At 37.0% G+C, this 137,232-nt stretch overlaps 3 protein-coding genes and 1 long non-coding RNA gene across 4 annotated transcripts; 1 reads left to right on the top strand and 3 right to left on the bottom strand.

Annotated features, from left to right (window-relative positions):
- Positions 1–1,409: 1,409 nt before the first annotated feature.
- On the bottom strand, positions 1,410–3,224 carry LOC136763100 (protein Wnt-8a-like). Its single transcript, XM_066716829.1, has 5 exons — positions 3,195–3,224; positions 2,813–2,951; positions 2,598–2,723; positions 2,250–2,392; positions 1,410–1,973 (listed from the first exon to the last, which is right to left on the bottom strand). Exons 1-5 carry the CDS (start codon positions 3,207–3,209, stop codon positions 1,410–1,412), a joined length of 987 nt encoding a protein of 328 aa, XP_066572926.1. The 5' UTR covers positions 3,210–3,224.
- Positions 3,225–4,276: 1,052 nt separating this feature from the next.
- On the bottom strand, positions 4,277–9,936 carry LOC136763099 (protein Wnt-8a). The gene is made up of 7 exons (XM_066716828.1): positions 9,323–9,936; positions 6,878–7,003; positions 6,751–6,784; positions 6,442–6,580; positions 5,921–6,046; positions 5,651–5,793; positions 4,277–5,408 (listed from the first exon to the last, which is right to left on the bottom strand). The coding sequence occupies exons 1-7, from the start codon at positions 9,481–9,483 to the stop codon at positions 4,842–4,844; spliced, it is 1,296 nt and encodes a 431-aa protein (XP_066572925.1). The 5' UTR covers positions 9,484–9,936; the 3' UTR covers positions 4,277–4,841.
- A 6,576-nt stretch (positions 9,937–16,512) lies between these two features.
- Positions 16,513–113,957, bottom strand: LOC136763098 (uncharacterized). The gene is made up of 3 exons (XR_010820957.1): positions 113,722–113,957; positions 102,721–102,818; positions 16,513–16,599 (listed from the first exon to the last, which is right to left on the bottom strand). It is a non-coding gene; the product is annotated as an uncharacterized LOC136763098 (long non-coding RNA).
- A 6,933-nt stretch (positions 113,958–120,890) lies between these two features.
- On the top strand, positions 120,891–122,030 carry LOC136762732 (variable charge X-linked protein 1-like). Its single transcript, XM_066716292.1, has 3 exons — positions 120,891–121,024; positions 121,394–121,798; positions 121,829–122,030. Exons 1-3 carry the CDS (start codon positions 120,891–120,893, stop codon positions 122,028–122,030), a joined length of 741 nt encoding a protein of 246 aa, XP_066572389.1.
- Positions 122,031–137,232: the final 15,202 nt, after the last annotated feature.

Below are 137,232 nucleotides of genomic sequence, written 5' to 3'. Positions count from 1 at the left end.
GGGTGTACCAGGGTCCCACTGTTTTCTACCAATTCGGAGCTGATGGCACTGCTGGACATCTTCCAATTGTGAAGGGAAGTAAGTATGATGAAGTATGCAGTCTTGCCATGGTGTAGGACTTTTGACAGTAAACTGTCTTCAGCAGCCTCACCTTGTTAGCTGAGTTTGTCTGTTCCTCACCCAGTTTTATTCCTCCTGCACAGCTGTTTCTGTTTCAGTTAATGATTGTGTTTCAACCTACATATTGAATTGATGATCATTATCACCAGTCTGGTATAATTGTTTAATCATACACCTGACTATATGCCTACAAAATCCCTGACTTTGTGCAAGTGTACCTAGAAGAACTGATGCTGTTTTGAAGGCAAAGGGTGGTCACACCAAATATGGATCTGATTTAGATGTTTCTTCTGTTCACTCACTTTGCATTTAGTTAATTGATAAATATAATCTATTAACATGACTATTTTTGAAAGCATTCTTACTTTACAGCATTTTTTCACACCTATCTAAAACTTTTGAACAGTACTGTATTGATAAGAATAAGGATTTTATATACATTTAGTTATCATGCAATAGCCTTAAGATGAATTTAATGTCATTGAGTCTATGAGATTATGACACTTTAAAGAAGAATAGATTTGAATATTAATGAGCTGGTTTCACCTGTCTCTTACTTTTGAAGGGTTGTAGGACAAAAGAGTTGACCAGAATAAACATGACACCAGGAACAGATTAGGATTGAGGTATCAAAATATGTTATACTGCTCAAGTTGTATGATTGACTATATGTGTCGCTACACATCTGCAGCAGATAGTTAACAAACCATCTCATCTGCTCACACAGCCTGCAGAATTGTCTAAATATGTGTACATCTATTATCTGTCTCTGTTGATCTCTTTATCCCCACCACCATAACACACATGCATAGAAAACAGTGAGTTTGCAGGTAATTAGTTTGTCTGTGTATTATTTGTAAACTATTTAGTAAGACAATTAAAATAACAGCAATAAAAACAGATTTCATTTAAATGCATTGATTTATTTTATTTATTAAATATAAAAATCCCACAAAGGAACATTCTGCTGTGTGGTTAACATTGGATGAAATACAAATATAATTATTTACAGGACATAAGATTAAAGTGCACAGAAAATGATCTAGGCCAACAGACTAATCATTTATTACAAGTAAACCTTTACAACACGTTCTTGATGCTGGCACTGATATTGCACTTTTTCAGCTTGGCAAACAAATAAGCAAAATACATCGCACAATCTTAATTATTGACAACACCACACATAAAATATCATACAGAACAGATACATCACTTCACAGAAATGTAAAACAACACTTGAATGCATATACAATGCAAAGTCTTAGAATGTGTTTGAATGTGTGAACGGTTTATCGTTTATGCCCACGGGGTTTTCGTCTGTTGTTAAAATGCCCAAGTACTCCATCTCTCTTGGCACAAATGTGTTTGGTGACAACCTGTGTGCACTGCTCGCATTCCACGGTGCAACACCAGTGGAATTTGCAGTTGCAGCTGCTGACGATTTCACTCCTCCTCTCTTCCACTTTCAGGCCGCACTCATGGCAGAGCCTCCTGCAGCTGCGCTTCTCCCACTGGGAGAGGTTCTTGCCACTTTGCAGACACTCCCTGGCCTCCGTGCCGTGCAGCCCCATGCTGGCGTTCTTGGCGCAGTAATCCGGGGACTCTTCCAGGTAGATGAGCTCTGTCCGGGCGATGGTGCTGAAAGCCTCCGCGATGGCCCCTCGGTTGTCGGCGCTGTTGCCGGCTCGCATCCTCCTCTTGTCCATCTCCAGTTTCTGGGCTTGGTCGTGCTTCACTTTCAGGTAGTTCCCGATGTCTCTGAACTCGGACAGCTGGAGCCAGCAGGTTTGGACGCTGCAGCTCTCGGACATGCCGTGACATCTACAGATGCGTTTCATCGTCGCCTTGACGGCCTGTGAGAAACACGGCGTTGGTTATTACTGGACGATTCAAGTGAATTTCACTCTTGCCATTACAAGCATAGCTGATTTTGGTATAGCCCCAAAAAAATTAAAAAAAATAATAATATATATATTCGTTTTTATTATAATTATTGATCATTATGATGATGATGGTTATTGTCTGTTATTATTATTATGACCATCGTTATTGTCATCGTTATTATGATGATGATTAACAGAGTTTGAATCACTCATGCTGTGTGACAAAGTCTGAGGCTGGGCTCTCACCAGTCTGCCAGCCTCGTTATTGTGCAGGTTCACAGCGGCCCTCGAGTCCTGCCCGGTCTCCAGCGCATCCACGTACTGCTTTGAAACTCGCTCCCCAAAATCCACGTTGTCGCTGCATCCTCCCCACATCCACGACCTGCCCCCTGCACACACAGTACAGAATACACAACAGCATTTAAAAGAGAAGAAAAAAGAAATGCATATAGGCCTGCACACAGACAGAATGGAAAAACGCACCAGAGCACACATGCCAAACGAACGTAGTCATTGTAAGTGGAACATGAAGAATAAATAGCCTCATGTGCGACATAGTTTTGCTTAATCTGGGTTCAGTTCACCTCCACTTACCAAGTTTCCCATTCCTGGAATCGTCACATCCACAATTATCCAAATCGCCCATACTGCAGTTTTTGGTAAGAGTGTACATCACACCAGCTGAGCTAATCGCATGTACAAAAGAGGTTTCTCTGGTAGCTGAAATGAAAAAGGAAGATAATATAGATGCCATACAAAAGTATAATACAACGACAACTACTACTAATAATAATAATAACGAAACCTACCGCTTCTCAGTCCGTTGTGGGTGGACAGCTGCAAGGCGCTCTCCGGGCAGTTCCACCGGTCCCACGCAAACTGGTGCTTGCACTCCTCTATGCCGCTCTGAGCCCCCACTTGCACACTGCTGGCGTAGGTGAGGTAGGCCTGTGAAAAAAAAAAAAACATACATAAAGCAAATTAAATTTGTATCATGATGAAGCTACAAATGATAGTTTATACATTTTATATTGATTGGGTAGATTTTAAAGATCTTATTTACTTCATAAAAAAGAAAAGCACAATCAAATGCATATAGCTGTTTAGTTAACGTGCAATATGAATCCAATATAGTAGTAGAAGATGCAATAATAATAATAATAATAATAATAATAATAATAAATACATTACCTTAGGTCCAGTCATAAGAAAGTTGTTCACAGACCTAAATAGGAAAACACGTGTTATTTTTGAAATACATATACTACATTAAATATAGATTGTTAGTGTTATAATTCATAACAATGTAAAAAAAAAAATCAAGAATGGATCACCTACCACGCTCTCGCGAACAAGAGATTGTAGGACATCCAGAGGGCAGCGGAACTGATGAGTCTATAGGGACGCATTGCAGCCAATCTCAGTGCTGGGTGCTATATGGCGCTATTGTGTGAAGGGAAATGAGAGGAACTCAAATCTTTCTCTTAAATTTAAATGATGCATTTATTAAGCCAGGGACAACTTTATCTTTTGTCCTGGGTCAGCCAATAAGATCATTGGGTGAAGGGCGGTGAGCAAAGACAAGGATCCGCCTAAAACGCACTTCAAGGTGCCGCCCTTAACTGTGCGTTTTACCCACAACAATTGACACATTAATAACAATGAAGTTTAATTACATTAAATCCGATTGCCTTGTTTTACAAGGGGTCAGGGGTCAGATACTGATATAACTTACAGTAGGTAATTTGTGTTGGTTTTATGGAAAAAATAAACTCCATAAAATTTAGACTATTTAATCTTGATTCAGGGACATTTCTCCACTGTCTACCACGCAGCATTGAAGACAATTATTAAGCTTTTGAACCCACGTTTGTGGGAAGAAATACACATTTAAAGTATTACAGAAATACAGAAAAAAACTCTTCTGTAGTCCAGAGTAGTAGTTTTGTGTTTATTACCAGGTATTTCTGTATTCCTAAGTCCAATTTGTTCTAATACAATTAATGTTTTTCTAGTCCACTTTTATATTACACGTCTTTAACCAAGCAGTGTTTGAAAATGTGTTTATATATATATATATATATATATATATATATATATATATATATATGCATACATTCACATGTTCGTTCGTTCTTGCAAATCTGACCTTACTTGAAAGTTTCCGATTCAAAATGTAGAAGTAACTGGGAATTTAGATCATGGGAAGTGTTACAGGACACTGGTCCCCAACGTGACCGACCCGAGAATCAATATTACGCACAGAAAACAGAAATACTTAAAATATTTAATATGAAATTCACACTACAAAAAATATCATATAGCAAGAGCAAAATGTTACGTTGAACAACAAAGGTTTAAAATAAATCCATCACTTTACGGAATCACATTGCTATTGAAAATACACTAAAACAATTGGGTAAGCCACCTGGAAATAAGCGACAGCGTACCCCCAACCGTGCCATACCTCCTAAACGACCTCTACAGTGGGAATACATGGTGAACATGCAAACAATGTGTGCTTTGGCAAGTAGAAAAAAAAAACACAATTATTATAATAATAGAGGTGTGATGTATCATATTACTGTCACAAAAGTGCGTACGAATAAGTAGGATTTCTGAATAATAAACAACTATCAACAGTGTATAAATCCAGATTTATATAATGTTATACCCTCTTTCACAGAAAAAAGGCAAAATCTCCCCTTGAAAGTGTGAAAACCCTTCGACACTCGTTAAGTCGGCATATAGAAACACTGTCGCTATATCCCAGTATAAATAACATATTAAAAGTATTAAATAAAGTACATATATTTTAAAAGGCTATGGGGTACATGTTCAGCTTTCATGTCCACGATTTCGGCGTCTGGTGCTGTTATAAGGCCTGCGGTTTCTCTCTCTTTTTGTACAGAAGTGTTTGGTGACAACCTGTGTGCACTGCTCGCATTTCACGGTGCAACACCAGTGGAATTTGCAGTTGCAGCTGCTGACGATTTCACTCCTCCTCTCTTCCACTTTCAGGCCGCACTCATGGCAGAGCCTCCTGCAGCTGCGCTTCTCCCACTGGGAGAGGTTCTTGCCACTTTGCAGACACTCCCTGGCCTCCGTGCCGTGCAGCCCCATGCTGGCGTTCTTGGCGCAGTAATCCGGGGACTCTTCCAGGTAGATGAGCTCTGTCCGGGCGATGGTGCTGAAAGCCTCCGCGATGGCCCCTCGGTTGTCGGCGCTGTTGCCGGCTCGCATCCTCCTCTTGTCCATCTCCAGTTTCTGGGCTTGGTCGTGCTTCACTTTCAGGTAGTTCCCGATGTCTCTGAACTCGGACAGCTGGAGCCAGCAGGTTTGGACGCTGCAGCTCCCAGACACCCCGTGGCACTTGCAGGATCTTTTCATAGTTGCCCTAATAGCCTACAAGGAAGAGTTATACACATTATTTTTAGAATGTTCACGAGTTTATTTTTAATATCATCGGAGTCATTCAAAAAAAGAAAAGCTTTCATCAAATCATGCATTCTTTATTTTATCTATATATAAAGGGTTTAGTGTAACTCATCTGGTTGAACTATCTTCCAAATATTCCTCCCTGCGTGCTTCTGTTTGTTGATCATAGATACCAATAGTTTTAAGAAATCAATGACTACTGCTCTCACCAGTCTGCCGGCCTCGTTGTTGTGCAGGTTCACTGCAGCTCTGGAGTCGTGTCCCGTTTCCAGAGCGTCCACGAACTGCTTTGCAATCCTCTCTCCAAAGTCCACATTATCGCTGCAGCCTCCCCACACCCAACCTCTCCCACCTGTAAAGTCAACTTACATCAGCGATGTACAGTTTAAATATCAGCTCATATTGTTGACATGATGCCCTTTCAGAATATCAATGTAACATTAGATATGTATATATTTTACATTTCATGTGTCACTCACCGATCTGACCCACTCTTGAATCGTCACATCCACAGTTGTCAAAGTCACCCATGCTACAGTTTTTAGTCAGGGTGTACATCACTCCAGCGGAGCTGATTGCATGGACAAAAGATGTTTCTCTGGTAGCTGGAATGCAAAACGAGATAATGAACTATTCATGTGCACAAATAGTATTTAATAAAAGCACTCTGCTAGGCATATACAATTAATGACATCACCATGAGTTCTCCGTTATTTGACTAGTGTTAGGGAGGTTGTTATGAACATGCATCCTGTTATTTTTTTGTATATATATATATATATATATATATATATATATATATATATATATATGTCACTACTACTTTTATTTTGTTATTGTAGTTTCTGGTACAAATATAGAGCATATAAATGTCAATCAGATTAAAAAAACGAAACGACCACTCCAGAGACAAGTGCATTTATTTTATTTCTAACGGTGTATATTATTAAACATTATTTTACAACAGATAAGACAGATTTGTCCTTGACATATAACCTACCGCTTCTCAGTCCGTTGTGGGTGGACAGCTGCAAGGCGCTCTCCGGGCAGTTCCACCGGTCCCACGCAAACTGGTGCTTGCACTCCTCTACGCCGCGCTGAGCCCCCGCCTGCACACTGCTGGTGTAGGTGAGGTAGGCCTGCACATGGGGGATAAAACACCACCATTAACCACTTTATCACGGGGTTGAATGTTAAGCTATTCCACCGTATAGAGATATACAAGAAACCTGGAAAAGCAATTCGGTTAACTGCATGTAAAGCTCGACTGTACACTAAAGCCATAGGAGGATCAATAGATTAAAGTTACCTTTGAGCCCGTCATCAGGAAGTTGTTGACAGACCTAAAAGGTAGACAAACATTGTAAAAATGCAATAATAATAATAATAATAATAATAATAATAATAATAATAATAATAAATGAAAAATGCCCTACCATGCTGCAGCTAAAAACACCTGGCAGTGCAGAGAGAGGACAACTGTAGTGAAGAACTGGTAGGGAACCATGATAGCAAACTGCCACCTTAAACCCTTGACCTCTGGATAGTCCGGTAGGAAGATGCTGAGAAAGACAAGACACAGAGGCAGTGAGGGCGGCTTCTCGCATATTTATAAGGGGGTCTCGTCTAAGGGACGGAAAAGTTTTCATTTTACTGTGAAATGACTACAGGGAGGTCATTGGGCCATTTCTTCTATGATCAAGACTCGGGAAACGCCTAATACCGCACTTCAAAGCCTTGACACCGTTTTTAAATACCCCTATACCCCTCCAACGTTGTAAGGTTTAAAATGTCTTTATTTAAAGATCACATTCTTAAACATATGATGATAATGAGCACCGTCATTATAATAATATTCTTAAAAACAATTCATGACAAAGAAGTCAGTTTAAAATCTTAAAAAGAATTCAGATATTTATGGTACTACATTCTCAGCTGTGCAATAACTATACCTACAGTTAATATAATTTGCCCCATGAATATCCACACTACAGGTACGGTGCTCAGTGACATGCTGCTTTGTGTAGTCGAAAGATCCTTACACAGTGGTGTGTTTATTCTGAAGTGTTGCCTATTCCTTTAATCACCATCTAGTGTGACTTTAAACATATTTACAATGTAAATGAACGTTTGCTGCCTTTGATACTTTCGGTCTTACACAAATAAGAACAATCAGTTGCATATCACACTTACAAAGTAAGTGTATACTTTGTATACTGTGATAGTTTTTACATGTATGTCTTTTCACATAAAACCAATACGCTTGTTTGAGGAACTGTATCATATATGTTAGAAATACATTGTATACAGTTTATCCTAAATAGCTCCTAATATATATATATATATATATATATATATATATATATATATATATATATATATATATATATAATATACACACACATTATATATAAGTTTGTGTTAAGATTCACTTACAAAGTTGGTTGTCCTAGTGCACATTTATTTTATTTCAACAGGACCACCGCGTATGCGAGCACGTCAAGCTTTCTAAACTATTGTAGAAAAACACATTGATCAACATACCAATACAAATCACAGGAAACAGTCCTCATCTAGCAAGTTATTTTGGGACATGTGTGGCCAAAATATCACAGAAATATTATTTCTCTGTTCACGACATTGTGTCGTTTGATAAAATACAAAAAAAGTCATACTTTTACATATAGTAATCTTTAGGGTTCTCCTCGTTCAATAATGAGTTGCTGGTTGGGGAAACGGTTTTGAATCCATAACTTTTAATGAGGGTTTACTGGTCTGCTCAATAATATGCTAACCCCTAACGTAAAACATACTTTAAACATTTAATTACATAATCCACATTCATAAATATACTCTATTCCAACCAATGTGTTAAAATTAATAACCAATTTAAGAGAGTTCATCTTAACATAGGCATTTTATGTGTCATTTAGACAACAATTGTTGTGACTTTTATTTTTTCTCCTTTTGCAAGGGAACCTCTTAAAGCTCTGTAATTTAAGTAAACTGCAGTTTCTTCCAACTATGCCGTTACATAAATCCCGATGGCAATTGATTTGGCCAAGCAAGCTGTGAAAAGCCCTGACAAAGGGTGTCCTCCAGGTGAGGATAATCCCCCTTAATTGGATATCGGCAACATCAAACTTTCACTGAATGAACCCACGGCTCCCCGGCACCTAATTGAGACAAAATCAAAGGCTATTAAGTGTTGATCCACAAGTAAGTAAAGTAAACCGCCTTCAGGGAAACTGGTGGGGCTGCATCCGATTTTTTCCCCTTAATCAATGGCCTAACATTGCTTTATTGGTTAATAATCTGATAAAACAGCACACAAAACCCAACGCCTTGCTAAAAGGCCGTTAACAGTCCAATTCCATGTGTAATTAGCATATTCTTAAAAATTAGAAATGTTTTTAGCATATTATATGGGCCTATATACTCCATGTGCATCCATTATCTGATAACTTTGCAAAATTATATTTGATCATGCAAAACATGTTTTCGACTACACGTTGAAGTACACATAAACCAGCAAACTTTCCAGATTATAACTGGTTTGCAGAAAATGGCTAAAGCGCTTTTCATTATGTACCTAATGCAAATGTTTCTAAGTAATTATATTAGCTTTTATTTTTAGGTTCCTATCCGTGTATCCTTTCACAACAAGTTTAAACACAAATAAATACAAATTCTGTGGAAAACTGAGTAATCTCCATGTGTGGGTCAATTCAATTCATACACCTTACGATGACAGCACCGGGTCACATTTCTCAATGATTCAGACAACAAAACTGATACAAACATTACACATTTCCCGAGTATTATAAAGTTTTCATGGTACAAACATTATAAACGACAATATGGATTTAATAATCGGGTACCTGAGAACAAAGGCGGTCCATTTCGAGGCTCCATTAGGTGCAGAAGTCACGTTTGCCCCCAGGACTTGAGCTGGGATGCCCTGAAGGCTGTCTTGAACATTTTGAATGAGAAAGAGTTGTTGTTTTTTAAGATTATACCTGTCAGTTTTATTAAGCAACATAGTCTAAGTGTTTTCCGATTAATTGTTTATAACCTTGGCGTTTTATTTGAAATACATGTTTGCCATATTCAGTCATAATTCAACTATGCTCATATAAAATAATGCGTGCGTCGAGAATTGTTTCATACATAACAAATGTGATTGTGTTTTAACAAGCAGTCTACACTACTTTCTGTCCGCAAAACGACCACTTTAAACTGTAGTCGGGATCTGGAGACAGATAAGTGAACTAATGAACGCGATAAAGGCAGGGAAATTGACATTAGTGTGTAAAATGCATGCCAGACGTCTGTTTCTGGGTGGCAGGAGTCCTGACGCCAGCTCTCCACGCACATCAGTACAGAGGATGGCCGGGCGCAGAGTTAAAAGACCATTTGTGTTGCGTTTCTCACTCCCCATTAACAAGTGTGAAATAAGAAGAGCACGCAAAATCCTGCTTCCACAATGGAGAAGAAAAAAGAGAGCCAGATCAACGCCGACACATTATTGCCTGAGCCAGCGTCCTTGGATGGCTAAATGTTTGCAGGTGTGGGGTATTAGGGGCTGGTGTGTAAAGGTGCGCTTGTTATGAGCTGCTGGTCTCGCAGGGGTGTTACAAGGCGCAACCTTATTCTATATTTTACTGTAGGCTATGATATGAAACAATGTCACATCCCTACTTTGTACACTTTATTTTCAAGTGGAAAGTCCTCATGACGCACCAGGATTAATGTCACAAATTGGGAAAACTGTCTCACCTTAGTCAACCTGTATTTAAAGTAGAGATGCTTATGTAAATTTGGCAATGTTATAGATTACTAGCTGTATATTTATTAAATTACTTGTGATTAAATACTCTTTAGAATCATATACCGACATTTTGTTCGGATTAATGAGATCTATCTATCTATCTATAAATCATATTAGAGCTGTGCAGTGAAATGTACTTACAAATTATGTATAAGCCTCTTACATAGGTGATTGTAATGGGTAAGTGAGCCTAAATTTAATTTGAAATAATTATATAAAGTCAGTATCCTATTTCATAGTGATATGTTAATTATGTAATTTACCTTTGGATGGGGGTCTCAAAATTAAACTGAAATTAGAATTAGAAATTCGCCCTGGATAAAGGATAAGATTTTTATTCTCCCAAAAAATAAATAATACAATAATTATATAATAATAACAGTTGAATAGGTAAGTGATTTATTTGTTTGTATGCTTAGATTATTGATTATTTTGATATAATCCTGTTGCATATTTTTGAATATGTTTCTGTGACTGTAACACAAGATGATATTAGGAAGGCGAATAAAGTCTTCCCGAACTAGACACGTGATATGAAATCTAACTCCTAAATCCTAAATTAAGGCACATATGTTTGGTTACTGCAGCTGAGCACAGTAGTGTAGAATTAAGATTATTATTTGAACAGCAACTACAGTTGTTTGGATCATATTAATTAAACTGGGGTTTAGAAATTTACATAGAAATCAATTACATGTAAGTAACATTTAGGTAACCCTTAGGTGACACTGTATCAATTTGCCTCTGATTTTGTTAATCTACTCTCAGTTGGTCTCACTTATTTAATACATGACTAAATGGCGTCCTCTAGTGTTCAATACCTCTGTAGCATTCCAGTAGCCTGTAACAGATCAGGATTTGCCGTTGTGGACTCCTGCCATGCAATTACATTTCATACTCAATAGACATTGGATAGAGTTTCCAGGAAAGACCATTTGTAAGGAATCCATTGTCCATTAGCTTAATGGAAACCCACTGACCTTAAAGCCATGGACTAATCGTGTCTGAACTGATAGAAGTATAATTTTATATGTTAAGTGAGATGTACATCCTAGTGCCTGTCTGTTCGTCTGTTGGGTAGGGTGATGTGCTGATGGTGGCTGAGGTGATTTACAGCTACTAGTTCCTCCTGCTGTCACTTTATCAAACAAAACACTACGTGTGTAGATGTCTCATCTGTATTAAAATCATACTAAATACATGACTAAAACAGTGTGTCAAAACACCCGTCACAGCCTAATAACTTTTATTAGAGATAGTGTAATTTCTAGAGGTTAGTTTTTTAGTGCTATAAGATATATAGGACCTATTATGATATTTTGCATTGCTGGCATTCTTTTACATTCATGGTGAAACCCTACAGTGTATATCCATTACCAATGTGCCTGACAATGTACCAAAGCTGGTAGCGGTACATGGAATTTCAAGGAGAAAAGCTGGGAAAACATTTACCTTGATCTCAGTCCTGTTGATCGCCTCTACGATGAATTGCAAAAGCAAATCACAGTGAAGCCTCAGATACCAATTTCTCCCACTGCAGTAGAAAAGGGACTATTGGAGGAATTGTAAATATTGTTCAGAGCATCTACTAAGAAGATTGTGACAATCATGAAGGCCAAGGATGGGCCCACACTCTGTGATGCTCATTTTGAACAGCTGGCTTTTGTTCATCCCGTGTTGTATCAATAGCTGGGTTGAACATACAGTATATAAACTATATAAATAAACACAAAGAGACAGCTGACATGGCTATATTACAAGAACAATAAGCAGGCTCCAAGGTGAATGCTATAGACATTAATCTGAGATTCAGGAATGGTTGATCCTCTAAGAAGTCGATATAACCTACATCTGCTGTGCTGAAACTGAAGAGGCAGCATTCATACAAAGTCATGGATCAAAATACAATCCTTTGGACTATTGAGGAACCATATTTTAAGAGGTATAGAGAGTACATGATTAAATACACGTCAAACATATTTCACTTACTGGGACCGGTTACTGGATATATAGGAGCTATTCCCTGCAGCTAGATAAGTCGAAATCATTTAATTGATCACAAAGCTTCTAAAGCCATTTGCTTTGTATTTCAGCTCTAAACTGAGGCATGCTGGGAGGATGTTACAACAGGTTTTTAATCTCAACGTTTTAAGCCTGTCAGCTGGACAGAGCCACCTATGCAAATATTGTGGATTTATAAATATGGGTCAAAACTTCTGAATCCGGGAGAGGCAGACACAGTTGCTAGAGAAACTACACTTGATGATTTTTACATCCAGTCAGTTGTTCAATACAATCTCAGAGATGTACAGAGATTGTCAAAAGACTACTGCTTTGTTGGGGTCAATCAATCAATTTGCAGAATTTTATTATATAAATTAAACTGCCAAGATCCTCAGTATCTTCCATCTGTATTTTACACTGCTCAGTGATATATAATTTCAATTCCTGGGTGAAGTTTTTATAATACCATTCATAATAACCTACTTGACTTTCCATCTAGGATACTATCAGTATTGTTCCTTGTGAGACAGTTTTTCATTAATATAAATTATGTTTAAGATATAAATGTATCCACTCTCTGGGATAGAGACTCATTTCAGATAAACTGTCTATATTTGAAGCATTTTTGTTTCCTGATTTTGGGCATACATGCAAGTGGAAATGCATTTTAACCAGCTTTTGCTTTTACACCAGAATGCATAAATACAGTTTTACCCGGAACATTCTTTTCTGTGTTTGCCAAATCAGGGAACATAAGCAACTAATTGTCCTTTGTTGTATTAAATTCTGCAGCTGTTCTACTGTGACCACTGTGAAATCAAAAGGCCATCTGTTAGTGGCTATGAAAAAATGACCAACTGTCTTCATTCAGCATGAGCTTATTCATAGCAAAGAGGGTTGTTCTTAACACCACAATGTCTACTTAATTTTTCTGTTGCTCAAGATGGACTGTCCAGCTTTCCAGTGGCAAGAAACAAACCTTACTGAGATTCTTTATAGTTGGGTTAAATTTGCCTGCACCTCACAAGGCATGCTTTCCTGGTGGTAGGGCTGCTCTAATTTTCTATTTCATTTGTTGAGACTTAATTACTTGATGTATGTGCTTCGGTTTGTCTGCTTAGATTCTGAATAATCAAAATAATTAGATATTCCAGCATTAAGTGCCTCCAATACAAATTTGGAAAGCCATGGAGAGAATGAGATAACATAGATATGTCTTATGAGATGGCATGCATCCAAGACAAGCCAGCCATGTTGTTTTGTTCTTTGAGTTGGGTTTCTATGATTGGAGAAGGATGCACATAGCTCAGTTTTACTGAACTAGACACCGAGGCACCCAGACAGCTTTACAGATCACATACCAATGTTCGACCAGCTGACCCTACTCCCACCCAGTCCCAACCCAGTCCCAGCCCAGTAGTGTGTCATCCCACTGGGAACTCCCGACAACATTTGGTTGATGGCACAGCCTGGATATTAAGTGGAAGACTCCAGGGTATGTGAGCTATCTTGCACTGAGTGAAGGTATTAATGGGATGGGCCACTTGGGAGCCCTAGGATTAATAAGTTTCATAGCTAGGCAGCAGCAGTTGATGTAACTGATTATCAAGAACTGACAAAATGTGTGACACAACAGAGACTGACCTACAGGAGGCACTGTGTATACAGAAACATCTACAATCTTTTTCTTTTCCAGTTAGCTTTATTCATAAACAACAAGGAGGAAAAAAACAAGAAGAAAGCATATGTGTACAGCAGGTTAACCAAGTAGAAGAATTTTGATATGTGCCGCGTCTTCCTTTGAAAGTAAAAGTCCCCCTATACGGGAATGTAAAACCAGTGCCATGGCTCATCCCTCCCATCATGCACCTCTTGCTGTTTGCAAGCTTTCTTTGTTAAATGAAAAGGAAACTGGGTAACAGTCAAATCAAAGTGCCATCTTGGAAATATTTCTGTCTTCATGGTTAAGGCGTTGTTTCTCCTTTCCGCTCCTGCTCGATGACTGAAAGAATATAGCAGGAAAAAAAGTCATCAGGAGGTCCTCTTTTGTTGTGAACAGTAGCAAAAAACACAGATCTGAGGAGCCCTTTCAGTCTATTACATCTGCCTGGTTGCTAATAGCTTATTGATCCAAGAACCAAATGAAAGAGGGTTTTATAAGAGCTCCTGTAGATCAATATTAAACCCTTCACATTCAGGAGCTTCCCATCTCAGACCTGCAGCCCAGCAGAACTTTATTTCTGTCCTGGTGTCTATGGTATTAAGTGCAGCTTAACACATTGCTGTAAATTAAAACTAATTAAGATATGTTAATTCATGCCTATAATAAACAGCAGAGTATTTAACTGATGTTTCTTTTCTTGAGGTGAACACCCTGAGACACAGAAAGAGATTTTTATCAATCGGGTTCACTTGTGCCCATGCCAGACCAACGTCCCAAACTCATCCCTAAACTATTGGTGTTGTATCTGATATAAAAATCTGGTGCTGTATTTATAGATCGATTACAGTTTTATTTCACCTCCACGGAATATAATCTGAAAACCAGAGATGCAGGGATAATGGGATATTTGAATACTACAATCGGCCAGTTGGCATAGATCAGTGGTTTGCAACCCTGGGCCCCATGTGATCAGGTTTGTCTTCAGAATGAACTCTTAATTACTTCATTGCAAATGTAATTTAACTATATTGCCAATTTGAACCTTTTTTAATTACCTTCCACTTTTAACAAGTAAAGATTTAACTGAGAAACTGAGAGTTCAGCTGCAAACAAACAGAAGACTTTGAAAATTAGAAAAACAGTATCCATTTTAATCTGTGCAAAGCTACAAAACAATATTTCTATAGAATCACAATAACAAGTGCCTGAAACCCATTTTTACTTGTATACAGCAATTAACTTCATTTAAGTGTCTATGTCCTTCAGGGTTACCAGTATAAACTGCTTTTAAAGCAATCTTACAAAATGAAATAGTTTAATTCCTGGTGGCTTTTGCTTGCTCTTTCTTTCTTTCTGTTACTTACATTTATATTTATTTATTTTAAATCAATCCCAAAATTTGACTTTAAAAGCTATTGCAGGGCACAGATTTCACATTGAAAGAGATTAATGGTACACTGTTGCCACCATGCTGACCAGCTTCTTAATTTTCTGTTGCAAGTTCTCAGAATCAAGTCCACTTACTTTCTTTTGTCGGCAGGGGATTCTTTTCCTTGGTCTCTGTTTTCTTCAGTTTGGTTTTATCGAAGCTGGCAATTTCTTGGAGATCAGGCTTGTCAGACATTTTTGCTTTGAAAAATGAATGAAAAAGGTAGTGCAAACAAGAGAAGACATAGCACAAATAAAAATATTTTAGCTGAGCTACATTTTAATGGAGGAAGGATGGGGAGGGTGGCATCTTTTTTTTGACATACGCACTTCAGAGCAGGGACGAAAGGATTGTTTTCTTCAGGAATCCATTTACAATGCAAATATTCAACTAGGGAAATGGCGGTATAATGGAGGCATGTTGTCTTCAATTCTATAATTGTTAATCAATAACATGATGATTAATAATAATAATTAAGAATAAATAAACCATTTGCTGGTTAAGCGAATATTCAAATAAATTGAGAAAATCCATTACTGATGCAACAATTGATGCAGAATTGACTCTACACACAGAATGAACGCCCAACTCTTTCATTGTCTGTCTCAAATGCAAGTCACAGGAGGCCTACTTTTGTTTTTTAAGTGTTCAGCTCATTCAGTGCAACGCTTTGCTTGCTTTTCACCATCAATTACTTTAATTTCTCTGGGAGGGATATGCCTACACTAATGCAACCCACAGCCTTTGTTCTCCTAAGGCAGCCCCATTCATTTCCCCCTTTAGTCCCATCACCGACATTGCTGTAATCTGGCGCTGAAGCACGCTGCTAAAATAAACTGTTCACTGATGCTTTACCAGACAGACGTTGCCCCTCCCCTCATCTTGTCTAAAATAAAATCAGAACCTGTGAGATCGCATTTTAAAACAATCACTTTTAATGCATCCACAATTTTAACAGTTAAAATGTAAGAGAATGAGGCAAAATCTGATAAAAAAAAGAAACAACCTTTGTCCAACTGCAGCATCATGACTAGGCAACACTACACATAAAATAAGGGAAGACTGCCATATTGAGACAGGAAAATCAAAAGTCAATAGTTTACAGACAGTAGGTTGGAAATCACACATCAGGGAAAAAAATTACCTTTATGTGGATTCTTCCAAGAGCTGCTTTACTGTCTTCCTTTTCCTCTCTCTGTCAGCCTGTGTGCCTTCTGTGCTGCTGCTTCTTCTAGGGCGTGGGTTTAAGAGAGAGTGGGAGTTATCGATTGCACCCTCCTTTTGACTGGTTAATATTCATGGCCCTGAGAGAATAGGAGGGGCTTTTTTTGGAAAGCTGCTGATGCTAGCCTGTGAGTCACTGCATCCTGAATCCTGCATGAATAAATAAATAAATAAATAAATAAAGCTCTTATCCATCCTTCCTGGAAATGGGCAACTGCAGTCATCAGACAGACATAGGCAAGCGCAATAATGTCTAAAGCAGCTGCCTGGAGGAATGCTCTCACCCATCTTAAGGGCTAGTGCCTCATTACTATTTTTAACATGTGAACTGCTTTTAGATGATCTCCAATGATAGAACCACAAATCATATTTTTATAATTGGAGCTTTTGTCAAAAACCTAAACCTTTAATTGAATGATCTTAGTGCCACTAGTTCACATTTGTACTTCCTTTTGCACTATAATTAACAATCAGATGATAAATGTAGTACTAGGAAACTGGTGTTTGTTAAGTTATATATAGTCTGTATTTCTCACAGATAATCAAGACCAACTCAGTCATGTGTGAGCTGCCAAACAGATGTGTCTTCCATCAAAGGTATTTTTACAAGCCACATCAAATAAATATGCATGTTCAAAAGGTGATAAGGATATGAAAAGTATACCCACAATATAGTAAGAATTGCTGTTCTTGACCTTTAGCTGTGTTTAGCTAACTAGCCAAGCAGAAAAAAAAGTCTAAAAGCTGTGGTTGGTCATTACTTTCCATACATATCTAGCTGCATATTTGAATCACATCTGCCAAGTTATTGTCACTAAGATGGTTTTTGTGAAAACATATTCCTTATTCTTTGTCTGTTGAAAGCTTTAATAGAGCAGTGGCATCTGAATAACTTCTAAAAGCTTCTCAGCACGATCTTCTCCCATGAAAGTGTGTCTCTATCAAAATAAATGTGCACTAGATAACAGACAAATAAAAAATGTATTGATTCAAATCACTAGGAAGGCTGCATGCAGTGCAATCCGAAGTGTAGTGGGGTTTAGAGATGTATTTCTGAGTTTTAAGTTTGTTGTGATTCTGTACAAATTTTTGTATGACATTTCAACAACTTTTATTTTCTATAATAATAATATAGAGCCCTAAATACATGAAAAAAAAGTGATTTGAACTTTCAAACACAAAACCTCAGATGATACATCAGTTACAGTTTATAACCCTCCAACCAATATGCATATTGTAAGCACTAATCAGAGATTTCCAATTAAGTAATGACTCACCATGCATGTACCCTCTTATCTATAATGGGAGAACAGATCATGTAAAGTTTGGTGCTCCCTCTCCTGTCCCTTTTAGGTAATACCAGTAAGCAAGCATTCACTCTTTAGTTTAACTATATGTAAAAATAAATAAATAAATAAATAAATATAATTATAGGCGATTCCAATGAACACAATACATTATATATATATATATATATATATATATATATATATATATATATATATATATATATATATATATATATAATATGAGAGAGAGTATACAAACTGTATCAGATAACATAATGATTATGATTGTATTTGTGTTATTTCCATTCAGTAGGCAATACCAGATAACTTTGTGGGTTTGACCTATAGTCCTACACATTATTATAAATCTTTTTTTTTCTCCAGTCTGTGAATTACTTGTTTATCTTTGTTGTCCAATTCAGCAAGAAGCTGTATGAGTTTTGGCGACATCTAGTGAAACTTTTGTGTAGTACTGATAGAAAATATGAACTTATACAATGGCTTCAGTTATACTTACCTCATAAGGAAATAAATAAAGTATTAAAGTGTACAAGAATATCTTAACATTAGCCCTTATAACAAGTCAGGACCCCATCCATAGCCAAGACCAAAAATTGAATCTATTGCCAATCTGACAAGTCTGAGGTCTTCTAGATGAAATGCAAGCCTAGTCAAGTTCACAGAATATGAACATAACTGCCATTAATCAATTTACTTGAATCCTTAATTATACAATCTCATAACTTGAGTCCACCTTAGAATCTAGTCCAGACCTTAAACCTGAACCTTAACTGTCCGAGCTTTTATCTTGTAAAGGCTATTCTATTCAATATAATTTCAAAGCCAAGAATAAATTAGATAAATACATGCAAAAATACAGATTTATTTTTTTATCAACATATGTCCTTCTACTTTAAATTCATCCTGATGATGCATGTTTATGACTATAAATTCAAGGCCGTTTTCTCCCTATTACTTTTACAGATGCCAATATTTTCTTGACTCCTGAATTATGTTTTAACAGATTCAAAATTAGCTTTAGGAAAGTTGATTGCACTTGAAGCTCTGAAATAAGCAAATGAGTGTTAAATGTATTCAGGCTCAGTTGAGCATTACAGAATTAGGATTTCACCACATGGTTATAATATGTGATTGTTTACCGATACCCACCTTCTGAAGTGGATGAGATTAATTTGCATTTTATCTCCATGTTGGATGAATAGCTTTCTTAAATATTTTCACATTTATAAATGATACCTGAAACAACAAATCTGGCAATACAATGAGACAGGATTATGGTGGTACATCTTACAGCACTGTAGAAATGTATGGCCTCCTGACCACTAGGAGGCATGTAAAGAGCAGTCTCCCCAAATTGTTTTGATCTCTGTGGTCCTATGTTTTGTATTTGTTTCAATCTATAGCTTCCCTGTTCCATGTCCTTCCTTCTCCCATAGAGAGAGAGAGAGAGAGAGAGAGAGAGAGAGAGAGAGAGACAGAGGGAGAGGATATATACATAAACTCAGCAAAAAAAGAAACGTCCCTTTTTCAGGACACAGTATTTTAAAGATAATTTTGTAAAAATCCAAATAACTTTACAGATCTTTATTGTAAAGGGTTTAAACAATGTTTTCCATGCTTGTTCAATGAGCCATAAACAATTACTGAACATGCACCTGTGGAATGGTCGTTAAGACACTAACAGCTTACGTAGGCAGGCTGGTAGGTAGGCAATTAAGGTCACAGTTATAAAAATGTAGGACACTAAAGAGACCTTTCTACTGACTCTGAAAAACACCATAAGAAAGATGTCCAGGGTCCCTGCTCATCTGCGTGAACGTGCCTTAGGCATGCTGCAAGGAGGCATGAGGACTGCAGATGTGGCCAGGGCAATAAATTGCAATGTCCTTACTGTGAGACGCCTAAGACAGCACTACAGGGAGACAGGAAGGACAGCTGATCATCCTAGCAGTGGCAGACCACGTGTAACAACACCTGGACAGGATCGGTACATCCGAATATCACACCTGTGGGACAGGTACAGGATGGCAACAACAACTGCCCGAGTTACACCAGGAACGCACAATCCCTCCATCAGTGCTCAGACTGTCCGCAATAGGCTGAGAGAGGCTGGACTGAGGGCTTGTAGGCCTGTTGTAAGGCAGGTCCTTACCAGACATCACCGGCAAAAAGTGCTCTTCACTGACGAGTCGCGGTTTTGTCTCACCAGGGGTGATGGTCGGACTCAGTTAAAACGTCGAAGGAATGAGCATTACACCGAGGCCTGTACACTGGAGCTGGATCGATTTGGAGGTGGAGGGTCCGTCATGGTATGGGGCGGTGTGTCACAGCATCATCGGACTGAGCTTGTTGTCATTGCAGGCAATCTCAATGCTGTGCGTTACAGGGAAGACATCCTCCTCCCTCATGTGGTACCCTTCCTGCAGTGCCACCAGCCATACTGCTCATTCTGTACGTGATTTCCTGCAAGACAGGAATGTCAGTGTTCTGCCATGGCCAGCGATGATCCCGGATCTCAATCCCACTGAACACGTCTGGGACCTATTGGATCAGAGGGTGAGGGCTAGGGCCATTCCCCCCAGAAATGTCCGGGAACTTGCAAGTGCCTTGGTGGAAGAGTGGGGTAACATCTCACAGCAAGAACTGGAGCAGTCCATGAGGAGTAGATGCACTGCAGGACTTAATGCAGCTGGTGGCCACACCAGATACTGACTGTGACTTTTGATTTTGACCCCCCCTTTGTTCAGGGACACATTATTCCATTTCTGTTAGTCACATGTCTGTGAAACTTGTTCAGTTTATGTCTTAGTTGTTGAATCCTTTTATGTTCATACAAATATTTACACTTTAAGTTTGCTGAAAATAAAAGCAGTTGAAAGTGAGAGAACGTTTCTTTTTTTGCTGAGTTTATGTATGCCTCACAGCTATTGGGACCTGGGTCCAGTACCAGTCTTGGGTGTCCACCTGTGTGGAGTTTGTATGTCCTCCCTGTGTCTGCAGGTCCTCCCACATCCCAAACACATGCTGCTTAGGTTATTTGGCTACACTAAATTGCCCTGTATGTGTGTGTGAGCACTAAAGGTTTGAAATAATTCCTAAACAGCTCCTTCTACTGACCCGGCAGCTCCAACACCACCCCGCTGTCCATAGCTGCGGTCCCGAGCTGAGCTCTCAGTGCTGAACACAGCCTGCCCGGGCACGGGACTATACCATATTGTCATATACTACTAAATTGGCTATAGGCTACATACTACAGAGGATAATATGTGCCAAAATTAATAAATACAAAAATAAAGAAAATTGGAAAGAATTAAAGACAAACAGAAATAAATACATAAATAAATACATAAATAAAAAGGAAATACATCTATCATTTATTTATTTATTTATTTATTTATGCATTGCATGTTTTATGTATTTATTTCATTTATTTATTGATTTTATCTTTTATTTCCTTTTTTATTTTGGCACAATCTTTTCATCCAAGACAAGACAATTGCCATGTCGAAGCCGACGATTGGCACATCGAAGCCGATGCCTGCCAAGGTGAACCGGACGACAGCCACAGTGACTTCCAATGCCTTGCTGTCCTGGGGCAGGAGACTTTCGGAAAGGTATATCCCAGTGACCTGAGTTATCGTGGTTATAATGTGGGGAAGCTCCAAAAGATCAGTAATTCAATCAATCATGTGGAGAATAGATATTTGCTCGACACCAGCTTGACACCATGGGGGAGTTTTTAGATGCCCAATTTGTGCATTAGCTCAGAACTGGGTTAAATAAGGGCCCACTGGACAGGAACATACGTTACATTTCCTTATAATATCTTTCCTAAATTAAACTGAAACACTTGAATGCTTGACATTTTCACCTATTAAATTTAAACTCTAAAACCTACCTAGACTTCTGTATAATTCTGTACATAAGAATAAGAATAAGCAGCTCAATGTCACAATATGTTGGCAGAAGGATCCTTTGTAGAAATCTTGGACAGGATCCTGTTTAAGATCCTGTAGGATTCTGTGATAGGATGTTGTACAAGATCCTAAGCAGGATCCTACAGAATCATGTAAAATATTTTGCAGAATCCTAAGTAACATTTTTGTTGTTTATCTGTGCTTAACTGGATTTGTCTGCACCGATAATGTTACCTACTACTTGCTGAACTAAATAGAGCTTCAAAAGTGTGGGTAAGTAAGGCATGACTACCCATGACTGTGCTTGTTGTTGGTCCCACTACAGCAGTGGTCTCAAACTCAATTCCTGGAGGGCCGTGTGTATGCTGGTTTTCATTCCAACAGAGTCCTTAATTACTTAATTTATCCAATTAATTTTTCAATTTGACATATTTAAAACACTGTGAGGTATTTTACAGTCGATGGTCTAAAAGAACATTTGATTCAAGGTACAGTTGCTTATAAAATATTCCAGGGCCTGGATAGGTGTTTAAATGTATCTGGCGAATTAAACAATTAGACCAATTAAGTCATTGAGGACTTGGTTGAAACGAAAACCAGCATACACACGGCCCTCCAGGAATTGAGTTTGAGACCACTGCACTACAGGATAAATCATGTCTGTGAGGATTAATATGGCACATCGTGTTAATCTATACCACTTTCGTTCACCTTCCTCACCAAAAACCTCAAAAGGGTTTTGCCTATATTTAAATACCCGCAGTATCTGGGTTTGACCGTGGCAAACTAAATAAAGTATGCCTAGTTCCTCCATTTTAAAAAGTCGGATCGAATTCTGATTGTGCTCAAAAGCTCAAAAGCAGGATCGGGTTTGAGCTCACATTTGAGCTCAGATTGAGTGCGGATCCGTTCAGTACAACACAATTGAGATCGAGATCAAGATCAAGATCGGAGCCCGGATTCATGATCAGATCGTGTTAGGACAACTGGCCCCTGGGGTACAGAGCAACACTGAGCTCATCAGGAGGATGAAATGGATATCATGACAGGATGAGTCACGAAGTGTAGGAGACTGCAGTCTGATGAACTGACAAATACTGACAAAGACGTGACTCACAGATGTAACCAGAACCAAACACAACCAGGGCCAGGCAAGGAAAAAGTGTACATGCTAGTTGGAACTCTGTCACATCATATAAATTAGCATCGAATCCTTGCACCGCCGATCTACCCTGCTGAGCTTTGCGCAAACCTGGAAGCGACTGACTAGGGGAAAAAGTGTAAATATCTCCCTCTCCTGGGTAAAAAATACATTATTATTCATCAGCACCTTCTGACACTTTTGAGGTTTGAGTTGTGTTGTTTTCAGTTTCTTACATAAATACATAAAAACAGCAGTTTGTACATCTGGTTGCTATATGTATTCATGCTTAATAAACGATAGACCAATGTCGTTTCCAAGTCGCATGTCAGAATCAAGCGGATCATGTCTTGTATGATAGCTGTATATCAGTGAAAGTGGAGACTGAGTTTTTGTTCTGATTTAGGGGGACACAGACACTTGCGTTTACAATGCTGGATACTTTGCATTAAAGGTTTGAAAACTGATCTTCTCCTTGACTTATTTTCCAGAAATTATTATCTATAAACAACATATTTTTGTTTGCATTCAGACTTGTGATTTCTTTGAAAATGTAATTTGCTTAGAAATTTGACTGATATTGTGGGGGGCTCTAGCTGTGTTAAAAACATTATTCAACTTATTACTACTCAGTTGCACTGCAGGTGGCTTTCTTTAGCAAAGTCTCATGGAGAATAATGGCGAAGGAACTATTTTTATTTTGCATGTGGTCTTCAAATAGACAGAAATTAATGTTACACTGGCAGACATTGTTTTAGTGTAATACACTGTGCTGTACAGTGAATTCCAGAAATAGCTACATGTCATGCCTTGGTTGAGAACTGTGAAATGCACAAAACAATACAAAGTTTGTGGTGGGTATTTGAAAAGGACATACTTTATATTTATATCACACAGGAGTGTAATCTCTATGAGTTCAAAATTTTATTACATGTAAGCTGGAAGTGTGAGAAGTTAGAATGACAAAAAGTTAGTAAAACTCTTCACAGTAAATACATCAACTGATTTCTAGCAATAAAACGTATAATTTAAGGACTGGAATTGCCTACCCAAGTCCAATGTATTCAACACTGTGGAGGCAATACCTTGTACTGCAAACATCTTCTGCAGAAGTAAGATGTGGAGTCCCTTGCCCAACGTATTTATTGTATTTTATATTTAGACATTCAGGATGCATAAGTACTGAAATTGTGCGGGGAATAATTGAGGAAGCATCCCCATCAATATTTTGAAATGTTGTCTGTGGCATGTTCATTTTTTCACATTACTGATCTGCAGCCTGTTGGCAGTGTATTTTATAATCTCATTTCAAATTCCAAAAAGCTGACAAGACCGTGCAGGCTTATAAAATATTTAAATAGAGCAGCTGTTTCAAATGACAGCAAGATTAACATATATATCTGGAACGTCTTCATGGATTAGTGAGGTAATATTTAATATTTGATTTATTCAGGTGGTTTAGGAGAGTGCAGTGGTGCTGGAATTAAAATGCAATGTACATTTAAGCCTAAACAACTTATGATCTCTTATTTTACCATTTCTCAAGCAAACAAGATTTGGATGGGATGAATAATCACCTCTGTTTTGAAACTATATGATACATATGATATATAAGGACCTAAAGCTGAGGTTCAAATTCATTTGGAGGATTTAGTTTCCTCTTCTATTCTCTTGAATATGTCTCTATATTAGGATAATCCTCGGAGGTGAGTTTTTCACACTCTTTCTAATTCCACAAGTAGGATACTATTGTTCTCAGTGTACAAAACGTCCCCATTTGATAGCTGGTCCCATTTTTATATTTAAAATATAGCATTATGTCACATATTTCACTAGGGTATCCTCTAAATAAACTAAATCTAAACATATCTGTAGGAGAATATATTAATAAAATGTTCATGTTGTTCAGGTAACTTTAGTGATGTCATCAACAAGTGCCAGATACTGACTTAGGAAGTTATGTATGTGGTTAACAAGGTGGACTGATAAGAGCATGTTTATAGTATTTCAAACCCTTTCACTACCTTAATTTAACAGATAGAAATAAAGAGAAGCTATTTTCATTCAATCAACATGTTTAACAGCTTAAAAAAGTACAATAAATCGGGGGTTGAAGTCAACTTGGGATGTTTTGTATGCTGGGAACTATTGTATCCAACACTTTCAACACTGTCATTTCAATTTAAAACACATCGAACAAGTGGAAATAGAATAAGACAACATTCAACTTTTCCCATTGAAAAGTCTATGTTAATAGCTGAATAGCCCCTCCAGCTTTCATTGTTCAATGTCCATAAAAGCCATTTACTGTCATAAAATTGTTTTATGAATTACTTTAAGACTTTTAGTATGTGTCATGATAATGTAACTGCCAGTTCATGATCTTGGATAATCCCAAGACTCTTAATAACCTCTGCTGTCATTGAAGCTGGTAGCTCTCACACTATTGTGTTCAAACACTGTTGCACACTTTTAATTCAAATTTGGTATTATTTGGTATCTCATGGTTGCTTACATAGGAAACAAGGCTGGGGCATGTCATCTTTGATACCACCTTCCTTTGGGGATTAGGGGTCAGAGCATTGGAAGCATGTGTAACCTTTACTTTAACTCAAGGCTTCTGTTATTAACCTTTCTTTTGAAAATGCAAACAACAATAGCAACAGAGGTCAGGGTGCCAATGAAAAGGTCAAGTCAGAGCCCAACCTTCAATATTGAAGAGATAACTATTATATTAAATGCTTTTGGTGAAGAGCCCATTTTCTGTATATTATTGTGGAACAATTTGGGAGTGGCTTCAGATCAATGGAGAGGATTCTTTAAATGTAGTGAAATAACCTTGTGAAGGAGGTCACAATAAAGCCACATGCCATAGTTATTCCTTTACTGGAATTGTTCAGAATTTGTCTTTGATTAATCAGCATTCAGAAAATAAGTAATGAAAGAAATTAGTTAATGTATGAAAAAGGGATTCTTCACATAATAATGGCTTCAGGATGTATTTACATTTCCATCTTCAAACAAGCAAGATTTTACCAAACACACAGAATAGTAACTGTTGCTGTAAAATGCATCAATGACAGCTTAACAAGATGAGACCAACAAAATAGAAAGAAAGATTATGCTTATTGATATCCAGTCATTCATTATGACTTAGCATAATTTAATATTCATCATTTTGAATTTTGAATTTTATATTTTATAACAATGCTATTTTTTATTTATTTTCACTTTGTTCCTTACACTTTGTCTTGTGTTCGCAGACTGTTAATAACTGACCCAGCAGCGACTATTGGATAAAGGGGCAAAAGCTTAAGTCTTTATGCTCCATTTAATTTTGATGTTGTAAAATTATACATATAATGTATACTGTTAAATAAAAAAAAACATAACTTTATATACCATTTTGTGTATTTATACAGGAAGAAAACATCTTTGTTTGCTGCCACATTTGAGCACTAGGGGGCAATACAAGCTTTTAGTCATATATAACTCAGCAGCAGATCTCCCTTCTTCCAGACTAATCTGGTGATTATAGAGCAATACGTTTTATTTCTGCATTTCAGATATTACACAGAACACTGCTGTATTTGCCAGGTTCTGTGTTTGGCTTTCTTTCCAAAACAAGATTAACACTGATTAATTAGTTAAAGGTAGACAATATCAAACACTGCCCCATATGTACATAACATAAGCGGACTACAACTTTGTTTGGACGTTCTGCATGTTTGTTATACAAAGATTTGGATCTGTTGCATTTGATTTACCCCTTTATTGCTGCATGTCATTCTGAAACACCAGCAATAATGTTGGGTGAATCCTTTTATATTTAGTGTGGCACAACACACAGTATCATACTGGGGCAAGGCCCAGCTATATGGGGATCTTGGAAAAATCAAAGAGAAAATAATGAAAAGAATGAACATATTTATATATATATATATATATATATATATATATATATATATATATATATATATATATATAATGGAGATATCCATTTACTAAGTACAGTTTACTTAGATTTTTATTTTATTATTTTACATCAATCTATACAGCAGATGGAAATATGCTATGATGGAATCGTTTAGAGTGAGACCACTTATAAAATTACGAGGGACATTAAAACTTGGAGAGACAGGGAGATTTATATGACCCTGATTGACTGGGTTTGGAAGCAGTTTAAATTGAAAGGGCTATCAAAAAATACATCCAGTGTTGGCAGTCTTTTAAAATCATCAGAGAATTAGAACAAATCCAGCAAAGGTAAGCCAATTGTAACAACATTATATTTTATGTTTCTCTAAATTGAAACTGACTGGGAAATAAATTATTCATCTTATATTTTATTCCCATCAATTATTCTGCACCTATCTGATTGTTGAATTGACAGAATAACTGGAAAACAATTCAAACAAATTTATAGAAAGCATCAACTAAAAGCTAAACCTTCATTCTAAAAAGTAGCTGTAATTATATATATAAAAACTTCAACAAACAATGTCCTGATGACATAAATACCTGAAGATCTGCAGCTTTGAATTCAAAAACTCTTGATTGCACTGGTTTCAGAATTGGGAGGCATGCGTCCACTATGCCTATGGAGCCAGGCAAACATTACTGGGGAGGACTATTAAACGTTCTCTCAACATTGAGGGAATGTTGCTTGAATGCAAGTAGGAAAACTGATCTTAAAATAAACTTGAATAAGAAAAGTCAGGTTCAACATCTTTGGTAAAACTATAAAAATTGAAGTAAATTAAAAGATTATTAAAGAAGTAAAAAAATATGTCTACCTTGGACAACAAATCAGTGCAGATGGACATATTACGGGAGAAATGAAAAGGAGAGTGAAAATGGGATGGAGTGCATTTGGAAGGAATAGCAAGCTGTTGAAAGAAAATGTACCCATTTGCCTGAATTAAAATAATTGAATCAATGCATACGACTAGTGCCCACTTATGGCTCTGAAACCTGGTCACTAAACAGAAAAATGATACAGAAACTGCAGACAACACCGAGACGTAAGGAAAGATGTATGTTGGAATGAAGAAGAGAATACATAAATGCATCAGAGAACATATACAAGTGTGGGACATCACTGAAAGAGTGAAAATGACAGTGGGCCGGGCACATTGCACAAAGAACAGACCAAGATGGACAAAAGAAGCTCTAGAACTCTCAAGAGAAGAAAAAGACATGCTTTGCTGTCATAACCTGGAAGACAATGAACAACATTGAAACAAGTGGAAACATTTTGGGGAGGCCTTCATCCAGCAGTGGATCAATACAGGCTGCTGCTGTAAAAACACGCAAAAGCAAACAAACATGTTTTCATCAGTATCATTGCAGAATCGTTTTTGTTTTGACTAAATATCCGAAGTGGCTGCTTGCTGCCTAGAAGACAGGTCCCTGGAAGCTTTGTCTGACAATTTTTTTTAATGATCACATGCTTTTCTGTGTAATTAATTTAAAACTATGCCTCCCCAACCCCCCCCTAGGAAAAAAGGAAACAAACAATATATATATATATATATATATATATATATATATATATATATAACAAATAAAAACAACAATTATGCTCCTGCATATTTCAGAGACTGTAGAAACACTTGGGTGCACAAAACTTTTTTCCTCCTTTAAGCTAGGTTCACTTGACATCTTACAGCTGTAACTACTGGTGCATGGAGCAGAGAAGTAGAGTGTTCCTCGCATCAATAAACACCTCACCCTCCGCTCTCTGTGCCTCTCTGGCTGCGTATCTAGTTTAGCACACTGTGTACCCTGTACTAATCGCTTAAAAACATGTTGAGTTTTTGCCTCATTTAATTTAACGGTTTACTCTTAGTGATTAAATCTTTTGCCTTTGTCGAAAGTGGATTGTCACCAAAATCCCCACTCCTGAGAAGAGCACCCAGGAGAGTGATCCACTTGTCTTGGTCTGTGAGACAGCTGCAATTGTTCCTATTTCTGGTGTGTCAAAAATCCATTTTAATTTGAAAGCACAGTGGGCAACTGGAGGGAGTATCAACATATTAGTATTCAGCCATCACCAAGGCCTTCTTATAGGATAAATACAATCTTGCAAAGTTCAAACTGACTGACTCGAAACAAAAGGAAAATATCTAATCAAATACAAATATTGCAAAGTGTATCTTCACATTACAGAATCCACTACAGCAGCGACAACAAAAACATGTCTGCCGTGCATGCAAATGATTTTGATTGTGTGACTTGACATTTGGAGTTGTGTGCATACTGATTTATTTAACTTCAGCAGCAGCTGCAAAAAGTCCCCAAAGAGGGCTGGCAGCTTTGACCAAAAAGTCCATCAAGTCTCGTCTCTGGAGTTTCCACAGGATAGCTTGCTTTGACAGCAGATGACTGAATTTTGGGCTGACAGACATGCTACAGGTGCCCAGATTTGCATGCAGGATGGTTTGCTATGTGACTACATTCAAGCTAAAATCCCAGCCTACCTATATATTTTATTTTGTATATTTATATATTTTTTTAAACATAAAAAACCCAGTATGTCCCAGGAGTTTGTTGCTCACTGTGAATGTATACATTATGGTACAGGACAAAAGATCACAGAGAATTAAATATCATATGATTGTCATCCCAAGATATGCTACTGGCCATATAAACTGCACTTCCCCGGTATTTTTAACAGAAGCTTGGCTGCAGAGAATAAGTTGGATCCAAGGCACATTACATATTTCCTGCGGACCAATTCTACAGAGTTGTCTTGCCATCTCCCAGGGCAACCAGTTTTGCTGGAGAATATAATTGAACAGGCTTTCCCTACTGCAGTGGCATTCCTTCTCATCTTCTACAAAGAGGGCACAGTGCTTTATGCCTTCCTGATATTCTCAGCCTCCACACTAGGGCTGTATTACTAGGTTAACCCTTTATAAATGAGGACTTTAAAAACATGTTATGCTATTTATGTTATATATATATATATATATATATATATATATATATATATATATATATATATATGATAGCATACAATACATTATTCCTTGTTACTGTACTGTATGTACTGTAGGTGCATATTCTCAAATTGAAAACAACAGCTTTCCAGGTCTTTATTTATTATTATTTATAAACATCTTGCCACACTTGAGGACTATGCTCTTTAACTGGAGCATCTCTTTCTCCATTAATTTCTGCAGAATATGCATGTGTGTGTTGTGGCAAAAGCAAATACAAGGAAAACCCTTCATCAATTTCACCAAACCCTTGAGCAGAACAAAGCACACATAAGGATATGACAGCACACGGATCAATGCTTTAAAGGCGGTCAGACTGCGAGGAAGCACGCAATCTTAGTGGAGGAACACAACAATTCAGGAAAGGCCCGTTGGCATGGCAACAGTGTGAAAATGTACATCACAGCAAAAAGAGAGAAGTGTAACAGATCATAAAGCATCTGTCTACAGGACCTGATACGGGAGCGAGGGGGCCATCATTTCAGAGACAGAATCCAAAATATCACCTGAGCAGAGGGTGCCTGACTTTCTGTATTTTTGAATCCCACTAGAGTACAGTGGTGTGATGTGCATTGGAGTCAGTTCTCCTGTGATATTAATGCTGTTTTCTGTGGAAATAAGCTGCTAGTGGGCTGGAATTATGAGGCAGAAATTTCAGCAGTGGTCCTTACTCATATCCATATTCATACATCACAACGCATTAGAACACGTTACTTGTGGCTTATGAGTGATGAACCCTGGAATGCATTTGTGCGAAGAGGAGTGCGGGAGAGATTCATATTGTAATCGAGATGCTGAAACCAACGGCCCATTTCGAAAGCAATAACAATTCTTGCGAAAACCCATTCCTGCTTCCAACTGCTTTGCTGCGGTCGAAGTAAGTGATAAACACAAAAATCAAGGATTAGTGAAAGTTTGGGATTTATAGTTCACAGACAAAATAGACAATCATTTCTTGAATGGGTTTCCCTCCATTTAGCCTCAGGGGTGTCTTTCCAAAGCAATCAGAGGATTACTAGAATTTCATAACTGATGTTGAGATTCTTTGCAGGACATAATGATGTTGATGTAACTAATATGTTTGTTTAGCAAAGGGGAATTCAAGGGGAAAGTATAGAAAACTTAAACTGTCAACCTTGATTATTAAATCCAGCTTATAGTGCAAACCCCCCAAATCTTAAAATATTGTTTGGTTCATGGCCTCATATTCAAATTAGTTTTTTTTATTAGAGTACAGTGCTTTTAGCGTCTTGCCACTCCATGAGCACAATATCTTCAATAAAACCACCACCCCTCTCCCCACACACACACATCTTCACACAAAATAACCATGTTTTCTGTCAGCTTTACACTTTTGTAAGATAACAGTCCAGCTTGCAGCTGGTGTTGGTATATGATAGTTTTCTGTAATTCCCAAAATTTGTGTTTCTTATCTGAGTGAGCTGACAGAAGGTTAACATGAGATGGACTTATGAGTCTCTTGAAGCTGTTTTTTGGAAGTTACTTTACATTGACAGATCTCTACAAATGTCCATTGATTCATTACACTAAAGTAAAAATCAATTTCATTGATAAGATATATCCACCATTACTAGGTAGTAGAGATGGAGTAATTAAATGTAATGAGCTGTATATGCCAACTGAACAAGCTAAGCTAAGTGACTCGTTATGGCCTTTGAACTAAAAGCCTATAAAAGCTATTCCAATCAAAGTATGTGCAGTAGATCAATTTATTCTTCCTTTTCAGAACTAATTTGAACAAAATCATATTTTTATCAAGCTGAAAAGTGTTACTCATATCTTCTAAACATGTTATTTACATATTAGAGTTTGTTTTGTCATTACAATTACAATTAATTTTATGCTATTCTCTATTGCCGAGCCCATGCTAGCCTCGCTTCTCCGAACAAACAAATCACCTGTTTATTATGAGGGGCCGTTCAATTCAAAATTAACAGAAAAAATAAATCATTTACCAAAATGGATATATCATATACCAAGGTGGATATATCATATACCAGAAAAAATAATTAATATACCAGAATGGATATATCATATACCAAAGTGGATATATCATATAGTAGAACAAAAAAAAAATCATATACCTAAGTGGATTTATCATAGAGTAGAAAAATTAAAAATCATATATCAAAATGGATATATCATATACCAAAGTGGATATTTTACATAGCAGGAAAAAAAAATCGTATACCAAAGTGGATATATCATATACCAGAAAAAATATAGCAGAAAAAATACCAATGTGATGCTGTTCAAGTTTATAACAAACGGAGGCAGCATCACTTTGACAGAACATATGGGCTAATAAAGAGAAGTGAACCCAATCTAGACTCATGACGGCTCAGTACTGCCCTTACATACGTGTTTTCATCAAACTGTCAATTAAGTGTCTCCACACCATTTGTGCATATACAGTATGTTAATGTTATTTTTTGTTTTTAATTATATTAACTATATCACCCAGCAGCGGATTTCCCAAAGATGTTTTCACTTGAAACTGCTGGGTGATATAGTTAATATAATGTAGTTAACTGTATACACAGCTGTAGGCTAGATTGAAGTAACTATAGTGGCTATAGCTGTGTAGAGTACATATACATATAGGCAGACTATATAAATATGTACTCACACATTTTGTTGCCTTTTTCTGAATTAATACATTAATTGGAGATGCCAATAATTCAATCATATCCAGCTATGGATGCGGGGCTCCAGTGTGGGATGAATCCTCTGCGCGGCGGGTATGAGCAGCTGGAGCTCAGGGCTGCGGGTCCGATGTGTGGATGTTGTTTCTTATGTCCAGATTGTTTTATTACATTGTTTGAATACATATCCCTGTGTTTAACGGGATCACAGTAGAAGGGACACTGATAATGGCATTAATGACGCTGACACAGCTGCTGTGTACTGAATGGCGTGTCAGTATCAGGGCTCAGGGACTGGCCCTGCTCCACAGAAATGAACACACTGATGCACTCGATTTCCCATCATCCATCTTTAATTCGCTGCGAGTGAGACGTTGAGTCCGCCACCTTGGGTAATAATTACCCTTCTTCTGAAAACAACATGATAAAAGCATAGCTTATTAATTATAAAGTACAGCATACAATAAAACATAGCGAGGAACGTATACACTAGCCTCAGAGTGCACACCTGTAACTTTAATTTAGGCTTCATCGTGATGAATGCCTGCGCAGGAGTGTCCGCATCGATGTGTCCGTCACTCGGCTCTCATGCCTGTGACCTGCGAAGGATCCGCTCTCGTCTCTCACCAGCTGCGCGCACTGCGCATGTCCAACCAGCATCTACACCACGTGACTTTGGTATATATATATATATATATATATATATATATATATATATATATATATATATATATATATATATTTTTTTTTTTTTTCTGCTATATTTTTTCTGGTATATGATATATCCATTTTGGTATATGATTTATTTTTTCTGTTAATTTTGAATTGAACGGCCTCTCATAGTTTATTACTCTTCAATGGAGAAATCTGTCTAGCAGATAACTCCCCCATCCCCCGACCCAGCTCCCCCCTCAAACCACCCTATAAATTCAATAATTTACTTGAATTAGGATTTATTTGCAGGAACCAGTAAACCATTCAAGATACAAAAAGCTAACCAAAGCAAATCAAAAAGTCTGAGTTTTTAAGGAAAGGATGGTGAAGTTTAGCAGTCTTTCACTTAGTACTGCATACCCTCTATACGTCCTTGCTGTGTGGATTTGTTTTTATTAGCACTAAATTTAATGGGCTACTGGCTTGCATATTTAAACAGCACACAGCAAAATCTCTCTCTCCCTTCATAAGAGACATTCTTCATTCAATTTATAGAGGCAAAACTTGCATCAGGTCCAAAGAGTACAGCAGGATCATCGTTCTAAGCTTGTACTAGAGTAGTATAGCTTAAGGATACTAAAATGATTGACAGTTCTGTGCAACCAGTTTCTCTGTGTTCCTTTTTGGCCTTGACAGAAATTCATGAATTCAGTGCTGGAAACATGATTAGAAAAAGTGTGTTTTCCCTTTGTAGAGTGTTATATAAACTTAGAAATGTGTGTGGGGGTGGGTTATGTAAGCGACTTAAAATACCAGTGATAAACTCTCAGCAGAAACAGCTTCCACAGTTCCATCATCTAAAACACTCTTAATATTGTTTTTGTGTGTGCTTATTCTTCATAGGATGATCATGATGCATCCATATTAAAATAAATACATGTTCTTAAGATTCTCCATTGGAGGACATCTGTAATACATCCCCAATAATTCACTCATATTTAAACACATTCTGTAAATATGGGGAAAATGTGTTACTGCAACTGCCCTTTTATGTTTTATGTATGTCTTATGTATGGCTTTTTTTGGAAGACTGCCACGGTGTGCAAATCCAAGGTTGGTTCAGTATTTTGGGATTTATGCACATGTGGGATTATATTTAAAGACATTGCTTTATGACACAGCGATCTGGGATATTTTTATCATTTCATATTGAGAAAAGTACATCAAAATTGTAGTTGAATAATTTAAAAATGCAGAGAACATGGTAAAACACATCATGCACTGTATTGTTTGATTAGAATGGAAGGAATATTTGTTCAAATTAAATACATCTGTTTGAGGGAATTGTGGCTTTCTGAATTAATGTTGCCTTCATTTAATCAAGAGAACAACATATTTGGTGCATAATGCCTTAATTACAGTACATTAAATTGCTATCATGAATAGTCAATTATTGCTACTGTCCTTTAGTTAAAATTGACAGATTTAAAATTACATCTTTTAACCACATTTTACATATTCATGGTTTGAAATTTTCACAAATAACAATCTTAGGCTGATTGTAGATGTTTGTAATGTCCATGTTCATTTAATTTGTGAGGCATTCAAAATGAATTCAGCAGTGAAGTAAAACAGAGCATGCATGCTGACCTGAAGTAATTGTGTAATCAGCTTAGCAAGATTTTCAATTAGTGCAAAGAGAAAGAGAACAAAAACATTGGCATCTTCTTGATAGATTAATATTTTGTTTCCTAAATAGGGAAAAGTTAATGTGTATTGAAAATATAATGAAGGGGTGAATCCAATGAAATCTAATGAAATCTGATATATTACAATGTTGTTTCCATTGCTGACAGACAATTCATATAATTGTCAAAAGAGAACCACTACATTTACAAAAGGTATAACTAGTATCTATAAAGACAGCAACAACAGTATCTAGGCACTAATTAATGAGATTCAGTTTAATAAAAGCCTGTCTTCATCAATCTGAGGAATACGGAAGGTCTCAAAAGTTTTAGACATTAATTATTTTCAGTCTCCTACCAATATGTCTGTGAATGATTAAAGTCACTATAATGTGGAAAACCTAACCCTGTAAAGGTAATTGAAAATCCACAGAAGAACTGAGTCCAATTAGAGTCACATTTAGACATTATAAGTCACATATATTTAACATATATAGGATTACAAATAGGATTCTAATCACAAAATTATGCCATTGAGCCTTTATCTTACGCTGAAAAAATCTCATATTTCACTGCATTAAATCAAAATCCCCAAGGAAGGTGACCTCAGCAACTGTGCCAACTACAGAGGAATCACACTCCTGTCAGTGCCAGGGAAGGTCTTCAACCGAGTCCTCTAAAAGAGAATGAAGGATGCCGTCGATCCACAGCTAAGAAATGAGCAGGCAGGCTTCTGGCAGAACAGATCATGCACGGTCAAGATAGCAACGCTCCGCATCATAGTCGAGCAGTCTGTGGAGTAGAACTCCTCGTTGTAAATCAACTTTGTTGACTATGAGAAGGTGTTCAATAGCGTGGATCAAGAGACCCTCTAGAAGCTCCTTCGGCACTACGACATCCCAGCAAAGGTTGTCAACCTGATCAAGAACTCATACGACGGAGTACACTGGTGGGAACCGGAGTCAGACAAGGATGCTTGTTGTCACCCTTTCTCTTTCTCCTCCATTGGATTATGAAGATATCCACTTACGAGCGCAGGAATGGAATCCAGTGGACGTTGTAGACCCAGCTTGATGACCTGGACAACCTTGCACTCCTTTTGCATAGCAAGCAGCAGATGCAAGAGAAGACCAGCGTAGTGGCAGCCACGTCATCACAGGTTGGCCTCAACATCCACAAGGAAAAGATCAACTCCATCAGCGACAACCCGGTAACACTGAATGGAAGTCCCCTGGAAGAAGTGCAGTCCTTCACCTACCTAGGCAGCATCATCGACCTGCAGGGCTGTACAGACACAGATGTCAAAGCAAGGATTGGCAAAGCAAGAGCAGCCTTCTTACAGCTCAAGAACATATGGAGATCCAGAGAACTGTCTTTGGCAATAAAGATTCGACTGTTCAACTCCAACGTGACATCAGTTCTACTGTATGAAGCTGAAACCTGGAGGACAACCAATACAACCACCAGGAAGGTCCAGACCTTCCTAAACAGCTGCCTCAGAAGGATTCTCCAGATCCGCTGTCGAGACACCATCAACAGCATCAACCTCTGGGAGAGGACCCGTCAACTCAGAGCAGAGGAAGAAACCAGAAGGAGAAGATGGGGCTGGATAGGGCACACACTACGCAACTAGTGTTTTGATGTTACAATATTTATTTTTAATATTTGCCCAGCAATTACATGAACATTTTTATACATTTGGATTCATAAATATTATTTTGTATAATGGTAAGTTAGCCTCGTTAGTCTTTGTTCACGTCTTGCAACTGAACCCTGTTTATTTTATTTTTTTGATAATTGATATCTCCGTTTTGGGTACAGTATCAAATAATACAAACCATACATTTAATTACCATAACACATACACACACACACACACACACACACACACACACATATATATTAAAGTATGAGCGCTCTTTATCATGAATACGAACGTAACACAACAACAATGAATCATGTTAAAATAAATATATTTATAGAAGCAAACAATTTCATCTGATTTCACTCGATGAAAGCGAGCAAATGCACTCAATCGGAGTCCATGAAATCGGATTTCATGGAAATGTCATAGTGTATCGCGGCCTTTAGGGGTTTAAAAGGAAAATCAAATGTGTTGCTTTTCTTAAACTAATAGACCGACTGAAATGTTGATAGTAAGTTATTTGCTGTACTTGACCATAAATAGGAAAATCATTCAGTGGAAAAGTCAGGTCCTCTCTTCAACACAACTACAGCACTACAGAGCGTTCACTCAAACTGAAGACAAGAAACTTACATAAGTTCGAAGTGTGCATGAATTAAGTGAAACCCATGGAGAATTACATACATTCCTGAAAGACTTCTAACAAAGAGGGAAGCAATGAAGTGGATATACTGTAAAGAATCCTGACACACAGATTAATAACATGTGGATGGATGACTTTTCCCTGTATTGCTGACAATAGGAAGCTGTTGTCAATATATATTCTTAGTAACTGTGACAGGCTGAGATCCACACAATGGGACGGCTCCTAGGTATAATTGGAATCTGTCTGCATTGAGTCTAATGGGTTGATCAGTTTGAAATTTGGAAGCATATGGTTCCTGATTGGTTGGCTGCCTCAGAGAAACAAGTGATATACAATAACTTCAAGGGAACAGAGTTGCTGGTTCATTTTTAGACTTGGGAGTGGCTGTTAACTAACTCCATTGGAATCATTAAGTCAGAATTGTGGACAAAAGTGTTCTGATTTCCACAAAATATGAATGATAAATTATATCATATATCATATAAAATAATATTCAAATCACCATATTGTTATTCATTATAATTATGGGAAAACATTATTCACCTATTTGAAAGAAAGGCAAAATTATCTTGTTAGAAATTATATTACAAATTCCATGCCTCAATATATATGTAGATGTACAGTGAGGGAAAAAATTATTTGATCCCCTGCTGATTTTGTACGTTTGCCCACTGACAAAGAAATAATCAGTCTATAATTTTAATGGTAGATGTATTTTAACAGTGAGAGACAGAATAACAACAAAAAAATCCAGAAAAACAAATTTCAAAAAAGTTATAAATTGATTTGCATGTTAATGAGGAAAATAAGTATTTGACCCCTTCGACTTAGTACTTGGTGGCAAAACCCTTGTTGGCAATCGCAGAGGTCAGACGTTTCTTGTAGTTGGCCACCAGGTTTGCACACATCTCAGGAGGGATTTTGTCCCACTCCTCTTTGCAGATCCTCTCCAAGTCATTAAGGCTGACGTTTGGCAACTCGAACCTTCAGCTCCCTCCACAGATTTTCTATGTGATTATGGTCTGGAGACTGGCTAGGCCACTCCAGGACCTTAATGTGCTTCTTCTTGAGCCACTCCTTTGTTGCCTTGGCTGTGTGTTTTGGGTCATTGTCATGCTGGAATACCCATCCATGACCCATTTTCAATGCCCTGGCTGAGGGAAGGAGGTTCTCACCCAAGATTTGATGGTACATGGCCCGGTCCATCGTCCCTTTGATGCGGTGCAGTTGTCCTGTCCCCTTAGCAGAAAAACACCCCCAAAGCATAATGTTTCCACCTCCATGTTTGACGGTGGGGATGGTGTTCTTGGGGTCATTCCTCCTCCTCCAAACACGGCGAGTTGAGTTGATGCCAAAGAGCTCGATTTTGGTCTCATCTGACCACAACACTTTCACCCAGTTCTCCTCTGAATCATTCAGATGTTCATTGGCAAACTTCAGACGGGCCTGTACATGTGCTTTCTTGAGCAGGGGGACCTTGCGGGCGCTGCAGGATTTCAGTCCTTCACGGCATAGTGTGTTACCAATTGTTTTCTTGGTGACTATGGTCCCAGCTGCCTTGAGATCATTAACAAGATCCTCCCGTGTAGTTCTGGGCTGATTCCTCGCCGTTCTCATGATCATTGAAACTCCATGAGGTGAGATCTTGCATGGAGCCCCAGACCGAGGGAGACTGACAGTTATTTCGTGTTTCTTCCCTTTGCGAATAATCGCACCAACTGTTGTCATCTTCTCACCAAGCTGCTTGCCGATGGTCTTGTAGCCCATTCCAGCCTTGTGTAGGTCTACAATCTTGTCCCTGACATCCTTGGACAGCTCTTTGGTCTTGGCCATGGTGGAGAGTTTGGAATCTGATTGATTGATTGCTTCTGTGGACAGGTGTCTTTTATACAGGTAACGAGCTGAGATTAGGAGCACTCTCTTAAAGGGAGTGCTCCTAATCTCAGCTCGTTACCTGTATAAAAGACACCTGGGAGCCAGAAATCTTGCTGATTGATAGGGGATCAAATACTTATTTCCCTCATTAACATGCAAATCAATTTATAACTTTTTTGAAATGCATTTTTCTGGATTTTTTTGTTGTTATTCTGTCTCTCACTGTTAAAATACACATACCATTAAAATTATAGACTGATCATTTCTTTGTCAGTGGGCAAACGTACAAAATCAGCAGGGGATCAAATACTTTTTTCCCTCACTGTACATCAGAGGGTGAAAAGCATAGATAGTTGGTAGTTCACTGCATTTTGATATGTGACTGTCATAATTAACTGATAAACATTCAAAGTAATTATAAAGTGATATTTTCCCTAATGCATTATTTTGTGCAAAGCATTGAAAATGGGGGGGGGGGGGGGGTCTGGATAATATAAAATTAAGTGCTTGGTATATAAAGCAAGTATTAAATTAAAAAACATTTCACAGTGAGGGACGTTTTTGATAAGGATACTTCATTATTTCCAAAGGAGGTGCATGCTTTTGTCCAGGATTGTAAGATATAATAAACAATATTTCAAGAAAAACAGTTGCAATGTATAAAATGTCTGAAGGAAGGATTGAGGAATATTGTTGAGGATAAGATTTTAAATGTCAGTTACAGGTAACAGAGTAAAAAGAAAAAAAAAACGTCAAAAAGTCCATCTGAAGCTGGATTCCACTCAGTAGACGTGAAATAAAACATTAGCAGACAAAGCTTTCTTTTGTTAATCACACTCACAGCAAAAAACACCCTTAATTAATGTATTCGGGTCAGGAGTGTGCTGCTTTTGCTATTAAGCCAAGGAGTCCACTGGGAAACCATAGCGGCCAGGACACATTAGCACCAATTTAAGAAAGTTCACTAGGGAAATGACTTGGTTCACTGTGTAGACTGTGTAGCTGTTGGTGACTCATTTTCGGTAACTGTGTTATGGATTTTAGTCAGGTCCCAGAGGTAAAAAAGAAGAGTAGCAAATCAGACCACTGTATCATTTTGCACCTTTTACTTTTGAACGGCCATTAGACCCAGCCTTCAAGCAATTCATCACACGGATCACCTTAGAACAGTTCTTGCCAGAAACAAAATAATTCTGGTTTACTCAGTATCTCTGATGCTCACAAACATCCGCAGGCATCCAGCTGGCTGAATGGCTGAGTTGAAGGAACTGTTCCTTCTTCCCTCAAGGTCATAATCTTAAGTTATACGTTTTCACAGCTTTACACATCAAAGCGATTACTCTTATTCCTTCTACTGACTGGACTTTAAAAACAACAAATGATAAAGCAGAAGGGACTAAAAAGTAAAAATGTATAGGTAATATAGTTTTGTGGTCTCCCAGATAGTAAACACGGTGATTAAAGTGATAATGTACTACAAGTTTGTTTGTTTACTACCAAAATGCTGGTTTACAATGCAAAAAGTAAAGTTACTGCACAACTGCAGTTTTCTCCACTGGCTACAGCCAGAAGATCTGAAAAAGCAACTGAAATTATTTGTGAATGATTTTGTGCCGATACCAGCTGTTAGAACCAACACACCCAGTAAAGAATATTTGAGTGGAGTTCAAAATAGTTTACAATACAAATATGGTATGTGTGCTTGGTTGAAACTGAGACTTTTGAGATTACTCAATTTAGTTAATATTTTCTGAACTACATCTGTGCTTGTCTCTTAGTCTTTATTGATGGTATTCTGCTATGCATGGATAAAAAGATGTTTGCTTGAGATTAATTCAGTGGTGATCTTTGTCCTAAAGTGGGTCACTATGACACTTATTGTCAGTGCAATGCAATTCTTCCCTGTGCCAATATACTGATGCACCCCCTGCATTCCTACAATAACACTTAATGCATTTATTGTGTGGCTTTGAACTTTTATTAATTGAACTCAAGTATTACTCGTTGTATGCATAAATAAGTACACCTCACATAAGTCACCTTGGATAAAGACGACAACAACAACAACAACAACAACAACAACAACAATAATGCTTCTACTAGTACTACTCAGGGGCATTGCCAGGAATTCAGGGCCCCATGCAAAAAAGTGCTGGCGAAGTGTGGTGCGGGGGGAGGATTGCTGCTGAGGTATGGTCCAAGTTCCAAGTTACAGATCGCGGCATGGATAGGGGGAGGGGCAATCGCGACAAATAGGCACGTCCCTGCTGCATGGGCCCCACCGACAAGACATCCAGGGCCCCCTGAATCGTCTCCACCTTTCACCCCTTTACTACACCGCTGCTACTACTACTACTACTACTACTACTACTACTACTACTACTACTACTACTACTACTACTACTACTACTAATAATAATAATAATATTAATGGTACCATGTTTTAACACAGTTACTCAAGTGTAAATTTTGTATTTGATTTATTGTTTGTAATAAAGGGATAACAGGAGAAGTACTTATTTTCTAAAGTGGAAGCTAATGAAGTTATATCAGTTGAAAATGGAAGGTTATATTTTAAGAATATACTACTTGAGGCTCAGGAGAAAATTGTACCAAAACTCAGCAAATTGAGGACCAAAAACATTGGCCATATCAAGAGAAAGAAAATGTTGTATAGCGCATACAAAAGGGATGGAGATGAAAATAAAATACAAAGAATATGTTGAGCTGCAGAGATCTTGAGAAAGGGATCAGGAAAGCAAAGAGGGAAATAGAAAGAAACATAGCTAAAACTAATGCAAAGAGCTTTTTTCAATATTACAACAGCAAGAGGTCAGTAAAGGAGGAAGTGAAACAGATAAAGGGCAAAAATGGAAGTATCTTGGAAAACGAACAAGATGTGGCAAATGTTCTAAATTAGTATTTCACAGAGGTTTTTACAAAATTAAAAACAGATAACATGCCACAGGTTAACAACCAGTCCAGTCAAATCCTAAGAGAGATCAGGGTAAATGAGGAGGAGGTAATAAAGGGACTAGCAGAATTAAAATCAAACAAATCACCTGGGCCAGATGGTATATTTCCAACAGTACTAAAAGAAATTAGGGAAATTATTTATAGGCCGCTAACTCAAATATTCCAAATGACATTTAGAACAGGGGATGTGCCAACTGACTGAAAGATGGCAAATGTCATACCAATCCACAAGAAAGGGGACAAAACTGAGCCAGGAAATTACAGACCGATCAGTCCCACCTGCATCACCTGTAAAATGTTGGAAAAAATGATTAGAGAGAAAATAGAGGAGCATCTTAATGAAAACCATATTCTTGGAGATAGTCAACATGGGTTTAGATGAGGCAGATCATGTCTTACTAATTTATTTGAGTTTTTTGAACATGCAACTGCAGCTATAGATCACGTGAAAGCATATGATATGATATGATATACTTAGATTTACAAAAAACTTTTGATAAGGTTCCACACCGAAGACTGATCCTCACATTGGAAGCTGTAGGCATTCAGGGTAATGTAAGTAGATGGATTATGAACTGGTTGATGTATAGGAAACAGAGGGTGTCGATTAGAGGAGTTGCTTCTAACGGGAGTGAGGTTGTTAGTGGAGTTCCACAGGGATCAGTACTAGGGCCTTTGCTTTTCTAATCTATATTAATGATCTAGACTCTGGGATAGTTAGCAAACTTGTCAAATTTGCAGATGATACTGAAATAGCTGGCTCAGCAGATATAATCTTGGCAGCACAGGCTATTCAAAGGGACTTAGATAATATTCAGTTGTGGGCCGACACCTGGCAGATGAAATTCAATGTGGACAAGTGCAAGGTAATACATGCAGGTAACAGAAATTCCAGGTCTGAAGGGAATGTCCTACTGAGAGACTGAGGGAACTGAACCTTTTCACCCTGGAACAGAGGAGACTACGTGGGGACTTGATTCAAGTCTTCAAAATCTGGCGCAATCTGGAACAAACTCCCCATCGATGTGGTAGAAGTTGAAAATTTGGGAACATTTAAAGTCAGACTGGATAGGATCCTTGGATCACTCAGTTATTAATGGACACCAAACGAGCATGATGGGTCAAATGGCCTCCTCTCTTTTGTAAACTTTCTTATGTTCTTATGTTCTTATATATTAATGATATAAGTTCTGTCTGTTCATGTCCAATATTCTTGTACGCAGATGATGCTGCATTATTGGTTTCTCATAGAGATCAGAAAACGATTGACCAACCTTTGTGAATGGAACTTTCGTGTATTAGTAAATTGCTGTCAGATAATAAATTGTCCCTTAATTTGGGTAAGACTGAAGTTATTTTATACTGTGAAGTGCAATGGAAGTCTTCAGTGAACTATTTGGGTTGTATATTAGACCAGCATGTCTGGAGACAGTATGGCCCCTGAAGGTGTTAAGCAAAGTTAATCCAAGGAATAAGTTTTTGGCTAGAATTTAAACATTTCTTGATTTTGAATACCATGAGGATATTGGCAACAGCAATAATACAGTGCCATTATAACTATGCCTGTTCCTCTTGGTATAATAGCAAAAGCCTTGCGATACAAATTAAAACATAAAAAAATAAAAAAATTGGTTAGAATCATATTGAAGGTTCATCCCAGGACTCATCATGATAATAACCATTTTTAATCAGTTGAATTGGTTTATGGGTTGAACAAAGGGTCTCCATATTAAATCTCATTATTGTTTCTAGGTCCAGTCTACTTTTTTGAGAATTTTAATTTTATCAGAGATATACATGACCGTAATACAAGGGCTAGGTTGGCTAACCTAACAACCACACGGTTTAAGTATGGTAGGGATACTTTTAAAAACATTGGTGCTGCAGTCTGGAACAGATTACCTAAAGAAATCAAAATGATTTCAACAGAACAAGATTTTAAAAGATGTTTTAAATTTGGCCAAGAGAGCAAGCTTAAGTGAAAAAGGGTTGGGTCGGAAGGTGGTTGATTATGTGTTGCTGTCTTTTTCCTAAATTTGTGGTTTGGAATCCTGTGGGAAAAGGTCAATGTATACATTTGTGTGGGTGATGTTGTTTATGCTGTAGTATACTGTATGGCAGAGGTTCCCAAACTGTGGGGCGCACCCCCCTGGGGGAAACAGCTGAACGGATAAAAAGTCAAGACGAGACACAAGAAATCCCGAGGGCATCTGACAACTGTTGATTGCCGCACTGCTGAAATCACATTGGATAAACTGATACAGTGAGGGAAAAAAGTATTTGATCCCCTGCTGATTTTGTACGTTTGCCCACTGACAAAGAAATTATCAGTCTATAATTGTAATGGTAGGTGTATTTTAACAGTGAGAGACAGAATAACAACAAACAAATCCAGAAAAATGCATTTCAAAAAAGTTATAAATTGATTTGCATGTTAATGAGGGAAATAAGTATTTGACCCCTTCGACTTAGTACTTGGTGGCAAAACCCTTGTTGGCAATCACAGAGGTCAGACGTTTCTTGTAGTTGGCCAACAGGTTTGCAGGAGGGATTTTGTCCCACTCCTCTTTGCAGATCCTCTCCAAGTCATTAAGGTTTCGAGGCTGACGTTTGGCAACTCGAACCTTCAGCTCCCTCCACAGATTTTCTATGGGATTAAGGTCTGGAGACTGGCTAGGCCACTCCAGGACCTTAATGTGCTTCTTCTTGAGCCACTGCTTTGTTGCCTTGGCTGTGTGTTTTGGGTCATTGTCATGCTTGAATACTCATCCACGACCCATTTTCAATGCCCTGGCTGAGGGAAGGAGGTTCTCACCCAAGAGTTGATGGTACATGGCCCCGTCCATCGTCCCTTTAATGCGGTGCAGTTGTCCTGTCCCCTTAGCAGAAAAACACCCCCAAAGCATAATGTTTCTACCTCCATGTTTGACAGTGGGGATGGTGTTCTTGGGGTCATTCCTCCTCCTCCAAACACGGCGAGTTGAGTTGATGCCAAAGAGCTCGATTTTGGTCTTATCTGACCACAACACTTTCACCCAGTTCTCCTCTGAATCATTCAGATGTTGGCAAACTTCAGACGGGCCTGTACATGTGCTTTCTTGAGCAGGGGGACCTTGCGGGCGCTGCAGGATTTCAGTCCTTCACGGCATAGTGTGTTACCAATTGTTTTCTTGGTGACTATGGTCCCAGCTGCCTTTAGATCATTAACAAGATCCTCCCATGTAGTTCTGGGCTGATTCCTCACCGTTCTCATGATCATTGAAACTCCACGAGGTGAGATCTTGCATGGAAACCCAGACCGAGGGAGACTGACAGTTATTTTGTGTTTCTTCCATTTGCGAATAATCGCACCAACGGTTGCCACCTTTTCACCAAGCTGCTTGGCGATGGTCTTGTAGCCCATTCCAGCCTTGTGTAGGTCTACAGTCTTGTCCCTGACATCCTTGGACAGCTCTTTGGTCTTGGCCATGGTGGAGAGTTTGGAATCTGATTGATTGATAGCTTCTGTGGACAGGTGTCTTTTATACAGGTAACGAGCTGAGATTAGGAGCACTCCCTTTAAGAGAGTAACTTTTGCATCGACCTATCTCTGTGAAACGACTTTTTCTATACTTACACACATTAAAAACAAACTGTACTTTCGCGACTCACAAGAGTGGAAATTGGGTCTTGGTTATTGGATTCTTCCATATCCAGTCCTGGCCAATCAGAATAGAGGATTGTCAGGTAGCAGTGTCTGTGAAAGCTGCTAATTGGTAGTTTCAGATCACAATACACAGCAGTTTATATGAGGTGATAATTACGGTAAAATAAATACATAAGAATAACTTGCAGCTACAAAATGTCAAAATGCATGTAGAAAATACATATTTTAATACAGATGATAATAAATACCATTTAATAATTAAATATTTGTATGAATGAATAATAATAAGCAAAATGGCAGCACAGGCATTTGCAGTAATAAATTATCCTATCTAAATTTAAGATAAATCCACATAAATTACAAATAGTTACTGTGATCCCAGCTGGTTCACAAGGAAATTCTTAATATAATACCAAAATAGCAACATACAATGTGTTTATAGTCAAAACAAAATAATCTGTGTTTTCGGTGCCTCTTGAAACCGGTGACTGCATTTCTCATGGATAAAACAATGAAATGCATTAAATCCCCTTTATTATAGCAAGTTGCTTGATCCATGTATCTTCACAGATAGAACAAAATAAACTGTAGTCTTAGCATTTAACGTACTTACAATTGACAAAGAAGATACCAATTTACATTTTCAAGAAAATGCGTTTCACAATATCAGTGATTAGCAGAAAACTGAAACCAACCCTGCATTAAAATGACGGTGAACTTGATACACCTTCTTTGACATTAACACATTATTGATATCTGATTTATGTCGGTTTGTAAAAATGTAAAGGGTATCAAAACGCAGTTTCACTTGTTTAAAAATGCATACACTACTACAAAATTCAGAGTAATATAAACTGATGCAAATCTCAGTCATCCATATTAGAATGTGTACTAAATTTTGTTTCAGTTCTTGAACTTATCTGCTTTTTTGTTTTTAATAAAGGATAAAAAAATATTCCAAAAGTAATCTAAAACTATTCTAATTACATTACTAACTTGTTATGGGTTATGTTACAGATTATTTTCAAAACAAGGTAATCAGTATTCTGTAATGGAATACTTTTTAAAAGTAACCCTCTCAACCCTGATGATGCATGTGATTAGATCATTGCCTTTAAGAGGCGGGACATATGTGACGCGACCAGGGCCGGCCCTGGACGTTCTGCCACCCTAGGCAAAAAAAAAAAAAAGCGCCGCTTCCACCCCACTCCCCCCTCTGGACCTTGACTATACCTTGATCAAGAAATTTGAACCCAAAAAATAATTGACTACCCCTGAGCTACACTATATTCTATTGCTCTCTAGCACCCTGCCTGTAGTGAGGGGTACTACACTGCTCACCAACATCTGTACATGTCTATAGGCTAAAAGCATATTGTAGCTGAAGTGCCTGTATAACAAGGTTAAGCAGGATTGGGCTGAGGTTACACTACTCTTACAGCTGCTAGCCCTATTACAGGGTGCTTCAGGGACTCTAGGAGTCTAAAACACATTAGGAGTATTTCTTGTAGTGTTTTTATTATTTTATATTTCTATCCATTTTACTTCCATTTCCCAATGGTATCCCCCTGAAGTTTAATTAAACAAAGACTGATCTACCTGATCCTCTCTTGCCTACTATCCCAGTGCCAAATAAGGAACCTTATTTGAAGGTGCTGCCTTCAGTGGCGTAGTACGGCTACAAGAAGTAAACCTCTTTAAACCCCACACCTTTGCAATGTTATGTGATGCCTGGCTCTTAACCAGGACATTAGCTGGTACAGTATGGCCAGGGACTCTTTAATCAGGAGCGTTACATCTCAGCGTCATTCATCTTAGCTGGAAACCCTAAGTACATACAAAATTGGCATCCATGGTCCTTGAGGATCAGAAAGGGAAATCACGCTGGGTTGATTTGCCTCATTCTGGCACAAGTACTTGATTAGTGTCTGTATATTCCTGATCTTTATATAGCAGGAGAAGAGCCAATTGCAATTTATTCATGTCCGTCAGGTAGCCTGTATAACCTTCATTGGCAATGTTCGCAGCAGCCAATCTTGACATTTTCCCAGTCGTGTGAACATATCACATCACATCTCAGTACAATTTGTAAAAGGTTTGTAAAGTTTTGCTTTATACCTGGCATTTCTCTGTCTGACTGAAAAAGTTCACATATGAATATTCATTCTATGTGCATAAATTGTGATTGAAAGCTCTGAGCAACATGCCTAATTTTACACTCCATAGTGTTTCCATGAATTGATCATCTTCACTAATCTAAACACAAACAGTTGTGAGAATAGCACTTTATCCACTGACAGCAAAAGTGGATTAAATATGATTGAAGAGCTCTTATGCAATTAGCCCCAGCCAATTATATTGTAGACACACTGATGTAGGACACAATATGAAAAATGTATAAACATATTTATTAATACATAATAGTTAAATTATGTTAAAATTTTCTTGACTGTGCTTTGGTTTGGTCTTGACACATTCTAGTTTCCTTTGACAGTATCTGAAAGGAATCAGTATAAAAGCAAGCAAACAAACAATCAATCAACACATCCTTGTGTATCAGATTGTCATAACTTGTCCAGGGAAAGAAGCTGGTACTTTAGTACTAGAAACAAAGAAAAATGAAACAACAAACAGGCCAAGGAATGCAGTCACAATTATACTCGATTGATTTTAAGGATTGATGACTTGCAAAAATTGCAAAATATTACCTTTTCCCTGTAGAGATAAACACACACACTAGTCTCACTAGATGTGAGTTTGTGAAATAACTAAACATGATATTCCTAATCCTCATTTTATGAACATGAGTGCTAAGACACAAAAGCTTGGAAACCAGGCCCATGCAGTCAAAGAGGAACACTGGGTGACAATCTGATCCTAATTACAAAGCCAACAGGGAAGGCAGTTAATGAGGGAAATCGGTACACATCTCTCTTAGTTTATGCTAATTAGAACACTCTGGGGGGTGAAAGGGTGGCGGCTGTGGTTAATTACTGCCTTGTCGTTGTGATGCATCATCTTCATAAAAGCCAAGAGAAATCTTTGGTATTCTCTAAGACATTAATTTTCCTCTTGGCTTCCATCCGAGTGTGGAGGATTTATGTAATTGGAATAAATTGAGCATTAATAACGTTAGTGGGGTATTATCCAGGAGAAAAAAAACTAAATGTTTTCTGCATATATTTAATTGTGAAATTATATATTTATGCATGTATGTACATATATGTATAAGAAAGAGGGAGGGCAATTTTCAAGTCTTGTTTGGAGTCTTAACAAGTTGTGGTGGAAGATGTTTAATAAGTTTAAGTTGTTGAGAAGCATAAGTTATTGCCCTCTTCAAATCAATTAACTATAAACTGTTTCCAAAGACATGAGGCGAATTATGCGAATTCCAGGCTTTTAGAGGGAAGAAAATGGTATCACATTCATTAGACATCTTGGCAGAGACACAAAACCTAATAAAACATGAAGGGTAAAAATGTTAAAAGATAGACTTTAATTTAATAAGAATTGTTTTGTTATTGCTTGGCAACATGCCAAATTCCACTAGGATTCATAACTGTTTGGTCTTATTAAGGCTGACACTGTTTCCTTGCATCCATTCTTTACTTCAGGAATTGTAACGACAAGAGTGTTGGCTGAAAGATCAGACTGACAAGAATGAGGCAACTTTGGTCATTTCCCCTTTTATGCACATTTATGAACTGCAGCACAGGAGAAAAAAGGAATCTGAAGACAGAATAATCAGGATATAGTCTTATGTTTTATCCATGTCATTAATGTTACTTGAGTGCTTGCTAGTTGTTCCATGTACAGGTATGCTCTTAAAGGGATAATTCGGTACTTTGGCATTTTAGCCTGATTGCTTACTTACCCAGAGTCATATGAATCCTTGGAAATCTTTTTTAATTCTGTGCATCCAGTTTGAAGAATTTCTTTTTTTTTTGTTTGTTAGCAAAGCACAATGGCTGGGAGCTAATGGTCGCAAAATGCTGACTCTCAAAAGCCAGCTAATAGATCTAATAGATAGGTATAGGTTAGCCTATTGATGATGAATGCGACTTGTCTTGGGGATATTTGCCGCACAGTGGAGGGGAAATCAATTAACTGTCAAACGGTCTCAGGAAAATTCTGCTTATTGCAGGTTGTGATGATGGTCCCAAATCATCACTGCTACATTGCTGTATTTCCCTAGCTGTGGCCAGACACCGCAACATTGTCACCACCTTTATCTCTGCTAACAGTGCCGCATTTCTGACAATATTCAGTTTCTGTCCAATCTATATCGTATAACGTATAACTCTTCATCATCACACCCCTGTTACATCTTTCCTTTCATAGAAAGTGCGCTGATGTCGTCTTCTTATTGCTGCCGTCTCCCAACTCCTAACTAGTTTAAGGGACCTCGTGAGGTCTCCTAAATATTGGTTGAGTTAGGAGTACTTTTTATACTAAATAATCCACTCTCAGATATTTCACCCACTTCTCACTCTCAGACGCACTGATCAGCTCTTCCACAAGTGTTGCTGGTCCCACCTTTTTGGTTTGATCACTTGACTAATGACTAATGGGGTGGCCAATCAGGTTTCAGTGGGGGCCGTGGCCACCCCCGGCCACCCCCTAGACCACCCCAGAGTGTATTCCAGTCACAGTCTGTGACTTATACCCAAATATAAAATATTCCATTCAGCACATGTAGATATCTTCACCTCTGCAGTGCCAGGCAATTAGATTGTCCTGACCTCTGTTAAATGAAAAAGACAGAAAAAAATCTAGTGTTATACAAATAATATGTCAATGTGAAGATCAAAGTTAGGGTGCTGCTGAACCAGTTACAGTTATAACAAATACATACTTAAAAGCTGGGTGGAGCACATTTGTACATTAAGTATTCTCTACAATTCTAAACACAATCACTAGTATTTTGATAAATATGTGTAAACATTTTTCTTCAGGAACTATGTCGCCGAATTACATATTTCAACCGCTGCGGCAGGCACAAGGATATGCTTGCTGTGCGTGAATGAAAACACAGAGAATGCAGGCAGAACCGAAAGTGGTCAAATAAGTATCTGGAAACACATTTCTAACGGTTTCCAGTAAAAGAACAAATGTATTGAACTATTTCTTTACTTTTTATAGTATGGTAAGACCACAAATAACAAATGGTCAAACTTCTAAGTATTTAAAAGGTCTATTAGCCGGCTTTTTAGAGTCAGCGTTTTGCGACCATTAGCTCCCCGCAATTGTGCTTTGCTAACTAAAAAAAAATCTAAATTCTTCAAACTGGACAAACAGAATTAAAAAAGGTTGTATGACTCTGGGTGAGTAAGCAATCAGACTAAAATGTGAAAATACTGAAGTATCCCTTTAATGATTAGTAGACATTTACCCAAAGCTATGAGGTCACTGACATTTTCATTCTGAATTCACTGCAAGCACAGATGTCTTGAACATTTTCAAATTGAACACAGGAACCATAGCTAAATAATCCAAAAATGGACTGAATGATGTTGTACATTAAATGTTGATGATACGTAATTTGGGATATTTTACAGTCTTTCTGCAGCATTAATCAGCAAAATGGTCTGCATCAGAATGTCCTTCTTTAGCTAATTAACACAACTTATCATTCATAATATCAGAACAACTTGAATCAACTAGTAACACCACAATGAGTTCCACAGTATGCAATACTCACTACTGAATATAGCTGACTTTAGAAAGGAGATTGCAACATATTTTGCAGTGAAGTTTTCTTTCTTTCTTGTTCTTAGTTAGAAAACAACAATTTACCACAACAAGTCATAGTTTAATATTCAGCAATTGCTCACTGACAGAGCTTGGTCATTTTAAGTAAGATGAGTTTTTGGGAAAAGGTTTCTGGAGACATCTATAGTTACATTGCAGTGCGTGTGAAATAGCAAAACAGTCACACAAAAGTGACTCTTTTTTGTTGAGACAAACAATTGTGAAAGCAAATCCATTGTAACAGAACATAACTGTGTTATAGTTGTAGGCTCTGTATATCATTGAGCCCCTGGTAATAATTTATGTTACAAATTTTGTAGGACTTCTACCCAATGAATGCATGCATGCCCTCAAACACTGTAGCAATTATTAAGAGTTATTGCTGATATGAGATAGAAGGCTTCACATTAACTACTGCCATTTCTTCATTTAATAAACCCAAACAGATGTTTGGCACAACTTCAAAAAAAGGCTTTGAATTTGCATTTAAATGATAATTTTCTTTTAAAAATGAGAAACATAAATAAATAAAATAAATAGACATTTGCTCTTCAAAAGCAATTTTTAATGGACCTTTTTAGAATCCTGTTCACAGAAACATACAAAGATATTGTGTCAGACTGTGTATTCAGGAGAGATAACCTTTCCTTTTTTGTCAGCACCACATTTGTATAGCTTTTGAATTGTTATTCTGTTATGTATATGTAGTGTTTTGATAATCTTTGTTATAACTGGAACTGGTTCAGCAGCACCCTGACTTTGATCTTCACATTGACATATTATATTGTTGTTTTTCAATCCAATTCCCTGTGTACATTGGAAGGATAAATAGTGTTTAATTTTAAGATGTTTTATGTATGTTTATTTATTTACTGTGATTATGAATGAGAAATTGATAGCATTTTAATTCCATGTAGCATCTTAACGTCCTAGTAATGAAGTTAAAAGGTGGAAACGCTTTTCATTTTGAGTCAAATTATAAACAAATAAAAGGTTGAGTTAGCTTAGCATATTCATTTAGTTGTATTTTTGCTTCAGCTTGTCTATAAGTGATCTTGTGTGTGTGAGCACGGTATGGCAAGCCAAATTATCATTTAGAGATATCTCTAAATGGATTTGAGATATCTTCTAATATTTTGAGATATCTCTAAATCATTTAAATACAACTTTAAATGATTTAGAGATATCTGCAAACCATTTAGAGATATCTAAATAAGGTGCTTTTTAAAGATAACTCTAAATGATTTGCAGATATCTCAATTTCATTTTGAGATATCTTCAGATGACTTCCTGTTCATTTAGAGATGCAGTGAAGGAAAAAAGTATTTGATCCCCTGCTGATTTTGTACGTTTGCCCACTGACAAAGAAATTATCAGTCTATAATTTTAATGGTAGGTGTATTTTAACAGTGAGAGAAAGAATAACAACAAAAAAATCCAGAAAAACACATTTCAAAAAAGTTATACATTGATTTGCATGTTAATGAGGGAAATAAGTATTTGATCCCCTATCAATCAGCAAGATTTCTGGCTCCCAGGTGTCTTTTATACAGGTAACGAGCTGAGATTAGGAGCACTCTCTTAAAGGGAGTGCTCCTAATCGCAGCTTGTTACCTGTTAAAAGACACCTGGGAGCCAGAAATCTTGCTGATTGATAGGGGATCAAATACTTATTTCCCTCATTAACATGCAAATCAATGTATAACTTTTTTGAAATGTGTTTTTCATGGCCAAGACCAAAGAGCTGTCCAAGGATGTCAGGGACAAGATTGTAGACCTAGACAAGGCTGGAATGGGCTACAAGACCATCGCCAAGCAGCTTGGTGAGAAGGTGACAACAGTTGGTGCGATTATTCGCAAATGGAAGAAACACAAAATAACTGTGAGTCTCCCTCGGTCTGGGGCTCCATGCAAGATCTCACCTCGTGGAGTTTCAATGATCATGAGAAAGGTGAGGAATCAGCCCAGAACTACACGGGAGGATCTTGTTAATGATCTCAAGGCAGCTGGGACCATAGTCACCAAGAAAACAATTGGTAACACACTACGCCATGAAGGACTGAAATCGTGCAGCGCCCACAAGATCCCCCTGCTCAAGAAAGCACATGTACAGGTCCATTTGAAGTTTGCCAACATCTAAATGATTCAGAGGAGAACTGGGTGAAAGTGTTGTGGTCAGATGCGACCAAAATCGAGCTCTTTGGCATCAACTCAAAATCGCCATGTTTGGAGGAGGAGGAATGACCCCAAGAACACCATCCCCACCGTCAAACATGGAGGTGGAAACATTATGCTTTGGGGGTGTTTTTCTGCTAAGGGGACAGGACAACTGCACCACATTAAAGGGACGATGGACGGGGCCATGTACCGTCAAATCTTGGGTGAGAACCTCCTTCCCTCAGCCAGGGCATTGAAAATGGGTCGTGGATGGGTATTCCAGCATGACATTGACCCAAAACACACAGCCAAGGCAACAAAGGAGTGGCTCAAGAAGAAGCACATTAAGGTCCTGGAGTGGCCTAGCCAGTCTCCAGATCTTAATCCCATAGAAAATCTGTGGAGGGAGCTGAAGGTTCGAGTTGCCAAACGTCAGCCCCGCAACCTTAATGACTTGGAGAGGATCTGCAAAGAGGAGTGGGACAAAATCCCTCCTGAGATGTGTGCAAACCTGGTGGCCAACTACAAGAAACGTCTGACCTCTGTGATTGCCAACAAGGGTTTTGCCACCAAGTACTAAGTCGAAGGGGTCAAATACTTATTTCCCTCATTAACATGCAAATCAATGTATAACTTTTTTGAAATGCGTTTTTCTGGATTTGTTTGTTGTTATTCTGTCTCTCACTGTTAAAATACACCTACCATTAAAATTATAGACTGATCATTTCTTTGTCAGTGGGCAAACGTACAAAATCAGCAGGGGATCAAATACTTTTTTCCCTCACTGTATGTATGTATGCATGTATGTATGTATTGTCATTCTGTCAAATAACAAAACAAATAACTGTTAGGAACTTGTTCTGGTGCAGCACACATACAACCATAAATAAAAACAGACAGCCCCATTGTTGACTGTGCGCTGGAATGTTGCTGTCCCCTGAAATAGTGCTGTCCACGGAGTTATCGCCAGCCTTTTCAACGCGTTATTTTGCTCGTTGCAAACCTGTTTTTTTGCGCGGCACACAGCTACGAATATAGCAAGAATCACACATAATTTCAGCCACTCCCCCCATTTTGTGTCTTGCATACAATTAAAGGGTGAACGGGCAGAATTTGTTGCGCTGCGCAAAACAGGTCAAGTGTGTCTGTATGAGTAGTAGACTATATGAAATTATAAACAATATGCTGGACTCCACTTTGTGATTCGCAATACATGATATTAATTTAAGTTTATGGAGTGATGCAGGGCTGGTGGGGGGGATTTGTAAAATTAATTAAATAATATTTTTTACCATTTTACTTCACTATAATGACTTTAAACAATGGGAATAATTCAATCATATATAATACAATATTATAAACTATGCCACAGCATGCATTACTATAGTTTTTTCTGATTTTTGAAAATTATTATTATTATTACGGCATTCGTGACAATGTAGCATCTGAACCAAGTTAAGTACTTGAAACGAATACAGTGAGCAGCCATGAATACACGGGTTCACATATACACAAAAGTACCGTAAAGTAAGGAATGCACATATAATGCTTACTTTCAACTGACATTCAAAACTGAACATAAATATCATACTCATAAACAAAAAGATTCGCTTGGACACAATTATTTACTAGTGCAAATTATACAATTATGAATATAAGTAACATTTTAATAAAATACTATTGCAGCATGTCCAATATTCATAGCATTATTACATTAGTACATTATGTATAGATGTATTTTGAATCCAGAATTATATGAAAAAGAAAAAAAAAACTACATTAATTCATACAATAATTCATGTTAGTGTTTTCTATGGGTGCATTCACAAGTCGCAGACTTTCACAATTCTGTTGAGAATCTTCAGATTCAGAAGATTCTCAGAAAACCATTGGCTAAATTGGTCAAGGTTTGTGCAGAATAATAAAAGTCTGCTTGTCATGAACACCCTATATCATAGTCATCAAGAGTCAATTACAAGGAGCTTGCAGAGTTAGTACTTGCATTTAATCAGATAGGTCTGTAGCCTATATGGAAATTCAGCCTACAAGCGATAAGGCGCAAACAGTTTAGTAGACGTAGTCTAATGTGTGATAGGGTTAGGGTAACTATGTTAATTTGAATTACTATTTTCTGCATAATGACCCTAATTCTGTAGCAGTGCGGTTTAGCGCAGCTGATCTGTGTGAGTGCTAAGTGCACCTGACCTACCACTGTTCAAATATGCGTTTCTGTCCAGATCAACTGGGAGATGCACAGATTATCCGTGGGAAATACACATTTCCACATTTACCAACTAGGTGGTAAATTTATACTGTTACTGTTTTCAGAAATTTACCGTAACATATATGTGGCTATTGGAAGTATTGATCCCCTATATATATATATATATATATATATCAGTTACGCTTACCAACAGAGTGAGACATTTAAGAAATTGGCGTTGAGCTGATGTCTAACATTAATGCTTTAGTAGCATATTTTCTTCTTGACAGCAGACCCTTAATAAATGGATTAGCCATATACACAGTATGTGCAAGCCCTTCTACTTAAGCTTGTTACAAATGTGTCTGTATGGGTTCAGATAGATAAGCGACTGACTCAGCAAATGCTCTTTGTGTGAGAATAACTTTCAGGGAAAACTGTCCACTGTCTGGTGGTCAGCTCAATCTGCCTCTTCTCTATCTGTTATCGAATGAAAGAGGTATTTTGAGGGAGATTAATCTGGTACTTCTATATACTTTACCTTCTATAAATATTAGACAGCCCTGTGTCCTGATTTTTAAATTTTCTTACCAGTACTTAAAGTAATATAAGCATTTCCGCACACTCATACCTTGATGGTTCATGGATTATCGATTTTTAGAAATTAAAAACACTGATTTTGTAATTGTTTTTGTTTTCCCTTGTAGCTTCTACATGCTTTCTAAATCGAACAGCAAGAAAGTCCAAATGGACAGAAATACAGACAAATTAAATAGCAACTGTGGTCTGTGGTCAGGAAATATCATTGCACGCCAAACATTTGTGCATTCACATGACTATTGGTTATTTCTGTCCGTATTGTCTAAAAGCGAACCCAGCATAAGCAAATTCAATGCACAGTGCTTTAGAAATATGCCGAAGTGATATGTTATGCCTTCTCAACCTGGCAGAAAGAGCAGATCCACAATTAAACATGAATGTCTTTGAAGAGAAGCACTGAGGAAATGTGATATTTTTCTTTGTCTCTTCTCATTCATGCTAGCATAGGTACAGCTCTGAACATGTCAAATGCATAGCCTAATGATACACATGTGCTGACAATGACAGAGGACCACTATTGTGATCCTTTTGATACACTATAGTAATAACAGCACCAAAGGCAGGGCAGCCTCATGGGGAGTGAAAAAGGCAGCATTCAAATAATCTAATTTACTGCTGAAAACTGTGATTTGTTGTTACATTATCTTTTGTAGAACTGCTATACTGAGACATTTTAAGATTCAACAAAATATCCAGCAGGGTACCTTAACAAATATTTTCTCCCATTTGTTGACTCATATTTACATAACACTATTTTATATGTAATTATGGTTGAGAGTATTCACATGAAACAACATTATTCAGTAATAATGTTCATTGAACTATAAACTATGGATTTATCGATTCTATCTTTTCTGAGTTTTGAAATCACTGGAATGGCCTCTCGTCTTTTCTCACTGGGACCTTTACAAATTTATCTTGGTTGGGTCAAAGTTCATCAAACCATCAAAATATATTATTAATACATAGGCAGCCTATAGTTTAATTAACAAAATTTACATGTATAACCACATGATATTGTTTCAAATTAAAGGTGTGAATACAGGTATATCATATGGGGTTACAATAGCTCACATTGTATACATTCTTTCCAATTCTCCTTTAAGGACCTGCCACAGTATGTATAAGAATGGGCTGAACATTTGCCCCTAAATTCCTGGAGACTTTTATATTGGATGGAATTGTTATTTGCTTTTAAAACTCGCAAAATAATCCCTGCAATAGTTGCTTGTAATCAGCGGTTTTGAGATCTCTCTCTAATCATTTGTATGACATCCACCTTTTTTTTTTCTAAACTCTGAAACACTCACAGACTGAGTGAATAATAAAATTAATAACAAACCATTGTAAATCGTTACAAACTGATGAGGTGGTAAATGAAGCTTGAATATGAGAAAGCATGTTTTAATGCAAAATAAATGAATCTAGCTTTCTAAAAGGGATTTCTAGCCTAAGCTAGTCTTTCAAGGCAATATTCTGTAATGTCACACTGTGAAGAGTGCAGTTTCAAATTTACAGAAATGTGTTTGGAGATGAATAGATACTAAGAAAGCTGTGTAATGCCATCATTTTGCAAATCCTAGACTCCTAGAACCGGTGGAGAACACACTCAGGGATATTAATGATGGCACCTTATCACTATGTAAGATAAGGTGCCATCATTAGTATCCCTGAGTGCGTTCTCCACCGGTTCTAAAAAAACTTAACAAATAGAAAACACATAACTTTTTTTTTAAATTAATATAATGTGTGGTGTGTTACTACTCTCAATTTTAACAGAACAATTTGGGGAAAGTGCTATGTGACCATAATTGTGATTTGTGATATACTGAAAAAATGACTTTCTTTAAAGCACGCCTGGATGGATATTTAAAGCATATTTCATTTTCAGGAATGCATGGCCTCTGTACAAGGTGATAACATGAAACTCACACTTAGCATTCTTTTAACCTTTACACATGACTCTGGTGCAGAAAAGCAAAGCACACCCTTTACTTCACATACTGTATAGTAACAGTATTCTTCCATTAATAAAAAAATATTAAGTCTAATGATGCTCACAAAAAGTAAATAGTACTCAGTACAATTTGACTTATTTTATCTTTAGTATTTTCCTCTTTTAAATTTCAGCTGGTGGTCTCTACTTCAAATGGGGCTTGAATGAAGTTCCCCTACAGAGGTTCTTTGAGATACTGCTCTATAAAATGCCTCTTTAGTTGATTGCAAATAACAGTTACCTTGTTCGAACCATTACCTAAATTACAGCATTAAAACTCACATTCCTGCTCAATCCTTACTTTATTCAAATGGAACGGAACACCAATGGAATGTATTCAAATTGTGGAACACAGTGAAACAATCTTGTATATGTAAAGGGGGATTTTTTGTTTTATTTCTTGAACAATTACTTACATATTTTTGCACATGCAATTTTTTTAACAATATGTATGGATTCATCACAATTTTGAAATGTATTTTTTCTTGCAAATATTAGCATTATGCCAATTTACAAGTTAATCACATGTACTTACAGCCAAGTCATGACTTATTCATGTTATTTCCTTTCCTAAGTCATACACTATTGATACTATTTCCTAATTAACACTACATGATCAAACAGTTATAGTAAAGTCCTTAGTCTATGGGCAATAATTTATACTGAACTATGTGGCTATAGGTATTTAATGCTGTTTGGGATGTACTACTTCACAAACGGTGATACCGATTTACAATATTTTTGTTTTGTTATTGACCCTACTGTATGTCCTCAAAGAGTTACAGTTTGGTATGCTCTTTACTGCGAGGGCATATGCAGGCCTGTGTTTATTGTTTACCTTGATGTTTTGCAGAATAACTTTATTGCTTTTCAAATGGGTTACTGTGCTTACATCACTGAAACTGAGCAAGAAGCGTGGTCAATCGCCAAAGAAATTGTACCTGTTGTACTGTAGAACTGCATTATTCGACTCTGACATGTCAATTCACAAAGAGGAGGACATAGTAAACTTGTTTCTCATTCAGGGTGGTATTTCCCATACATACTGCTTTTTCTAATAAATAAAAAATGAGGTATGTACTGTTTGAAATGTATGAGTTACTGAAATGGTTTGATGAATAAAATCACCCTGAATTTCACTGTTTTTTGATGGGGCATTTATATATCAAATGCAATAAGTTCAGTTTAATGTGAAAATGGTGTATAGGCAAATATTCAGAAGGATTTCTGAAGGCAGCAACAGTCCATATATTTATAGAGCGCCTGATAAATCAAACATCATTGTTGGAGCATTACAAAACAATTGTATTGATATTAAGAATCTGTAGTAACCCTATATAGTTAAAAAATAAATAATGGCCTTAAGAAAATATACATTGAAGCGAAACATTGAATCACACATCAAACTCTCATTATGTAAATTATTTATAATACCACCAGATCCCTCCATATAATTGTTCCTTAGTAAATCCCTTCAAGGCATGTTTTATATTTTTATATATTAAGTAGTGAAATTCCCTTTACGTTCATGCAAAACACATATATATTTTTAGAGTCAACAGCAATACAAATTCAACAGTGTGGACATACAAAAAACTTTTTTCTTTTAAACAGGAATTCAGTAAATTTTACCTCCTGTTGCAACAAACTTGTCCTTTTCAGAAAGTGCAACCAATTTAAAGTCCAAAAAGTTCAGAAGCATAAAGGATTAATTAAGTCTTTCCACAGACTAAGTTATTCCCAATTTTTTAAAGCTCTCATATTGAAACAGATGCAATATTCCCCTGGTCGGTAAATAATTGCATGGGAGTTGGAATAATGCTCGCCTGGGTCTGTGGAGTGCAGATTGGTTGGAGCATGAGGGGCAAGTGTAGTTCTAATGGTTGTGGTGCATTTATCTTGTCCTGCGGCCCATTGAGACCAATTATTAAAGCCAGTGGAGCCTGACAGAATGATTTTATGCATCACATGAAGAATGAGCTGAAGGTTTGGGGAAATGATTTGCTGAAATGACACACAGCCGACTTTAACAAATGTGCTGCATCTTATTCCACCGCATTGTGGAGATTTAGAAGGAACAGAACCCCTTGAGATTTTTTACCCCACTTAAGAATGACTAATTTTCATATATATCTCATTCCCCTCTATTTTATGGTTTCTGATTTGTAAAAGGAAGAAAAAAAAGTAAGTAATAGAAGGAAACATAATTTATGTTAAGAGGAAGGGCCCAATATGGTGCCAAGGGACATGGATTTAAACTTCTGCAGAATCAAAGGGCTTTACCATACACAATGCAAGAAAGAAAGCATCGACAAGTATTGAGCTGATTTCCATGATGCCTGAGAGTCTCGTCTTTTTGTTAACACACAGTGGAGACTCGTCAGACTCTGCGTAACTCTTACAAATCTGTATGAGGACAAAAAAATCCTTTCATCGAGCTGTATTGACAAGAAAACGCCATGGTTAATTACCACCGTTTAAGGCTGCACAAACTTTCCCTCTTTGTAAATCTTGAAGGTGAATGTTTTGTAAATGAAGATCAAAATTTAAAATCACACAATCTTGACATTTTACTCATGTAAGGGGACTCTGAACAAGAACACACATTCCCCTTTCCCCGCGTGTCTCTACACACAATGAGAAATATGTGACAATTTTATATCTCAAGGTTATACCTTTGCAAAGTAGGGCAAGGTATCTGAAATGTAATGCCTAGGTCCAGGGATGGAAAATGTATATTATTATTATTTATAATTGATGATTTATGTTAATCTATGAATAGTAAGCATTATATATATATATTCTGAAAAAATATTCTGCAAGTCCCTTGCACTTAAAGGAAATGGCATTACAACATACATTACTTAATGTAAAATAAATTGCAATAAATAAAATAAAGTGCATATGTGATTTTAAAACAGTTATTTGTTTTCATGTATCACACATTTACCCTTAATTGTTACAGAGGGAAATGTATTCCCAGATTGTATTTAAGGCAATATGCAGTCTGTTTTCACAGAACTGGTGCAAAGATTAGACATGCAGCTTAAAATGAGGATTCAGTTTACAGTTATAAAGGAAGCAGCCATTGGTTGTTTAGGAATGTTTTCATCTCAAACCCCCTGGAAAGTCATTGTGCTTTATTTGTCAACAAGATATTGACTGCCTTAGAGGATTATTGCTGTATGCTGTTTGTAAATAAAAATGTAGCTATTTTGAATAGCCTTCACAAAGTAGAGCTTTTGCTGTGTCAGGCCTAATTAATAAATACACAACAAAACGGTCATCAATAGTCGGGACTAGTTGAGAAATACATTAGGTTGTAGTAACAGTTAGAAAGAACAAAGGAGACAAACAGAGAGACAACACAGTCACAGGAAAGGATCCAAAACAATCAGAAAAGAAAGATAACAAAACAAAATAAACATTTGTGTGTATACGGCGCCAAACAAACTGAAAGTAAAATAAAGGAACCCACCCTACAGTGGCGTTGGAGATCCAAAACAACCCATCCCTACTTAAAGTTTGACTTACCAAACCAAAAATAAAAATATAGCATACTGCAACACGATCAACAAATTAACTATATGCTAAAGCAATAGTAAAGTGTGAGCTACCGCTCCCTAAACAAGTCGATAACCAAAAATTAAAGAAGACTCTACATAACAAACTCACAAATACATTTATACTCCACCCAGTGCACACCTGTAAGAAAGTAGTTCCACCTCCAGGTAAGAATATATATAAACTGCCTCACGATATATATTGTGACTTCTGTCTGCCTATGCAAAAGGGTAATTTGTCCCAGGTGAACAGTTATTTTTTTTTTAATTAAAAAGGGTGCCACAGCTCAGACCACACATTCAACATAAAGACAAAGGTCACAAAGGCAGCACAACTACAGCTTAGCCAATCACTAGACATGATCCCCATTCAGCTTGTCGGCCCTGGGGTATCCTGTGAAGCCAGTCCAATAATCTCGGTTCCAAGGACTTGTACAGATTCTTAGCCAGCAAATTGCTACAATTCCACAGAGTGCTGATCTCCTCCACACAGTGTGAAAGCTTGCTGCTGTCTCGCCTGTATGTGTGTTTCCAATATATGTGTGTGATTTTCAAACTTGGTTCTCTCTTCACTTATATCTGGACTGTATGTACATTGTATAAGTATACTCCCATATTCCCACACATTTAGAAAAAAAATGACATAGGGTACATAAAAACGATATAGACACCTTTTTGTTCAATTAATTGCCGTTTGAAAACCGAAGCAGTGCTATTTCTTTTGATCCAGCTTGACACCACTGCTAACCCCCTCTTCCCTAGGGGCATTGTAATATAATAAACAGATGTTCTAGTAATCTTGCATAATATTTATAGATGGTTAACCACATAAGTGTTTCTATTATTAATGTACTGCAGTTTTGTATGAGGACTACATCAGCTGTTAATAATGTGCTAAATGTGTAAAAAAAAATGCACGTATTGCACATTCTTAATAAATTATGACTATACTTCTAAATGCAGCACAATACTGGTGTGGTTTGATCATTTTTGGTTTGCCAGCATCTTATGGCGAAGAAACGAAAGTGAGGCTATAGCTGTATAACTGTGTATGCTGTTTTTTAATTGTTGTTGTTGTTGTTGTTGTTGTCCTGGACCATCTTTTGCTGTTGTGTAAGTATCAGTCGTTTCTTAGGTTATGTTTTTTCATTTGTCTGCTTACAGTGCAAAGCTGTTGCCATGGTAATCCTATTATCAGCAAGAGCAAAAACCCAACCACAGAGATAATGTAAGTTAGTGCAGTCTTAGGGGGCTGAGGGAAATGCAAATAAAAACAAAAAACAGTGTACTGATTGTGTGCACAGATGTTTCTAAATGATCCGTTCATAATACTTTTCATTTTGCCAAAATGCAAAATGAGCAATATTTTGAGAAATTCTTAAGGGAATTTAATGACTTTGTATTTCTCCTCATAGTCTACTTGATTAAATATCTAATGGGAAAAATATATAGGTTGTCATTACTCTATGTAAATACATAAGTGTATGATTGTCTCTTTGGATCCTTCAGAAATATGTAGATGTTTTTTTTTTATTATTTTCAATCTCAGCACAAATACTGCATTTGATGAAGCAGTATAGGCATTAAGGCAGAAGGTCTTGTCAAAGTCAGGTATTAAATAAAATAAAGGACCACTTTAATTGAAATTCATATTTACTCCTGCCCATACCTACCAGAAGAAAAATGCGGCCTTAAGAGATTGTAACAGGGTACTACAGTTAAGGATTGTATATAGCATGAGGTGTACAGTAAGGGCAAAGTGATTAATAGTACACCCAGGATCGTGATTCTGTCTTGGCAGATGCCTGTATGAATTAATAGACAGTCCCAGGGTGAAAGTAAAGGAGCCCTGAGGACAGGTTTAAATAACTAAAATCACAAAATGGAGAAATATCTCCAGTGATTAAAAAAAAAAAAAAACCTTTTCATAATTACATTGGGTGTCGTCAACAAAATTACTGCCATTTTGAGATTCTCCTGATTCTTTTGAGTCCTTAAAGGCCAGGTCTTATGATTCAATTGTCATTTCTGATTTTATGATTCCCTGTTCAGTCATTCTCCTCTTTTAAAGTGTAAATTTCATTCTCATACACAACCCTGGTTTAATCCTCATGGAAATACATGCCAAGCTTTTAATTTGGGGTATGTTATCAAAGGCCCACCTCCTAGTGGAAGGGACTTGGAGTTCTGTATGTAATCAGAACAGAAATGCTGCTATAAAACAAGAACAAAACAAATTTATTACAAAACACCAGCAGGCTTCTGGATTGTGTACCTGGCAGTCACAACCACTCACAGCATGTCTGCTACAAACCTGCTTTTTTAACTGTAAGGGAATCATGCTAAAACCTTTGAATCTTTTTGAAGCTATTTTACTTAACAATATGTGGAAAAAACACAGGCTTCCTCCCTTTAACCATATCCACAGCTCTAGGTTTTCACTATGGAGACACCTCAGTGGTGACAAGAAACTTTATACAAATCAGGGCAATCAACAGAACACTTCCAGTCCTAGAAAAAACAACAAAAATCCAAAGGAGCAGTTGAAAAACAAATACAATTAAAAAATTGCAATTAAAATTCGGGACATATTTGTATGTACATAAAGCATTTGAGATATTTGTTGAGAAGTATTCTAACAGAACTTTCATTGTAAAGAGCAATGCTGATGCTGGGATAGCCATGAATGGTCTTCATCCAGGGAGTGTTTTGCTTATACTTCTTCAAGACCAGAGGATAATTTGTGCTGTCTCAGAATTTGAGACAATTTACCTCGTCACTTACAGTGGGGGAAAAAAGTATTTGATCCCCTGCTGATTTTGTATGTTTTCCCACTGACAATGAAATGATCAGTCTATAATTTTAATGGTAGTTGTATTTTAACAGTGAGAGACAGAATAACAACAAAAAAATCCAGAAAAATGCATTTAAAAAAAGTTATACATTGATTTGCATGTTAATGAGGGAAATAAGTATTTGACCTAGTACTTGGTGGCAAAACCCTTGTTGGCAATCACAGAGGTCAGACGTTTCTTGTAGTTGGCCACCAGGTTTGCACACATCTCAGGAGGGATTTTGTCCCACTCCTCTTTGCAGATCCTCTCCAAGTCATTAAGGTTTCAAGGCTGACGTTTGGCAACTCGAACCTTCAGCTCCCTCCACAGATTTTCTATGGGATTAAGGTCTGGAGGCTGGCTAGGCCACTCCAGGACCTTAATGTGCTTCTTCTTGAGCCACTCCTGTGTTGCCTTGGCTGTGTGTTTTGGGTCATTGTCATGCTGGAATACCCATCCACGACCCATTTTCAATGCCCTGGTTGAGGGAAGGAGGTTCTCACCCAAGATTTGACGGTACATGGCCCTGTCCATCGTCCCTTTGATGCGGTGCAGTTGTCCTGTCCCCTTAGCAGAAAAACACCCCCAAAGCATAATGTTTCCATCTCCATGTTTGACGGTGGGGATGGTGTTCTTGGGGTCATTCCTCATCCTCCAAACACGGCGAGTTGAGTTGATGCCAAAGAGCTCAATTTTGGTCGCATCTGACCACAACACTTTCACCTAGTTCTCCTCTGAATCATTCAGATGTTGGCAAACTTCAGACGGGCCTGTACATGTGCTTTCTTGAACAGGGGGGCCTTGCGGGCACTGCAGGATTCCAGTCCTTCACGGCATAGTGTGTAACCAATTGTTTTCTTGGTGACTATGGTCCCAGCTGCCTTGAGATCATTAACAAGATCCTCCCGTGTAGTTCTGGGCTGATTCCTCACCGTTCTCATGATCATTGAAACTCCACGAGGTGAGATCTTGCATGGAAACCCAGACCGAGGGAGACTGACAGTTATTTTGTGTTTCTTCCATTTGCGAAAAATCGCACCAACTGTTGTCACCTTCTCACCAAGCTGCTTGGCGATGGTCTTGTAGCCCATTCCAGCCTTGTGTAGGTCTACAATCTTGTCCCTGACATCCTTGGACAGCTCTTTGGTCTTGGCCATGGTGGAGAGTTTGGAATCTGATTGATTGATTGCTTCTGTGGACAGGTGTCTTTTAACAGGTAACAAGCTGCGATTAGGAGCACTCCCTTTAAGAGAGTGCTCCTAATCTCAGCTCGTTACCTGTATAAAAGACACCTGGGAGCCCGAAATCTTGCTGATTGATAGGGGATCAAATACTTATTTCCCTCATTAACATGCAAATCAATGTATAACTTTTTTGAAATGTGTTTTTCTGGATTTTTGGAAATCCAAGAACATTTTGGCAGTATCAAATACTGTTTCTACAAGGATGACTTTGTTGATGCTATAGAGCTAGAATTGTATAATTCTGTATATCTTTGTTGTGGTTTCCAATTGACTAGGGTACTCTCCAGATGTTTTTGATTTGGTTGGGCCTCTTTTTACTGGAGTTTTTTTTTCCCTCTCAAAATTATCATCCTCTTAGAAGATACATTTGTGAACTCACCCAACGCACTCAGATAATCAGCTTGATCCTGCGTTCAGCATTTACATGGCTCCAGTTTAATGTGCGTCACTGTAGATGAAGAAATGGGGATAAAATAATAATACAATGATATCTGCAATGAAGAGTAGGTGACACTTCCCAACATAATTTACAGTTAAAACTAGAACGGCATCATTTTGGACACCATAATAAGAAACATTAGATTTTTGTGCTAATGCTTATATATACACATTTATTTGTAACAGGAACTATACAGAGAAAATAAAACAAACATTAGTTACAAGGCCACATAGTTTTGGAAGTCAAAGTGTGAACCATTATCTATGTTCCTTTAATGCCTGTAGCGGTAACTCTGCCTTCAAGGTTTTCACACAGAATTACAGTTGAAACGAAGTGCATAACAGACAAGGACAACTTGCTCTTGGCCAACAAAACTGATTTAAAAATGCAACATTATGTATGTAAAGCCTGTCTTTCTGTCTGTCCATACTCTGTTCTAGTGCTTCTAGTGCTAATAATAAATACATGATTTCAATCAATGTTCCTTTTCTGAGTTGACCAAATCCCGTATGCATTAGCTGAAAAAAGAAAGAAAAGAAAAGGAAAAACAGCATGTTTCCACTAGGGGGAACAGATAGCTCACTAGATCATCACTAACCACACATGAATTGTTAAAGCTTTTCATTGCTCATACTAGTGGGAACAGAAAGCTTTGAGCATACACATACAGCATTACAGCATGTTGTATACAGCAAATGTACATGCCACGTGTAAATTGCCATGATAATGCATAACTGTTTTACAGTGTTCTCATTCAGGAATACAAAAGTTTTCAAAGAGAGCAATACAAGTGGAAACTTGGGAGGATTACAATACAGAAAAAAAAAAGATTTGTGCAGGTCAAGTCACAGTTCAATGGATGTATGCATTCACTATAGATTCTTCAGTGTTGAATTATGTTGTAATCACGAATCCCTAAAATTAAAAGTGAAGGTATTTAAAGCGACTGATTTCCATATCACTCAGTTAATGTGTTTTATAGTGCTGGATAAATCATTGTGACAGCAATACAGTACCCAGAATCGCTCAATTTCAGTTCCACAGAAGGGTACGATTGCCAATATCCAAGACTGCTACTTCATTTTTTATTATTATACTAGATTAACCCCTGAGTTAATTGTGGTGCAAGGTGCATCTATGTGCCTGTTTTAGTTCAAAAATATTTTTGTGGTCTAATATTTAATATCCCATGTGCCACCCAAAACAAACTAAAGAAAACACAATGTAGACCAACTTCCCCAGGATACTCCAGCAGAGGTCTACCCTGGAATTGACCATACTCTAACACACAGATAAGAAGAATGCAATTTTACATTTCAAACTTGGGAATGAAACTCAAAACGGTTATGAACACAATCAACCTAATGCACTATTGAATATACAATTACGTTTGCTATAACACATTATTATCACTCTTGGATGGTCATTGAAAACTCTGCACTGGCTATCCTGGAACCAAAGGGCCACAGTTAATTTGGGGAAGGGGATAGTGCTCTGGCACACTGGGAGTTTGAGGAAACACTGCAGTGGGATTCATGTGGATGTGGTGGGACGGCTCACTGGGGGTTGAAAGCTGGCATGGACAGAAGGAGCATGGCAGGAAACATATTTTTTTCCTTGGTCTCCCATTGCTTGAGGTACATTTTTGCTCCTGTGTTTCTCGGCGCCTGCCCAAGTCTCAGTCAGGGCCTGTGGGATATCTAGGTCACCCTCACTAGAGAAACAGGTCTGCTTCCACTATAATAGTTTTACTAGATTCACAATCCTCCCAGCTGTCAAGAAGTGCAGGCTTGGAGAGAGCTTTTTATGAATTGGCTGAGGATGTTACCTATATGATATATTTTTGCTGGAAAAATAAAGAATACATGTTGTTGTACATGTCTGGTAAAACTTCATGAAAATGTTACATTCATAACAGGTAATAAGCAACCTATATCATATCAATAGATGATTAATAACAGTCTATTAAAGCATTATTGATGTAGTTATAAATATTTATAAAGGAAGGAAAGCAAAAGTGATAGCTAGATTATATAGTCAAAAGACTAGTGTTAATGAAACATAATGATTACACTTTAAAATGAAGACAATTGCAAATAGTACAAAAATGACCATCTGAGTAGTACTCAAATAGTATTACTGAGTAGCTGGACAGCATTGTGGAGTAGAGGTTAGGGCTCTGGACTCCTGAGCACAGGGTCATGGGTTCAATTGCCAGAACACTGCTGTTGTACCCTTGAGCAAGGCACTGTACCTAGATCACTCTAGTAAAAAGAAAAAACCCAGCTGTATAGATGGGTAATTGTATGTAAAAATAATGTGATATATTGTCACCCTGGATAAGGGCTTCTGCAAATAATAATACTTGTACACTAAAGCTTTGTACAACAGATCTACTCATGCTTTGTATATACATCCCTGTTTATCACATGACTGTAATCATTGTATTTATGTTTCTATTTCTTAAAATGAGCATAATTATGACGTATTAATGATTATATAAGTATGTGTTAAATTGCTAGTGGAAGGCTTTGTTGAAAACTTCACCTGCCCACATAGGGATAAAGTTAACAAATGACACATCTGCTAACCATCCCACAGCTAATGTGAGAAGTTTGCTGTGCATGTCTGTCAGCTGAAGCACATTAAAGCTTTACTGTTGTTTGCAGAAGACCTTTACCCCTGATTTAACAGGTACATTGTTTCAATTTCGCCTTAGACTAGCAAATGCGTTTCTCCAATGTTAAATGAATAAGTAGTCAACTTTTACAACAGGCCATTTAGAAAGTGGTGTAATCAGAAATAAATCTTGATAATCAGCAGAATGTTATATATCTGACTGAGCATTCAATAACTTAACATGTGCTTAATTCTCTTGATAGTCAATGGAATTCAATTTTAATGTGTGATTTTTTATATACATGTGGCCTCAGTTGTATAAGCAGCTGGGGAAAAGACTAGTGAGAACATTACCTTTCTACTAAATTTAATGTTGTATTTCCCTAGCAGATACTCAAAAATATTGAGACAATTTGTAGTATTTGATTCAGAAACGTGCACCAAAGTCCATTCAAAGGTTCTGCCCAAGCAATATGAACAGAGCAGCACGTTCATGTACCTATCATGGTATCCTGAGTAAAGATGAAGTGAAATGGATGTTTTTATAAAGAAGGAGTGCAGACTGAGGTGGCAGAGTTAAGTTGCAGAGTGTTATAACAAACTTCAATCAATCATGTGGAATTGCAGAAATATCCACAAAAAAGAGCTGGTCAGATATTACCCCACTAAACACAATATTGCACCAAACTATGCACCATAACAGCCAGGGTATTACTGAAAGTCATTACTATCAAATAGATACAGAGAAATAATTTGAACTGGTGAATACATTTTCAAATGCATATCAATGATATTCTCATAAAATAATGATCTAAAATCATCCTTGATGAAGAATGTAGAAGCAATTACCAGTGCTCACAATGAGAACAGATATGACTTGTTAACAGCAAATCAGAGTGAAATGTATTGCAAATAATACATGGGGGGAGAAGGTATCACAGTGTTTTTTCATTCGGTTTTAATTTTTTATTTATTTTGTTAACATTGATGACATTGTAAGAGAACGTATCCCTATAGAATGGCATTATTGCTGCATCAGCATTCCAGGACATCAAACCTAAAAGTCTTGAATTGCATTAGGCTGGAACACATGTGCCTACAGAACTGAATTTCAAAGTACTGGAGATTAATTTAACGTAGAAAAGCATGAAATAGTAATCAAAACAGTTTTACCAACACTAACTAAGTGCTGAATCAAACATTTGCCTTTCCCAACATCAGCTACTGCTTTTTTAAATGCTTTTAAAACACTAGAAGCTCGCCCTTTCCAGCCTCCTCCTCAGCATCCCCAAGAGACTGTGTTACACAAATCCTTGATGCTGAAACATACATCACATATCCTCCTCTTGGTATAAAAAATATATCCTGACCCTGCATCACAATGGCACTATTGAAGGTAGGTTTCACTGATCTAAAATAAAATAAAGAAGCCGCCCCAAAACAGCCTGCCCTCTCAGGACCTTTTCATTCATGCGGGATATTGAACCATGTGCATGTTCCCTGTCTGCTTCCACAGTTTGTTTCTTTAAGGTTATCTGTGTCATCAATATGTGATAATGCTCACTCTTTTTAAACTCAGATCTGAATCTTGTATTTCATAGCACCTTGCAGTCTTTTTTCAATTACAAAAGTCTACAGTGCTGACATTGTGTAGTTCAAGGTTACAAACTATGGCTGGTCAGTATTTGCATTCCATACTAAAAGCACTTCAATAATCTAAACTGTAGGAATTTCATTTAATTATAATTAAGAGGCCTTGGGTGTCAGAATTACATAGGTTAGTCTTTTACCCATTTACCTGCCTATCTGAGAAGTGAGAAGTAACTGACTTTAATCTTAGCCCTAATTAGTAGTAACTTGTAACTCTAGTCTTAGCCAAGGCTAGCTTTAAATCTGTATAGCTGTATAGCTGTATAATCTATATTTCTGAAATTGTACGCACAGGTCAGGAGGTTTAAGTGATTGACAGGTTTCTAGACTGTTGCTTTAAATGCTCAGGATTGAAGAAAATTTTAACATAGCTGTAATAAACTTGTAGGCTTGCAGGCTTGTTTTGGAAACTACTAAACATTGTAGCCTATTTACAGACATTATTTTAAAGGTTGCTGATCTCTACATCTGTTGAATTTCAAGTCCGTATGTTACCTATTTATCACAGATTCCAAAGGAAAAGGCTTAACGATCACACTGCCATTAGTCTCCTAGCAACACAACCCAATGAACATTTTGTTATCTGCTTCATATCTGTATTATGCCTAATATTCACGTGTCAAATGTAGTTCTCATCTTTTGTGTGTGTGCTGAAAAATGACAGCATATTTGCATCTCCTTTATATGTTTTGAGGCTTTAAAAATGATGATCTGAAAATGCATTATATCCCTAATATTTCATCAAACAGTGAATACTAACATTTGTATTCATTTAATTTTGACAAAACAGAAATGAGAGACTGCAGAGGCTGCCATGGAAAATTTGATTGAGCCGACTCTAGTAATAGTACATTTTAATAATTCAACATCATTAACAATTGAGCTCCAGCAAATCAAACAAACAAACAGGATCTTAATACTACTAAGGACATTAAGTGGATAGTATCAGTATTTACCTTTGCATGATTTATTGCTTTAATTCTCTGCAAAGGAACATTTCACACATATGTTTGTGTGTAACAATGGCAATCTTGCATAATAAAAACTCTCTCTTACAATTCAATTGGAAGGAAAATAAGGTATCCTTTCATAAAGGAAAACATTGGTTACAATCTTCAAAAGGATACCACATTCCTCGATACTAATTGGGTAGGGAAGATCAAAAACCATGAGGCAAATGTATCTGACTGCACTAAAAGGGAATCCTTAAAGAAATGAACTGCAGCTCTTGAAAAACAGAAAGACTGATTATGATCTGCAATTGATTCAATTCATGGGGAATATTTCAATCAATAGCAACATGAAGACCAAGGAATGAAAACACATGAATTAAATTCAACATATTTTATGCAGAAAAGACAATGCCATAATTAGAAGGTATGAATTGAAACTATTAATCGCACTGTATTATGCAGGTCAAACACGATACACATGGTTTAAACAATTCTAACAACAGACTTAAATGAAGGTAGAAACTGATATTCTCTTTTTCTAGTCATTCCCTCTCAATCAACTTGATAAACTGTTTATAATGCAATACTGAAATGGTATAACAAGAAACCTGAGCAGGAAAACAAATACAATGATGTTAGATACAATGCTAGAAAAAATACCATTGGTTACATTTCTATTCACGTGTTACAAATTGCCCTAAAGACATCTGGACAAATGCTGGTGCATTAAATAAGGGGCTTCTGAATATATAATGTACCTATTAGCTCTTTCATTTGGATTATTATTAGCTCATCCCCATTGGTCCTCTTCCTTTTACAGTAGGACATAATGCATACAATTTCAACTAATTTGTCATAATTTCCTGCGCTACATCACCAAAGGAACAAGTGTAATCAGGGGCAGCTATGGAAAATAAATGGTACTGGCAAGTAACCCAGCCCCTGGAGTGTTTCAAAAGCTGTCAACAATTTCACAATATTCTGAGGTTTGAAGTTTAAGATATGATTCCTGTTGTACAAATTTTTCAAGTAAAATAACATAATTCCTTCTTTTTTTGTTAATTATGACAATTTGATTGTTAGATCATTATAATTTGAGCCATAACAGACTTTATTACTGGTTTTACTTCTTGCCAAAAAAATTAAGAAATAAATAAACTCAAAAAAGCTAAATCTGAAGTAAAGACAGAAGCTAAATTATTGTGCATGCATGTATCTTTTTATATGTACTATTTTAATTTAAAAAGAAAGTATTTTGTCAAAGTTTTATTTTTGTGGCATAGCATGATGGTACAGGAATGCAAACTTACACAATCTTACACAAAGACATACTTTCTTTATCTTGCAAAAGAAAAAGGGAGGTTTCTTATATCAAAGACATGCATATACCCTTTATTGCAAGAACACAAAGGCAGAATATTCAGAAACTGCTAAATAAAGACAGAACACTGTCACATAAATATCCACCAATCTGGTTCAATTATTTTTGCAGCTGCTTTCTCCTCATTAGCATTTCTGTCTTCTATCACTTTTATAACGCATCCTGGCATTGCAAAATTGTTAGATTTCTACTAGACAATTATACTATTTTGGCAAAGAAAATTATCTAATTGAAGCTGATGTATCCTTTCCCTAGTCACTCTTAAGTAATGGATTAAAAAAAAATGAACAACATTAAAAAGAAATAAATGTAACCCAGTCAAATTCAATTATAGTTCTTCATGAGATGAGCTATCCTACAACCATATAAATTACCCTTTTATATATAAATCACTTGGTAATATTGGTTATATATATGTTTTTTATTTTAATTGTATTATGCCTGCTTTTGTATAATTAATAGATAGAATAGTGTAGAGTAGAAGATATATCTGTAAGTCAAAAACACTTTATCAGTAATAAAACAAAACAATAACATTTGGAAAGCCTGGTTATGTAAAATAATTAAATAATATATTTTTTAATCTATTTTTCCATTTGGTGCTTAAAACAAGAGTTTGCTTAGTAGGAACAAACTTACTGTGTAACTATGAACTGGATCAATACACTCTGTGTAAAAGTAGGAATTCATCTGATACAATCTTGTAAATTGTGTTAAACAAAATTCAACTGGCAACCCTTATAAATACCATGATTAATGACTCTAGCCATGTTCTCTGTACTAAACTAAATACTGGAAGGATGAATTTAACAAAATACAGATAAGCATGAGGCCAGAGTTGAGTGAATTTGTGTTCCAAGATGAAGAAGAAAAAGATGATTGTATAATAATAATAATAATAATAATAATAATAATAATAATAATAATAATAATAATAATTATTATTATTATTATTTTATTAGTAGTAGTCTCAACAATTTAAATGAATTGTTCATAATGTTATTTTAGATGAGTGCATTAAACATTAATTGATATATGTTAAATAAGTAAACACATATATGTTTACATTATACGGTTTAATTACATTACAAGCATTATAAGCATTACATTGAGAAAAGTAGTTTTTAAAGAGAATGTGCTTTCAGAATGTATCATTATAGTAATAAACCATGTTAAACACAAAATAATATAATACAACAAACACAAAAAGGGGAAAGAATGCATCTTCAAATCTAGTGTCTATGAACAATTATAATGCCAAAAGAAACTGATTTTGTTTTCTTTTAATTATTGGCAAAATAAAACACAAGCAACATGTTGCACTAGCTCTCTGAAACTCCATAGTGAGCCATTTCAAAGCCTTCTTTGCAAGGGAAAGCATTTTCTCACTATGTATCTGTTAGAATCTCCTTGGAAAGAAAACTACATAAATTGGGTCATACTTTACAATACTGGGCTTAAATTCCAATTTAATTTATACACTAATACCACAGGCCTTACACTTCCTCTGAATTTTGTTGAATGTATAGCATTTAATGTCAGATTAAACAACAATGGCAGTGTAAACAACAAACAAGCAGTTATTCACAATTTTTTGTCACACTTTCAAATAAAGAAAAGAATGAGAATAGGCTGACTTTGTTCTTACTGCTGCTACTGCTGTTGCTGCATGTAGCCAAATCTGTTTCTCTTCAGATACCCTGACACATTAAGTTTCCTCAAAGAGCCCGAAGCCCTTTTAATTGCAGAGGATGAAGCGAAACAAAAGAAGGCTGCCCATTTTCAGCAGCTGAGACGATCCATCCGCTTCAGTCATTATAACGGTGATTTGCTCACTTGGGATTTTTCCTGTAGCCTGCAGCTGTAATGGGCAATTATGTCCAAGAGTGGATAATAATCCCTGATCTGCAACATCTGTCGAGTGGCTTGCTATCAGTGAAACATTTATCCCTTCTGTCAGGTTCTTTCATTAGATTTACAGTATATACATAGAAATAAACAGCATCTGTGTAATTGAAGTCATTGTTTATTTGCCTAAATTTTATTTTTTTGTGTCTCAGAATTCTGACATTTGTCTAAAGTACAGTACTTGCCCAAATCATAGTACATTGGATGTAGTATTGCAGTGTACTGATTACATTTCCCCTTTCATGCATTTAAGCACAGGCACATTTCTGTAATATTTTTAACAGTAGGTACATTAATTATGTTTACAGTTGGAATGGTTAAAATGTTTGTCTGTCTTTGATTCCCTTGGTAGGTATACAGTTCCTTTTCAAATTGAGCAAATCAGACCACAGATGGACACAAGACACTATAGAATGGATCCCAAAAGATTACAATACCATTTTAAAGATGGGAAGATGAAATTAGGAGCTATGCTGATGTTACCTGGAAAAAAGATCCTGTACATTGAAACAATCTTCATCCAGCAGTGGATCAATATAGGCGGATTGTGATGATGATTATATACTGTATGTATATTATATATGTGTGTGTGTGGATCCTGAAGGATCCTGGCTGAATTTAATTAAATTACAGATAACTAACATGTGACTGTAAGAGATGCGTCATTGAGAGTTTTGAACCCTCAGTTAGGATGTCTGTTCTGAGAATTAGTATAGTAGAAACTGGGTGAATGCCAACTATAAAGGATTGTGTGGGAGTGGAGTATTTATAGATTCCATATGAAAATCGGCTACATACAGAATACATGAAAAATCCTAGATCCATACAGTGAGGGAAAAAAGTATTTGATCCCCTGCTGATTTTGTACGTTTGGCCACTGACAAAGAAATTATCAGTCTATAATTTTAATGGTAGGTGTATTTTAACAGTGAGAGACAGAATAACAACAAAAAAATCCAGAAAAACGCATTTCAAAAAAGTTATACATTGATTTGCATGTTAATGAGGGAAATAAGTATTTGATCCCCTATCAATCAGCAAGATTTCTGGCTCCCAGGTGTCTTTTATACAGGTAAGGAGCTGAGATTAGGAGCACTCTCTTAAAGGGAGTGCTCCTAATCTCAGCTCGTTACCTGTATAAAAGACACCTGTCCACAGAAGCAATCAATCAATCAGATCCAAACTCTCCACCATGGCCAAGACCAAAGAGCTGTCCAAGGATGTCAGGGACAAGATTGTAGACCTACACAAGGCTGGAATGGGCTACAAGACCATCGCCAAGCAGCTTGGTGAGAAGGTGACAACAGTTGGTGCGATTAATCGCAAATGGAAAAAACACAAAATAACTGTCAGTCTCCCTCGGTCTGGGGCTCCATGCAAGATCTCACCTCGTGGAGTTTCAGTGATCATGAGAACGGTGATAAATCAGCCCAGAACTACACGGGAGGATCTTGTTAATGATCTCAAGGCAGCTGGGACCATAGTCACCAAGAAAACAATTGGTAACACACTACGCCGTGAAGGACTGAAATCCTGCAGCGCCCGCAAGGTCCCCCTGCTCAAGAAAGCACATGTACAGGCCCGTCTGAAGTTTGCCAACATCTGAATGATTCAGAGGAGAACTGGGTGAAAGTGTTGTGGTCAGATGAGACCAAAATCGAGCTCTTTGGCATCAACTCAACTCGCCGTGTTTGGAGGAGGAGGAATGACCCCAAGAACACCATCCCCACTGTCAAACATGGAGGTGGAAACATTATGCTTTGGGGGTGTTTTTCTGCTAAGGGGACAGGACAACTGCACTGCATCAAAGGGACGATGGACGGGGCCATGTACCATCAAATCTTGGGCGAGAACCTCCTTCCCTCAGCCAGGGCATTGAAAATGGGTCGTGGATGGGTATTCCAGCATGACAATGACCCAAAACACACAGCCAAGGCAACAAAGGAGTGGCTCAAGAAGAAGCACATTAAGGTCCTGGAGTGGCCTAGCCAGTCTCCAGACCATAATCACATAGAAAATCTGTGGAGGGAGCTGAAGGTTCGAGTTGCCAAACGTCAGCCTCAAAACCTTATTGACTTGGAGAGGATCTGCAAAGAGGAGTGGGACAAAATCCCTCCTGAGATGTGTGCAAACCTGGTGGCCAACTACAAGAAACGTCTGACCTCTGTGATTGCCAACAAGGGTTTTGCCACCAAGTACTAAGTCGAAGGGGTCAAATACTTATTTCCCTCATTAACATGCAAATCAATTTATAACTTTTTTGAAATGCGTTTTTCTGGATTTTTTTGTTGTTATTCGGTCTCTCACTGTTAAAATACACCTACCATTAAAATTATAGACTGATAATTTCTTTGTCAGTGGGCAAACGTACAAAATCAGCAGGTGATCAAATACTTTTTTCCCTTACTGTAGATGTGAACGTAAGTACAAAATTAACTTTTTCCACTCTTCCCATTAGGTTTCTGTGGTTTACAAGGTAATTCACTTCACAGCCCTTGCCTTTTCGTCTTAAAGAGCGTGCATACCTGTTACAATTTCTGGCCTTTTACCTCAAGATGGCATTTATATAATGTCTTCTAGTCCTTTATTGCCTTTGATGGAATAACTCCATGTGTCCAGATATTTAATCTCATAACACAATTTTATAACAAATATGTTTTTAAATTTGAGTACCACAAACCTAGATTAAAGGTTTTCCTAAATAATTTCTAGTTTTCCTGAACTAAATGCTTACATGCTATTTGACTACAAGATAAGCACATATGATTGTATTTCTGTTTGAAATACTTTGTCAGGAGGATAATTATGGAACGAGAACACTTTAAAATCAAGACAATTAAATAAATAACTTAAATTAATCAACCAATTTGACTTTCAATTATATACTCTACAGGTGTTTTAAAATTAAACAAAAGGTTCTGCTGAAATCAAACTACACTGAAATTGAAAAGATGTTGCTATTTCAGATTATCATAAAAATACTTCATTATGTATCATTAAGTATAAAATTATACTTTCATTCCAGTGTATAGCTAAAAACAATGCAATAAAATATCAGTTTTCCTTTCTCGGGGCATACATTGTTATTTCTTGTTGATTAAATTAAATTGAAACTAATTCTGAAATACATGGAAAAGCACAAAATAAAGAATCACATAAATACTTGGTGATTTTATTACATAAGAACATAAGAAAGTTTACAATCGAGAGGAGGCCATTTGACCCATCGTGCTCGTTTGGTGTCCATTAATAACTAAGTGATCCATAAATAACTTAATAACTAAGTCTATTTTTAAATGTTCTCAAATTTTCAGCTTCAACCACATCGCTGTGGAGTTTGTTCCAGATTGTGACAACTCTCTGTGTGAAGAAGTGTCTCCTGTTTTCTGTCTTGAATGCCTTGAAGCCCAATTTCCATTTGTGTCCCCGGGTGCGTTTGTCCCTGCTGATCTGGAAAAGCTCCTCTGGTTTGATGTGGTCGATGCCTTTCATGATTTTGAAGACTTGGATCAAGTCCCCACGTAGTCTCCTCTGTTCCAGGGTGAAAAGGTTCAGGTCCCTCAGTCTCTCAGTAGGACATTCCCTTCAGACCTGGAATGAGTCTGGTTGCTCTCCTCTGAACTGCCTCTAGAGCAGCGATGTCTTTCTTGAAGTGTGGTGCATAAGGAAAGAGTATTTTCAGCTCATAAAGTTATTTTTCCCTTCATCAAGTCATGTTGTTCAGCATGTGATAAATGGTTTCACCTTGGCGTCTTGAATATTGAAACAAACAAACACACAACTCTTTATCTCAATGGTAAATTCTCTATTTCACTTCTGCGTGTCTGGCTGTGAAGATAGTGTCTCCCTGTACACTATGTTTGCAATGTTGTCTAACATGAACTACTTTTAGAATTAATTTCCACTTTACAGTGAAGGTTCATTTTTTAGTGCAACATTGTTTGCCGTTATCTTATAAACATCAACATGGATGAAAGCACAGTCTGGTTACAGCTTTGGCACTCCTATCTCCCAAGGAGCCCCCCTCCCCCCCATCATCCTACTGAATACTCTCTTTCCTTACCCTTATGCCTCTAACTGGCAAAACAAAATTCGTAGATGTTGTATTATTTATCCATAGAAGAGGGGAAGGACCACTCAAAAAGACCCAAGTCAGAAATGTGTAACACTTTCATCTTAAAAATAAATAAATACAGCTTGCACGGTATAAGTTATGAAAATAAAATAAAATAAAAACAAACATATTTGGATGAACAGATGTTATGTTGTCTCAAATTTGGATTATGCTGCTTTTTTCATACAGCATTTATATGTATAAATCTATCACTCTAATCCTGACTAGCCTTATTTCAGTGATTTCCAATCTGCAGTACCCAACCAACATAATAAATTAAGAGGAGTTAAATTCTGCAGATGCTGAAGCATGCTATGAGATGACAGAAGTTACATTCCATTTCAGTTACATTTTGTCTCAAACTCTCACCTGGAAACACTAAAGCTGTGAAAAGAAAAAAGCTGTTAAGCTACGGTCATGAAGATCATCAATATTTTACGTCGCTGCTCTCTTTTCTGGAGTAGAGAATTAGACAAACTGAAAATGGGTTTAAGATTAAATGGGATGTCACTGCCTCCAGAGAATGTGAGCTGGGTGTAGTTGTTTTCAGCGTTAAAGGATTTGTATTAAACCCTTTGTATCCTGGGTTACATATAAACCCCAGGCATTTGTTTCTCCCACATATACTGTCTCCTGAAAATGATGACCTTTGCAAAATCCACCCTGTTTTTATTTTTCTCTTGATTATCCAATGCTAATTTAAAAGTATAACCTTGTGTCCATGGTTCAACTGGAGATTACAAATACTTTAAGGCTACAAATCTGGGATCTTCACAGATTTCTTTTTACAGTCTCGACTAAAAAGCACACTACAATGTTTGAAGTTTGCCTAAGTCTTCAAGAAAACCATAACATTTGGTGAAGTATTATTTGCTATCAGTTTTATTGAATCTGAAAGCCTGATGTTAGAAGAACTCATAGATTAATGTTTACTACTGCATTTAGATACATCATAGAATTAACATTGCATTTTTATTTAGAAACTTTCCCAATAAAATATCTCTAAGGTCCATAGAGGAAACTTGATTCCTATAGGGCAGGGGTATCAAACTCAGTTCCTGGAGGACCACAGCATCTTCTGGCTTTTGGTGCAACCAAGCTCCCAGTAACACAATTTTTCTGATTTAATGATTAATGAGATACATTTAATATCTCTGCCGGCTGCAAATTATGCTATAGGCATTAGTTGGCCTTGTAATGCTTTTCAAGCTATTTTCTTTTAAAATAGTCCATAAGTCCATAAGAAAATAATCTGAGGCATCTTTTCCTTTACATTTGTCAACAGTATACCCCAGAGATAAGTTACACATGTAATACATATTTCAATTAACTATTAATATTCTCGCTTCAGTAACATTTTCAACACAAGAAAATAAGAAGCCAGTGGCATGATGGTGTGCCATGTTAACAACACACACTGTAACCATATGGCGTTTGATGGCTTTATAACAGTGGCCCAGAAATGTGCTAGAAGCGCCACCATACAGCTGCACTGTAGTTTTCTATCATATGGTCCTGACATAAAAGTGCTATTTTATTTAGACCTATTATATAGTTTTACTAATCTTTGTACTACTATGTGCTATTGTCTGCTATGTGAAACTTACAGAGGTTTATCTTTTCAGCAGCAATACACTGCTATAGTGGGTCAAGCCTGCAATCAGTCAGAATTAATATATTCAGGGTCTTTTTCTAATCTTTGTTTGTAAATTATTAATGACAATTGTCCCTGAAATAAAAGCTTAAGAACTGCAACTAATGAAAAATTGTAGCATAAATTAATTTTGTTTAACCACTTCTGGTTTGGATATTGTTAGTTTTAAACTGTTAGCTCAGGAGATATGAAAAGCGTGCTACATTTTAAATTATGAAAGAGTTTATGAAAGTACAGACATGTTCTGTATGAAACATGACCACATTGGTATATCCTAATCCAAAGCATGCCCTTCTACTTTGGGGACATTTTGGGGATCAGATATCACAGTGCCTTCTCACTTTCCTTCTCACCAAAGCTGTATAAACTGGGCTTAAATAATATAAAAGAGAATTGGACGATAAGTATTGCACATTGAAAATGGCAAAGCTTTCCTTTTATTTTTGTGGCTGAGAGTGTTGGTTGCTATGAGATCCATCTTTATTTAGTAAAAAGGAAAAATAATGACTCTTGCTCAAGCTGTTGTTTTCTAATCATAGAATCTGGGTGCAGCTGTTTCAAGCATATTCTACCTTTCTGTGAGAACTAGCCTCGGGTAACTTACTTCTCTGTCAAAAGAAGTCAGGATCAAAATTATTTGCTATTCAAACAATGGTAAGAAGAACATCTCTTCTAAACCTTAACCCCTTGGAATTGAGCAAGCCAAACCAAAGTGAGTCAAAATAATAACTTGCTACCCACATATGAGCAAGAAAAACAAAAAAGCTATAGAAGAGTAGAGGCAATTCAGTTTATTGTGTATTTATATATATAATAGCCTATTAATGCAACACTCAGAGACATTTCTTAAATAATTGAATAAATATCAGCAATATACCATGGTAATGCATTTCATAACCCACAACTTTGTGTGCTTGATTATTTCATTATTCCTTTATTTGTGATCTTCTAGATTAGAACATGTATTTCTACTGTTCCTACCTGCATTTAAAGCTGTAATTAGCATTGTTGATCCATGTCTGTTTCTCAATGAAATCACAGAGATCTGAGGACAAATCATGAATTTGTTAGTGATTACTTTCCCTTAAAAGGAAGCAATTGAACTAATGAGATTCAATCTTTTGTTGTTTTATTATTATTATTATTATTATTATTAATAATAATAATAATAATAATAATAATAATAATAATAATAATAATAATAATAATAATAATAATAATTATTTATTTTGTGGGTGCTGGCTATTCTTTTCACTCAAAAAATATTTAAAAAAACTAGATAATTACTCTCAGTGGTGTATTGTTCTGAATCCCCTGATTTTTTGTTTTTAAGAGCAACCTTTTAATGAAAAATAACTTTTCGAAAATCATTATCAGATCTCTAAGATTTAATTGAGAAAGGGACATGCATTAAAAATGTCATTTCCAGATTGAAAGGCAGTTAGGAACATCAGAAATAATCTTCTAAATCTACCAAGCCTATTAATATGCAAATACATGCTCATGCAAAATGTTCTTCATGAGTCACCATTATCACCCATTAAGAAGAATAGAATGCAACATCTTCAGATAGACAGATGTTTAATCATCATACATCTAATCATTTACATTGTATCTTTGAGGGACTTTAAAGCAATGATTTCCTTCCTAAAGCTTATAGGTTCATGTAGTATGGGTCTATAGAACTGTATTAATACTAAATTAATCTCCTCACAGTAATTTTCATTTTAAGGAAGGATTAATTAATGATGATCATATGCACAGTCATGACCTCCTTGGCTTTGGTTATGTGTTGTTGAATACTAAAAGAAACTCAATAGGGTATCACAGCAGCATGCTCTAACCCCTTCTAAAATCATTCAAATTCTGCCATGCACATACTTTCCATATTCATGCCTTTGTTTTTACCCTGTCTTTGCCATTTTCATTAGAATCCTCAATCTTAGATGGTACACAATATTCTAGAGGACCTTTTAGGTGAATGTGAACTGCTTGAGATATTTCATCAGTGCCTGATATGAAATCTAGGTGTGTAACATCTTGAAATAGGTATCAGCCTCCTTTACATTATATATAACATTTACAAATATTCTCTTTGTCTATGTGTGTGTAGTGCAGAGTATTACCGGGCAAAATATATCCAGTTACTACTATTATTAGATAATACAATTCAAACTAGAATAATAAATTAATTCTCAGAAGGAAGCAATAAATTGCTAAATGCAGTGATACTAATGGAACATCTAATTGAGAGATGCATTTTTCATCAGCAAGAAAATAATAAAAATAGAGAAAAATGGAAGAAGGAGAGGATTTTTGTGGAATTGGCCATAGTATCAAGCTATGAACTTTTTTTTTGTTTCCTAAATAACACTATAAGCCATGATGGTAAGAGTAATCCTTTCATTTTCAATACACCACTTTAAAAACAAATCTTTTTTTTACATTTTTTTTTCTATTTGTGGATTATTAAAGTCCATAGAGATTACTTAAATCTTCCTTCAGAGTGCAAATTTGTGAAGTTACTGATGCATTTCTTGGAACACATGGTTAATTAGTGATAAAACAAGGATAGTTCCCAGCAGTACGGGATGGCTGCTCACCCTGAACATTGCATACTTCACTGGGGCGTTGCTGTTCCATTTTAAACCCAAAATAAATAAAAAATGTTATCCTAGTTGCGGAAAAAAACAACTAAAAACATATATTTACATATTTTGCAAGCTTTTCTTTTTGAAGATAAAATATGTTATGTCTGCAAATTTAAAAGACAGAATTTAGGGCCAAAATGTATTATTATTATTTTATTTTTAATGATTTTGTCTTTGAGACAAGTACAGTTTTACTTATTTTATTTTTCGAAGTTCCCCTGGTCTTATGCATTCTATGCAGAAAATATATCTAAGAAATAACAAGTCTACTTGTACTGAAGTCAAATCAGGTCATACAAATCTTTTGTCCCCCTTTCCAACATGCATGTAAGCCAAAAGTGGCATATGCAGCCTTATGTCTTTTTCAATATGTTCAAGAAATATGATTCTCTAAATAGCATATAAGTACGGTGCAAATTGTGCTGACAAGATTGTTATCTAGTAAATAAAAAAGTCTATAGATCTAGATAATTTTCTCAAATTCTGAGCTTTAGTTTGTGAAACTGCACCAATACACCAATATAAATGCAACAACATGACAACCACAACAACAGACATAAAAAACACATTCAATGATCACAATCCTCAAACGCTCCCATTTCTCAGGAAATCCTTACTTGTATAGCTTCTGCAGAAAAAAGAAGACAAATTGGGCTTCTCTTATATTGCTCAGGTGGCTTCCTAATCAATTTCATTATTGCGAAGAGGCAAGATGTATTGTTTCAAAGAATATGAAGTACACAGTAAGTAATGGAGCTCAGTGGGGAAAAAACTAATCCTCACTTGCACGAGTCTATACATTACTTCAGGCTCACAGTGTAAATCTGTCATATATTGTATGTTTTTATTATATGAATTTCCTTATAACTAGGGTTAGCTAATTTGAATTAAATATGTATTAAGAAAATAATAATTAGCTAATTATGTCACTTCTCTGTTTTAAAACGTGTCAGTTAAAAAGCTGAAATACCGTATTAAAGAAAAAAAATTTGGGGAATTAAAACAAAGAGAAAGATTGGTAAACTGAATTGATATGGACCATTTGTTGTCTGACTCTATGCTTCAGTGCTTATTGTTTCTGTAAATCACATGTGCACATAAAATTACTTTTACTGTAAAATCAGCTAGGACCCTTTCTCAAGAAGTGAATGATTTGTAATAAAGAATTACATATAAATTTGATTTCTGGAAAATCGTTTCACTGGCTTTGGTGAAGCTTTAGCAATATTAAACAAGTTGGATAAATAAGTTCAGAGCTGACCTAAATAGTTCAGGTCTCAAAAAAAAGAAAAAGAAAGGGAATTGCTTATGCAGGGAATCTTTAAATTGAAGAAAAAGCCTTATCTTCAGGACATTAAAGGAAACCAAGGCTCCCTAATAACATTTCTGAAGGTAGAATGGTGCTGTCAAAAGTCTGTTGGTTCTTTCATATTGCTGATGTGACAGGCTGTATATAAAAGGGACCCGATTAATTTGTTCACTGTTTAGTTCAAACATTCCTAGGGTACATTATTGCTAGATCTTTCTACTTTTTGTAGTGACAAGCTAAGAAAAAAAGACATTAGAAGATTTATAATTAACATAAATCGTACATGCAAAAAACTGAATTGAATCAGACTAGACTAATGCTGGAGTGTTAGCCAAACTTGAAACAAATCGCTGCCAATGAAATGAAATGCATGGAAAACAAAGTCAGACTAGTCAAGTTGTTTTGGTTTATATATAAGGTTGTTTTCTATCTTTCCTCTTTCCCAATATATCCAATTTAGATTAGCTTATTACCTTAATTAACACATGCTGAAATATATGCAGGTATATACATAAAATGAATATAAAAATGCATAGACACTCATTAAAAATAATAATAATAATAATAATAATAATAATAATAATAATAATAATAATAATGAATATGATTTCCTTAATCCTTTTTTTTTCTCGAATCTATATATCAACATTTGGCAAATTCAGTAAATCACTAGAAAAGCAACCCTGACTTTTAACAGTGAGAGACCGAATAACAACAAAAAAATCCAGAAAAACACATTTCAAAAAAGTTATAAATTGATTTGCATGTTAATGAGGGAAATAAGTATTTGACCCCTTCGACTTAGTACTTGGTGGCAAAACCCTTGTTGGCAATCACAGAGGTCAGACGTTTCTTGTAGTTGGCCACCAGGTTTGCACACATCTCAGGAGGGATTTTGTCCCACTCCTCTTTGCAGATCCTCTCCAAGTCAATAAGGTTTTGAGGCTGACGTTTGGCAACTCGAACCTTCAGCTCCCTCCACAGATTTTCTATGTGATTATGGTCTGGAGACTGGCTAGGCCACTCCAGGACCTTAATGTGCTTCTTCTTGAGCCACTCCTTTGTTGCCTTGGCGGTGTGTTTTGGGTCATTGTCATGCTGGAATACCCATCCATGACCCATTTTCAATGCCCTGGCTGAGGGAAGGAGGTTCTCACCCAAGAGTTGATGGTACATGGCCCCGTCCATCGTCCCTTTGATGCGGTGCAGTTGTCCTGTCCCCTTAGCAGAAAAACACCCCCAAAGCATAATGTTTCCACCTCCATGTTTGACAGTGGGGATGGTGTTCTTGGGGTCATTCCTCCTCCTCCAAACACGGCGAGTTGAGTTGATGCCAAAGAGCTCGATTTTGGTCTCATCTGACCACAACACTTTCACCCAGTTCTCCTCTGAATCATTCAGATGTTCATTGGCAAACTTCAGACGGGCCTGTACATGTGCTTTCTTGAGCAGGGGGACCTTGCGGGCGCTGCAGGATTTCAGTCCTTCACGGCGTAGTGTGTTACCAATTGTTTTCTTGGTGACTATGGTCCCAGCTGCCTTGAGATCATTAACAAGATCCTCCCGTGTAGTTCTGGGCTGATTTATCACCGTTCTCATGATCACTGAAAGTCCACGAGGTGAGATCTTGCATGGAGCCCCAGACCGAGGGAGACTGACAGTTATTTTGTGTTTCTTCCATTTGCGAATAATCGCACCAACTGTTGTCACCTTCTCACCAAGCTGCTTGGCGATGGTCTTGTAGCCCATTCCAGCCTTGTGTAGGTCTACAATCTTGTCCCTGACATCCTTGGACAGCTCTTTGGTCTTGGCCATGGTGGAGAGTTTGGATCTGATTGATTGATTGCTTCTGTGGACAGGTGTCTTTTATACAGGTAACGAGCTGAGATTAGGAGCACTCCCTTTAAGAGAGTGCTCCTAATCTCAGCTCCTTACCTGTATAAAAGACACCTGGGAGCCAGATATCTTGCTGATTGATAGGGGATCAAATACTTATTTCCCTCATTAACATGTAAATCAATGTATAACTGTTTTGAAATGCGTTTTTCTGGATTTTTTTGTTGTTATTCTGTCTCTCACTGTTAAAATACACCTACCATTAAAATTATAGACTGATAATTTCTTTGTCAGTGGCCAAACGTACAAAATCAGCAGGGGATCAAATACTTTTTTCCCTCACTGTAGGTCTCTGCACCATCCCCCCACTCCCATTCTGAAATGACACTTACACCCCTGCCAGGCATGGCCCACTTTTTACACATTAAGTACATGTTAACAAATGCATATAATTACACTGCTTTTATTAGTAATTATGATGTAATTACTGAGTATCTACTATGTTAATACACTGTAATAAGGGAGACCTATTGTAAAGTGTTATCATGCATCCCAACACCATATTCTGAACTGCAGAATGGATAAACTTTTCACATTAATGCAATGTATTATAGTAATAGGTCATGTGCCACATTTTAAGGCGAAACAACTGCCTGATCCCCAACACAAGCCAAGACCCAAAATGTAACTTATTTAATCTATTAATATAATATGATTGCATACTTTAGATAAGTTACTGAAAATAATGCTCTATAAGCAATCTAAATGTATCATATAGTGCAGACAGTGAAAGGGATGGTTTTATTTGTTACTGATAAAGCTGTTCTACTGGGGAGAGTGTGTGTGTTTCCTGATAACCACTATGTGTTTCCATATTAATTATTATTATATAAAGATAAAGGGAAACAGATGCTTTCAGTAGAAATATATCTTGTCACAGGGATACAGGGTTAAACAAAAGGCAGCTCAGGCATTCAGATGGGCCAAACCTGTGGCAGTGGTTCTCTTAAAAGAGAAGCCTCCCAGAGTGCCTTAGCTTACCCTCTGAAGAAGGGCAAGCATGGCCAGTGGATTCTGATCCAAATGAAATACAGAAAGGTAAACAGTTTTATTGTCTCTTACTGAAATCCCTGAACACAGCCTAAATCAAGCCTAAATCAGATCACAAGCTCTAAAACCCAAAGGTTACCCAGAGGTGATGTTGCTACAAAAGCCTTCTGTGCTTCCCTGAATCCTTATTAGACAGACTTAATGAGGTGGTGCTACATCATCTGATGCAGCCAAGAGAACGCCATCGTTTCTCCTTTTGTTTGCATTTAAAAAGAGCTTCTTTCTGTTCTTCCAAGTCTAATTTATCTCTGATTTTACTTGACCTTCATTTTCATTAATACTAACTTGAGTGGCCAACAAAAATTGCATTAGGTACATAGGCTTGGACCTAATGAAAGGTTTGACCCTCCCATCAATCTCAAATTTAAGAAAACAGGGCCTGGTGGTGGGAGAAGGAAAAAAGCTGTCAAACAAAAAGGCATTATAACAACAAATTGGAATTATAAACTGTGAATTCAAAGTGGTTCAGAGTTTGATTTTGTACAGATCTTGGTCTGTGTGCAGTCCATTACACATTGCACACTATTGATTAACTCATCTGAAATCTGGAAAGAAAATATGTTCACAAGCAAGTTCAAAATGCAAAGCCAGAACCCAAGCAAGCAAGCAATAATGTGTTGACAGTCAATAATGTAGTGAACAAATGATAAAATAATGTGTTGACTGCGTTGAGTACATTTACAATTGATTGAAACATTTCCATTCTATAATCCCCAGTCTGGAAATATAGCATGAGATCATGGGAGTCCCATGACATTAAAGGTGTAAACAAAATGTCTCCATCTGCCAACTTTTAATAAATACATTTAGAACGAAATACTCATAATTGAATATGGGCATGCATTATGTTTCCTTCCTCGTATTTAATTTTCTGTAGTGCTCTGAGTAATTGAAATTGAGAAACTGAAGAAAACCAAGTCTCACACCAGCTGTCAGAGACTTTCTAAAAGGTCTTGCAGGTTGGAGGCTGGGTTATTATTCATGTTTTTTAATCCATTAAAATGTTATATCTTTTTAATGGAGCTACTGATGTCCTTTAGGTTCCAAGAGGACACTTATGCAGAAGTGGGAACAGATTTCATTTCATTTTAAATTGGAATCCCAGCACTGAATAGAATGATGGATGTGATTAGAGGTGGCCTCAACCTAGCCCCATTTTTAAATACATAAGTCTATAGGATAAATGTTAACAGCTGTAATAGAAAGAGAATGGAATACATTTTGCCAGCAGACAATTTTCGACACATGTTATCACTGCGGCAATGATTATTACAATAGCTGCACTTTAGTACAAATCTATTAACAAGATCTATAGTGTACAAAAAAAGGAAGTAGTAAATGAGATTCAGCGATTTGTTAGGTATAGTTATATTGCTCTTATGTTGTAAGTTGCCCTGGATAAGGGCGTCTGCCAATAAATAATAATAATAATAATAATAATAATAATAATAATAATAATAATAATTCTACTTTGTATAAAATTGGACTCACTTCAGAAGGACATTTACTTTCATGAAACTTTAACATGCATTCAGAGAACTGGCTACCAAATATTTCCAAAAATCACAGTTATTGATATTTTTATCTGGATTCATTTTAATAGGAGTTCAGCTAGACTGGGAAGTTTGTATGCATCGATTTTCATTATTTTTTAATGCTTCAAGTAATTGTCAGATAATGCATACAGCCAAGTAACAGCTGATTTTTTAAATACAAAAGTCTACAATTTCATTTAGACCAATTAATAGAAACTGAAAACTGGCATAATGTACGTGTTGAGAACAATCTTAGGATGGTCTCTTGCAGCGTGACTTGGATTCTTTTCATTTCTTTTTGAAAGTGCAGATAAATCAATACAAATAATGGCCGCTATTCTCCAGATTCAAGTATAAGTCACCACAGATGGTTGTATTCTAACTACCTCCAAGCAAATACTATTTAAATAATAGTTTTATATAGCTCTATTGATTAGTAAAGTTCATACTGTATGAACACAAACTGTAATTCTTGTCCATGTGCCTAGAAATATAACTGTTAACAGGACATTACAGTATACAAACACCCATTCATTGGAGACTAAATGTATTTTTTACCATTTGGTATTGAGTGTTAATAAATTATCTCATTACACCATTGAACAGAATTATCCAGAATAGAAAGTGACAGGCCTTCTATTTTCCCTTACTGACCAGACAAAAGGTGGCATTTAAGTCACAGCCATTGTGAAATGTGATGTATGACCCCTTGCAATCCTTTGTGCAAATATTTTTTGTTGCATCTGAAATTTTTAACTGTGTAACATTTACAAGATTTATGATGCTGCTGATTTGTCACTAAAAGAACATTTATTTGTGGTTCTCTCAGCTATTATTCATCATTGTCCTGACATTTCACTTCTGTACTGTGCATGTGCTGTAATTCATATGCAGGAAAAAAAGAAAAATTGTACAATTTACCACTGTATTGATTTCATGATTAAAGGAATGGAAATAAATGGTGGTGTGAATTCACCAAGAACAGCTTTTAATTGTGAGCTATCAACTGCAACCAAACAATGTTTTTTAATTAATTTACTGTTATAATATCTGGGATTGGTTGGGCATCCTTGCACACAATTTTTCTTGCAATCTGTAGGCCATCTGAACTTTAGACTACACTGAAAGGTTATATGAGGGATATAGCAATTTTTTAAATCTATAAAAAGCTCAAAATAAAAATGTCATACCATTGTATTTCATTCTAGTAATTATAAGAAAGCTGTTCATCATAATAACACATGTACCTATTTATGAAATTGGTCAACAGCTGAGTTGCTTTTTGTGAGAATCTCCTGAGCAACAGAGCAGCCTCACTTGCCAAAACCAATTCCTCAAATATTAAGCAATATACAGAAACAGATGCTAATAAATGGCGGTTGCTAATAGGTGGCCAAGTGGTGTCATAACGGTTACTTCAAGTCCCAAGATACTGAAGAGAGGTAGGAGTCTGAGCTTACAGAAGAGCAATGAACAAGGACATTTGGTTGGCATGTGTGTCCCGACAATGAGAAAATGGAATCGATGCCAAAGAATGTTCAGACAGAAAATGTCCGCTTCAGTTCAGTGGACTACAGGAAAAATGCCAAATGGATTTGGCTGTACAAGAAATAAGAAACTATCCTTTGGGATCTTGAATTATAGTCTTAATAAAAAAACAAGCAGTTTCATTTGTTTCAATTGATCAATGTTCTTATCTCAAAGTGTGGTTAAGAAACAGCCTTATGGTTTTGCATTATATTCTGACCCATAAACTATCACTTCCTTGTACTAAATTCATCAACGATTAAAAAGCAAGTAGAGGAACTGCATGACAGTAGTTGCTAGCATACAGCAAAGCTAACGAATGCCTTTTTATGAAACAAAAGGTTTTAGGAATTGGCATGGACTCTGCAGGTCTGCTGAGCAACTGTGAGACTTCCATCCATCTTACAAAGATTCATTGAGAGCCTTGACATCTGGCAGAAGGACTACCCCACATCTGACAACCAAGATTGTGTTTTGCTTGGTGAAACTTGCAGGAGCTGTCAAGAAATCTATTGGATGCATGTTGATGTCATGTTGATGATTCTTGAGGTCAGGAACATGTTCCTGGGCAGCAAGATGCCACATTCTCTGAAATTCTTGAGGTGAGAAGAATCATCTCTCTGATATTTTTGTAAAATTGGTGAAAGGATGGTGATTACAAATATATTTATATTGTATGAAGAACACCTTACTAATTTAGTTAATTTTAAATCACCCAATCCATAAATAGTATGGGAATAACTATTCTAGTTTAATATGCCTTGTTTCAGAAAAACAAAACAAAACATACATTGTATTGTTGACATGACCTTATTCATCTTTCAGTTTTCTCTAAAATATTGTGCTCAACAATTGCTAAACATGCATTACAGTCACACCTGTAATACTCCCTTTAACATGTATAAATACAAACATTGGAATTTGAGTGACAGATATAAACTACGTACATCACTAACTTGGAATAAACCTAATAGATGAGTTAGTTTGTAAAGGCTTGATTGAGGAGTTCTTTATATCAGACTGCTTTAGGTTTGCTTTAGGCGGTGATGTGAAATATAGTAATGCCAGTAAAATGTATTCACTATAATTATAATAATATGGTGTAATTATCATGACATAATTGTCATAAGTCAACATATGATTATAGAAAACAGCTCCCCTGACAGTCTCAATGGCAATGAAAATGTCAACAGACAAACATTTGCCTTTGGTTGAAAAGGTTATCATAACCAAAACAACATAAAAATACATACATTAATTAATAAAACCAAGTACATACATATTTATGTACATAGTCACATACAGTTACTCTTGATAAACTGTATCTAAAAGCTGAGTTTGCAATGTTGCACTATCACTTTCTATCATAAAGATGCTGACATTATTATCGGGGGCCCGGGGGGGGGGGGGGGGATCTGTACTGATTTGCATAATGAGAGCAGAGGAGTACAAATTAAATATGATCACACTTTTTACAGTTGCAGTTAAAAAATGTTTGATGCTCAGGAGGTTAACAAATTACTTTTCATTGCTCTTATGGATTTAGTCATTAATCTTGTCCTTTTCTTATCCACAAAAGGTCTCTGTATGACTGTAAAGTGATCATAAATAAATGAATAAATAAATAAAATATGCTATGAAAAAGAATGATTGTATGCTTGACAGTGCAGACAGTCAAAGAAAATGCAGAAAACTGTCTGAAACCTTGAATTTTAAAGTTGAATGATGTTGTCTGGGGAGATGCAAGACAGAGTTATTTAACATGGTTAGGAAAGAAAGAAATTAAAACAATCTTTGTAAAGCTATGCACAATACAACATTTCAATTACAACAAGACCTTGACTTTTGAGCCTTTAACTTTGCCACCTTCAGATGTTTGGCAGAAGTGAAAATGGTTTAAATCAATTTGCACTAGAACCTATGGGAATATTTGAGGCACTGCTGTGTGTTGTACATTTTGTTTGTTCCGTCTGTGCATGTGAAAAATTTAAATGTGAAATGGCTAATGGCTTTTTTCCAGTCTTCAAGCAAGATTGAGCTGAATATTTCACCTCCATCCAGCTTTAGTGGATAGTGTCACTATGTTGCTATTTATCATTTATTACCAATCTAAATTTATTAATATTTCTGAAAGTGGTTATTGCACTTAAGTGATGTAAATCACTTACAAGCAAGCAGAAGAGGACTGCTGACAAACGATGCCTATGGTCACACTACACGATTTTTATTCAGATTTTGAGCCCAATATTTACGACTCAATCAGCACCGATCGTGTAGGGTGACGTGATCAGCGTCACAAGGAGACCAGCTGCAGCCCATGAGAGTAGAGCTGACTGAACAAGAAAACATAATAAACATGACAAAAGTATTTGATTTTATTGTAATTTATTCAAATACTTCAAATACCAATGGTTGTTTTGGGGCAGCTTATTTAAAAATACTCTAATACAGGGAAAATAATATTTTCAAATAGAAATACCTATTAGTATCTGTAATTGACCCAGGTCTGCACAAAATATTGATACCTACAATGCGATCATCTGTGGGATGAATATAGCCTGTGACTGTTACTTACCAGAGTATGCAGGCCATATTGCCCTCACCTCGAGCTTGTGGTCATGTTCTTGTTTGCGCAGATTTCCACAGTTCTGCACAGATATGCAGAAATCCACCGATCCCATTGGTGCAGACATCTGCTACATGAACGTGACCTGAAAATGTCCAGGTCCATGTTTGTTTACTTTTTCTCTGCATGGACCACGCGTGTTTCCGAGGCTGTGTCAGAGCTCCCAACAACAAAGGATTTCAGATCAGTCATGTGTCCCCCTGTACTTAAGCGATGGTATAGTGTGCTCTCCTTCACAAAACAAAATTCGGTGAAAGATGGTCGGTAAGTGTGAGCTGCCCACCATTCTCAAAAACGTGTCGGGTTGTAGAAATCGTGTAGTGTGCAATCTTTCAATCAGTGGTTTCAAAAATGGTTTTGAATCATTGGTTAAAATTCATATATTGGGACTATACAGAAAACTCAAATTGTAATGGTGTTCAAACCACACCACTTACTATAAGATACTGACAAGACATTTGAGCATGTGCAACTTCCCTTATCAGTACAAGGTCATATGACTTAGTATGCTTAGTATCATTATTTTCAAAGCTTGTTGATAAGCCATATCATTGTTTGGTGAATGATAAAGCACTGTCAGAAATTATATACACCCAATAGCTTTTTTGTTGTTTCATTCCACTTACCATTGCCTAATTGAATAGTGCAATTCACCACAGAGTACCTGTCAAATTGTCATGACACAGAGTGCAATGTGAATTAAATTTTGCTGCAGAATTTCATGATAGTTTAAATCAATTTGCACTAGGACCTACGGGAATATTTGAGGCACATCCAGGCTGTTTTGCTGTCTGCTGCATATTTAGTTTGTACAATCTGTGCATGTGCATGTTTAATCCTCGCTGCTTCTATTTTTTTCAGCTATATGCCGCTCTAACACAAGGTTTCTTCTGGGAAGGGTGGAAGGTGGTATTCATACTGAAAAGACTTGGAATGCAATCGTTTGTTCCTTGCAAAAACATCAACAAAAACCATACACATTATTTATTTATTTATTTCATTATCTTGCAGCATTTATCATGATGGATATTTTCTGTAAATTAGGAGCCGTTATGAACTTGTAAATACTAGATATTAACTTTATTCCACTTCCTGACATCCACAACAACTTCAAGTTTTCACATGTCTCACAATCACTAGTAAACAATTACATTACATTACATTTTATTTCAGAAACCATTGTAAAAAGCCTTATGAAGTGTATACAGGCTTCAAAGACCCTGGAAGTAATACACTCCCTTAGAAACCATTTTGACATGAACAATATTCCTTTAATATCATTCTCCTGTGAAGAGTGTTGCAATTAAAGGATGTTTAATTCATCATGTACTGGTGCCAAGCTATAAAGCATTTTTACAGATTTAATTTCAGAAAATGTGACATCCAAACAAACAACACAAAAAAAAACTATGAAGCCATCTTATTAAAACAATCTCTATTCTTTTCTCTTTCTGTTCTATTTTCTTTATTTTATTATTTTAATCTTATGTATTTATTGGTGGGAGGAGCGGGTGCCAATTACTAAAGGGGGATTTACAAAAAGGTCTGTTTTCTTTCGGAGTACTGAGATATGGGTAGAGCTGTCCTTATGTTCTGATGACATCTCATTTGCTAATTTGAGCAAGAAAATATGAAATATGTTCTGCTTTTTTTGGACCGGTGTTTTCCCCTTGCTCCATAAACCATGTGGAATAACACTCTGCTGTTTACAGATGGTGAAGAAATCTGTGCAGAAGAGTGATTTCCTTGTGCATCTGCTGGATATTCTCATGCAAAAGACATTTGGCCTATGTGTATGTTGTTATCTCCTACTATCTGCTCATTTAAACAGTGACTGAAGTATTCTTATATTGAGTAACAGAAGGGTACCATTTTGTAAATAAATATATATTGTTTGATATTGTTAATTGATAATGTTGAATAATTTTGTGTTGTGCAAATCTAAAAAGTCACTGATAAATACTTCAAAATCAAAATAAGATATTGAAATATGGATAGAAAATATGTCAGTATCTTCTTTGAATATTAGTATGCCAGTTTTCACTTAACTTAACACTTAAGGAATGGATATTGCCAAGGGTTTTAGTCAAACAAACTTGCCTGCATTTTGACAGGTAGATACATGGTAGGAGAAACTGAAATTAAAGCATAAAGCTAGCACAGTCAATTAGAGAGTAGCATATGATAGCATATGACTAGCGTATGCTCCCATTCCAGTGAACTAACCTGCAGGCTGTAAGAAAATAAAATGTGATACAAAGGCAGGAGATATTTAGTGAACTTAACAAGATTTAGACAATTGGAGTAGGTTTATTGGGGTGTGATGTGAGATCAATAAAACGGACTCTCAACAGGGGTTATGTAAACTTTTGAATGGCATTGCATTGATTTCTGTTAAGAGTCCAAAGTTTATAGAATGGCTTTACTCAGTTCAATCAGCTGGAATCTTTATATTTTCTTCTATGGTGAATTAGTGTTGAATCTCAGAAAAGATGCCATTGATAAATAAGTATGGATTAATGACAAATATTTAAAGTACATGAATTACCAAATAACATTGTTCTCTAATGAAAGGTGTGAAAACTTTCCACTACAGCTGTATATCCTACATAGCCATTAACAAACCTAGACCCACGATTCTATGGATTTTGTTCAAATGACAAGAAAACATTGAAAAGAAACCTAGGAATGCTAATCAGGAAAATATTTCAACAGCTGCAGGTGGCCAGAACAGGAAGGTCAAATGTGTTCTGACTGCTTAAGTAGTCAAAGAGCTGAGGAAATGTCATATATAATCAATATGCAATGTCCACAATTGTTTGTTCCAGATGCACAAGGCATTGCTGCAAATTTATTTATGCAAAGAATGTTGGATTACAAAACAAACAAAAAATGTCCACTTTAGAATGACTCATCACGTTCAGTTTTTGTTTTCAATTGAAAAAAAAACCAGTAGGGTTTATACTAATTGGAGACCCAGAGTTTTAGAAAGGAAATAAATAGACCATTGCAATGTGAGGAAGATCAAACCTGTTCTTATAATAGGAAGGGATTGATATTGTAACAGCTTGGTTTGAATGGTCTGGGTTCAATAGCAAACGGAATATGCAAATATGCAAAATCGGCCCACTCAGGAACCACTATTTATTAGTGACTCACTCTTACACTGTCCCGACAAGGACTGACAATATACCCAAAGACACAAGGGGAAAGGGATGAAGGCTGTGACAGGCTGCATAGACAAGGTGCACACAGAGGGGTGGGGGTACACAGGACAGAGCGTGCACACATACACACACAATAGTCCACACTTCAATTATTTACAAACTACACTAGCCACTACCCAGTCCATACAGTCCAGCCAAAGTCCATGAGGCTGTCCGCTGCCCCCCTTTGTGTTGCCTTGCGCTCCGCATCTGTGGGTTACAGCCTTCAGTGCCGAAGCTGACCAGCTGAGCATGTTAAAATAGAATAAGTTGTCCTTGGAAGACCCTACCCAACTTAAGACAATGTGACTCCTTAGATACAGATAATTTAGATAGTTAAAAGTTACCTAGATTGTTACAATGAATAACTGCACAGTAAACATATATGCAAATACGCAGTGCAAAAAAGTAATGGAAAAATCCAGCACAATCACAAGGCCATGTATGTGGAGCTATTTTCAGATTGTGTGTGTGTGTGTGTGTGTGTGCGTGCGTGTGTGCGTGTGCATATGCTTATGTATGTGTGTGCATGTGTGCGTGTGCGTGTGTGTGCGTGTGTGTTTGTGAGTGTATGTTAGTGAATCCCATGTTTTCAGTTGTTTCTGAAGAGTGTGTCTGGATTCATTGGAATCGGAGGTTTAATCAGCTGAAAGATCAGCCCCTCCAGGGATGTTTCCTTTCAGGTTCTGTATAGTCTGACCTTTTCTGTTATTCAAGGAGGTCTGCACGTTAAAGCCATGAGGCCTTTAAAAAAAATCTTTACCTCATGAGTTATTAAAAGACCCCCTGCTCACATTTTTTTTTTTCATTTGCAGGCAGACCATAATATTCTTCTATGAATTTCTGGATTATTCCTCAATATGTATTTTTGATTTACTATGTGGGCTTTGCTTTTGTTCCATTCTGTAATGTATGTCATAAGTCTGAAAACATTGAGATGCTACAAGAGAACTAGTAAAATTAGGATTAATAAGAAAAAAGAACAAAGACAATCAGTATTCCAGTAGTACTATTATGATACTTGTTCATTATAAAGCAGGAGACATTAACAGAAATCTAAAATGTATCACCTGTATTATTCTCCAAACCTGCTAAAGGTTTAAAGGGCTCATAAACTAATTCACCCACTTACCTGCAAAATACATACATCCATATAATTTACATTTATTATCTCACAATATTTCTGTGAGGTGAATTGTCATCTAGGGCTTGGTGTCTTCAATAATTTGGGATTTATTTAGATTAAAAGCCTTTGATAGTTCCCTGGCTTTCCTTAAATAGTACACCTGTCACATTTTGTAAGATTTTGAACAAGAATTTGTTTATTTACAAAAAATTACTTGCTACTTCATTTGAAACAATGGAGGAGTTTACAGGCAGTGTTTTTAACTCTTGAATTGATTATGCACATTTGTCCTGAAACATTGTGAGAATCAAGTTTGCGGCCAAAAAAAAAGCACAGACACAGATACTCGCATAAATGACTTAAAATTATGAAAACACAGGAAAAACACGTCTATTTCAATGTGTGAACTCACATTTTACAAGCAAATACTACCACGATAATTATATATATCCTGAAATGACCACTTTATAAAAGTGTAAGATGACTGGTCAGTTTATTGTGCATTTCAAGGTAAAGTAAGTTGCCGATGGACGTTTCATGGCATTTCAGGTCAATGGCAATGCAGAAAGTTGTTTTAATTTAGTTTTTTCCCCATTATCATTATGTTCTCTATGTTGTGGTCTGTTGCGCACTGTTCAGTACTGTACATCATGTTATGATCCTTACTTTATAAAACACTTTATAATATTCACGGCTTGCTAGCTCCATCAGTGACTTGAAAAACCACTTGGGTAAGATCAGTAAAACAAAGTATTAAACAACTAGACAGCATACAAGACACAGCTGTACATGGTTTCATTTGAACAAGTTGTCACATGACAGCCATGGATTCAGTGATTTCGAGTATTGTTCTCGCACATGTAAACCAGCCTTTCCGGCATTTTCCTGCAAAAACAGCATGAGAGCTGTACGTAGAGCTAATTTACATATTAATTCCCTCCTTTGCCCTTAATTTGCATGATGTCAGGTAAACAGCAGCTCATCCTGAGTGCAATAAACTAAAACCATGTGAACCCTGAGAGGGAGAGGATCATTTCATCTTTGACTTGAGCATATTGTCTCCAATAAGGTCAAAACACATAAACTGCAAATGTATTTTAATTATTTTTGTGATTTATTTTAGATATCCCATATAGATCAGACATATATTCAGTAATCTAGAATATTCACTACTACTTGCCAAGATTAATGTAGACAGATTAGATATAGTGACAATGCAGGATGTTGCATCTGTTTGCCCAGGGATCAGGGTTAAAAGCCTCGGAAATGCATTCAAATCACAGAGGGGCACTGAAACAAAATGGGAGTCTTTAAAAAGTCTGTGAAAGGAGAAAAAAAAAAATCTCCCCTGATGCTAGGCGCTAACTACTCAGTTTACTGAATAAAACAACCAGGTGAGGATGCAATTCACAAAACGCATAGTCATGGTTCAGAAGCTGGGGTCGTGATATATAACTGTACATTTTCCAGTCCAGGGTCAGTAGCCAAACTGGGTACAGTACAGAAGAGGGGCAGGATCTAGTCAAACAACAGCATTGATGGTGTGCTCTGCTCAAAAGCACTCCTACCACCCTCCTGCAGAATGCAATGTGTATGAGGGCATGTTGTTTTTTTACAAGTCCCTGGTCATTAATGCCGGCAGGTGTATCTACTTATTTGAGGTGACAGGTGTCTAGTCAGACTCTGGTGGGGACCCATTCCCTTCTTATATAGTGCCCTATACAACCTGTATCGTGTCATTATATATTATACATATCTATATAATGTATAATAATAACAGTTTTACATTGTTGCAAATGGAGGATGGAAATAATTATCTGTGACAATTTAAAAATTCTTAGAAAACTAGACAATATTTCTGACATTCTTGCAGGGATTTCTTTTTTCTTGCCAAAGCCCTACACAGCTTTTGTAAATGTATTTAAATGCATGAAACATCCAACTGGAAAACCAAGGCAAACAGCATCTTTCAACAAATAAAAACATTAATGAAATAAGAGAAATCTTACTTCCTAGCGGTGCAACAGAAATACATCAGACAAGCAGTTACCCTGTCAGAATTAATAACACACTCAATGGGAACGGCAAGGCTGTGTGGGCAATTTCTGCGATGTTGTTATTCAACCCAACAGGTGTGAAATAGTCAGTCTCTAAAACAGATCTGCAGTAAAGAAAACAAATCTGAATAGGGAATGAAGGGGAGAGAGAGAAAGAAAGTGCAAGATCAAATAAAAAGATCAGCTTTTTCTTAAATGAAACTAAACATGGAAGAATCAAGTCTTCATGGAAGAGATAATGTTGAAGTAATCCACATCATTACAGCTGCACAATAATTAAAATGGCCTGAGGTCGCTGAATAGATCAGCACAGTAAATTAAGCAATACGAGAGCTTGTCTTTACTAAAACAGAAAACCTCTGAAATCTGCAAATGGTCAGGATCACCAATAATTGCAATTGCATAACTTCGCGAGAAATTGAATTAGTCACTTAATGAGTGTTTTCTTTTCAATCAATGAAGACATAAAATACAGCATTCTTAAAAAAACAAAAAAAAACACACAACAAACAAACCCCCAATAATCTGTCGCTGGGTGGAGCATCCTAGTGTGGGAGTGGAAATTTTCACTTTCCCCCTGGTATCATGTGTTGTATTTCTAATGGGAGTCTAATTCTTTGTTTGATCTGCTAGACCACATGAGGAATGAGTCTTCATGCTGGTAAATCAATAAGTCAATTACACCAGCTAGCGCAGACAGTGCCTCGATAAAACTCACTCGATTGTTAGTTACACCCAGACTTGGGAAAATTCCAGAACAACATATTTGGAAAGAGGCTGGGCAACTCGGGAAGTGTTTCCTATAGTCAGTTTCCCACCCAGACATCACATTATCTCAGTTGTTAGACACAAATTAATTATCTCAAAGTGGTAAAGAAAGGTGACCATACACTTTTCAGTGGAACTGAATTATGTTTTGTTTAGTTAAAATACATGATCATTGTAATACACCTTCTACTTCATGTAGTTTTCTTCCGCTCAGATTTATTCAAAACACACCAATCTCACTTTAACGGTCACCCTTTCCACTATAGTACTCCATAGTTGACACAAACCATAATATCTCTAAATACACCTGAAGAGCTGCAGAAATCCAGAGAGAGATGCACCTCCAATCAAAAGGTTTTTATTACAAGCAGCTGCAAGGAAGAGGTTCAAGAGGCAATCTCAAGAACCGTCTTAGAGAAGTTACAAACTACAGGCACTTTCATGCAAATCAGACAAGAGAGAAAGATAACAGGCCCACATGTCTGTCCTGGATGAGTGCAAGTTCGGTTTCTGCCTGACAACTGCTCAGGAAGACATATATGGCTAAACCGGAGTAAAACATAATGTTTAATTTAAGAGGGGTTTGTACGATGTATCAAGCTCAAATTGCTGGTGAAAACTGGTTCTTATCAGACCCTGTTCTTTTTGGTATCAGGGTTGAACTATAGCACAGTACCATAGCACAGTGAGACAGTGACCTTGTTCACACAGACACAGGGAAAGAAATGCAGTTCTTCACACCTACAAACTGTTAAATGCTTCAATCCAATTTATCATATTTAAAAAAGTTTTGACAAAACATTTAAATCAAATACACCTACTTAAATGGGTAACATCTGATATTTTTTAACATAAGTATAAACCAAATATAAAACTACCATATAAAATACAGTTGCAAGACGTGGTTTGCTGTATGTAGCCTTGAAACCCATAAAGCCCAGATCATTTCCATGAAATGTTGTTTTGTTGTTGAATAAAACAAAATTTGTGTTAATAAATGTATCATTTTTCCATTCAATTAAATACATTGTGTGAAAAAGTACATGTAAAATGCCTCCCAAAGTCTCTTCAGAATTGTCAGATTTTCAATATAACAATAATAATGACTTTATGAGCTCTAATATAAATTCTTTAGTCGATAACCATTAAAGTGGCATAGAAACATATTAGATGAGTGCTTGAAGTACATAATCTATTTGATTGCTGTTCCAAGCAGTGAAGCTCATACAACATTCCATAAAGTAATGACTCTATGTAGGTGAAACTGAAGTTTATTGCAAACATTTATCAGTTATGTAATTTAAAAATAAAAAGGTATATTGGAATGACACATTGCATCTGATGCATATATTGTGAATACTTTTCTACACGATAGTAAAAATGTTCTGCAAAAGGTGTTCAGGGTGGGTGGGGGGGGCGGTGCTTTCTGGAAATTAAATTAATCATAAGCCACATTAATCAGAATTATTTTAGGCATCAGGAAGTTCAGAATTTAATACTAAATTGTTTAATTTGTTTAGCGCAACAATTCTCTGATCCAGTTACTTAAGTTATTTTTGGAATTGTAATTCACAATTTTAGAAATTAATTTTGAAAGCGCTTCAAGGGACTGTGTGGGTGCCCAGTACTAAAGGGAGAGATTATACTCTTTGAATTGATGTAACTGTGATTTTTTTAGGGTGGTGGCGTTGGTTAATCATATCTGCTACAAAACCCATTATCGCATCATTCGGTGAATGAAAGCCATAATAAGCTATTTTACATTTTTGCTGCGGTTTCACTCTTTAAGAAACACACTCAGAATTAGTTATGAAGCGACACACAATACAATATTATGTTGTGCAGTCTTTTGAAGTTGCAAATTATTTCCCCTTTCCAGTGTGTAAATGTTGAACATGGCAGTAATAATAAGTAATGTATCCCAAATTACTTAGGATTTTCTGAACACTAACCCCCCCCCCACTCAGCAGAACTGCATTCAAACTAATTTATACATTTAGTCCATAATTATTTTAGCAGTATGGGAAGTATGTACAAATTACCCTGCTATCTGTAGGGGTGTACCTGCTGTATTTACTGTGGGAGCAGAAAGCTTTCCAACAAACTGTGCAAACTGTCATGTTCCCTGCAATCCATCACTTACTGTTGCTGCTGACCCAGACTGTGAATGTTGCTTGAAGCAAGCCTGTAGGCGGACTAAAGGTGTTGGTAGTGGAATGATCAGGTTATGTCCCCCCGTACCTGGAGGATAAGAGAGACCATTAGTAACACTACGTAACCAAGCATAACTTACTTCTTGAATGGCTTGATTGTTTTCCAGATGACTGTACAGAAGAATTAATATTGGTTTAGAGGTACTTTTGTCAATTTGAACTGCATTTTATTGAGAAAAGATGGCTTTTTTTCCAACTGAATTCTTCAAATAATACTATAAAGCCAACAACCATGGAACATAACTGTTAAGAAGATCTAAAGCTCAATTTATCATTGTCAAATTGCTGTTGAACTGAAAAGTTAAGGTAGTAGTGGTTTCTGAACAAATTTCCCTCAGCATGGAAGGTACTCTGAGCCTTTCAGTTTGTGTTTGTTGAGCACCACCAATATTTCTACAATTTGGTCTCAAATTGTGTCCTTTGAGAAAATGATGTAACCTTCTCAAATTGGTGTAAAGCCTAAAATGCAGAGGAAACATATGATGTCCACTTTTCATGCAAGTCAATGTTGATAACTAATGTATCAAGGTATGTCAGGGTTTCCCATGTGTATTGTGCACAGTTAAGTACTTTGTTTTGTTTTATTTTTAGATGGTTTGTGAAGCGGAAGAATGGCTGTGAAACATCTGTCACTGCCCAAGTTCGTGTTGTCAGCTTCTTAAGGATTATGAAGTGCAATGGCAATGAATGAACAAATAAATGTTTTTCATCTCACTCCTGGGGATAATTGTACCCAAAGGAAGTCTTTTGAAAATATTCTTAGAACATCTGCCATTTTCTAAAATCAGTCTGGGAGGTCTTTGAAACTGAAAACAGTGAGGGGTACTAGGTGGCAACAACTCTGAAATGTTCTGAACCTAACAAATTAAAGACATTTTACCAGCATTAGATATTTAATTAGGGATATTTGACTCATGGTTTAATAATCATTTTATGTATGGTTCTACAGTAAATCCCGTTAAGTAGGAGCCGTTAGTCATCCGAATAAATCAAAATTGTTAAATTCATAGGACTTTAAAATGTAATTCATTAACACATATCCACATTCTGCACTGCAGATTGGATGATAATACTTTGGTTTCAGTCCTCAAGTATTTAATCAATTAACATTCAATACCTCAGAGCACAAACTTTGAAACTAAACTCTTTATTTTGTTCCTCCATGAAATACCATAGGACTCTTGACAAACAGGAGAAAACAAATTGAAAAATATACTATTCACAGCTCAAGGTTATTTAAATTTAGTAACATTAGACAGTACTTGAGTCATATAGCAATTAAAAAAAATCTAGGAGGAATACGTTTTTACTTCAGTGACACAATGTAATATTGACCTTTTTTATCTATTGGGATCCTTCATTTTAATTCACCATCCATTTTAATGGAAAACTTCCTTTCTGAACCCAAATATAAATTTATAATAGGATTTACTTGCTAACTTAAATAAACATTGTTTAAAAATGCTGACATTCACAAATGTGGCAGGCCTATTTGCTATTGGCAAAGGCTTTATCATAGGGTTGTTAAAACTGGCATCAAAGGAACAAAATGTTTTGAGTTATGTAGGCTTAACAACTCAAAATAATAATGTGATAAAAAAAAATCTTTCAGAATACAAAAAGTTTCAGAATTTTAAAGGTGAAATGCAGTGACAAAGTAAAAATAAAAACAACCACATCTTAAAACAACCTTTAAACGAATACAATTGTTTTAATCTCAATTTTTCATTGCATGACACCCATTTACATTTTTTGTATACAGTGCCAGACATCAAAAGTATAAATTATCTTTGTAGACTAGAGACATAGTGTTGCTAGTATTTGTGCTGACAATTAAATCTAGCTGTAAATGGTTTAAAGGAAATGCTTTTAAAACCAAGTGTAATTAGATGTCCTTTCAAAACTGAAACATATGTCAGATAGTATTATCTTGGCCTTAAAAGAAAACAAGAAGGAAGTATACTAGTTAAAGTTTAGATTTTTTTAATAAAAATGATTTTTGGCCTTAAAAGAAAACAAGAAAGAAGAATACTAGTTAAAGTTTAGATTTTTTTTAATAAAAAGGATTTTTGGCAAAGTAAAAACAGAACAAAGACACTGCTTGGTTAAAATATTTATATTTATCCATTAAACTTAAACAATACAAATGATTCTACTATCTGTATTATTATATTATATTATTATATATTATTATATATTATATTATATTTTTTGGATACAGAATGCCAAGTAAAATATTCCAGTGATATATCTGATAGATATACATAGATAGAAACATTATTCATATCAATCTAGTCTTTAAAAGGATTTTCTAGATGAGTTTAGCACAAGCATTTACATTATTTGACTGCATATTCAATCTTCAATATGCATTATTAACCCATATATTTTAATATTACATTCAAAAACACTTAACTATCTATTAGACTAATCTAGTGAAGATGTGTATTACATTGGCTCATCACATAACAGCTTTTCCAAGGCAAATATAGGGTACCAGCAAAAGTTGCATTTATGAACATCATGCAGTTCATATGATCAAAAGTTATTTCAGTACGGACAAGGAACATTAATACATTAACTTCCACATATACAATTTACAGATAGAGACATAAGGAAAGCACATAGAATGATGGAATGAACAGTAAAAGTAGAAAGAGAAGAATTTCAATTATGTTAATATATAACTTAACATGCTTCCCTATGCTCTAGTCTTTATAAATACCCTTCAAGGTTAATTATGCTGTGACTTGGAACTTTTCGTTAAGCATAAACAAGAAATTAAATAACTGATTAATCATCTAAATGGAGCACCAGACTCTTCAGGAAATATCATTAAGAGTATTTATATTTAATATATTAAAACTAAATGATTAATCAACTAAACATCAGTTTAAAATCATTGAGAGCTATCATCAGAACCAATTAGCTCTTCAATGTCCAATGAACAGTCAATAGTTGATCACACATTCAGGTTTTAACACTTAAAAATTAATAAGTAAAGTGTGATGAATCTGACTTTCTTCTTAGAAGGAGATACTTGTCTTAATTATGTTGGAACCCGAACAAAACGTCAAAGATGCCATTGGCCCCTGTGCCCGTCACTCAAACAGGTCCCTTCCACTTCCTGTTTGTATGAAAGGTGACGTCTGCACAGGAACTTCCTCTTTTGCCTTGAGCTTGAACTCCTGCGCAACCTTGCAACCCTTGGGCAGTGATTCCTTTTTCAGATAACCAGGGTTGCATTCGCAACCTATCGTTATTTTTCAAGTCTGAAGCACTCCCCAAGGGGGAGGGGTTACTGTATAATCAAACCGTCCAAAGGGAGAAGGCAGCGAGCTGATAAAGGAGCCTGTCCTGAGCCATAGGGGGGCCTCACCAACACATCTTCAGACAGGAGCCACAGGGGCCTCTTGGGCCACACTTGGGCTGCTCAAGAACGAGGACCACAGTCACGTTCCACTGGGAACTGTCTACAACCACCATGAACAAAGCAGGGCTACAGAGGTCAACTATTATGCCCTCCGCTTACACAGTAGTATGACCTACCGTAGATCTACCGTAGATCTACTTGCACAATACACAGCATGGGGCAATCAGAGCAACCCATGTGACAGACCCTGGGAACGTATTTGACAGGGCAGTCCAGGAGCAGCTCACGTGGGTGCTCGACTGGAAGGCATAGTCTGGCAGGAAAGGAAACACGGTTCAGGGATGTGGTTGAAGCTGAAAATTTGGGAACATTTAAAAATAGATTTTAATAGGATCCTTGGATCACTTAGTTATTAATGGACACCAAATGAGCACAATGGGTCGAACGCCATCTTCTCGTTTGTAAACTTTCTTATGTTCTTATGTTCTTAATATAACTCCATCCAGGATGCGCCAACAGGGGTAGACTGGGAAATAAACGTCAGGAGCCTGTGACCATAGCCTACTGGGGCTCGACTGAAGCAATCACCGGGTTGCCAATGGAGGGGACCGGTCCTGTCGCACACCTAGCGGTACTGGTCACTGTAAGTGCGTCTCCACTCGGCAACACTACTGGGGACATGAGGGCACTGCAACACCAACCACACACAACCTTGCTGCCGTACAGAACTCTATGTATCCAGACACTGAAGTGTGGGATACAAGTGCTGCATAGGCCCTTAGGCTTAACCACACCGTGTGTGCCAGGGTTTGCAGGGAAACGGTGGACAACACCGTAAGATTTGTAATTCAGTTGCACAACACAGACACAAAGTGCTCATGTTCTCGAGTCCAAGTGAAGAGGTAAAAGAGGAAGTTCCTGTGCAGACATCACCTTTAATACAAACAGGAAGTGGAAGGGACCTGTTGGAGTGATGGGCACAGGGGCCAATGGCAGCTCCGATAGAGTGACGTGTTGATTGGGTTCCAACAGAAGTGCGTAGAAATCTCTCCACCTTGAGCAGTGCTTCCGACTTGAAAGATAAAACATTTTACAGAGAGAGCATTAAAATTTTAATAGATGAATGCCCACTTAATCCCCTCAAATGATATGTCCCTTACGGCATCAAAAACACTAAACTATAAGTCCCTTGTGTTTCCAGGATTCATTCTGCCATCTTATTCAAATTTTCTTCTCTAGTTTAACCAAGAAAATGAAAAGAATCCTTTATGAACTTCATATAATATTTTTGCTGTGCTGTGCTTGGTGAGCAAAGGGTCTTGTGAATTTAAGAAAGTTTGGAAGAGTTAAAAATGGGAGGCAATAATGGAAAATCTTGAATAAGATCAAGCCAAGTGTCCACTTTTAAGGATTCTAATCATGTTGAAGAGAATTAAAAGACCAATTCAAGTTACAGAACAAAAGCTATTGAACTCAAATCTCAATTAGAAAGCTTCCACTTGGGTTGGATACAAGACATCTAAAAGACAGGGAGAGCAATTAAAAGACACAATATGAGAACCCTTATTAGGACACTCCCCCCGGCTTCAGTCTGAAAAGGTCATGTTTTGAAATATTTGGAAATCATTTCGACCAAACTGTAAATGTAACAGGAAAAATTGTGTAGGTGGATTGCCTTTCTGAGTCACTAAACATAATACTATCCCTGTTCAAATAAACAAGTACTTACTGCCACTGTGGCAGTATAATCCTGCTTTTTGTTTGATTGTTGACATGGTTACTTAGAGGTCTTATTGGTTTCATGACACATATTTCATCATAGTTTTTGCTCTTGTCTTAGTGTAAACTTTAGTAAATAATAATAATACTATGAAATAACATTTAATTGATGTGCTGTACAATTATAATGCATCATTTCTGGAAAAAAAGAGGAATAACATTTACAATTTAATGAATTAAACATTGGGAGCTGAATAAAACTGCAAGTAATTGTAAATTAAAGTAGTCAACCTAAAAGTATTCATGAAATCAACAACAACAACAACAACAACAACAACAACAAACAAAAAAATCAGCTACATTGCTTTCAACCAGCTTTGTGTCATTTTGTTTGTTGTTCAAGCCTCCCAGGTAATGGAAACTGATGTGCCAAAAGAAATTTGGACACAAGCAAATAAACAAGACAAATGTTACCCATAAGCCAATGGGCTTTTGGCATATTTTTTTAAAAAAAGAAAAGAAATGGAAGCAATCTCATGGGGACGAACTGAGATTTTTCATCCTAAGCGTTTCAAAGACAGATTAACTTTTCCGACCACATATTTCAGTGCCTATTTACATGTGTATTTGTGTACTCCTTTGCCAGATACATTTGGCAGCATTAATTAACAGGTATGCCAATTCCATTGGCATATACTCTTGTAAGAGAAACGGACACCCATAAACTGCTTAATGTACCACTGAAAAGAACAGCAAGTCAAGTACCAAATGTAGGAATTTTCACAGAGACACGTCTCTCTTTACATCACATATGTGGGACCTGATTTAACACCATATTTTGAATTTAGATAAGAGATTTAATATTGATGAAAAATAAATTGTTAAAGAAAAAACCCAGAGGTCAAAGGAATATAACTGATGGCTGACACTCTCTAAACAAATAATGACATATAGCAAAATTGTATCTTGAAGAGAAAACTCATGAAACTCATTTTCATTTTTGTTTTTAACAGGATTCTTGTCTTCCAAATCCTAATCTTTAGATAACAAGTTTGAATATTCAATATCACCTCTATAACACCCAGGATATTTTCTCTGAACTGTGATACTGCATTGCAGTGCCATACTAAGAGATTTAACACTATGCACCATTGTATTACATTCATAAACCAAAGCAGCCAGAACCCCAACATGATTTTTGTCTTAAACATTCAAATCTTCAGTTAATATATGTAAAGCAATTAAATAGCCTAACTCCTACATAATATTCTGATTCTTTATTATGAACTGTCATACAACTTTGATGATTCAAAACATTCTTTAGTCTCTATAGTGCACATCATTTTGCTTGTTCCATGCAAACACATGCCAAAAAAGCCATTTTTGTTTTACAGGTTATCAACTTCACCAGATATAGAGTACCCAAAGCTTTCATAGTGAAGGTTGTCTCAGATAAGTGCTAATTGGTTTTGTGAAACCAGCATATAAAATGCATGGTAAAGTGCTGTTACATGGAAAATCAAAATCCACCCACAATTGGCCACATTGAAATACCAATAAAAGTGGTGAATACAAGCAGGGGGCTCAGAGGGATTTAAGCTTGATCTCAGAATCCACTTTTTTTCCTTTAGTACATTGAGGCTATAAACAGATTCCTTTTCATTGCCCTCCCTAAAGTTACAGATTTCCTTCCAGAGAGCTTGTAAATATTATTTATTTCAATCTTAAAGGAACAAAGCACGCAACTAGGGCAATGACAATCACATGCTAATGCACAAATGTAGAGAAAAAATGTAAGAAAAAAAAACTTTAACAATGTTTTTTTAGTGTTATTATTCTATTCCAGGGTTATAGAATGGGGTGTACTGCCAATCTTCTGGTGCTGGAAGAGTGAAGTGGTATCTTGGGGTCTGAGTGGAAATGTGGTAGGAGTAGGAGATGGAGGGATTTAGGATACTGCAAGATTTTTACCTGAGATGGAGGGACTTGCAGATCCTCATGCAGCATACTTTTAATTGAGCACAATATCAGCGTAATTGTAATTCAGAATTACAAAAATGTAATTGTAATTAACATCAGGTGTGCTGGAGATTGTGACAGTTAATTAAGAACATTGATTTTGCGCTCTCATACCATTGTATCAATGTTTGGATGTGTGCTTTGGATTGCTATCATGCTCTAAAGTCAATTTGCAAAAGAACTGGAGCTTCTTCACAAACGGTATGCTGGGTTTTTGACTAAAATATCCCACTACATTTTGAAATCCATCTGTCTCATTCCTAATAAGGGGCCCATTTAGTGGTCATTGACATTACACTATTCTGTAGACTGTCATATTACAACAGAGAATATAATTGTTCCTAAGAAAGATATTGGATGTGACGGAGCATTGTTCTGATTGCAAAACAGGAGAAATGCAACCCCGATATGAAGATTTACTATAATGCGGATTTAGCTTTGATTTCAATACAATGCCTCCTTTAAATCTTTCATTTAATTATTTGGTAGTGTCCTGCCATTTTAGAATATGAAAAACAATAACATTTTTGTATCTACATTCAGCACACATTTTAGCGCTTCACAGAAATGTCTACTGTGAACCATCTATTTCCATGAATGCAATATCTCTGGTTAGCTTTGTCAGGCTTTTGCACTATATTTCACATAAGCAGTTTTGACTTTCCAATTCAAAATGTTAACATTGCGGTACAATACAATTGCACAATATGTACGAGAGATATATAGCTGTTGAAAAAAAATTGCTTTTATCTGTCAGCTTCCCTGTGTGCCTATGCAATATGCTTTACTTTTTATTAAAGAGTATCTGTTACATATTTTTTAAATCCCTACTATGTGTATAAAACAAATTATATATTTTTTTAAACAATCATGCAATATGCAATCTTTAAAACACCCACATTAATGTGCATTTTGAAGTATGTAAACAATAAAATGGCAGAAGAATACACATATTCGATCACACCACACTACACTCAAATTTGTATTGAAATTTCGCAGTTTAATGACTCAATGTATTCTTTCTACAATGGAAATATTGTTCAGAAACTTCTTCCCAACACTATTGCAGAAGTTCCCACAAATGTGTAGGTTATTTTTCTTTCACCCTTCTTACCAGTTCATCCCATGTTTTGGGTCATTATCTTGCTGTAGGATGAACCCCTGACCAACTAGGAGTACACCTGAGGGTATTGCATGGCACTGCAAAATGCTGTGGTATCCATTTTGGTTCAGGGTGCCACTCACTCTGTGCAAATCACCGACTCTGGATCCAGCAAAAGAGCCCCAGACCATCACCTCCTCCATGTTTGACAGTTGGTGACACACACTGAAGAATCATCCTTTCGCCTACTCGACGGCATACAAAAACACTGCGTGATGAACCGAAGATTTCAAAATTTGGATTAATCGGTCCATAAGACCTTCTTGCTGGCAGTGCTTCATGGCCCAGGCAAGCCTCTTTTTCTTATTTTGCCATATTAACAGTGGCTTTCTTACTGCATCCCGACCTGTCAAACCTGCAGCTCGAAGTCTTCTCTTCACAGTTGAAACTGAGACTTGCTTAAATCAACTAGTGTTAAGCTGTGCTGTTGTCCTGTGAGCCGCCTATCACACAAGCTGTTGTCTTCTGATTCTGTTGTGGCTTTGGTCTGTCAGACCTCTTCCTGTCAGAGTTTCCTCCAGTTTCCAATTGCCTTTTGATAGTGTAGGAAACTGTACTTAAAAACTTTGCTTACATTTCAATAAAAACTGGAAAAATGGGGGTGTTCTAAATCTTTTGACCGGTAGTGTACATTTTACAGGATTCTGTAAAACAATTATGACATTTTTTATTTGTCTCACGTTCTCACATTTGGATTCTCGAAGGGCTCCTGTAGGATAATGTGCAGGAATTCTGTCTGCAGATGTCTGCAATTATCCTGCAAAAATTGCAGCATTTTATATGCGGTCTATTGTGGACTTGCAGTCAATGTATAATTAAAATAACTATTACAGCACACATTAGCAGTTACTTTATAATTATTAATCCCAACACTCACATTTATGAACTAGTTAGAGGCTGTTTTGTGATATACAAAGACCACTTTATTCCAGTATTCACCTAGCTGTAACCCCAATGCCAGCATTGACCGTAATCCTAATCTTATATAACCTTAAACCAAATTTAAACTGCTGCCAACTCTAGTTTTAGATTACCTCTGGCTTTCATTTGAATGTCAACCCTAACCCTAGCCTTCAACCTAAATCAAACCATAACACTATCCTAACACACATAAAAAAAAACAAAAAAAAAAAACTGTGGATAATAGGTTTTACTTCAATAATACCCCACTTCATGCTTAATATAATGTTAGACTTTTTTTTTTTTTTAATGCAATATAATTGTAAGTTTGCCTCTTACTTTATGGGTGTTTTAAGAGGTTACTTCCGCAGGTATGAAGTTGAAAATTAACCTGCCACGTTACTGTCATTGTAATGCCTTCCTTTAGTTAGGTTGAGATGCAAGCAGTTGCATTCATAAGAGATTAGAGAACTTGAATGTTTTTTTTTTTTTTTTTTTTTACTTTAATGAAAACCTAAAATCCAATTTCCTATTGTTACCATAACAAAACTGAGTCTGAAAAATCAATCTTCACCACCTCTATCATTCCAAAATGCAGTGGGTAAAAAATCTTGACTGGGTCAACATAACCACCTGACCCTAATTAACTTGCTTTTAATTGTGGATTCTTCATGCCATCCTTCAAATTTTGTAAATGCATTCAATGCCTAGAATTAGTGTCAGAATATCCACTTCAATATACCTCAACTGGGCCTGCTGTAGACAATTATCCTGCCTGATGTTGCAACCATAAGTTACAGTGGTAATTAGTTGAGACAGCTTTAATTATGGAGTAGTGTAGATGCCATGGTGTCATGAGTCTACTCTTCTATAATCGTACAGCTTTAGTTTTTAGTTGGTGATATGGTGGCAGAGAGCAACGCTAATGAAGCATCAGCGATGAAGAAACCTAATAATGGAAGCAATATATTTTCTTAATTGAACCTTGAGACCTAATATGAACCTTAATCAAAATAAAAGTTTGTATCACTTGCTTCAGCAAACTTTCATATTTCAGAAGCAGGCATGAGGTGTGTGCATAAAGAAAGGAAAAATAATCAGCTTCCTAGTAAAGTACATTATTCTAAATCCTCCCTTGCCTTTTATGTATTTTTTGGGGGAGTTTTGCCCATTTTACCCATAGGTAAAAATATTTATAAACAAAGAAAACATATAATAAGGTCATGGACTTCCAAAGAACAGAAGAGTATTCTACAAATTAAAAAACGATAACTAAAATGGTAGTATGATGTGTCTAGTAGCCTAGTAATGTTTGCAGCAGCAACTGACAGTATGTCTGGGGGACAAAACAATTAGCAAATGCAAATTGCTCTAGATGATAGTCTTGCTTTGCTCACATTCTGACATGCTACACAGAAAGGGAAGTGGATGAGCTAAATGGTAATTTGAAATGTCAGGAAAGGGGCACAAGAGAATACCAGGTTGAGTGTCTTCACACTGTTTTCACCTTCTGAAAACATAAAGTGACAGGATTTTCTAATAAAACTAACAAACATCAATTTTCCAAAATAAATAAAATACAGATATCACCACAATAACAAAAGAATATTGCCTCATGGTTCTACCACCATTTAAAACAGCATGCAGTCTAGTGGCAATACATCTTAAACCACATAGCATACACATTCACTCTTCCTGAAACCAACCCTAGACATACTTTACAAAAGTCATGGTTAAACGTAAATGATTTGATCTTACTGGGATTCTGATTCTTCTTCTTCTTCTTCTTCTTCTTCTTCTTCTTCTTCTTCTTCTTCTTCTTCTTCTTCAGGTTGGTTACATCCTCAAAAAACAATGCAAAATGATCACAGCTAGCTCAATTCCTATCACTGCCGAATAAGTCATTTTAGAATGAAACTCAGTTAAAGAAGTTAATGAGCATTTCAAATAGACCAGGTGTGCACAGCTCCAGTTCTTGAGGGAATTAGTCCAAAAGCCTAAAGGTAAAGATTTAAACTGCCTGACAAAACAATTAGGTAAAAGTAGTTAAGAGCAAACCCAGGCGCCCAAAATCCAGGCCTTTAAGAAAAGATCCTGTAGAATGTAAGTAACTTTAATTGGTTACATGCTAAAAACAGTATGGCATTAATGACCAATTAAATTAATAACTGAAGCTTATATGTCATTATAAATTATGGGGTTAAATCTTTTGTCTTTACAGCAATCAGTAATATGTATGTATGTGAGTGTGTCACCTCTGTATATATACAGCCTTTATCGAGGGTGCCAATAATTTTGGAGATGCCATATATATTATATAATGAAACAATTCAATATGAATTATTCTATTCCCTAAGACAGGGATTGGCAAACTTTACACTTCAATTATTTTTCATTGCAATTCTTTGTTCTAGCTAATCCTTAATTATTTAAGTGATCTCTGCCAAGGAGTCAAAAAAACAATTAAGGGGCATCTGAGTGAATATCATAACGGCTGGGTTGAAGTCCTGCTAATAATATAATAATACATATAAGAGTAGGTGGCATAGCCTTTCTCTATAGCATTGTTTCCATTACAGTCAAATGTCCTAAATCCAAGAACTTAATATCTCAAGAGTGCAAAACTCAATTTCTTAAGAGCCTGTGATATATAGTACCTAATTGAATTAATTATTTCCTTAACAGAACTAATTTTAAACTGTTGCTGATTTAAAGAAACCCATTCAATCTGCCTGCCTATAATTCTCAAAGACCTGTTATGCACCACTGGTTTAAATAGATCTATATAAACTTTGCTCTTATGTATTGTTAGTCACCCTGGATAAGGGTGTCTGCCAATACATTAATACTAATAAATAATAATAATATTCAATAAGATCCTTAATTAATTTATATATACTGTTACATTCTATGTATTATGTAATGTTATGTTTTGATGTATGAAACATCAGCACTGTTTTAATTCCTAATTTTTTTTTCTGAAGTGCTGTATTTGAATAGAGGAAAACACATTTATTGAGACACCTTCAGTTGTTATTTTCAACTGTAGACAAACTGCTTACAATCTGTCGAATCCAGAGTAAATTAATTTGAAGTTAAAAGTATTATTTGTAGTCGAAAATCATTCAGCTTTGTTTGAAAATATTTCTTTGCGTCACCAACAAAAAGCTTACCATAGTCTGAAAGTCACCTTCTTATAGAAACGTTGGACAGTCTTACTCTAATCAAATAATAATTTTCCAGGACTCATTATATGAATTCATTAAAACTTAACTGAAAGGGGGACAACTTCCATAATTTAAATTTCAAAATTAAATTTGCAGCATTGTTTGTAATTAAATAATTTAATTGGACAGCCAGTAGCAATGATCCCACCTGAACCTGCAGTTAATTAGTGTAATTTGTAGCTTCCTGTTTTCTTATTTATTGTGAATCATACAAAAACATACAAAATAAATAATTTATGGAAAACCGCCCGAAGCTCATCAAACTGGCAGAAGTTGTCAAAATATTAAAGTTCATTTTCTCAACACCAGTGAGGCTATAAACTCAATTGCTGCCTAATTAGTTTGCTGTCACATCTTCCTTTCTCTGTACAAATTGTAAAAATGCATTTTTATTTTTTTGTGCTTCATAACACGGACCTTAATGGTGCTGAAAAGCTGTGGCAGCTTCAGCTTTATGAGGGATACATATCATCTCTGGTTCATTAAACAACAGTTATCTGGAGACAGAATGGAAGTTATTGTAACAAAGTGCAAAAGCTTCTAAATGGTTGAGACAGTTTATAAAATACAGAATTTAATTCTGTAAAGTCTATAAGAGCTATTTTGTGTCAGTGTTTGGTTGGAGGAACTTGCCGTTGTCAGTCATAATTTATAACATTTTGTCTTTTACATCAAGGTATTAAAAAAACTTTGATGTGTCATAAAATATAAGTGTTTGGAAATCCACAGGCCTTTGAAACAGGCCAACACTGCAAATAAATATGTATGCCCCAAGAACAAGCAGGAACTAAAGACAGCTGCAGTGCAGGCCTGGCAGAGCATCACCAGGGAAGAAACCCAGCATCTGCTGATGTCTATGGGTTCCAGACTTCAGGCAGTCATTGACTGCAAATGATTTGCAACCAAGTATTGAAACTCACAATTTAATTCATGATTATGTCAGTTTGTACAAATACTTTTCAGCCCCTAAAATTGGGGGGACCACATATAAAAATGGGTGTAATTCCTACACCATTCACCCATTTTGGATGTAACTCTCCTAAAAGTAAAGATGAAAGTCTACACTTAAAGCACATCTTGATTGTTTCCTTTCAAATCCATTGTGGTGGCATACAGAGCAAAAATTATGACACTTGTGTCACTGTCCAAATATTTATGGACCTAACTATATGTTTTGAGATGTCTTTAATAAAGATTAGTTTTTTCTCTATACTATAACCTCATCACCATTCAAAGATTCAAAAATCATAATGAGAACATAATATTTGGTCTATCCTTCCTTTAGGGTTCTATAATTGAATAATTGAATTTAATTGAATGAATGTTACAAAATTGTATATATTTACAATAACCTACAATGCTTGCTGGTGTGACAGTTATTATTATTATGGCTCATTCCATCTGCTTTGATACACATATACAAACAGTAGAGAACCCATTTTCTTTCTGTGACATCACTCTTAGTCAGTATCAAAGCCTGCCAGGTGGTATTTCAACCTGTATTCATACAGCATTGAAATAAATTAAAATTCCCATTCCCACACATGAGTTAATCTTTCATGAATGCATGCTAAGGATTTATTACTGAATACATAAGTCTAATGAGTAATCCTTTGTGTGCAAAGTAGGTTGAAAGAATGAAACGATCAACATGGAAGAAGCTCTCACTGTTATTCCAGCAAAATGAGAAATGAGAGACAATCTAATTAGCATGAAGAAGTGCAATAAAACAGTTGAATGACTTTCTCAAGTAAAGGTTTCATTATGTCAATGTTGTTCCAAACTAGTTAATAATAAATATAATAATACATATAATAATAATGAAACACTTTATAATTTTAGCACATTGCTATTGTTGTTACTATCTTGTAATTCCTTCCTTTCATAATTTATTAAAGTTTGACCCAATTAAGTAAATTGGACTGTGTGGAGCATCAATCAAATCTGCAGGCATTTTATTTTTTGAGTGAATTTAAATTATTTAAGAATGTACCTCATTTCATATTTAGTAGAAGTTGTATGCTCATGAGTACAACATTCACTTTAATGTCCAAACAATGGACATTAAAAAACTTGTTTATCTTATTTACCTTGTCTAACCAGACCAAAATAAGGTCTCTAAGTGTAGAGTCTGACAAATATCTGTTAATTAAATATCACACCTGGTGTAGACAAAGCAGAAAACCTTTTTTCCCTGGGTAGTTTGTTCATGAGAGAAATGCCATGGTTGATTTAGCTCAACCAGTAGACTACCAATTATTTTTTGGCTTTAGATTTGTTTTACAGTTTGTGGTGGAAAGATTTTCATGATACAGATATATTAGTTTCAAATGACAGATAAAAGGTAAATTAAGTTATCTGGGAGCAACTGAAGTATTTCTTAAACATCAGAATCAGAACAATGACTTAAGTTTTGGAAATTTCAGTCTGAATCTTCAACATTAATACTTAATTTAATTTGTTCATGAATTATATAAGAATGTTTTCAAATTTCAAATATTTATAAATGTAGCTCAAGCTCTAGATTTTCAAATAGGAATCCCTTAGAAAAGATTAGGGGGAGATCTGGGGAACATTCACTCCCCCTCCCATTAAATATTTCATTTTAAAATGTGTTGTCCAGAGCTAGAATGGAAATAGGTGAGCTGAATTAGGAACAATTTATCTTTTATTCTAATTACAAAAGCTATGCATCTTTTATTTTCACAAAATATGTTGGAAATCTTGAAATCTTGAAATCGAAACTTTAGATATTAGTCCTATGACAAATATATGTGTCTCTGCCTGCTATGTAATCCTACATACTGTTACGCAGTTATGAATGGAATCCTTAATCCAAACAACCTTAATTCCCTTGTGTTGCAATGGACAATGATTATATTGGTATGTAAAATAATCAATTAAGTTAAAATAAGAAGACAAAGCAAACAAACACACACACACACTGACTTTAAAAAGTTACAGAACTATTATATTGAATTTAAAAATACATAATTAAAACAGCTTGAAGGGAAAAGTATGCATATACCTTTTAAGCCCCACTTGCACAGCCTTACATATTGTTCCTTATGTCTTGTACATCAAATGACAGTAACATAATTGTTGAGGAATGACATGGGTATGGCTGAATGTTGTTTAGTATCTGGAATAAGCAAATGTGTTTTTTTAAACAGCTGTTGCAATTAAAAATATATAAGCCTTTGGGGAAGTCTGGCTTGCACAGTGTGTAAATTAAAAACTTCTGCATCACTCCTACTGCTATATGTGAGTGGTCTTGTACAAAGTGCTGTTCTACACATCACTTACTTCCATAGCTTCAAATATATAATGAAGTGTTTAAAGTCCAATTGGACACAAAGTTTGAAGAACATAAAAAGTATTAATTCTCTTTTTCCTGTTTCTGACTGTAAATAACAGTGTTGTTTTCCTCCTAGCCCCATCTTGGTATAAAATTGATTAATTTTGATTGATGTGTGTTTGTGCCAGAAGTACTTTATATCTGAATACCCACAGGGGTGACCTATTGCTCTTCAGCTTGTTTCACTGAAGTGTATAAAACTGAAAGCCCCGATGGCACCCAAAGCAGCATGTGTTAAAATGATTATTCAGTCTCTGCAGAATTAGAGCAAGCTGTCACCTGGTTGAACTTCACGCTGATTTTCCTCAATGTGCACTTCATACGGTCAGGCCTGGGCTATCAAAATGGCCACAACCGTAAGATCATACATAAATCACTTCTTCTGCCGAGTCCTCCTAACCCCTCTCGAGTGTTCCCATTTGTGTAATTTCTCTTGTAATCATTCCTAGCTTGAAACAGATGGAGTGTGGCATCCTTTTGGATCAGCAGCTTCCCACGTTTTATCTGTGCATGCATTTATTTATGTATTTATTTATTTTTACTTCCCGGCAATTTCACACTGCAAATTGGAGGCAATCTACGTCGCATCATTCTGTGACCACGTTTTCTCTTGACATCCAGTGAAACCTGTGGAAGGTTTCCAGGAGTATTGTTATCTTTGTATAAATCCTCCGTACTCAGGTTGATTAAATGACTCCTGTTGCCTACAACACCAGAAAACATTTGAATACTAATTAACACCTGTCAGGAATAGAAAAACGTCAACATCTATGATATGTTTTATGTATATATATATATATATATATATATATATATATATATATATGTATATATATATATATATATATATATATATATATATATTATACACTCACCTAAAGGATTATTAGGAACACCTGTTCAATTTCTCATTAATGCAATTATCTAACCAACCAATCACATGGCAGTTGCTTAAATGCATTTAGGGGTGTGGTCCTGGTCAAGACAATCTCCTGAACTCCAAACTGAATGTCTGAATGGGAAAGAAAGGTGATTTAAGCAATTTTGAGCGTGGCATGGTTGTTGGTGCCAGACGGGCCGGTCTGAGTATTTCACAATCTGCTAAGTTACTGGGATTTTCACGCACAACCATTTCTAGGGTTTACAAAGAATGGTGTGAAAAGGGAAAAACATCCAGTATGCGGCAGTCCTGTGGGCGAAAATGCCTTGTTGATGCTAGAGGTCAGAGGAGAATGGGCCGACTGATTCAAGCTGATAGAAGAGCAACTTTGACTGAAATAACCACTCGTTACAACCGAGGTATGCAGCAAAGCATTTGTGAAGCCACAACACCTACAACCTTGAGGCGGATGGGCTACAACAGCAGAAGACCCCACCGGGTACCACTCATCTCCACTACAAATAGGAAAAAGAGGCTACAATTTGCACAAGCTCACCAAAATTGGACAGTTGAAGACTGGAAAAATGTTGCCTGGTCTGATGAGTCTCGATTTCTGTTGAGACATTCAGATGGTCGAGTCAGAATTTGGCGTAAACAGAATGAGAACATGGATCCATCATGCCTTGTTACCACTGTGCAGGCTGCTGGTGGTGGTGTAATGGTGTGGGGGATGTTTTCTTGGCACACTTTAGGCCCCTTAGTGCCAATTGGGCATCGTTTAAATGCCACGGCCTACCTGAGCATTGTTTCTGACCATGTCCATCCCTTTATGACCACCATGTACCCATCCTCTGATGGCTACTTCCAGCAGGATAATGCACCATGTCACAAAGGTCGAATAATTTCAAATTGGTTTCTTGAACATGACAATGAGTTCACTGTACTAAACTGGTCCCCACAGTCACCAGATCTCAAGCCAATAGAGCATCTTTGGGATGTGGTGGAACGGGAGCTTCGTGCCCTGGATGTGCATCCCACAAACCTCCATCAACTGCAAGATGCTATCCTATCAATATGGGCCAACATTTCTAAAGAATGCTTTCAGCACCTTGTTGAATCAATGCCACATAGAATTAAGGCAGTTCTGAAGGTGAAAGGGGGTCAAACACAGTATTAGTATGGTGTTCCTAATAATCCTTTAGGTGAGTGTATATATATATATATATATATATATATATATATATATATATATATATATATATATATATATATATATATATATATATATATATATATATATATATTGTGGCAGTGTGAGAGGCACGGCTGGGGTCAGGGCGGGTCTTTCAGTGGAGGAGACTACAAAACATCTCCTCCAGGACTCCAAACCACAGAAGCCAGCAGGGCTCCTGATGGCCATAGCCCCACCCACCACTTCCCCTATAAAAGGAAACAGGAAGCAATGCTTGCCTGTGGTACCAAGGTGCACAGGAGAGCGGAGAGAGGAGAGCGGAGAGCGGAGAGAGGAGAGAGGAGAGAGGAGAGAGGAGAGAGGAGAGAGGAGAGAGGAGAGAGGAGAGAGGAGGAGAAAAAAGGGTGAAGCCCTTTTTCCAGACCTGGACCATTCTCCCTCTTGAGCCCTGGACTGTCTGACAACCCCCCACCGGTAACGAACTTTGATTACGGACTGTAACTATGAACCTGCCTTATCCCTTTATGCTTCTGTCTGCCCCGTGTTCGCTCTACCGACCCGGGCATTTACTGTTATTGTTAGTGTTTGTTTTGTAGTTAGGGATTGTTTACGTTTAGTTAGTGCTCGGACAGAGCTAGGGTTTGTTTTGCTTTTTGACACTGTGCCTGCCATTAAGGGAAGCAACAGCAAGCTTGTTTTGTACCCTCTGCCTGCCTCCCTACTGTGTGTTTCAAGAGCACACCCCGCCTACATACAGCCCTTTCTTGTGACAGAGCAGGAGACGTCGCTGATGTCCTGCATGGAGGAAGAGGACCTGCAATGGGAGGAACTGCTGCCTTGGCAAAAAAACACCAGGAGTGGGACGAGGAAGGCAGCACCTCTTCCTCATCTTCAGGATACTCGGGCTCCTCCCTCCCTCCATGTCCAGGACAAGAGGAAGACCGGCCAGGGAGAGTGGAAGAAGAGGACCTGCTGTGGCTAGAGCAAGAGAGCCTCTGGCCATATCTGCCGCCGGAGCCACAGAGGGCTGAGGTGTTCCTGCCGCTGGAGCCACAGAGGGCGAAACCCGAGTATCCAGTGTCCAAGAGGGAGGAGCCCGAGTGTTCAGAATCCCGGAGGGAGAGACCTGAGTGTCCCGTGTCCGAGAGGGAGGAGCCGGAGTGTCCAGAGCCCCAGAGGTAGGACCCCGAGTCTCCCGTGTCCGAGAGGGAGGAGCCCGATTGTCCAGAGCCCCGGAGGGAGGAGCCCGATTGTCCAGAGCCCCGGAGGGAGGACCTCGAGTCTCCCGTGTCCGAGAGGGAGGACCCTGAGTGTCCAGAGCCCTGGAGGGAGGAGCCCGAGTATCCACCATACCTGATGGAAGAGTATCCGCCACCGTGTCTGGCAGAAGAGTCTGCCCCTGAGCACTGAGGAGCTACCAGGAGAAGATGACTTCAGGAGGGAGTCACCATCTGTCTCCTCAGAGGCCACACCAGAACAGGAGGTGCCTACAGTCCAGGAGAAGGCATCACTTGTTGTCCCCTGCACTGAATCAGAGGGGAAGAATATACCAGGCCCTGAATCTGGAGAGCAGCCAGAGTAGCTGGAGCAGCAGCAAAAGGAACAGCTGCCACAGACACTGCAGTTAACTCGAACAGGATCCCAGAAGACAGAGGAGTCACAGCAACCAAAGGGTGAGACTCTTGTGCTTCCTTCATCAGGTCTCCTGGACAACCAGAGTTCCTGTCCTCGACCTGAGTTCCTGGCTGCAGTAAAGGTGATGGAGACACCTCGGCATGCACAGGACCCACTGTGTCTCCAGGCTGGAGCAGAGACTGGAGGGGAGCCAAGTGATGCTGTGGAAGCAGAGAGGTCTCTGCCAGACAAGCCTGGTTCCTGGAGGGATCAGGGAACAACAGGGGAGCCACCTTCATGGCAGTCCACCCTGAGGACCAGATGGGTGCGATACGGAGAAGGACAGGACATGGGGGAATGGCACATCCACCGCTAGGATGACCCAGCAGATGGATACCCCATCTGGCTCTTCGGCCCACCCACCTGCCCCTTGTGTCTTTTGGAGGGGGGCTTGGCTGTGGTATGGCCGTCATCATGTGCGCCCCTGGCTTCACTCTTGAGGGGGAGGCTGTGTGGCAGTGTGAGAGGCAAGGCTGGGATCAGGGCGGGTCTTTCAGTGGAGGAAACTACAAAACATCTTCTCCAGGACTCCAAAACCCAGAAGCCAGCACGGCTCCTGATGGCCATAGTCCCGCCCACCACTTCCCCTAGAAAAGGAAGCAGGAAGCGAACCAGTGTGCATGCTTGGCTGGGGTAGCAAGGTGCACAGGAGGGTGAGAAGACAACAGAGCGAGGCGAGATCGAGGCGAGAGCTTGGAAGAGCAGGAGAAAGAAGGGTGAAGCTCATAGTTGACGGATTCACTGGCTTGCGACCCTTTTTCTGGACCTGGACCATTCTCCCTCTTCAACCCTGGACTGTCTGACAACCCCCCACTGGTAACAAACTTTGATTACAAACTTTGAATAAGAACCTGCCTTATCCCTTTATGCTTCTGTCTGCCCGGTGTTTGGCTCTACCGACCCGGGCATTTACGGTTATCGTTAGTTTGTTTTGTAGTTAGTGCTCGGACAGAGCTAGGGTTTGTTTTGCTTTTTGACACTGTGCCTGCCATTAAGGGAAGCAATAAAACAACAGCAAGCTTGTTTTGTACCCTCTGCCTGCCTCCCTACTGTGTGTTTCAAGACCACACCCCGCCTACATAGAGCCCTTTCTTGTGATAGACCCCCCAACCCATTACTAATATAGAATATATATATATATATATATATATGTATATATAATTACAGTACTGTGCAAAAGGTTTAGGCAGGTGTGAAAAAATGCTGTAAAGTAAGAATGCTTTCAAAAATAGACATGTTAATAGATTATATTTATCAATTAATTAAATGCAAAGTGAGTGAACAGAAGACAAATCTACATCAAATCCATATTTGGTGTGACCACCCTTTGCCTTCAAAACAGCATCAGTTCTTCTAGGTACACTTGCACAAAGTCAGGGATTTTGTAGGCATATAGTCAGGTGTATGATTAAACAATTACACCAAACCGGTGCTAATGATCATCAATTCAATATGTACTGTAGGTTGAAACACAATCATTAACTGAAACAGAAACGGCTGTGTAGGAGGAATAAAACTGGGTGAGGAACAGCCAAACTCAGCTAACAAAGTCAAAAGTCTTACACCATGGCAAGACTGAGCACAGCAGCAAGACACAAGGTAGTTATACTGCATCAGCAAGGTCTCTCCCAGTCAGACATTTCAAGGCAGACAGGGGTTTCCAGATGTGCTGTCCAAGCTCTTTTGAAGAAGCACAAAGAAACGGGCAACGCTGAGGACCGTAGATGTAGCGTTTAGCCAAGGAAACTTACTGCAGCAGATGAAAGACACATCATGCTTACTTCCCTTCGCAATCGGAAGATGTGCAGGAGTGCCATCAGGTCAGAATTGGCAGAAAACAGTGGGACCCTGGTACACCCACCTACTGTCCGGAGAAGTCTGGTCAGAAGTGGCCTCCATGGAAGGCCAAAAAGCCATACCTCCGAGGTGGCAATAAGGCCAAGCAACTCAACTATGTACGAAAACACAGGAACTGGGGTGCATAAAAATGGCAGCAGGTGCTCTGGACTGAGTAGTCAAAATCTGAAATATTTGGCTGTAGCAGAAGGCAGCCGAAGGGCTGGAGAGCGGTACACAAATGAGCGTCTGCAGGCAACAGTGAAGCATGGTGGAGGTTCCTCGCCAGTTTGGGGCTGCAATTCTGCAAATGGAGTTGGGGATTTGGTCAGAATGAATGGTCTCCTCAATGCTGAGAAGTACAGGCAGATAGTTATCTATCATGCAATACCATCAGGAAAGCATCTGATTGGCCCCAAATCTATTCTGCAGCATGTCAACAACCCCAAACATACAGTGAGATTCAATAAGAACTATCTTCAGTTTAAAGAAGAACAAGGAGTTGTGGAAGTGATGGTATGGCCCCCACAGAGGCCTGATCTCAACATCATCAAGTCTGACTGGGATTACATGAAGAGAGAGAAGCAACTGAGGCTGCCTAAATCCACAGAAGAACTGTGGTTAGTTCTCCAAGATGTTTGGGCCAAACATCAAAACCTGTGTGCAAGTGTACCTAGAAGAATTGATGCTGTTTTGAAGGCAAAGGGTGGTCACACCAAATATGGATTTGATGTAGATTTGTCTTCTGTTCACTCACTTTGCATTTAATTAATTGATAAATATAATCCATTAGCATGTCTATTTTTGAAAGCATTCTTACTTTACAGCATTTTTTCACACCTGCCTAAACCTTTTGCACAGTACTGTGTGTATATATACTGCTCAAACAAATTAAGGGAACACTTAAATCAGACATTGGATCTCAATGAATGAAATATATTAAAGATCAAAATCTTTACTGTACATTGTGTAATTTGTTGAGAACAAAATGACATAACAACGGTCAATGGAATCCAAAATCACCAACTGATTGAGGGCTGGATTCAAACTCACACCCAAAAAACAATTGAAATCACAGGCTGTTCCAACTTGTGTGAATTTCATCACGGCAACTCATAATGTGACTCAGTAGTGTATATGGCCCCCACGTGCTTGTATGCACTCCTGACAACGTCTGGGCATGCTCCTGATGAGACGGCGGATGGTGTCCTGGGGGATCTCCTCCCAGACCTGGATCAGGGCATCAGTGAGCTCCTGGACAGTCTGTGGTGCTACTTGGTGGCGTCGGATGTGCTGATACATAACGTCCTAAAGGTTCTCAATTGGATTCAAACCTGGGGACTACTTATGCAACCTGAATGGGCTGCCAATAGTGACAAAGACACTAGCAAAATACAAAACTAGAGAAGAATCAGTCAGGAAGGATAAGGAGAGAACAATTGTCTGTGGCCACCACCTGCAAAACCATTCCCTTTTTGGGGGTTGTCTTGCTGTTGCCTCTCCAGTGCACCTGTTGTGACTTTCATTTGCACCAAAACAGGTGACATTGATTCACAATCGCTTAGGCTTCCTAACTGGACAGATTGATATCCCTGAAGTTTAATTGACTTGGTGTTATACTGTGATGATTACGTGTTCCTTTAATGTTTTTGAATATTTTTGAAAGTGTAAATATATGATATAATCACTACATTTTGCTTTAAAATATTATCCTTACAGTTAATTTATATAGATTCAGACCAAGCAGAGCCAATGTTAGTGAAAAACAGATTAGGCAAACACTGCTTCATTAACACTATAACACATTAACTTGTATGCTTTTTATTTTTCACATAATTTAATTGCTACAGCATACATCACAGATTTTTGGATTCTTTTGCAGTTATCCTTAACAAGCAATAACAAAGCACAGCAGTCATTGTAGCCTAATCTAATGAGAGTCAGTACTTAATTGTGTTATAATGCTGTTAAATGGGCGATTATTAGGGTGATTATGAGGGTATTAGGTGGGCTTATCTCTGTATGTATCTCTGTGTGTTCCCTTATTTGATACGCTGTACAGATTCTCCTTGACCACGGCCTCGGTACAGATCCACATTGTGCCAAATGAGGTGCATCCTTTGATGCAGGAAATGTTTCAAGCTTGCTCCGGCTGGGAGCTATTCCATCATACAGCAGATTGGACCCCACCTGGTGGCATAGTGAAACCAAAAATCCAAGGTGCCCCCTGAGTATCTCTGCTAAGCCATGCATTAAATTTAATATTTATTGTGCTTGATTGGCACTTCACAATCTTAACTACTCATATAGATCTATATTTTAATCTGTACAGCCATTCTGCAAATCAAGTCTAATTTGTGTAGCAAAATGTAGGATTTGTATACCAATGTCTAAACATACTTTTAAAATGCTCTTATGAATGTATGTCTTTGCAAATACATCAATTAACTAATTTGAGCAACAAAATAGCTACAGTAGTTACAAAACAGTCAAGCTAGATTGAAAACGGGTATATATCCAAAATAATATTTCTAATATTGGAAATTCCATAATATTTCTAATAATAATTACATGAAAACAAATGACCCCGGTTTCTATGCACGTATATGCGTACACATGTAGTGGTATATTATGTTCTAGATTTAGAGAACTGTTGCCTGGCGATGTACTGGCGTCCCGTCCTGGATGTATTCTTGCCTTGCGCCCTATGCCTGCCGGGATTGGCTCTGGCTTCCCCGCGACCCTCACAGCTCTGGGGTCCTGGGTTTGAGTCCCAGCTTGGGGGGCCTGTCTGTGTGGAGTTTGCATGTTCTCCCCATGTCCACGTGGGTTTTCTCCAGGTACTCCGGTTTCCTCCCACCATCCAAAGACATGTGGGTTACATTGATTTGTCTCTCTAAACTGGCGTCCCATCCTGGGTGTATTCCTGCCTTGCGCCCTATGCCTGCTGGGATTGGCTCGGGCTTCCCCGTGACCCTCACCAGGATAAGCAATTTTGAAGATGGATGGATGGATTTATGGATTGAGAGAACTGGTTGCAAGGCAATTAAAAAAAGACACAAATGAATAATATAACCCAGTAAATATAAAATAAATTGCTCTAAATATGGCCTTCAAAACAGCTTGAACACAAAGAAATTTCTAAAAGGTCATTTAAATAACTTTTACTCATTGGATTCCACACTCAAATATGAGAAACTGAAGGAGAATTGGTTCTCTACTAAAATCTGGAATTTTATTAGACTGTCCTTGATAGAATCTGTCAACATATGTTAAAGAAAAGAAGCAATTCGAGCAGTGTTGTTTTTTTACTTACATGTTCCATCAGTTTGTCAATATAAATCATATTCCCCATATTGAAACCAAGAAGCAAGCCCCTCCACTCTGGATTTCCTTATGCCGCTCTTCTTTCCCCGTCATAATGTTCAGACTCCCACTTTAGCAAGGATCCTTGTGTGACTGAACACTTTCAAAGAAATTGAAGCTCATTTTCTGTTCAGCTGATCCATTCCCTTTCATGTACCAGTTATTTAAATTATCTATGCTTCTGTCTAGGAGAAGATATCATGTTCAAGAATTGTGGATAGAGATATAATTTATTTAGGGTTGTGTTTTGCTGTTTTTAAACTCAGGTTTTCCTTTTACCGTGAGAGGTCGTCTGTGGGTTCAGGGCATGGTTAGGCCTAATTGTCTAACAGAGGTGGGGTTTGAAAAGATTTATGTTTTGAGTTTGGTGTTTAGTGAAGTGAGTGTGAAGGCTGTCATAACATGAGAGTTGAGATGCCAATCCATAATAAGCCCTAACAATAGCCAGAACCCTAAACCTATTGTGTTTTTGTCTAGACCTCCAAACTGAGTTTGTGACAGGCTGAAAATAAATACACAAAATCTATGAAATGGTAGGTACTCAGTAACACCATTTGTAGTTACTAATTAGTTTGTAGTTACTGAGTATAGTTAGTTACTCATATGAACAGTGTAATAATGCATTATTACAATGTACTTAATGTGTACTAATGATTAACGGTATATGTAAGTACACAATTGTCTGTTAAGAATGCCCACCAGGAGGCTACCTTTGGAGCTATACTGGGCATGGCCCACTTTTACACATTAAGTACACTGTACTTATGAGTAACAGATGTAGTTACTGAGTACCTACTATGTACACTGTAACTAGGGAGATGTATTGTAAAGTGTTACCACACAACAAAAGAGAATCAGACAATCAGACTGTTTAATGCAGTTCAAACATCATGTAGCTAATGCAAAGAAATACAAAAATATGTAACTAAAGTGAGAGAGAAGTACATATAAATCACTCACACACAGGCTAACACACATATTTGGTTTAAAAATGGTCTGGCTGGCATTTCTTTGTTACCTCATTTGTCACTCAGTCAGACATATGAAGTCATGACTGCGACTGACATCCAATTTATTTTTCAATGGCGACCGACATCTGTAAATATGTCACATGGCTGTAACTTCCATATTAAATTGTTTGACACCACTTTTAATGCCTGGTATTCCATATGCTGCCTACTTTGTATGATGTTTCCTTCTAGTGGTGCAAGCCTGTATGCTCAGTATAGATTATCTGTTACTTTTCAGTGTAATCCCAGCATCATCCTGGCTTTTCCGTCTCGCACACTTCACATGCTGCGGTCCACAGTGCTAATTCTGACCCTTAGTTGTTTTTGTGGGTTTTTCGTATAGTGTTTGATTTATTGACTTATTCAGATGTTTGTTTTCCCTTTGTGCCCAGCTTTACATCAGGGCTTCAATTCAATATTCTTGTGTATGTGGGAGTTGCAGCTATTGTTATTTTGATAGCATAAATATTGCTGCTATTTTTTTATCCATCTTTCTCCTCCTCTCCTGAAGTGCAGCTGGCTTGGTGAAAGTATTTCAAATGAAATTAATATTAACCTGTCCTCAGCACATCCACAGCTCCACAATTACCAATGCCACTAATGCTGGTTCTAGTTTATCAGCAACACAAGGTTATTCTGTTCTCTTGACTGTTCCTGAAATGTTTAAACTTTAAATAAGATGTGATTCATACACTATATATGTGGCGCCCCCCCAAGGTTATTATATAATTAAGTGGTCTACGCCACCCTTTGATTATACCAGGAGCAAAGGGAACTCCGAATCCAATCGCTTTACAATCCCCACTCAGATCCCTTCTAAACTAAATGGGAGAATAACTTAAAAACAAGTGTCCATAGAGGATGCTCTGCCCTATCACAGGTCCTTATTATAAAATAGGAATACAAACAAATAAACATTTACTTGTTTTCTAAAATAACAGAAAATAAATGTCTGCCAATCGCTATGGAAATAAACTCCTCCCTGATAGCACCCAGATAGGTACACATTCAAAGGCGTCAAAACCAAAATACAAATACATTTAAAGTGTTTAACAGAAAATAGGTAAGGTGTAGAAACAATCTTTAACTTGATAATAAATATAATAAAAAATACCACACCAAAAACTGGGCAGTGACAACAGAGAATATATTCTAACACTTGGGCTATAGGTTACATTACATTTGTATCGCAAAAGCGCAAAACGTTATATTATTCCAGTTCACAAACTGTCCTTACCCATAGCAGCAAAGAGATGGACACGAACAGCAGTTCATTGTATCAATGAATGCTGCAAGGGTTGAATATATACTCAACACCCCTCTCTTTGCTTAAACAGATTCAATTAACTAATCAAGCATTAATTATCAGGGTGTGGTCTCACCCGCTACATATACAGTGTATCTTCATCAGTATTTTGTGAGGTCACCTTCCTTGCGTTTTGAAACAACATGCTTTGGGCAAGTGTAACTTTTACATTCTTGCTGTAGGACACATATTAATTGAACATAAACTGAATCGAGGTAGTTAGTGTTACTGCTAGGTTCTTGCCCTTGGCCAGACATGAAGTGAATGTTAAAGCTTCACAGTTCTCAGCATATGTTTCCGAGGCACAGCAGGTTCCTTGGTTACTAGTTCAAATCTGATATTCACATTTTTTTTTGAATTATTATTATTGATGTATATTTTCTTTCAACTTTTTAATTCTATAGGCAAGAATTTAAATGTGATTTCTAAGGGATTTAGCATCAATATTTCATGACCATAATATTAAGGCCATTACTTTTCTAATTTTCTTCATCTGTTTTAGCTCTTCTAAACATTCAGACATCAGTTATATTATAATTTCACTTATAGATGTATGTTAACTTGTCCCAACTAGTTTTATTTACCATAGTTTGTTCCAAAAAATCCTTTGCTTGGCTCCAGTGAAAATCCTTCTTATAATTCATAGTAAACTAGTCTTATACTTTTTCTTTATTAGTTTGCGTATTTACTATGCATATTTGGATTTATGTAAGCAATAAAGGTCAGCTGTTGAAGAAACAATGGATATACATGGGTTTTAAAATCATTTGAAAAATGTGAGTTTTGTGGTACATATTGGCATACATAATAAACTAGAATCATTGTGTAGTTTGTTATGGAGACTTCATTCCCTTGGGTTCTCAGCTTGGCTTTGTTGCTTGTGGGAACTAAAACAGTGGGTGCAGTCTGGGGTCTGTCTGCATATGCTTCCATTACAGACACAAATGAATAGTATTTTGTACTTAATTTTTGCTACTTGTGAGTAATTAAAAAAATAAGTTTAAAATTAATGTAAAATCTATGGAGTTATTTCTGAAAACTAGGTAGAGTTTATGTACATTATTTAAAGTTATAGAAATAGTTAATTACAGACTCCATTAATTGTTTTAGATGTTCAAATTTTTTTTCGTCCATTAATCTTTTTTTTTCATAATTGTCCTTGAACCATGAAAGTATGTCACCATTTAAATTTTTTTGCAGACATTTCAATTCCATGTTCATCCAATATAAAGTTCCTGTTACGGTCCAGCATATTTTCTTAACTGGAAAACTGGATTTTATTTTGCCTGGCATTACTATCTATCTGTCATGTACAATAATAAGGTACGAAGGCAATTTCTAGGTTGGGGGTTTAATAACATAATCTCTCATGATTTTATGCAGTTAGGACTCACTGCTAGCTGCGGGCCTAACTTAAGAATGCTTGTTGCTATGGTAACATATTCCTGTAGTGGTTCGTGTATTCTTCAACATAGCTGCACTAAAAACTCTACACTAAACATAATGCATTTGTATTTATTTTAAAATGCGTTTTTCACTCTCAATTTCCTGACTGTATGTCCCAACCTCTAAAAATCTCCTTCTATCAGAACATTATTTTCAGGTGTAGTAATACATGCATATTTGAAAATGAAAATAGTATATCTCCCCTTTGTGCTGCTGAACCCACTCACTTAACAACCAACCAAGATAGTTTATTTCAGTATTAGAGAGCTGAGGTTGGAAAATAATCAAATATGTCATAATTAAGCAATATAAAAATGTGCAATCACATCTCCTTGCAAATGTTATTTTCCTTGGCTCTATTTTCCTACAACATCCACAACATCCAGTTTTTAATCCAGGTGGAATACAGATACACCAATATTACCTCTTGAAAACAAACATCACAAGCATTCACCGATGAGCATGCGATATCAACTTTACTGAACAGGCCATGTCCTATGGATAGCTGACTCCACACTCCTGAAGCTAGCTTTATTCTCCAAGCTCCGTCATGGCATATGTTTAAGAGGATGGGAGAAACAGTTTCAGGGTCCTGCTTGAGGCTAGCTTGAAGAAGTGTAAAGATAACATCGAAGGGTAAATCCACATTAAATAAAAACAAAAACATAAACTATTTCACCTTTATTTAGTCATTTGGAAAGGATTGTATGCAATAAAACAAGGCAAAATGGGATGGAAAGATATCCCAAATCAGTCTTCTCCATGCACTCTCCTGACCCAGGACTGATAACTTCTGCATGAATCGATGCATGCCCAATGCCACATGATGGAATAAAACTCTGTGTAAACACTAATTTGAGTATTCAATAGAGTACTGACAAGTGTTTGACATTGCAGGGAAATTAATGTAATTGCATTGCTGTTTTAGAAAAATGTAGGTGAAAAATATCTAATTAAAATGTTTTTATTAGTGGATTTCCATCTCATTTGTCATATTGACTGTCAATGATGTGCTTATAATGGTCACGACCCCTACAGTTTAACACCACTTGCTATAATAGACATGTCTCTGGTGATTCCTCCTTAACTGTAAGAACATTAGTAACAATAAGAAAAAGGCATGTGACCGTCATTCATACAAATTCATTGCTAAGTGATGGTTTCATGATCTGGATAAATGCCAATAGCAGGGTTAAATCAATATAGCCAGGAACTCATTCCTCTTGATTTGACATAGAAAACAAGATCTGGAATATTATTTGATACTCTAAGATGTTTTTAGTTTGAAGAGAAGTATTTGAGTGAAATTGGGAAGGTTTAATATTTATTGTGTATTTCAGGAATCTGTATTCAATTGCCAGAACTGCACTCCAATTTGAGTTAGCTCCTGGGTATCTAAGCTGTCACAATACAGATGTTTACATACTTATATACACCATGCATCTCACAAGACTCCACTGTATGGAAGTTGTTCCTAGAGATTTTTCAATAATGGATTTTTTCAAAGATATACAATTGTGGCATCTACCTACCGGGAAGAAAGATATATAAATCACAGGAATGGCTCTAAAGATTGCAGCTGCTGCATGAAAAATGTAAATTTGAAACTCACCGTTTTGATCACTTCTACCGATTTAGGAATAGTTTTCCATTATACATATGAAGAGATGCAGCACTGACAGGTGTAATCTTTAAGTCATTTATGAACACCCAAACTCAGAGAAGCACTGCTATCGTGGTTAGCTTCCGTTTGCAATAAAGGACATAAAAATACATACTGCAATCTGCTACAAACATACATACAGTACATACAACAAAGTGTGACAAGGTGTCCACATGTCAGATATACAGTATATGCCAATCACCTCGAACTGCAGAGACTTCTCCATATTATATTAAACAGAAAGCCTGAAGCTCATTGCATTTACAATCCAGGTCAAATGGTGTATGAGAAAATCATAATAGATATAATTTTACACTTTAGGCTGAATATTTGTCCTACCCTCTTGCTTGAAGGATTCACAAATCAATCTCTGCCATACATAAATGTAGATTTGTATCAAAAAGTACTACATTCTTTATTCATGAAATGGTTTTCTACTTGCATCCCTTCTTTCAAAACATATATGGAACATTGTTTCTTTTTATAGAAATGCAGATAATAATTAAAAGTAACATAACAACCCAATATAGGTAATATAAAACCAGGTTGCACTCCAACATCTTAACTGATATTGTACCTACATCATGTACTCTAGTGACCTCAGACCTCACAGTATGAGTGATCATGTACAGCATCTTATTTCCAGGTCACACCAGAAAATCTTATTTCATCTTCATGTATTTTATGTTGTCTTCTCTTCTGTCTTTTCACCTCTTGGGATCCATCCTATACCCCATTTTTTCCATCATTGGTCTGTCCCGCTTGGCTTGTGTCCGGCGTGTTGCCATTTTAACATTAACACTCTTTCAATTATATCACATACTTTTGTTTGTTCTTGGATCCATTTATTTATTTGGCTGTCTCTTCTTGTTATTCTAAGCATGCATCTTCGTGTCTCCTTAACATACACCTTTACAGATCTTGATATTGTCAGTATATTGTTGGTGTCAGATACTGGTTGTGGCATTATTAGTACATTATTTGTATTATTTAATATGTATGTTTCTTCAGTGTTTTGATTCCTTAGAGTCCTAATGACTGAGTTTGTATATACTGAATATTTGTTTAATTCTCAAGATTTCTCTCTATTTCTTCTTCAGCGTCCTTCAGGATCGCCCCTGTGATTCCATCATCTCCAAGTGTTTTCCTCATTTTTCATCTTTCTATTGGCATAAGCTACTTCTTCTGGAATCCCATCTGGTATTTCACTTGTATACATTGAGCCCTTTTCTTCCTCTTCTTTTGTACTGCTGTCATCACTACTATATAGGTGTTTGTATAAATAATTCTTCCACTCTTTTGATAATCACATCTCTGTTTTTGATTATTGTGCCTTCATCATTTTTCAGGCAATGATTTGATTCTTCCCTATTAGGAGATGTTTTGTATTTCTTATGTTCTGATTATTTCCAATGGATTCTTTAAGTTACAGTTACATCTTCAGTAATATGTTTCTTTACTGTTTTCCACAATTCAATAACTGTTGGGGGATTGACTAATTTATTTATCTTATTTTCCTCATTAGTTCTCTTGTTTCTTGAGAGATCTTTTCATCTTGCTGTGGTGTATTTAGTGCTCCAAAGTTTCTTGCAGTGTCCATGGTGTTATTTGTGATTTTGTCAAACATTTGTGATACATCTAGGTCTTCTTGTTGGTCATCAAATATACTATACTTGATGCAGTCAGTGTAGTTTAGTGGTAATGGCTAAGTAGTGGTAGTGATCTGGGATCTGGACTACTGAGTGGAGGGTCTTGCATTCAATCCCAGGTGGGAGACACTGCTGTTGTACCCTTGAGCAAGATACTGTACCTAGATTGCTCCAGTAAAGACCCAGCTGTGTGACTGGGTAAAAATAATGTGATATATTGGAACATATATTGTAAATTGCCTTAGATAGAGGTGTCTACTAATAAATAATTATTACGTGCCTTACGTACGTGTACTGGCGTTGTGTTCTGTGTTCTGTTGTCTTCCCTATCCCTATTGTACGCAGGTGTCCGGCTGTTATCGGTTCACATTCCCGTCACTCAACCTCCGCTGTCCCGTGCTCCTGTCCAATCTGATGTCTCCGACTACTGTTTAAATGCCCGTCATTTCGTGTTGCCACCTTGTTTGTTTGTGTGAAATTAACACTGTGACTGATTGTGTTTCCTTGTGAAATTACCTACTGTTTTTCTTCTCTGTTTTGTTTTCATCACATTGTAACTGTTATTGACTTTTGTTCAAGGGAAAATGGGTAGTGAGATACCCATGGGTTTACACGTTTACACATAGGGATATAAGTTGTCTAGCACAATCAGGTATTTAGGTAGGGGCGGTAATCACTCCTTTGTATTAGTTGTCAGCGTTATATAGTTTAGTTAGTGTAGATAGTTAGGGTCTGTCCATAAATACAAGTTAGGTAGTGTATCCCCTTCTAGAATAACTTTTGTTTCAGTATTAGCTGATACTGCCCAGGTAGTTTTCCTGTGTGTGTGTGTGTGTGTGTATGTGTGTGCTTCTTTATTATTATTATTATTATTGTTGTTGTCACATCCAGTTTAACTATTGTACATAGTTGTATATATTCCACTCCCCTTTCTACATAAATCCTTTTTGTATATATAGTTGACTCTTAGTGTTGTTGTTTTTTGCACTCACCTCACTGTCCCACTACTGCATTTGTGTGTTCTATGTTAAGTCCCCCTCATTCCATTACATCAGCCACTTGGGGTCGTAACAATAAGACAAAATTAATTCTTCAGTTTGAATTTGTACTCCGAAGATCTATATATATATATATATATATATATATATATATATATATATATATATATATATATATATATACACTCACCTAAAGGATTATTAGGAACACCATACTAATACTGTGTTTGACCCCCTTTTGCCTTCACAACTGCCTTAATTCTACGTGGCATTGATTCAACAAGGTGCTGAAAGCATTCTTTAGAAATGTTGGCCCAAATTGATAGGATAGCATCTTGCAGTTGATGGAGATTTGTGGGATGCACATCCAGGTCACGAAGCTCCCGTTCCACCACATCCCAAAGATGCTCTATTGGCTTGAGATCTGGTGACTGTGGGGGCCAGTTTAGTACAGTGAACTCATTGTCATGTTCAAGAAACCAATTTGAAATGATTCGACCTTTGTGACATGGTGCATTATCCTGCTGGAAGTAGCCATCAGAGGATGGGTACATGGTGGTCATAAAGGGATGGACATGGTCAGAAACAATGCTCAGGTAGGCCGTGGCATTTAAACCATGCCCAATTGGCACTAAGGGGCCTAAAGTGTGCCAAGAAAACATCCCCCACACCATTACACCACCACCACCAGCCTGCACAGTGGTAACAAGGCATGATGGATCCATGTTCTCATTCTGTTTACGCCAAATTCTGACTCTACCATCTGAATGTCTCAACAGAAATCGAGACTCATCAGACCAGGCAACATTTTTCCAGTCTTCAACTGTCCAATTTTGGTGAGCTTGTGCAAATTGTAGCCTCTTTTTCCTATTTGTAGTGGAGATGAGTGGTACCCGGTGGGGTCTTCTGCTGTTGTAGCCCATCCGCCTCAAGGTTGTACGTGTTGTGGCTTCACAAATGCTTTGCTGCATACCTCGGTTGTAACGAGTGGTTATTTCAGTCAAAGTTGCTCTTCTATCAGCTTGAATCAGTCGGCCCATTCTCCTCTGACCTCTAGCATCAACAAGGCATTTTCGCCCACAGGACTGCCGCATACTGGATGTTTTTCCCTTTTCACACCATTCTTTGTAAACCCTAGAAATGGTTGTGCGTGAAAATCCCAGTAACTGAGCAGATTGTGAAATACTCAGACCGGCCTGTCTGACACCAACAACCATGCCACGCTCAAAATTGCTTAAATCACCTTTCTTTCCCATTCAGACATTCAGTTTGGAGTTCAGGAAATTGTCTTGACCAGGACCACACCCCTAAATGCATTGAAGCAACTGCCATGTGATTGGTTGGTTAGATAATTGCATTAATGAGAAATTGAACAGGTGTTCCTAATAATCCTTTAGGTGAGTGTATATATATATATATATATATATACTCACACAATTTATATATACAAACACACACATTATTATTATTATTGGTATTTTAGTTTTTTCTCTTAGAAAACAAAGTCATTGTCTGAAATGAATATGCAGTAATGATATGAATTAAAAGACATTCCATGCACTCCAATATTTGGATAATGAGGGCATTAGTTATTTAAAGTCACTAGATCAGACTATGCTGCGAAGGAACCACAACAGCTATTCCAAGCCCAGGGCCCTTTGTTA

The sequence above is a fragment of the Amia ocellicauda genome, chromosome 11 (assembly GCF_036373705.1).
Source record: "Amia ocellicauda isolate fAmiCal2 chromosome 11, fAmiCal2.hap1, whole genome shotgun sequence".
NCBI classification, from domain to species: domain Eukaryota; kingdom Metazoa; phylum Chordata; class Actinopteri; order Amiiformes; family Amiidae; genus Amia; species Amia ocellicauda.
The sequence above is the reverse complement of the archived record's forward strand: the minus strand, read 5'-3'. Positions and strand labels throughout refer to the sequence as shown.

Bases quoted from the DNA above. Each gene is read 5' to 3' on its own strand.
- LOC136762732 (XM_066716292.1), top strand. From the start codon at position 120,891: ATGCTTGCCTGTGGTACCAAGGTGCACAGGAGAGCGGAGAGAGGAGAG. The intron at 121,025-121,393 runs GTGAAGCCCTTT...TTCTTGTGACAG, and splicing joins AGAGAGGAGGAGAAAAAAGG to AGCAGGAGACGTCGCTGATG. The intron at 121,799-121,828 runs GTAGGACCCCGA...CGTGTCCGAGAG, and splicing joins GAGTGTCCAGAGCCCCAGAG to GGAGGAGCCCGATTGTCCAG.
- LOC136763099 (XM_066716828.1), bottom strand. From the start codon at position 9,483: ATGTTGCTTAATAAAACTGACAGGTATAATCTTAAAAAACAACAACTC. The intron at 6,581-6,750 runs GTAACTTTAATC...CCCCATGTGCAG, and splicing joins TCCTGATGACGGGCTCAAAG to GCCTACCTCACCTACACCAG. The intron at 6,047-6,441 runs GTAGGTTATATG...TTTGCATTCCAG, and splicing joins CCACAACGGACTGAGAAGCG to CTACCAGAGAAACATCTTTT.
- LOC136763100 (XM_066716829.1), bottom strand. The intron at 2,724-2,812 runs GTAGGTTTCGTT...TTTTCATTTCAG, and splicing joins CCACAACGGACTGAGAAGCG to CTACCAGAGAAACCTCTTTT. The intron at 2,393-2,597 runs GTAAGTGGAGGT...CTGTGTGTGCAG, and splicing joins TTCCAGGAATGGGAAACTTG to GGGGCAGGTCGTGGATGTGG.